Genomic DNA, 124,050 nt, shown 5'->3' with positions numbered 1-124,050 from the left:
TGATGATTTTACTCCATCACAAAAGTAACAATCATAACATAAAAATAAAAGATAAATTATGATTAAATAATTATGTAAATCGTTATAAACTGAGTGCATAATTTTTCTCTGGAAATAATTGGTTAAGCTAAATAATCCGCATGAAATCCAATGAACGACACACCATCATTCTCCATATCACATCAAACGGCTGTAGTAAAATCTGAATGGTACCAATAAAGTACGTCCCGTGGCAGGGGATCACACCCCTTTGCTTATTTACTTTGCTGAAGTAATTAAATTAATATTTAAGGTAGCTGGCTCCTCTCCATGGTTCTTACCAAGTCAACTTTCCTGCGCGGGAATGGGGGTATAGATAGAAAGCGCGTCATGAGACTTCCAATTTCTAAAACTTATTAGAACTAGAACCAGATGATTGAGATTTTATGAGCAACTTATTCCGTATACTCTTTGAATTTTATTACTAATTGGGTCAATTTGTAATTTTCTTTTTGGAAAAAATATAAATTATATTAAACCTAAAATGATATAACAATAAATGAGATATATTATACAGTTAAAGAAAATAAAAAATTTTCTAATACAAAAAAGCCTATATAAAAATATTAAAACAAATATAGCGGTACTTGTCTATATATAAGAAATTTAATTTTATTAATAATTTCTCAGAAAATTTATAATCTTCAAAAATTCTTATTCTTAGAAAGTGAAATCCAGTAGGATCAATTTGCAATTTATTAACTAGTAAAGTGTCCTTATCATTCTTTAGTTCACTTCGTAACCAACGAAGGTAGACCAAATTGCACCATTCTGTGTGAGTGTGACAATGAAGTGCCAATTTTTACTAATACACACCAAAAAGGGTTTTGTAATTGACTGGAATTCGAATGATAATCGTGTACTCATGATAGATAAACAGATAAGTCTCAACGTCAGAATTTTATCAAGTGAACATTCATTTTTTTTCTTTCCATTTTGTCCTTTCGTGATAAGATAAGTCTCACTCTCAATTTTCCCTAATAAGAGTGAGTATTTTATTTATTTATTTAGAAAGATAAAATGAGAACTCACTGCGTGCCACCCGATTCAATTGAAGGAACAGGTTGTGAAACTCGAGGCCTTTGAAGTAGTCAATACGTTCCAATTCCTATTTTAAATACTACTATTAAACTAGTCCATAGGTATTAATCAATATAAATTTATGAAATAAATTTTCAATTCTTAAAATTATCATTTACTTAGCTTTTTAATCATCGACGTTACTACATGATAATGATTTTTATCCTTACAATTACAATAATTAAAAATTAAAATAAGTAATGTATGATAATTTTTGGAAATGAGATAACAATTTTGTATTTTACACATATTCATAGTTTTAAGGACTATATTTTTAGGGGGGGGAAACAGATATGAAGAGTTGACTAACGCCCATTGGGCTTCCCCTGTGTGGAAAATACGGGAAGAGGGTTTGGTAGGCCTAGCACCTTTTTCCTTTCCATTTTCAGTGACATTGCAAGTTGAGAATAAATATGGCATGGTGGATCCTACTCTAAGGTGACATTGCGAGAAGATTTCAAATCAGTATTTATATAAGTTAGTTTTTGGACTGTTGGTAGATTTCTATTGACCACCTAATGCATGGATCAATTAGTCTTTGTTCTAGATTAAATAATGGTCTTTAGTTTAATATTTAAGAATACAATTATGTTAAATATTCATAAAGAGAACTTAATTTGTTGTAAATAGTGATCTACTTGTAGTTTGTAACAAAAAAAATAAATAATTGTTGGATATGATAATATAATGTTTTAAAAATCTCAAATGACTTTAACAATTAGCAATATGCAGAGACGGCCTTATGTAAACCCTTTTCAAATCATATATTGCTAATTGTTACAGATATTTTGATCTGCGACAGCGTTTGGTGGCTATGTGATAGTCACAATCTTCCTTTCCTTTTTAACTTTTGAGATAGGGGAGTGGAATGAGGATGACACCGAATGCTTTAGAGGCAGAGTTTTGGATAATTAAACTTGGGATTGGCTCTACAGTAACGAAGCTTAAAAGGGACATTGCATGATTGGAAATTTTCTTAAACTCAAAGGCACCAATATAGTTTATCTTCGTTTATCATACTTTTGGTGGGTACGACCAAACATTTCAAGCCAATTAGTGAGTGTTAACAATGCAGTTTGTCAAACGAATTATCTACTATCTAGTTCCATTATATTTGCCACAAGCAATGCATGATACTCAGGGATGGTAGTAAAAGTGTATGGTGCATTTATTCATCTTCATTCTTCTCCATCAATCACACATCTAGAGCAACCTACAAGATGGACTTGCAATAATTTGGTCCATCATGGTCTTGATTAATAAGATCCGATAAATATAATAATAATTTATAACAATATATAAGGAGATACAAGAGTTTGATGTACATATTTACTTAGTCTAAATTATCCTTCAAAACTGTCTAAATCTTATGTGAGGATTATGGATAACAATTAAAATATACTAAAATAGTCCAATAAAAAGGTGAAAAACAAAACACTGACATTTTCTCTCTTCTTCTGTTTTTATTCCCACTCCTCACCCGTCCAAGTTAGTAACCTTAATTTCCTTCTTTCCTTGAACGTTTGTTTGAGATTATTATTTAAAAATCTTAAAACTGACGAACCCACAAATAAACTGGCAAACATCACAACGTAAACAGCATAGAGCAAACATGAGTCACCAATCTTCTTCCTTAAAACCTCAATTGCATCAAGATCCGTTATTACATATTTACGCCCTCCACAAAGAGAAAAAAAAAATGAAAGGGTTCTCTTTTGTCTGCATCAATATCAAAACATCAAGTTTCAATCTTTTTTTCTCTTTCAGAACTTGCTCATTTTGATCTTGGTTTTGCGTGTAGGTGTCATGTTTTACATTTATTAAGATTGTTTCTATCATCGAATGTAAGATATCAGGGGCAACACAGCATTCAACCACCTCATATGTATTGCTCGTCCTCAGGTTATGTGCTTAGTGTTGGACTAACTTCTTTCCCCTATTGAGATGCAAATGTAAAGCATTTGCTTCTTTGGATTAACTTCTTTTCCCAATTGATTCATTGGAATTTTTTCTTAATCAATTTACTTTTACAGGTTGTCATAAATATTTTTTAAGGGAAATGCTAAATGATTTTCCTACTGAAGGTGATGAGATGAAGGAATTAGCCTCATACATATTGCTCATTTTTAGGTAAACTTTGGCCTTTTGGTTATGCATTGTTTGATTTAATGTTTTTTTTTTTTTTGTATGCACAAAAAAGAGTTGAACTTTGAAGAAGGCATCAGCATTAATTTCTCTTCACTCACTGGCTTTTATCTCTCACTTTATCATAAAGTGTGTGGTTTCTTAAAGTTCACTCCTTTCACGGTTAATAACATTTAAATTTTATATCTTTTTCATTTTTTCACCTTGCCTTCTTTTGTTCTTTTTCTCCTTCTCCATCTGCATGATGTGCTCAGCCATTGAAGGTATTGTTTTGCACTTCAACAATTATTGTTTTGTTTTGCTTAATCTGATTTACTTTTCTCTCTTTGTTGCTTTACTCATCTGCTAGAAAATAGAAATGCAGTTTTGAAATGCAAATAAGTTAAAATAGAAATGCAGAAATAGAATAACTGTTTGCGTATATTTATCATAACTGCAAGGATTCAAATCAAATAACTTTACAAAAAGCCACATTAAATTTCTGTGTTCTTCCTATTTTGTAGATTCACTTTTGAATTGAGAAAGAGAAATCAGCATATCTCTTCCTATTTTTTTTCTTTTAAAGTTTGTCAAAATTGTACTGTAATTAATTTTTCTCCCTGTTTGCTACCACATTCATTCACATTTTTTATTTTCTACAAAAAGTATTTGCATCCGCTACCATAATTTACATAGAAGAAAAAATATTTTGGTGATCCAGTATTACCATATAAGGTAAGAATTTTAATTTTAAACCAACTTTTAAGAATGAATATTTTTATTTTTATTTTAAAAGTAAAAATTATGATTTTAATTTTAAAAATAAAACCGGATAAAAAAAACTAAATCCTCATCTGATTCAGTTTTCAAGTTTTAAATTTTCCTTCTATTTTTTAGTTTTAAATTTTTTTTGAACTACATGCCGATAATTATAAAAGTAACTCACCATTTTGGTTAAATGAAGAATGGATTTTTTAAATTTTATTTTAAACGTGAAAAGCATGATTTTAATTTTAAAACTAAAACAGAAACAGAAAACTTTTTCTTCATCTGATTCAGTTTTCAAGTTTTAAAATTTTCTTTTTTTTTTTAAATAAATAAATTTTAAAACTGCATGTCGATTGTGAAAGTGAATAACTCACCATTTTGGTTAAATGAAAAATATTTTTAAGAGAAAAATTAAATTTAAAGTATTAATTTCTTTTTAAAAATTATAATAAATTTTAGAAAACTAAAATCAGAAGAAAAAAAACTCTGGAAACACAACACAATTATAAAACTATTTAAAAAAATGACATTTTATAATTTAAAAATCATTTATTTTTTAAAAGTTATCATAATCGATGATGAGGAAATCAAAATAGAAATTAAATCTTACTGTAAAAAAATGAAATAACAAAATAGAAATGTGGATGTATAAACGCTATTACGTTTGTATTTTTGCTAATAATAATAATAATAATAACTATTATTATTATTATAAATTACTTCACTATTATATTTCAATTTTCTACTTCAGTTAATTGCAATAAAAAGTCCAGTTCTAAATGATAAAAAATCTGGATAGAATGCTGTACACATTTTTTGAGACTTTTTGCCCGTCAATTCAAATCGCACCAACTACTCTCCATTACTCTCATTGAATGTCAATTACTTTCCTCTCATGTAAATAACAATATTATATTTTTAGATTGTTAAAAAAATCGCTTGAATATTCCATGTATAACTACAACAAATGTCTTGCCCGAAAGATAAAAAATGTGCATACGGTAGTGTCTGTCTTTCTGCTGGAGATCATGATCATGATATGTATAATTAATTTTTAATTGAAGAACCGGTTACATTATTAATGATGTGAAAATTTCAAACTAATCCTCAATCCCTCATCTAAAATTATGCATTTTCAAGATAATCCAATATATAAAATCATTAGCTCGCTGAAGTACAATGGTAGTATGATAGACTGGTAGTAATAGTAAGGTATGAAAAAGGCTTTGGTTCTTTCTCATACTCCTTTAACATCCTGACGTGCCATTGTCTAACTGTTTATTCTTTTGGTACGTACATGGCAATGATACTTGCCTAATATTTTATTTTATACTACCATAGTTACATGTCATTGTCAGTATTATATTGTTTTTTTTTCTAGGAGATCAGTATTGTTGTGTTACACTAGAATTAGATGAATATTTGTTATTTTTCTTTTCTACATGAGCTTGTTATAGGTTAGGCCATGACCACTGGCTAAAGGGTATTGGTCGTATTGCAAGGGCATTTAGGTGATGTGCCTACAACCATGTTAATAAGGTGAATTGATGGAACCAAAAGAATTACTTATATTTTTTTCAATGAGCAATTGTTGTGTCTTTACATGTGCTTGACAGGAGTAATTACGAAAACTTATTAGAAGCAAGGAAAGAAAAGAGATTTTTTTTTTTGAACGAGTTTTTAAGATAAATTGAAAATGGGGAACTTTTGGCTTGATTGATATACGTGTAGACTACTAATTCTAAATTTGTGTCAGTTAATTATAAAGGTAGAGCATGTTTGAGCAAATATGTTTATTGTAGCCATTAAAAATTCCAAACCTCTAAATGACTACTTTGCAGTTGAAATTGTTCATGCCCCCTATAAATTTACCAGCTTTAGATTGTTTTAACATTGACTGCATTCCTAGTTTATCGCCACCCCTAAAAAAAGAGGGGATATGAACAGAAAATAAATTGATCATTTTACGTGAATTTTCCAATTTTATGCTTTTTTTTTAAGGAAAATTTAAGTGAATTGGATGTCGAAGCTCATCAAGATTATAATACATCTGGAGGTTCAAAGAATTTAATATAAGAATATTTACAACACTCACATTTTATTCAATCTATAAACTAGACACTCTTATTATATTATGACTATAATTACAATAATATTATAGAATAAATAGAAAATTCTCATAAAACACTTGAAGAAGAACAAGAAGTTTAATTTTGTCTAAATTTCAAATACATCAAACTTATAGGTGTATGTTACATTAATTAATGTACCAAAAAATATATAACATACAGTTAAATCACTTTTGTGTTCCTGTCAATCAAGCCTTACTAAAAAGAATGTACACAAGCAAAATATCATACATCCATGATTTTAAAGTTATAAGCACAGGAGGGGAAATGTTTGGACGTGTGTTGATATAATTAATTTTATATCAACAAGATTTTATAAAAATGATTATGATTAAAATTATTTTTGAAATAAGATGATTTTTGTTTAGAGAACATAAATTTTTTAAAAATTATAAGAAAATATTGTTTGAATAAAAAATAATTTTAAGCATGTAACTATCAAAATGGATTTTAATGTCTATGTATAATTATTTTCTATTATATATTGATAATTAAGATAATATGCTATAATATTTTTACTTTTAAAATAGAAGTCGTAATCTTTATAAAATATTAAATTTGGACGAAATGTATAATAAAAGTATTAAATTAGCACAAACATACAGAGGTATCTAAATTAAAAAAATTCAAATTCGTAATTAATATAATGTAAAGTGCAATAAAACTTTAACATATGAAGGTATAAGTGGGAGGAGATGACAATCGTGGCTAGGCATGTCTTATGCTCACTTTGAAGATTAGTAAATTGATTTTGCTTATTGAATCATACTCACCGATAAAGTTAAAGTGAAATGATTTTATTTTAAAAAAAGTATTAATTCAATTATGAAAAATTAGAATAAAAAATAAAACGCTTAAAATAAAGAGAAACTAACAAGAAACAAATCAATTATAAATTTATAATATTTAAAAAATCAAAATTAATTATCTTGATTATTGTCTTTATCAAAAGAGTTGACATACGAGTAAACACGACACTCATGTAAGATTTTATTGTGTTGATATGAATAAAAATATTTTTTTAATGAAAAAAATCATGTTTAATTCATATTGTTTATAAAGTTTTCTTAAATTAACGAAGTCAAAACATCATGAGTAAAATTAGTATTGTTGAGAGACATCTAAGGCTTTGTTTTTCAGCTTGGGTCTCTAAAAGGTCGTTGAAGTTGCATGGAATGGAGTACCATGCTGTTTGATAATTCCAAACAAGAGTTCAACTGAACATGAATTGTACACAAATTGACGTTTAATTGGGATTAGTTATGGATTATTTTTTTATCAACATTCATTGGATACTTTAGAAATATAAGATTTTTTTTAAAAAAATATAATTACTTTTAAAACAAAGTATTCAAACATAAAAAAAAAAATTATATTCAACTTACTTTTATCTAAACTTTAGTTGATCATTATATTAAACTGAAGGTGTAATCCAAACACACACCAACACTTTGACACAGACCAAAAAAAACCACGTCACGTAAACATTGACACTTGGCGCGATGTTTATTTTTGTAAGTAAACTAAACTAATTTTTCCTTTCTACCGTACATTGTAAAGATTTGCACGCGTGTACTTCTGAGTCAGCAGTTTCATCTCCGTTGTTTGAAAACGATTTGTTGTTCATTTTCCTCAAAAATGGAATGGAATCACAGTCTCTGCATCCCACTTTTCCTCATTTAGAACGTCCATCTTCATCATCATCATGAGTCATCACGTTTCACCTCTCTCCATCATCATCGCGATTTATCTGTGGTTAAGCCAATTGATATTGGGGCATATTAGTTGCGTTGTTTCTCATATTCCCTAACATCCTCACGTGCCATTGCCTTACTGTTTATTCTTTTGGTACATGCCAGTCATGCTTGCATAATATTTTATTTTAGCTACCCTTACATGCCAATGGCAGTATTGTTGACACCAGAGCTAGATGAACATTGGTTATTTTTCCCTTTATGACTTTTTTCTTCTGTGTCCCTTTGGACATTAATTAGGAAAGGGTATTCGTATTGCAAGGCCATTTAGGGGATGTTTCTAAATTTGGAACCAAAAAATTAGGTGCAACTTTCTTAATAAGCAATTGTTATGTCTTTACATGTGCTAAGGAATTCCTCCTTTCCCTTGTTTGGTAAATTCATGAATTCTCGTGCTGATTATATTTTTATATTCCTACTTGATAGTATATTACAGAATGAGTTAGTAATATGTAGGATTTCTCACGTCAGTTACTCATACTTGAATTGATGAGCTTTTTTGGTTTGTGCAACAAGTTCCAAGTACAATCATTTCTGGTATTCCTCAGTAGGACATTAGAACAAAAATTCTGTCATAAGTTAAATAGAGCAAGTTAACTTGGCTTTATATTGTGCTACGTACAAATTGGTTGCTGGATAACTAAAATTACAAAAGACTTATTTGTGAGAATATCCATGTCAAGTGCCATTTATCCTGTGCTAATTAAAAATAATTATACTAGCAACCTTCTAAGTAAGATCAAATAAAATTTAGGATGCACTTGATAGTAGAGATAACGAAGAGTTATTCCAAGCAAGGATATATGTGTGTGTATATATATATATATTGTGAAGGAGTTTTAAAGGTAAATTGAAAATGGGAAACTTTTAACTTGATAGATATATATATGTACACTACTAATCCTGAATTTGTGTCAATTAATTATAAAGGTTGAGCATGTTTGAGCAAATCTTCTGGTGTAGCCATTTAAAATTCCAAACCTCTAAATGGCTACTTTTTGCTTCAAAATAAGTTTATAATCTTTGCAGTTGAAATTGTCCATTCCCCCTTTTAAAGAATGTGTATTAAGTATTAACAGATCCCTATAATGTAGCTTTAATTGTGCTGCATGTTAAATGTATGTTGCGACATCTCCCTTCGGGTTAGATAAAAAATTTAATAGTTAGGAGACAATTTAAGAGGAATTACTTCCATATAAAAACATACTGTGTCAATTATGAGCTAAACTCGTCTTTTTCATTTAACTTTTTTGTATAGGGAAAAGTATTCGGGCACAACCAACTAGTTAAAAATTAAGAAACAATCATGTTGCATTTATAATTTTTCGTCGAGATATACGTTGACATAAAAGTCGAATTGCCAATGTTTCGGACTTGATATACCTATCCGAGCCCAACACCAAAGCAGGGCCCAATAATTCTGTAATGCCTTCCCTCTTCTAAAAGTACTGAAAATCATGTGGTGCTGGTGCACCCTTCTATCCTTTTTTTCTTCTTTCATCAGCATCACATCAAAAGCAAGAATTAAATTATAATTAAGAGCTAACAACGTACTAAAACAACATTTTAAAAAATATGGATTAAAAAACATTTTCAAAAAACTATTTAAAATTTAAAGCTTTTAATTTTAGAAATTCTCAAAACTTAGATAGATTAATGAAATTTACCTTAAAGTCACTTTTAGAGACATATCATTATATAAGTATTGATTAAAAATTTAATTATTAATAAAATCATTTAAAGAAACTGATGTATATTTATATATCTCTATATTTAGGATATATATATATATATATATATATATATATATATATATATATATATATATATATATATATTACTTTTTTTTAATTTATGAAAAACTAATAAACTCACCATTATAATTTATTTTAGAAAATAGAAACTATAATTACAAAAATATTTTTTAAAGGCTAAAAACATGAAGAATAATATATGTGAAAAACATCATTAAATCGAAAGATTAATAAAAATAATTTAAGTATACTGAAAAAGTAAATATTTTTACTCTATTATTCAATTATTATTATTTTTATCAAATAGCATAGTAAACTACTGTTTTTTTTATAGGAATTGAAGACAATATTAAGGGATTTATAATAATTTATGCATTTTGCTCAAGACTCTCTTAAATTGTGAAAATAATTATAAAATATCTTTATTATGATACAAATTTAAAATATTTTTTCAGCAAGTCTAACTATAAATTCTTTTGAACACAAATTGAATAAGTTCAAACTTAATATTATTATTGTTTTAATCATAAAAATAAAATAATAAAATGAAGATAATGAAATTCGATTTCAATAAACATATATTTTCATGATAATATTAATTTCTATTTGTTAATTTATGTTAGAATGATTTAGATTCCATAATTGAAGGTAAGAATAAGTAGAAATCTATCCTGGTTTGAAGTTTGACCACCCCGGTCCACGCGGTTCAAGTTTGAGTGGCCCAGTTGTTCTATTACCGACCCAGGATTTTCAAGGCCACACATATATATACACTCAATTCCGGGCCCAGGCCCAGGCCCTACCACCGATAATTGTAGAGATAGAAAGAGAGACAATAAAAAAATCCACAACGGTGTGTTGCGTTGTTGGCGGTGTAGGGTTTAGTAGCCACTACCGTTCAACTATTACTTCTCTTTCCAGAAGCCGAAACCCTCTGCTTCTTCCGCGTCTTCTTCTTCTCTTCTCTTTTCGAAGCTTCTCGAACTCCACCAATGGCCGAAACCATCGTGATCCAAACGGAGCCTCCGAATCCGCCGGATCCTTCTTCGTCCACTACTACTACCGCCGCTCCTCCTTTGCTGTCGAGAAAAATCGTGTTTCTTCCTGTCAAGAAGCCCTTCAAGGGTTTCTCCAACCATTTCCACGTCGAAACCCTAAACCCTTCCTCCTCCTCCGAACCTCGCCCCTCCGGTTCCGTCGCTAAGAAACACGACGCTTCCGAATTCTCCGAGTACGGCTTGGATCCGGAGTTCAGCTTCGGAATTACCTTCCGCAGAATAGTGAGTTCAATTCCATTGCTTAGTTTGAGATAAAAAAATAGTTTATGCGTCATTAGGAATCCTTGATTCTGCTACGGACTTTCTTTTTTCGTTGCGCGTCCTTTTTAGTTGTTATTGACACATTCCGTTTTATCGTTAAACCTTAAGCTGAAATAAAATTATCATACTTCCGTGTTCTGGGTAATGGCTTTGGCATGTCATAGTTTTCAGTATCTAAGGGCGCTATTCATGATTTTCAGGGAGCTGGATTGCGAAATCTAGGAAACACTTGTTTTCTCAATTCAGTATTGCAGTGTTTGACGTATACAGAACCTCTAGCTGCGTATCTGCAAAGTGGGAAGCATAAAACTTCATGTGAGTGACTTTCCAACATTTTCATTTTCCGTTCTCTTCTGTTAGATGGAAAATATTTATTTATTGTTCACTTTTGCTTTGTTCAGTTTGGTCTACCCGACCTTGCTAAATTAGTGCTGCTGAACAGGGTTATGCTTTCATTGTTTTTCCTTTTAGTTGGCCATGATGCATACATATGGAGGAAATTATTGTTATATTGAGTTTCTAATTTCTGTATTTTACAATCATTGTAGGCCACGTTGCTGGATTTTGTGCTCTGTGTGCAATACAGAATCATGTTAGCCGTGCACTGCAATCGACTGGGAGAATATTAGCCCCTGAGGATTTGGTCGGGAATCTGCGATGTATCCTTATGTTTCGTGTTTGATTTATGATTGGACAATTATTTGAGTGCATACATAGTTAGACGAGGCATAATACTGTTTTTCAAGTTAACTAGAGTTTATTACTTGGTTTTATTATCCATGAACAATAAGCAATGTTCTCTGTCCCTTTTCCCTTTTATTAGCTTGAAATTTGTAATTCCTGACATGAGATCAGGCATATCACGAAATTTCCGAAATGCAAGGCAGGAGGATGCACATGAGTATATGGTGAATTTACTTGAGTGTATGCATAAATGTTGCCTGCCTTCTGGCATACCAAGCGAATCACCTGGTGCTTATGAGAAAAGTTTTGTTCATAAAATTTTTGGTGGTCGTCTCAGGAGTCAGGTAACTGTTTCTAGCTTCGTGGTGGAATTTTAGAGAGTAATTTCCTTACCAACTGAGCTAGGAAGCACAGAGAAAAGATATGACAGACATGGGGATATGGCAAATTTTAAAAATCATAGGACACAATACTGATATAATTCAACATCTAAAATTCATATAAAATAAACATTTAAATCATGAGAGAGTTCATATTTTAAATATGGGCACAATTCATCAAATACATAGTAAAATACTAAATTTTGTCTAATTATTGTAGTATTCCAATATGTATTGGTATAAGCATAAACATTAAAAAATTAAAGCAAAAAAAAATTATATAGCTGCAGCTAAAAGTATTTGAAGTATCTATGCAGTATCCGATAAGAAAATGCATCTAGCAAGACAGTAGCATGTCTAAACTCAACTTTAGTGGATTTTTTCTTCAATGTACGACTACTTCATTACAACAATTGAAAAGTTCTTTGGTTGCTTATTCCAGGTGAAATGCCACCAGTGTTCTTATTGCTCCAACAAATTTGATCCTTTCTTAGATTTAAGTCTTGAAATATTCAAGGCAGACTCATTGCAAAAAGCACTTTCAAATTTCACGGCTGCAGAATGGTTGGATGGAGGGGAGAAGGAGTACCATTGTCAGCGGTGCAAACAGAAAGTTAAGGCTCTCAAACAGCTAACAATACATAAGGCACCTTATGTGCTAACGATCCACTTAAAGCGGTTTCATGCCCATGATACTGGACAAAAGATTAAAAAGAAGGTTCAATTTGGCTGTGCACTGGACTTGAAACCTTTTGTCAGTGGCTCAAATGTAAGTAAATAAGTAATATATTTTTGAAATTGATATAAATTATCTTACTGCATATCCTCCGATTGTTCTTGCAAAATTCTTGAGAGAGAAAATACAAAATATATCTCTAATATTTGTTTTGCCATATAGAATTTTTTGTTGCTTCTTGTTTTGAAATGTTTTGTATGCTGTTTGACTGTTATATGTGCTTCTAACTTTAAACTGGTATGTTATGCTTCTTTCAATTTTCTTCCATTTCGCAGGATGGAGATGTGAAGTACTCTCTATATGGTGTTCTGGTTCATGCTGGTTCCAGCACTCATTCTGGACACTATTACTGCTATGTTCGCACTTCAAATAACATGTGGTATACCTTGGATGACAACCGGGTACTGAAAATATGCTTTATGGTTTTCTTTTTCTAGTTTTATGGTTTTTGCAAATCTTGGCACTACTATGAATATCAATAAGCTTTACAAAAGCAGTCAGTGTTTCAAGATAGGGATAACTAAAAAGAAACATAAATATTATAATGCAGAATTGCATTTTTTTAACTCTATTTACTCTATATAACTATGGATAATATTGAAAAATAAATATTTGCCTATGGAAATGGCTTTCATAAATAATGTATTGATGAATGACGACTCTTTTTTGGAGGAATACTATATAAAGCCAGACCCAAGGGTGCTGTTTTATTGAAGTCAGTTATTTACCATTTTAACCCAATTTGCACTGTTGAAACAGGTAAGTCATGTAAGTGAGCGGGAAGTTTTAAACCAGCAAGCATACATGTTGTTTTATGTTCGTGATAGAAAAAGTATTGTTCCAAGGAAGCCTGTTGACATTGCTAAGAAGGAAAATATGAAGACTAATTTGAATGTAAATAGAGAATCTTCAACTTCAAACCATGTATTGAAGGAATATCCAAATGGTACCGTCGAAAATAAAGCTGAGAAGGGTGCTCTAGTTCTGCAAAAGCATAGTGTCATATTAGCAGAAAACTTGATACAAAGTAAAAGACATGGATCTGAACTTTCTTCTGAGGCACAGGCACAGAAAGACTCACCGGATGGACTGTCTGTAGCTAAATCAGAACTTGGATGCTTGTCATCATTAGATCACTCTGGAAAAGATTATAGTCTCCCTCATAATCTGAAATCTTTAGCTGCACCAGTTGGAAAAAATAATTTGCGCAATGAGAATGTATTTTCAAAAGAGGGCATTAAAGATTCTCCTTCAATAGTGCCCTCATCCACTAATCCCCAGAATGTTGAACTCACTACTGAATGGAAATCTCAGTCTCTGAAGGTAAATAATTCTGATACTTTCAATATCCTCTTTGTGCTGAATTGGTAGGGATGTCAATTGGATGGGTTGGATAAATTTTGAACTGGATCATAATGGATAGATAGAAAACAATCCATTTATTTGTTTTTGGGATCTTTTAATTATTGAAGAAATTCAGTCTATCCATGACCTATTCAATTAAAACCATCCAACCCATTCAATAATCATTTTCAATTATTGCAATATTATTGCCAATGGATCATATAGTAATGGAGTAGCAACAGAAAGAAAAAGTGAGCTTTCAACAGCATCAAGAATAACCACTTGATCCATTTTTATTAGTTGAATATTCCAATGGATTGGGAATAGATGGATGGATCACTAACCATCCAGTATTCACAATAACCCAACTCATCTAATCCATTTACTCTTGTTTCTTTAAATGGATGGATTGGATTGGATTGCATTTAAGGAAGGATGAATTGGTTGGATTATGGGTATATGGTCTATTTTGCCTCGTCTATGAACTGATGCTATTTCAGTTTTCTTGATTACTGAACTGTGATTCCTTTCTCTTCACTTAGAAAAATCTTGTCAAGATAGTTGATGTTGCTACACCTCAAGATTCAAGCACAAATATGACCAATGGCATTTGCCCTAAGACATCACTAATTCATCTGAAAGTTAACCATCAGGTTTCTGTGCTATCCTGTGTGCCTGTTGCTTTGAGCCTGATTGTTTTAATGTATTGACTTTATTTTTATATTTTTAGCTTGGAACTTCTGCAATTGGTTCGGTGTGTGAGAAAGCAAGTAGTGTGGTGCATGAAGATCTGGTTGGTTCTCAGGGACTGGTTCTTAATAAGTCAGTAAATACATCTTTGAATACAGAGAGTCTTAATCAAAAGCCTTTGAAAAAATCAAAAAAGAAGTTCCTTAAGTATCAGGTATCTTGGATGCATCTTCGCCCAATCTTCTATTACATGGCATACTTGGGCCCACGGAAGAAGAATCACAAAAGAATTAAACGCCGCACTTTGAGTATGAAGAATCCAAACAAAGACAAGCTTGATAAGCTTGCTTTCTCATCAGAAGATGCCAAACCTGATGTATTTCCTTGTCTATCAAGTTGTTCTGATAGTAAAGCAACCAAGGCTGGTTATAGACCTAGTGCTAATTTTAAATCTAGTGATGAATCTCTAATAGAGACTAGGGCTGAAGGGGAATTTAGGAAGAGAATTGATCATAGCTGTGCTGTGCTTGCATCAGCGGCGCAAATTGAAAATATATCTGGAAGTGGTTCAGTAGTAAGTCAATTTGAAGCTAGACAGGCTGATAGTGCACAAGATAGTACAAGAGATCAAATGCATAATGGTTTAATGAGTATGCCTAATGGAGGTCCGGAGGAGACAGTTGGTAAGTTTCTATTGATATTTCCTTTGTGGTTTTGTCTAGCATGATACATTAAATTTAGGTTCCACATCCTTGTGGTTTTATGCTTGCTCTAGTGCTCTATAACTTGCATAATTGTTGATGTTGCTGTCTTTGGATTTGTACGATTCATAATATACTTTTCTATGGTCAAGTAAATACATGTCTGCTTGCACATTTTAGCAGATCTAAATACTATTCAAGTTTCACATTAATGCTTCAAGTCAACCGACAAATATTTTCAGTATGTGTATGATCAAACATTAAATGGGTAATCTACTTGGAAAGTGGTCTAGAATGTGAATCTTTTCTACATACTTAATGCCATGTATATAATGTTATCCTTGATATAACTAACTGTTTCTGTTAATTTAGCTCAATTTATTATCTCATGGAATACTTGAATTACTCCAACCCCCCCTTCCACCCTGCCCCTTTTTGCTTTATAAATAATGGCCTTATTTGGATACAGTTGCTCGATGGGATGATATAGAATTACCTTCATCTCAGCATTTGGAGTCAAAGAATGACAAAACTGTCAGCATTGGATATGTTGGGGATGAATGGTGAGCTCAGCTATATGTTGTTTCTTGTTTATTATTTCTAGTAATGTGGACTGTTATTAGTTTGTGCTTCTTCCTGTGCCATGACTAATTGAAATGCTTGAAGATACATTTTTTCCTAAGGCCGTACTTTTTCCCTGTTTGGCCTTCTGTCATGTCCAAAATATGATGTAATGATTGCCATGAAAGTATCTTGCCTTTGTAGATGCACTTGTTGACCTGGTCCTTTAGCTAATTGGTACACATTGGGTTCAAATGTAAAAGAAAGGGAAATGTTAGTGTATTTAGGCAGGTTTTGTTCAGAGACATGGATAAAATGGTCTTCATGCAGTTACAGTCACAGAGCTGCTATTCACCACAATGTTGGCGTTTTGGTGGGGGAAGGCTTAGGAGTTAGGATTTGTCATTACTGTGTGACTGGGCTATTTTGATCCATAATTTTGCATATAAATTTGTATCTTGCTGCCACAATTTGCAGGGATGAAGAATATGATAAAGGGAAGAGGAAGAAGATAAGGGGCTTCAAGCATAGCTTTGGTGGGCCTAATCTTTTCCAAGAAATTGCTGTCGAGAAATCGAAGTTTAAAAGGGCAAAGTTTGACCAATCTTGCTCAGGGAACCCTCCATTTAGGATATGACATCCAGAAGAACTCTATGCCTTCTATTGCTTGGAGGCTTCTTTTGTAGCAATTTTGTCAAACGCTGAAAGTGTAATGAAGAGAGCACCTACCTTATTCTTTTCTCCAGTAAAAAAATTTGTTTGGTGGTTCACATCATTGTCTTTGGGACAGAGCCGCAGAGGGTTGGGTTTTTGTGCACCTGTGTTCCTGTTGGACATTTCTCATTTTCAGACTGTATTATTGTAGGAGCTGCACGCCGTAGCTCAGAAGTTTTGTTCATGATTTTAAATCATTCAAGACAATTTGTATTTCAGTTTTATGTTACGAAGCGTGTTTATCGTGTACCCGAAGTTGTATTTTGGTTTGAGTTTGGATTAGGTACTAAATTTTTATGTACTATTAATTTCTAGGAAAAATTGTAAGATAGTTAATTTATATTCTAATTCATGAATGTAAGTCTGTTTTTGTTTGGATTACATAAAAGGAAATGTTTTCGTGTAGTGACCTGAATTTTTAAGAAAAATTAAAGTTAGTTGAGAATAATATAATTGAACGGAAAAATCATACATACCACTTGGTTAATACAAAAAAATAATCTTAGTTGATTGGTGTTTATTATTGTAAACCCTAGTAGACAGACATTGCATGAATTTAGATAAAAATTATTCATTTATTTTTTATAATTTTATCATTTTTACTTTTTTGGTTACTAGTGGTATTTTTAGTTCTTATGGTTTATATTTTAATTTTTTTTTAGTCTTTATAATTTTGAAGTGATTTTTTTAATCCTTATAATTTTTATTTTAATTTTCTTTTAATCCTTATAGTTTAAAATAGTGTTTTAATTTTTATATTTTATATTTTAATTTTATTTTAGTCCTTATGAGTAATATTATCAATTACAATTAATTACAAAATATTAGAAGTAATTTATAACTAATTTATCATAAAATAATTTGTAATAAAAAATAATTAATTTATAATTAATTTGTAGTTAATTATTTTTATATATTTTTTTGTAGTAAGGATTAAAAGGTAATTAAAATGTAAATTATAGGAAATAAAATTATCACTTTTAAATTATAGAGACTAAAAAAGAATTAAAATATACATTATAAGGATTAAAAAAATACTTTTAAACTACAAGGACTAAAAAGGTAAAAATAATAAAACTATAGGAACTAAATGAATAATTTAACCTAAAAAATATTGACGTATAACATGTTTTTAAAAAAAACCTAAAAAAATATTGACATGTACATTTTTTTTAGAAATCTACTGCTTTTATCTTTGATTCTTACGGGTATATATATATATATATATATATATATATATATTTCAAGGTTAAATTACCCATTTGTTTTTCATGATTCTTACCTTTTTAATCCTTATAATTTATATTTTAATTTTCTTTTAATTTCTATATTTTAAAAATTATTTTTGTTAGTTCTTATTGTTTGTATTTTAGTTCTTTTTTAATCCTTATAATTTAAAAACTATAAAAGACTAAAAAATGAATCATGAAACTATAGGGACTAACAAGACCACTTTCAAAACCACAAGGATTAAAAGAGAATTAAAATGTAAACTATAGGGACTAAAAATACCACTTTTAAAGTATAGAAACTAAAAAGATAAGAATTATGCAATTATAAACTTGAATATATATTTTTTTCTTCTGATTTAAACTTAAATATGCTTAAAATACTCTTAATAATTAATTTAGACTTAAATATATTTTTTTATACCTACAGTTCAGTCTATTTTTGTTTTTATTACTTTTTTTATTATTTAATTTTTAATTTTAACATCTCTAGTCATTTAAAGTATGATGTGATATTTGGTTTGATACAGTGTCACCTAATAATATGATCCTTTGATAATTTATCATTTCATCATTAAACAAATAACCTGACTAATGATATATACTTAAATCAAACAAAAAAAGTTTAGATAGTAAAATAAAGAAAAAATAAGGTTTAACTAGTGAAATTAAAATCAACTATATTACAATTATCAAAAACATATTTCAACTACATATTTATTATACTGAGGAATTTAAATTTTGAGGCCCTTTTTTTTTATGTTACTTCGCTGATCTGTAAATTGAACATAAATAATTCCATGTCTGCAGGCTGCAACAAACAAAAATTAAGGTTATGATTAGATAAAACTAAAAAAAAAATACTTTTTAAAAAATTTGATATACATTCTTAATATCTAAAGCATAAAATAAAAAAAAAATTGTTACTTGTAAAAATACTTTTAAACTTCCCACCTAATATCCCAACATACAATGAGTTAGAACTTCCATTATCTTTTTCCCGATCATTCTTGTGTTCACCACAAGGGATGAAATTAGTATCCAAGTGTATGGCTGTTCTGCAATCTTCCAGACCAGAACTGCAGAACATACAACAAAAACAAATTAATACGCCGTACTGACTACTGAATAATTTAAAGCTGTCAGAAGATGAATCAACCATAGTTTAAAGTCAACTTTTAATTCAACCCCCATATATATGTTCTTCCACCCATTTTAAAATCCCCTCTGTAATTTTTAATGAATTAATAAGAGGTTAAACCTTTTTTTTTTTTTGAAAATGAGAGGGTAAACTTTTAAATATATAAAACACCATTCAGTAGAAACACTACTAACAATGGCACCCCTACGTTTTTGTACCAAAAAAACTCGACCAATTTCCGAATCTCACCAAAATAAAGACTAAGACCTAAATAATTTAAAAGACTAAATTGAATAAAGAACTAAAACCGAAATTAAAGGACAAAGATTACAAGTTTACCTTATAAATACAATGGTGTTGAGTTTTAATTTCCATAGAAATTTCAGTAGGATACTTATTTATATTACCATTTACCGAGTGTATAGATTAAGGTGGTTAAAAAATCAGAAAATTCTTAAATAAGAAACAAAAAGCATTACATCAAAACCACAAAAATATTTTATTACAATTACATCAGAAAAAAAAACTTGTCAGGATTTGTGCATCTGCGGGCTTAACAAATGCAATTTTGCGTCTCACTATGCTTAAAGTAGGTAAAGAAACTAAAAAGAATCTATAAATTAGTTAAAGAGAAAAAATGTTAATTTAATTTGATATAAAAATAAATTATACATGTATTACAAAAATAAAATATAAAAGACAGCCGACTTAAAAAAATGTACAGAAGTTAGCCTCTGCTTTCAAGAATTGAGAACTTCAATTTGTTCTATAAGATCAAATAATGACTTCCTATCTTAATTATCAAGTGAGTAATGTGTTTGTGTTGGCATGATATTTGGGAATGGTGTGAAAGTGCTGTATGTGAAAGGGTTACACTCAAGTAGTTGAACCTTCTTATATACTCCATGAGTTGTGGCTTGCACAGAAGTATGCGCATGATGGTTTATTAATTTAGAAAGTTTGACTAGATCTTCATCATATTCTCTCCCTCCACCGTTGGATATCTAGAGAGGGTTTGCCATGATATATATCCACATGTAATAATACTACTATAGACTATAGTGTTATTTTTATATATAGTTATATATCATGATGCACCTCATGAAGTGGTCCCTCTGTTGCAGTAACATTATTAATTTGACGTGGTTTGAAATATAAGTATGGTGGCATGATTAAGGAAATGGATATCATACACAATGTCCGCATTAAAATATTAGTGGGAATGCTATGATTATTCAAAGTAATTTTGTCGGTTGATTTCATGTTACTCATTAAGCCTCACCCTTAATCAATGCAAATCATTAGACACTGACGCGGCTTCATTTTCACCCTCTCTACTCACTAGCTGCTTGTGAGGTTAGTTCTTAATGAGTTAATGCGTTCTTCTGTCTCTCTCTCACACACAGTCAAATGTTTATGCGTATTGACCCAACTTGGGAGGTTTGTTTAATAACCGGACAGTTTCTGCGCATGTTTCATGAAGAGTCCAACTTGCCATGTGAAAACACCAATTACTGTATTCCTTGTAGGTGAAGATTTTGTCTATATAATATAAAAGGGAATGAAGTCAGAAAGTCTCGTGTGCTAGCTAGCATTTCTCCAATTAACATTCAAATAAGTGGGGGGAATTGCGGGCCACTAGTGGAAATATAAACTCTAATTTTATCACAAAACTAACTCTAGTAAAAACTTCTAGACATTTAAAAACATTGGATATAGGATAAAGATTCTTTTACATCCCTAAAAGGTGTATAGTGTAATGTATACACACATTGGAGGTAGAGAAGATGAAAAATAAGAATTAGAAAGTCATAAGTGAAAATAAAAAAATTAAAATTGTTAGATATAAGCTCTGCTGAGATTATATGACTAACATAAACTGCACCTTGTTATGGGCAAAAATATGAATATTGTTCCTATGCATTGCTTCACGTGATGAGACAAATGAGCCGAAGGGCTCAAAATCCCAAATTGAAATGGATTATTGTTTTCAAGTGAAGAATGGTCACCAACTAGAGGGCCCACATGGTAGATTCTTGGCTACTGCCACTGTTCCTAGAGCCTTACATTGAGAATGGCCCGCACTATGTAATTGGCAACCTAGTGAGCATAAATTAAGGTGGGAAAAGGGGCAAAAAAAAAAGATAAAAGAAGAAGAAAGACTTACTTTAGGAAAATGATGTAGAAGGGAGCTATTTTCTATGTTTCAAAGTCAAAAAAAATACTCTTTATTCCACCAAGAAATCTAGCTAACCCATTGAAGTGACCATCATGATACAATTATTTAATTATTTTTTTTTGGGGTGGGGGGGGGGGGGACTGGACTTTGGAGGGTGGGTTGTGTTGTGAGCCCACGATTATACAGTTAAGATGTTGGTAACAAACCAAAGGCGTTTCCTACTTTCCTAGTACCAACAACATTAATTGCACAACAAAGATTATCAACTTTCACGAAAAGAGAGAGATAGAAAAGAGAGGACAGGAAGACAACACGCAATGAGGGTCACTCCTTTTCCCCTGATTCGCACTTGGATTACTATTTCTTAGTACAAGTCAAGGTGTTTGAGGGTGAAACTTTAAAGGATCCAAAATTTCTAATTAAAAGTTCATAGTTTCAATCTATAAATATATAATTCTAAACATTTGTGCTAGTTTAATAAGTGTCTAGCCATTTAGTTTCATATTAAGTAAAGCTGAATTTAATATGTTAAGTATACGTTTAATTTCTTTCAATAAAATTTTAATTATAAATCATTTTTTAAGTAAGATAATTTAAGCGCTCGATTAATTAGATTATGGAGAGGTTAAAAAAAAAAAGAACAAGAAATGATACGTGCTCATTTTTTTTTTCCTTTTGTATAATAATTATATCAAAATTCGAAAGAGACTTTTCTTTCTTTCTTTATTTCAAAAAATGGTGATAAACACCCTCACTCACTCAACAAAGCATCATTGAATTCACACCAATAAATCTGTGATATATTCACCACCATCACCAACAGTCACCCTCAAATGAGTTCAGTTCCTGAAACACTGCACTCTTCACCCTTTCTTTCTCAGTAAACAACAACACAGCACTGCATGTTGCGCTGTCTCTGCCTCTTTCGAAGGAGAAAAAAAGCCCCTCTTGAAACTTCAGTTTCTACACAAAAAGTGCTGCCACAGAACAGAACCAAAGCATCACAGCTTTTTCGACAACCTTGAGTCTAGACAAAGCCAATAGTTTGCTTCTTGCATCGGTTGTTTCTTTATTTATCCTTCTTTTTGTTGCCTTTCGGGGATCCTCACATCCAGACAAACTTGTTCACATTCTCTTGTTATAGTCCACAATCTTCATATTACATCACACTGAATTTGTTTTTGTCTTTAAAAAGTACCATTAGTTTTTATAAGCTTGTGCTGTGTACTTTTACTCTCTCAACTCTCAATTACTGTGTCCTTTAGCTTGTGTTTGTGTCCTTCTATGCTATATTATGCAGTAAAAAGATTTGAGAGATTTTTCTTACAGTAAAACACTAAAACATTCTGTACTTCATGATATGGTTTTGAAGTTCTGAGGGGACATTTTATTTTCCTGTGGTGGTTTGCATCTTTTGCAAGTATCAGATAACACTCCTTGATGGGGTTGGGAGTGTTTGGTTCTGTTCTGGTTTTGGCACTCTTATTCAAGCATTTGGCATCTCAGCAGCCAAATACTGATGAGTTCTTTGTGTCTGAGTTCTTGAAGAAGATGATGGGTTTAGCATCTTCCCAAGGCTACAACTTCTCTGCTTCTGTCTGTTCATGGAAAGGGGTTTCTTGTGATGCCAATAGAGAACATGTTGTTGACTTAGTCTTTTCTGGTATGGACCTCTCTGGCACTATACCTGATAACACCATAGGCAAGCTGGGAAAACTGCAATCTTTGGATCTTAGCCACAACAAAATCACTGACTTGCCTTCAGATTTTTGGAGTTTGAGCACTGTGAAGAGCCTTAACCTCTCCTCCAATCAGATTTCTGGCTCATTGACTAACAACATTGGCAACTTTGGTTTGCTAGAAAGCATTGACTTGTCCAGCAACAATTTCTCAGAGGAAATTCCTGAAGCTGTTAGCTCATTGCTGAGTCTAAGAGTCCTAAAACTTGACCAAAACAGGTTTGCACACAACATACCTTCTGGGATTCTCAAGTGCCAGTCTCTTGTTTCAATTGATGTTTCTTCAAATCAGCTGAATGGAACACTTCCAGAAGGTTTTGGTGCTGCTTTTCCTAAGCTTAGGGTCTTGAACCTTTCTGGGAATAATATGTATGGTCATATTTCAGATATTTCTGGGTTGAAGTCCATTGTGAATCTCAACATATCAGGGAATTCGTTTCAGGGTTCTATTGTGGATTTGTTTCAGGGAAGGTTGGAGGTTCTGGACCTTAGCAGAAACCAATTTCAAGGTCACATTCCACAGGTACTATACAACTTTAGTAGTTACAATTGGTCTCATTTAGTTTACCTGGATTTGTCAGAGAATAAGCTTAGTGGGGATTTTTTTCAAAATTTGAATGAGTCCTTGAATTTAAAACACATTAATCTTGCACACAATAGATTTGCCAGACAGAAATTCCCACAAATTGAAATGCTCCTGAAATTGGAATATCTGAACTTGTCCAAAACTAGCCTTGGTGGTGAAATTCCTCATGAAATCTCACAAATGAGTAATTTGAGTGCACTTGATCTTTCTATGAATCATCTTAGTGGGAGAATTCCCTTACTGAGGAATGAACACCTCCAAGTCCTTGACCTTTCAAACAACAATTTGACTGGAGTTGTCCCTCCATCTGTCTTGGAGAAACTCCCATTGATGGAGAAGTATAACTTCTCTTATAATAACCTATCCCTTTGTGCTTCTGAAATCAAACCTGAGATCCTGCAAACAGCATTCTTTGGATCATTGAACAGTTGTCCAATTGCTGCAAACCCACGACTCTTCAAAAGAGACACTGGAAACAAGGGAATGAAGCTAGCTCTGGCACTGACCTTCTCAATGATCTTTGTGCTTGCTGGCCTTTTGTTTCTAGCATTTGGATGCAGAAGGAAAACCAAAATGTGGGAATTCAAGCAAACTTCATACAAAGAGGAACAAAACATTTCTGGTCCTTTTTCATTCCAGACTGATTCAACAACTTGGGTGGCTGATGTTAAGCAAGCAACATCAGTCCCAGTAGTAATCTTTGAGAAGCCTTTGTTGAATATCACATTTGCAGACCTCTTGGCTGCAACTTCAAATTTTGATAGAGGCACCCTTTTGGCTGAAGGAAAATTTGGCCCAGTCTATAGAGGCTTTTTGCCTGGTGGCATTCATGTGGCAGTTAAGGTTTTGGTTGCTGGTTCTACATTGACAGATGAAGAGGCTGCAAGAGAGCTAGAATTTCTTGGTAGAATCAAGCACCCCAATCTTGTTCCTTTAACTGGATATTGTGTAGCTGGGGATCAGAGAATTGCCATATATGATTACATGGAGAATGGTAACTTGCAAAACCTGCTTTATGACTTGCCACTTGGGGTACAAAGCACAGATGACTGGAGCACAGACACATGGGAAGAAGCTGACAACAATGGCATTCAAAATGCTGGCTCTGAAGGGCTTCTCACATCTTGGAGATTTCGCCACAGAATCGCCCTTGGCACGGCTCGAGCATTGGCATTTTTGCATCATGGTTGCTCACCTCCAATAATCCACAGAGCTGTTAAGGCCAGTAGTGTGTATTTGGACTATGACTTGGAGCCAAGGTTGTCTGATTTTGGGTTGGCCAAGATTTTCGGAAGTGGCTTGGATGATCAAATCGCGCGTGGCTCGCCTGGTTATGTTCCACCAGAGTTTACTCAACCAGAATTGGACACTCCAACACCAAAATCTGATGTGTACTGTTTTGGGGTGGTGCTCTTTGAGCTAGTGACTGGAAAGAAGCCAATTGAAGATGATTACCCTGATGATAAAGAAGAAACTTTGGTGAGTTGGGTGAGAGGACTTGTAAGAAAGAACCAAGCTTCAAGAGCTATCGATCCGAAAATTCGCGACACTGGACCAGATGAACAAATAGAAGAGGCTCTTAAGATAGGTTATCTTTGCACTGCTGACCTTCCCTTCAAACGACCAAGCATGCAACAGATAGTTGGACTTCTAAAGGATATTGAACCTACTGGCTAGTTAGTGAGCATGATGAGAAAGAGTCTAGGTCCTTTTTTCAATTTTTTTTTAATTTTCTCTTTGATTTTTCTACTTGAGAGCTTCTCATGCTACCTTGGAGAAAATGTAAAGCAGTTTATGAGTTCTTGAATGTTGATCTTTTTTCAATTTTTTCCCACACCACTTCTGGTAGATGAACAAAACTTTGATGATGAATTGAATATACAGCTAAACGTGATATTTGCACTTTAATAACATGTTACTGCAGTTTACTTTACTTTTCTGTAAATTTAGTTATATCTTCCTTTATAAAGGTAAACGACTGTGGAAATTAGGCACCGCTGGGGACACTCACTATTTGTAAATGTTAGAAACACATGCTGATTTTACAAGTAAATGATGAATGGATGGATGGTGCTGATGAGGGTTTATCAAGAGATTTTTATTTTTTATTTTATGCGGAAATATCACTATTGGTGTTTTATGGTGTGAGTCTACTGATTTAGTGTGAGTCTATCACTATTGCTTTGCTTAGCTTGACATTGTCCTTATGTAAAATGAAATATAAAATATGTCCTATTTCAATTTAATAATGGCTATAGATGGCTATGGTGGTACCTTTACATTGGCCCATTCGCCTGGTGGCATGTTTTATATTTTTGTCGCGCACACAACACAAGTATTCTTTTACAGGTATTATTGTATAATCACAAGTACAAGGACTAACCAGCAACTTGCACCTTGTGATCAATTTGTTGTTCCCTGTGAAGCACAAGAAATTGCTGAGTTTGTTGCAGTTTCTCTTCCACACAGACATGTAACAGATGCTGCTGAAATGTGCTCCTTGACAATAATGAGTTTATGACAATCTATTTAGTTTCCATACCCCATATTGGGTGTGTGTTTGGTACGATTATATTGCGGTCACACGGATACTACAAATGAGTTCATACATGACACCCAGTTTTTTTGCTTAGTTGTTTCACTTGTTTGCTTTGTTGCAAAATACAACAAACGGCAATTTCCATCCTTTCAAAACTTATATTTTCTTTAAATATTTTTGCTACTTGAGTTGGAACATATGATTTATGAACATTGTATTTAACTATTTATGCTATGATTTTAATATTTTATAGTTCGTGTTGTTATTTTTCTATATGATAATACGCTGTAGTAACCATGCCTGTGTTCTAAAATATTTGTTATATTCCCATACTACCTGTACCAATACTGGAATTCATACACGTATCCATGAAACACAGATGACAAAATATTTTTAGTATTGCTCTGTTGTTTGTCTGTTATTGCCAACCTCACCTAATGGGATAAGATTTTTGTTGCCGTTGTATGCTATTTGTCTGTTATTATGATTTGGGACAATCAGTTAAGTGAACATATATTTTTTGCCCTGTTTGTTTGTCTATTTATCTTGACAGGTCGTAGAGGTTTCTACATCAAAGACAGGCAAGCATGGACATGCAAAGTGCCACTTTGTTGCAATTGATATTTTTAATGGGAAAAAGCTTGAAGATATTGTTCCATCATCACACAACTGTGATGTAAGGCAATTCTGCATTCATTTATGTATGTAATATTTGCTTGTGATGCATTTCTCAGTCATAATTTCTCTTTTTGCAGGTTCCACATGTGAATCGCACTGACTATCAGCTTATTGATATCTCTGAAGACGGCTTTGTAAGTTTTCTTATACTTCCAACACTGAAGATGCCATGGAAGTCAATTATGTTGTGGTTTGTAAAATGAAAAAGAGAAATTAATATGCAACTACATTGCTGAGGATACCATGTTCTGAAAACTGAGATTATCTTTTGTTGAAGGTTTCTTTAGAAGATAAAATTAGTCTTCTGGTATGCTTCTGTAACATGGAGAAAGTCAAATATCTCCTATTGTTTCTACTTTTTTTTTATTTCTAACAAAAGCCTTTACATTCAATTAATAATTGTTTGTTTTGTTTTTCTCCTTTTGGGTTTATAATCTAAGATAAGATGGCATTGGGTGCACTTCCAACATGATATTTTTCTGAAGTTGAATAAATATAACTTGGTTAATTTTAAAAAGTAAAACAATGCCATGTTATGACTCTAACTGGTAGTGTAAAAGCAAGCATCCAGCAAGAAAAAACAGTTAGATTATTGCGATTTTTCTGAGAGTAGCAAAGCATTCTTAACCAATTGGCATGGGTTTCTTTTAGGTGAGTCTGTTGACTGATAATGGAAATACCAAGGATGATCTGAAGCTTCCCACGGATGAGGCGTTGCTTTCTCAGGTGTGGTGTTGAAATCATTTTTAAAGTTGCTTTCCATGTTTGATGTGTTTTATTTTTCAAGTTGTGGTTTTATGCCTCATGTGAACTCTTTCCAGTTAATTGACTACTTGCATGCTTGCTTTTGTATTTAGATTAAAGATGGATTTGCTGAAGGAAAAGATCTTGTGGTTTCTGTCATGTCTGCAATGGGAGAAGAACAGATCTGTTCGCTGAAGGACATCGGTCCAAAAAATTAAAATGATGCTATGGCTGTAGCTATAGCTGTAGCTATAGCTGATAGCATGCTTTTTCTTCTTATGTTGCTAACAGGTAGTATATTTTCCGATACATGTGTGCAAAATAAACTTCATAAGATGGAAATTTGCCTGCGCTTGAAACTCAAATGCTTGGGATAGAGGAAAGGGAGCTGAAGTGCTTTTTGTCCATTAATCAAGGAACACAACGGTCTTGGGTGGATGAAATTCTTATAAATATCTCATCATTTGTTTTTGTTGAGTTTAATATATAACCCTATTAGTTCTCTCACTTATCTGCACTTTTAATATATGATACACAGATAAATTTAGGAAAACCACGTCATACTTGAATCTCCAAATTTGATTGCCTTTTTATAATTTATTATTTTTATTAGTGTAAATTTTAGGAAATAATATTTGATCGATCTTTATTTTACTTCATTTATATAAATATTTACATAAAAAAATCTTCTTAAATTTTTGAAATCAAGGAGTCAAGTATATATATATATATATATTATCCTGCTAGTACTAAAAATAAGATACGTATTGTTGTTCTGGAGTGTGATAAAGTGGTGAATGGAAAATCTAGTTTCCGCTTTTCCTAACAGTGCTTTAAAGTCTGAAACTCAATCGGATCACATGCATTATAATTCCTAAAATGTACACCATCAAAAATACATTTTTGGCTAAATAGTACACATACCATTCGTCTTCACCATTAAAAGTTGAACTTCATAATGGTGATTTTTTTTTAACAACGAACTTCAAAATGGTGATAATCCTGCATACTATAATTTCGGAGGTCATAGTCTTTCCACGAGTGTATGATACAGACATCTTCCTCATTCTACTCTGATCTAATAGCAGAATCATTGTATATGGAATTTGTGTTGCACTTAAAACTCTGATCTAATAGCAGAATCATTATATATGGAATTTGTGTTACACTTAAAACTATATTCACAATCTTTACTTATATTAAATCTCCTAAATTCAATTCCTTCATCATTGTTTTTCCCGTTGATACACAGAATTAAGATTATTACTCTTCCCAGATCACATAAATTCATCTTTATTTAATATTTATTAAATTTGAATGTTGTGTTTGAGACTAATCAATCAACAGGATACCATGGCAAGGAGACCCATGAGCGATTCACACAAAATTAACCAGTGTTTGTTCTTTGATGACTGATACGTGCTCTGTCATGGTTGTTAGTGGCTCATAATCTTCAACTAATTTGGAAGTGCTTAATTCTTGGGAATTGTTGGGGGAATTTGTTATTCTCAAGATCTGCATTATTAGGTTGACAATAACTATCAAAATAGTTTAGGATGTTATGGTAAACAGCTCTGGAGACTAATCTTTGGCTTCATAGTTAAATGATCTTTGGGAATGTAATCTTTCTAGAACAAATAGCAACAAAAATGGGCATAACAAAAAAAATATTAAAATGGCAAATCACCAGCACAAATGTTAGAAAATAAAATAAAATTACCACGGGGGACCTCGGTGAAATTGGCTTGAGAAACTTAACTTCAATTTATTAAATAAAGTTGCATGTTTCTGTCTCTGACAAGTATAGGCCAAACACGATGCCTCTTTAGTGCAATTAATTTGGCTCATTATCCACTATGACCTCATGATTACTCATCTAATCAACATTTAATAATAGTAGTGGTAAATGAAATTGGTCTGACTGTGCCGTTTCTTTTCAATTTGGCTGCTACGTTGTGAACCACACAAGGATTTTGTATGCAATGCAACATCCAATTAAAGTAAGAGTTGAATCTCAAAGGAAAAGGAAAATGGCGCCCACAAAAATCACATCAGACCACCCGCTCAATATCAGCATCCAAAAACAGAATCCAAGGAGTACCATTTTTATATGAAGCCTATCAAAAAATCCAAAACACTCCTAATTCTCAAATGCAAAAATAAGCTAACAATTTCTAAAAGGGCCACAACAGCCAGAACATAATCATCGTCAACATCATATAAACGGTGGCTCAGGATAGACTCGACCAATAATTAAGCTTTTAACTTTAATAGATACCCAATAGTTAAGAAATATAATATTTGTGCACTCATGCACCATAGTCCATATTATATAAAACGGTGGCTAGCTCACGTTAGACTCGATATATAGTACTCGACTATTAATTTATGGCTTTCATGCATATATAACAATTATTGAACTAGTTGTATATATAGTGGATTCCTTTGTGTCAAGTTGTAGACAGTACTGGCATGGAAGGAACCTGTTAAAGTAAAAGAGATATCATATCCATGCAACAAATATAAGACCTAAATCCTTTTAGCTTTTGTCACGCACGCCACTACTGCCAATAATGTTTATCCACAAAACCATGAGCACTGGCAAACCTCTACTAATTAACGTACGGTCCCCATTTTTGTTCACAGCATCACAATATTCTTGTTCAATCTTTGTTGCAATCTCTGAACCAAATTGCGTCTTCTTTGTCTTTTTTAATCTCTTGCTGCTGGCATCGCCACTTTGCACTACTACCCTATCTTCTACCTGCTGCCTTCTGTCAACCACCGCATCACCAACCAAATATTGTTAGATGCCCATTCATAAAACTTTGTTCACCAAACAAGCTACTACCAGAAATAAGAACAACGTTTAAATACCATTGGATTAAGTCTAGCAAAGGAACCACTAGTCTCTCACAAGGTGACCAATCAAGGTTGGAATAATTTTCGCTAGAAGATGTGTAAAATAAAGACAAGTGTTTGGAACACACTCTTTTAAACACTTTTTTTCTAATAAATTAAAATTTATTGAAAATTATAAAATTAAGAAAAAATTATTAAATATGATATGTGACTTGTTAAATTTTGTTACTTTTAATAAATTTTAACTAATTAGAAAGTATGTATATCAATGAATGTAATATAGAGAGTCTGTTTTTAACATTTCTTGTGAAACAAAAGTTCAAATGAATAAGGATTTTGTTTTTTTATACCCCAACTACAATTGCAAATAATACTGTATTTTTTTTACTCTTTAAATTCAAGTATTTAGTTTTATGTCTTAACCCATTTAGTATGTTTGGATCGCATCATTTTTAGTTAATATAATTGCGTCCATATTGCATTTTGATAAATTCGGTTGTCCACGTCGTTTACTCAAGTTATTGTCTGTGGACGTGGAATCTAACATACGTTGTGTGTGTTTAGAGACACCTTAAAACGTGTGTGAAACTACAAAATCACATGACATAAAGCAATTTGACACGGAATGTATATATAGTTTAATGCGAAAACAAACATGTACTAAAGAGATTTTAAGTGTCCAACCAGAACCATTTGTTTAGAAAATATTATATTTAACAACTCAAGGAAAATGATCCATATGTGGATCACTATTCAAATGGGGCACTTTATACGACAGAGGAGAATCTTGAATTTATCTCAACAAGTTAGCAAACAAGTATTAGAATTTTGTGTAAGTGTGTGCTCGTATTAAGGATATTGCTTTCAGTAGACTATCAAAAGTTAATTCTTTTTAAGATAAAGAGATCACTTAAGTAAGTTATATAAGCTCTCTTAACAAAATTTTATTAATATACATGCAACCATCAATCAAATATTAATGAATATCCTTAAAGACTTAACTATTTATTAATATAATATACTCAGTTAGTATTAGAAAGTTATAAGAATGCAAAAAGGCATTATAAAATTTATAATAAAAAAACGAAAAAGGGGTACTTAAGGGAAGCAAATTGTCTGTAAAAAAGACGAGAAATTTGGTACCCTTTTTGCCAGCATTTATGGCTTTCCATTCATAAGATTGGACTTACCTGCAATCATCACTTCAATGGGAGAAACTAGTTTTAACTTTTAACGGCTGAAATTTTAAGTTAAAAAATTGTTATTATACATGTGAATATATTTTATCACGATTTTTAATAATAATTTCCAATTAAGAATTATAACTATTTTTAAAATTATATATTTTTTACTTTTAAATACTCAAATCCTAAAAGTTAATAATAAGGGGATATGTCAACAGTGAACTCACAATCATTTAGGCAGGTCTTAATGAAAGCCAATTTTGCTCTATTATAGGCTTTAATCATCTAATTTTGATGGACAAGAAAGCTCTTTTGCCTCTCCGATCCATACGGTTCATATATATTTCAAAGAATGAAACCATCTCGAGCAAATATAATAAGGTTAGTGCTTTGGAGGGCTTCAAATTCTCTCTTCCAGTTGCTTATCATCCAAAACAACATTTGAAACTTCTTCATGCATCTTGTACTTTAAAACTTCACTCTTACCTCTTCGTGATCTTCAATGTTCTCATCTTGTCCATCATTGCATCCTCCCAACTCAAATTCTCCACTCCTTGTCCGCGCTCACCATTCCAGAATTGTCATTTTAAGAAGTTAAAGTGGTGGATAGACGACATATAGTCGTGTGAAAATGAACAAGAGAGAAAGTAGCAATTTTGATTTTGTTGTTTAATCAAGTGTAGTCTCAATAAAGGTTTGGTAAAATAACAAGTTCAAGGGTTATTTTAGTAACAATAGAAAAACTATATATTTAAAAATGAATTTGTACGTGATCTAGGAGAGAAAATAAACATTGACAACCATAGGAACAATAATACCTCATATATATTCCACTTGGCTCTATTTCATTTTTCTCATCATTGACAAGAGGGTTAGAAAACAGAAACTCCCATAATAGAATATCTTTGACGAACCTTCATATCCTCTAATGCCTTTTGGTGAGCATGATAGGAGATTCAAGTGGGGGGCAAGGATTCAAGTTGGATGGGTGATTTGAGTGCACATGCATTTAGTGTTGGTCATGGCCAACACAATACTAGTTGTGTCGGTTTAACGTCCACCATGTAGACTTAAAATTGATACTAATTAAAGTCATTTTAGTGTCTACTTTCTCGTTGTAGCATCCACGAAAACCGACATTAAAACACAAAACATTTGCTGTGAAAATAACTTATGATTTTAATCAAATTTCTTATTATTTTCAGCTTCTAATATTTTAAAAGGTGATTTTTTACAGAAACTTTTTTATATCAAACGGCAGTAAGAATGTGCTTATTGCATTTACTAATTCGTTTTATAAAAGTAATTGTATTTTAAACAAATTTATCAGTTTTGTTTAAATATCAAATATTTTATTAAAAATTAAAATAAATATATAGCAAAGGAGACAATTTATTAAAATATTAAGAATATGAGTAGACAAATAATAAGCTGTATATTTCTATAAACTTTTTACGTAAAAAAAAATGTTATTTTTATATTATTGTACCTTTAAAGTTAAAATTTAAACATGTAAAATTTATTTATTTGAGTGTATTGCGATTGATATTGTCCCATCATTCAAAATATAAGTGCCATCACAAATCAGAAAAAAGGTAATTAAAAATACATCTTTTTTATTTTAAAATAATTATTATATTAATCTTTTAATTTATCTATCACTTTAAAATATTAATTTTTATATATTTAAAAAATAATATGTATCTTTTTAAAAATATATATAACGTTAATCTTTATATATCAACGAAGTATTAAACCATTTTAAACAAATGTAGGATTATATAAAAAAAATTATACGATAAAATTTTCTTATCTGACTATATATTTTACAAAATAACTATCAACTGAACAATTATTAAATTGTGTAAAATAATCTTGAATTACATCAATATAAAATATATAAAAAAATGCCTTAAAAGTTAGTCTCGCATGGATGCCAATAAAAAAAGCTAAAAATATATACTTGAGTTGGTTAGTGGATGCTAATTATGGCTTTGTTTACTTACGGTTGATTGTACTGTGTTTGCATCATTCATGTACGGGTTGAGAAAATGAATTCAATAAATACATGATTTAAGAGATGCATTGTTGTAAGCTTAGGTCAAAGTAATGCTGCTTTGGAAGGGAGCACAATCTGGCTATCTTGTGAATCATAAAAACCACTCATTGTTGAACAGAAATTCTACTATTCTTTCCACAACTTTATCCCTTTACTCCGTTCGTCCAAAAACATTAAATATACACATACATATTCTAAAAGTTATTATACAAACATTTATCTATACTAAGTTATCATCGTATTTACTTCGGCGTGACGACATGAACATATGTCATTTAAATTTGGTTACGAAAACTCAAATTAAACATTGTGAAATTCATATTTGTAGTTATATCGAATATTATATTTTTTTATTAACAAATAAGTTCATATCTAATTGATATTGTTCTTTTATACTCTTTTTTCTCTTCTGAAAATAACATATTCTGAAAATAACATATTAACAAATAACTTTTTGGGTTGACCGTGAGAGGGAGAAGGAACCCTTAACTATTGTGATTGGGAATTGAATAATAATAATAATAATAATAATAATAATAATAATAATAATAATAATAATAATAATAATAATAATAATAATAATAATAATAATAATAATATGAGAGTGAAGATTGTTGTTTGTGGTTTCAAATCCTTTTTTTCTTTGTTTACTTAGTGATTCTTAATTTTTTAAATAAAAAAATAGTGATCATTTTTAACCGCTATTATATTAATTTAACTATTTTAAAATTTAAAATATTAATATTTCTAATTGAAAATTTGAAAAAAGGAATCAAAATGATATATTTTAAAAATATAAAAGACAAGAATGAAACTTTTAATATATAATGTACCAAAGTCATAATGAACCAAAAATAATGCTTAACAATTTTAAATTTAAAAGTTAACAAAACATTAACATTTCAAACGAAAAATAAAAAAAAAACCAAAACAATATATTTAAAAAACATAAAGGATAAGAATACACTTTTAATACATAAAGTGCAGAGCAACTGCCAAATATAATAAAAAAAATTTAAAAGTTAACATATTGACATTTCAAATGAAAAATTATATATATATATATATATATATATATATATATATATATATATATATATATATATATATTAAAGACATAAAATATTAAAATGAAAATTTTAAAATTTGATATATTAAAATTAAAAAATTATAAAACATAATAAATAAAAAATAACATTAATCCTAGAATATATTATATTCGTACCAAATCCTGATTTATGTCAAGTCTAGCTTGAAGTGTACTATAATGGGAGAAACTAACTTAAAACACGAAGGTTTTATTTTACAAGTGTCTTACCTATTAATTTAACTAAAACAGTTTGTCAACAAAAATATTAGTATTAAACAAAAAATATACATTTGAATATACTTGAAAAATATTTATTTCAATCTAAAAATATTAAATAATATTTTGTAAATTTTAACGTAATACTGGTTAATAAAATACACGGAGTATTATTAAACCTTTGAAAATAAAGAAAGGTAGAGAAGTGCCACATTGGATTCAAGAGTCATTAATGGTCAAAAAAAGCAAAAGCAAAAGAAAAGGTTTCACTGTAGCTGGTCAAAGAATCGGGAACATTAGATTAGAGCATTGACGGCGTTAACGCAACCCCTAATTCAACAACGCTAGTAATAGACGGCGTATGTTACCTTCCGTGAGAAGAGAAGAGAGAGAACGAATTACTACTAGGTCTAGGATGTTCTCCTTATTAATTCTGATTATATTTATAATAAGGTTTTTTTATTATTATGTAAGTTTCATGAATAACACAGTAGAATGCAAATATGAAGCAAAGAAGTCATGATATAACGTATTATAATATTTTATAAAACATTAAATAAAAAAATTAATTTAACATCATAATATAAAAATATATTTATTTTATTTATAAATTAAAAATTATATAAGAAATTTCATATCAGTAGAATAATCTTCATAAACGAATTTTTATAATATTAATTAAAATATACTCTTTTATATTTCACTAAATGTTTTAATCTACTTTAAATAATTATAGGTATATTCTTAATAAATAATCATATTTTTAGGAGGTTATTATTATTGTGAATTAAAAAATATATAAATAAAATCATTAAATATATTCCATAAAATAATTTAAATTATTTGAGGATTTTAATCACACTCACAATTAATTAAAAATAATTACTGATATAATTTTTAAAATGGTTATTATAAAATAAATTAATTTATCATAAACGATAATTTGTAATCGAATAAAAATATATAATTTTTTAAGTATAAGCAAATATTATATACTATTTTATTTAAATTAATTTATTTAAATCAAATATTAAATAAATTTACGTTTTCAATTATAACCATATAAGATATAGTCAAAAATACTTATTTATTTTAATAAAATTCTTATTGACCAACGTTTAACAGTATTGATTAATGTTGTATAACAAGAGTATTAATTGAAAAATTAACAAATACAAAATTATCAAAAGTCATAACAATATTACATAATAAATTATAAAATTAGTGTATATTATTAAAAAATTTATCCAAAAAATAAATTTTAAAGTAATAATTATAAAATCAGTAAAAATATGTTATATGATCATTTATAATTGAATAAAAATATAAAAAAAATTGTAAATGAATTTCATTCAAATTTTATTATATATTTAAATAAACAATATACAAATTAACAGTGTAGAGTAATTATATTCGCTTATTATATATAAAGAATTTAATGGGTATACATATAGTGTAAAATAAACAAATAGTTTATATAATTAATTTGTGGTTTGCATTATTGGTGCATCACCTATTTCCTCAAAAGTAAATTATAATTACTGTTTTTTTTCCTATAAGTATGTTTCTTTAGAGATTTGATTAAAAAAAAAGTTTCTTTAGAGATGATTAATTTTGAAATACAATTAATTAATGTGAGCATCGTTCTTAATAAAAAATTAAATTTAAATTCATTTCTACACTAGAAAGAAAGTACTACGTAACCCTTTTTACTAGATTGAATTTGTGTTAGTAAAGTAGAAGTGGAGGTCTAATAAGTATTTTAGTTTGAATAAATGCCAACATTCATTGATTTAACTATTTGTTCTCTTGGGAAAAGAGAGGCACCTGAGTCAATGCTGGTCAGAGACACGCACCCCTCCCCCGCAAACTCTCTCTCACACAAACTGTGGCGTTTCGCGAAACCCGAGACGTTTCTCTTTTCAACACCATAAAACGCACAGCACAGCACAGCACAGCACAGCATCTCCAAACCTTCCCTTTTCTCTCCTTCCGCTACTCTGCGCCATGGCCCAGCGCCGCAGCCCCCAACCTCTCCCAGAGCCAGACACCAAAGGAAACGATTCCCACCAAAAACCGCAACACAACAAGGAAACAGACCGAGTCGCCGAATCGCCTTCCGCCGCCGAGTCGCAGCGTGGCGAGTTACGGAGCTCCGACGAGCCTCGTACGGAGTCCAATTTAGAAACCCTAGGCCGTGGTGTTTCCTCATCGGTTGAAACCCTTGCTGCGCAGTCTCCGACTGACGGTATTTAACTATTTATTTCCTTCAGTGTGCGTCCTTTTTTATTTATATGAAAATTAATATTTATTTCTTTTTAAGTGAATTGTGTGGTTGATGTAACAGATTTGCAAGGGAGCTCTACCGCGCTTAATTCGGGTGCCAAAGCCGAAAGTAAGGTTAGAGAGCATTTAGCTTAGGATATTTAATTTAATTATTTTGAATGAGGTTTTAAATCTCGTTTTATGCGATCGTATGTTTGAAGGGTTTCTAGTAGTTGTTGCTCTGATTAGGGATTTTAGTATGTGGTGTAACTGTAACCCGTTTAAAGAGTTTTGCTCGGTTGCTTGTTCTTATGTATCAGTTGCTATATATAGGTTCATTAGATTTTTGTATCTCTGTTTTAAAGCACTTTTTTTAGTGTTTTTGTGGCTAGTGTTTATTATAACTGTGAAGTTTGAACTGCTTGAAAGGTAGAATGAAGTGTGTGTATGTGTATTCCTCTATTTTCTTTCTTTCATCTTCCTCTTTGTTTTATTGGTCTACTAGATGATGATGGTCAGGTTAGTTTTGAATGAGTACTGATTAGGACTTTGGAATTTGGATTTAGAATGATCGCTTGCTTTTTACAATAAATCATTCCAACTCGGGGATTTGAATTTATGAAACTTATTTTAGGAAAAGACTTCTCAAGCCTCCTGATTCCACTTTTTTTTATCTCATTAAAAAGTGTAAGTAGATGCTTTGAGGCTTCATCTTAAAAAAGTGTTCAGACCTGCTCTTCAAAGTATACTGATGATGCATACCATAGAAGGAACTTGAAACATAAAAAATATAATTGCTTGAAACTTAAAAGAAAAAAAGAAGAAGAAGAAGTAATTTCCAGAATCTAAGATTGGGCTGCAATAATCCAAAATCCTATCAAAGGTACATGCTGCTACTAATAATTGACTGCTTTCAAAATTGAGACCTGAAGCTTTATGCAACTCCTGCATGATGTTTGTCAAGATTCTTAGTATAATTTTCCTATCTCTGTGGTTTACACTTCATTTTAACATTGATATCTAATATCTAATGTACATAGGAAATGTCTACCTGATGGTGCATTTAATACTAAAAAGTCTACAGTCACAAACCAGTAGAGATATAGGGTCCTTTTGATTCGCTAAATTTTAAAGGACTGGACAGCGCAAAAGCATTTTTCCCATGTTTGTTTTAAATAATAATTGGAGAACGGACTGGAAAAAAGTTTAAAAATTTATAACTTACTCAACTACGGGACAACTTTTTGTCCGGTGGCTGCTAAACAGAAATGTCAAAATTATCCTTCTCTCTACCCCCTCTCTCCCACACGTTCACAATCCACACTGTGTTCCACATTGTAACACAGTGATATTCGTGCATGGTCTCTTTCACATGTTCAAGTTCCATTTATATCATTTTATTTCATGACAATAAATACAACTTGGCCTTAATCAATACCCAAGTGCCGTGGAGAAGGCCTGATGATTAAGCATGAGGTATCAATAGAAAAAAAATCAAAAAAGAGAAATTTTTTGTTGTAAAATAATTTTGTGTCAATTCCGTCCAAAAAACTGATGTTGGGGAAATAAAATTAATTAGATCGGTGAAATGATGAAAAAGAAGGGGCTTTGAAGAAATGAGGCAAAAGATTTTGAAATCGTGAAGGTGCTTGATGGATCTCTTCAACTTCCTTTTTTTGTTCTGTCATTTGGTGTCGTAATCTCTATGGTTGTTGAGATCTGATTTTGATCCTGCATATTCTGATTTTATAAGTTTATAATGATAATTATTAAAAAGGATATTTTGGTAAAAATAATGTTATTTTATTTGTGATGTTCATTGTCCATCAAGCATAATCCTGGACAAAAAGTTATGTTTCTTGATTACTTGTACTGTGCTGTTCTTGTGCTATACCTCAACACATATCAAGCGCGCCCATAAACCATTCTCGAGCTTATGTCCAACTCTGAGCTTTTAGGAGAATTGATCCTTGACATGCTATTAAAGCCCCCAGGACCAGGAGTTTGTCTGTGATGACTCATTTTTTCACAATTAAGTTGAATTTTAGTATGACTCTTTGACAAGAACCAGTAAGCTTGATTTTTGGAATTTGGCTTCCCATCCCAATTCAGCCTAGGAGCATTGATGATGGGTTCAGAGTTGCATTTTGGTTTGTGTATCAATGTACATGCATATGAACAGTTTAGATTATGCAATATGACATGTAAGTGCAACGCACAAAACTAATTTCCTTAAAAATTGATAGTAAAAAGTAACATCTTTTGTTCGCATTAAGCATCAGAAAGTCGTATGTTCTGTACATCCCCATTATTTTGGCTTCTTTTGCACTAAAGTAGATCATTGCATGCTCAGGAGACCGTTGGATCTCCTGAAAAGGAAATTATTGATAGAGGAGCAGTGCAGCCACTCCAAACTCAGACAGAAGATCGGCTTCAGGTGTCTGCGTGTTCAACTCCATTGTCTGATCTATCACCAACTTCTGTTACACAATCTTTATCAATTGTTTCTAGTCCAACCATACCGAAACAGAAAATATCTACTCCAAAGGTCAATAACGCACATGTGCCAGAAGTAGATAAGAAAAATCCTTCTGGTCGCAAAACCTTATCTTCTGTTTCTATTGCAAGGACATCAGCATCTGATGGATACAACTGGCGGAAGTATGGTCAGAAGCAAGTGAAGAGTCCTACAGGTTCTCGAAGCTATTACAGGTGTACTCATTCAGATTGTTGTGCTAAGAAGATTGAATGCTGTGATGATTCAGGTCATGTGATAGAGATTGTATATAAAAGTGAGCACAGTCATGATCCTCCACGGAAGACTAATTCCATTAGGGAAAATAAGTTTCTGTCTTCCAGTGAACCCATTGTAGAAAACAGTGTTCCGGAGCAGCCTATCAAAGTTCTGAAGGATGCTGATCCATCCATTTCTTCAAAAGAATCTCTACAAGAAGCACCCTGCAGCACTGATAAGAAACGACAAAACACATCTAATATCAGTGGTAATGGTAAAGTTATTTTGAAAGAGGAACATGTAAATGAGCCAGTACCAAAAAAAAGGCAAGTTTGCATATGAACTCATACTTTATGTAAAAAAAATTAGACAATAAACCCATTTTGTGGCAGGATATAATATTTAATGTTCTTTCCTTTAATTTGATAACCAGAATGAAGAAAGGTGACTTAACAGACATGGATTCTCCAGTAAAACCTGGAAAAAAATCCAAGTTTGTTGTACATGCAGCCGGAGATGTGGGGATATCTGCTGATGGTTACCGATGGCGCAAGTATGGGCAGAAAATGGTGAAAGGAAATCCACATCCCAGGTGCATGCCTATTTATTGCTTACTTTCTGTTTTCTTTTTCTTTTTTTAATTTGTCCAGTACTTAACATGTTTTTCTTATTTTTGCCTTGACAAATTAGTATCCTTATACATTGTTGGTGAAAATTAAGTTGTAATTAGATTTAATTGGTGTCAGATTAAAAATATAAACTGATAAAAAATTGTAGAATCTGATAAGAAATTGCATGTTGGTTTATTTGCTTGTAAGCAGTTCAAAGACAATGATGCAATGCAAATACATTATTTCTAGCTAGTGCCCTTTCTTTTTAACTTTTGCTAGTTTTTAAAAATATTGCCCCTATATATTTTCTTTTTAAAATTTTCTTTTTCTGTAGGAGTGCTAATTACTGAGCTTCATTAATAATTTGTTATTGTGTAGGTTTAAACTTGAACAAAAAACTCATAGTTGTATTTAGTGACCCAGGATAAAGGCACTTGTATTCTGTGCATGTTTGTATTAGCCTAGTTTTTGTTTGGAATAACAGAATAAGAAAGTTGCTTAGAGGTCTTTTAGATAGAAGCTATTTTTGTGGGAAAATTAAGCCAAAACAAACATGGACTGAGTGTGAAATTAATAAATGAAACAGTTTGCAAAAATTATTATATCTAAGGCTGATGAATTGTGTTAAACTGAGACTTGTCTATCCCTTCTTATGTTCCAAGAAATGCTGCATTCATCATGGCAGCATGTATTATTTAAAATTGAATTTATTGGTTCTTCAAGAGAATATATACGGACTCTTGTTCATCAGTAATATCATTTCAGACTACCATATTACTGTTGGTTTTCTCTGTTTGCTAAAGAAACCAAAGCTCATAATATGGAGTAATAACTAATAACCTGAAAACTGGAATTGCTGTTATCTTCAGTGTTCAGTTGCAAGTTGTTGACAGCAAAATGTGTACACAGTTAAAAGAAAAATGCATAGTGTCTAAAACAAAGATAACTTGAATTTGCTGATATATGTTAGAGGAGCTCTTTTGTGATCATTGGCACAAGTTTTATTTTGAAATTGAATGTTGTTAGTCATTTACATAAAGACAGGTGTTCTTTTTAGGCCTACTGCCATATAACCTAGTAAAACCAATTGTCAGAAATTCTAAATTAGTTGAATTTTATTTTATTGTTGTTGTACATCTTTTGAGTGTGGACTGTCGACTACATTATTAGCAATCAGAATTAACTTTTAGGTGGATTTTCCCAAAATAAATGCATGGGTGGATTTATCCCCCCCAAAAAATAATGATTGGGTTTGTGCAAAACAAAATAAAAAATTGGGATACTGTATTTTTCTATCTGTCATGGAATCAAACCTTTGATCACTTGTAAATAGTAAGTCAGTATGAGACTGAGAGCCAAATACTGATTTATTTTCCCTCCATGAAGAATATCTTTTAACAGCCAATCAGTCATTCTGGAAATTTTATTAACAGCTATAGTGAGATATTGGCAAAGTCTATGAAGTTAGGTGTTTCTATTTGTGTCTCCTATCAAGTCTTGGAACCTTACCTAACTTGGTCTGGAGTTTCAGACATTATGTATTGTGTTTTAGATGCATATTCTTCTCTCCTTGGTGCATCTTATTTACGTAGCTTAATGTATTTTCACTGGATTTTCTGTGCTCAAAATCAACAAGTGTCAGTAACTGGGACATACATGTGCATTTTATTGTCCAAAACCATTTGGATGCAAATATTTTCTTAATTTTTTTTTAATTCTTTTTATTTTTTGAATTTTGCATAATTAGTTTGTGTTTGCATCATTTGCACTGTGAATAACTATCGGTACATTCCTTCCAAAACATGGAGGATGAGATTTCTTATCTTCTAAAGCAAAGATATGTAGGTGGTGGTATAGTACTTTTGCTTTCTTGCTATGCTGAGAAGAACTGCTTTGTCTGGGCAAAATGACAAGGACAGATGTCCAAGTGATGAAGCAGCAATTCTGTAAAATAAAATTTGCTAGCCATTAGGGCTTGTTTGAAATTGTTTTTCTAATTTATTTTCAAAATTTGTTTTTCTCCTTGATTTCAAAACTTGTTTAGGTCCTTTTGGAATAATTTTTTTAAATAATAGACTGACAAAATTGTTTGGATTAACAATTTCTAAAGTATTTCTTAAAAAAAAATATGTGCAGAATAACTTTGTGGCATTCATCTCCTAAAATCTTCATGCCTGCACCACTGGAACTGTGATGCTAGATGCTGGCAGTTTCTCAGTGAGACTATGGTGGTGGTGTAAATGAAATGGTGGTTGCGGGCTGTTGTGGGGGGGGGGGGGGGGGGGTGCATCCTCATGCTTGAAAGTTACTGACATGAAATATAGGGTGAGTGACCATTGGTGTATGGAGAAATCCCAACCATTGAGAGCTCTGCTCCATGGGAAAAAAAGCATGTCAGCAGACATACTTGCGGAGAAGAGAAACACAGTTGGGAGAAGGAAAAGAATACAAATGCATGTTTTTTTGTGTTCCACAAGTTTGCCATTTCTTACAATGATACCACAGTACAAATCACTTCTTTTAAAATTGAACAAAAATGGCTTCGGATTGTTCTGGTTTTTTCCTTAGGAACAAAATATTAGGAGCTAGATTTAAATTCTTCAAATAAAAGAAGTCAACCTTATTCTTCTGTTTGTTGATCTTTAAAAAATTAGTTGTTTTCTGAAACAGTAACCAAACAGCTGCCCCCCTCCTCGTCTTCTATATGGCATGTTGACTTCCCCTTCTGTGTTTTTTTTAGTTTGGCCATTGAAATTATGATCTATTTCTTTTCTTCTGATTAACTCGTGAATTTTTCAGGAACTACTACAGATGCACTTCTGCTGGATGTCCGGTCAGAAAGCACATTGAGACCGCTGTAGATAATTCAGATGCCGTCATCATAACATACAAGGGTGTACATGACCATGACATGCCAGTGCCCAAGAAACGACATGGGCCACCAAGTGCTCCTCTTGTGGCTGCTGCAGCACCTGCCTCCTTGAACAGTTTGCAGGTGAAGAAATCCGATTCCCCACAAAACAAGAAAATTTCTACTCAATGGTCAGTGGACACCGAAGGAGAACTAACTGGGGAAGCACTGGAGCTTGGGGGTGAGAAAGCAATGGAGTCAGCTCGAACGCTTCTGAGCATAGGTTTTGAAATTAAGCCTTGCTGAATTCATCCTTCAGAAGCCATGCAGTTGTAACTATATAAATTAATTGGCAGGTCTCTTGTAATTTCATTGCTTCTCATGTTTATCCTTTTTTGTTATTGTTTTTCTTCCTCACTTAGGCTTGTAGTGGAACAGTTGGTGTGTATTTGCTTGTACACCGGTTCAACTTGTCTGAAACAGTTTGCTAGTTGTGGAACAAATGTAGAATTTATTGGCATCATTTTATTCTCACGGTCATGGAGGGTAACAGTAGCATTTTGGCATTATCATTTCCAGATTTCCTACTCAGAAGTCTCAAATGATTCCATACAAAGATTATGTCAGCAAATTACACATACATGTTGGTCAAATCAACAAAGAGGTTTAGCTGAGAATGGACTTGGGCCAAGTAAGGGTGCATTTGTTTTTGTAAATTTTAATTCATAAGGCTTGCATTTCATATTTGGTGGTGCTGGAATCCGGAAAAGGTTGATGGTGATATAATTTTTGTATAAGTTCCGATGCATGGGGCAATTAGATTTAGCATTTGCTTTTGTCACTTTTGGTTGTAAAAAAATTCACGCAATTTTTCACGAGATAGATGGTTATGTAAAATTCTTCTTGAAGTGATGATTTTAAGGCTCTCATCAATGATATCATAGATAAATAAATAAAGACTATTAGCATCACACTCTCTATTATATTACTCCTTATAATTAGTTGAAATTTATTAGAGAAAATAAAAACATGAGTGAGACTAATTAAATAAAAAGTAAAACTCAAAATTTTGTGATTTTTAATAAATGAGTGTTTAAAAGAGTGTGTTAGATTTTTTTATAGATGAAATTTACCTAAGAATTTTCTTTTAATATGATCAATTAGTGTATTTCCTTCGTATACTTGTGGTAAAAGATTTTGATGACCAAGAAGAGAGATAAATGGTTTAAATCCGGATGGTTACTTAGATGCGTTTAAATTATAGTTGGTAAAACTATGGTTTAGCCTAACGAGATAGTGTTACTTAAATTATGGTTTGGAATTAAAATTACGCTCAATTTTGACTTAATTGTGTTTTAGCTAAACATGTTATTTGTAAAAATAGTTTACAGTCTCCAAATTATGGTTCAGGGCGTCTGAATTACAATCTAAACTTGCACTCAACCCCCTAAGCTTTCCTCATCCAATCTAATCTTTCTAGCTTGGCATAACCCCTATTTCATTTAATGAACTTAGAAAATCAGCTTTCCGAAATTGTACTTTATTACTATTTTTTTCAGTCTCTACTTCCAAAGCAAACTAATTACTTTTTCTTTAATGTTTTGGTGAATATTGTGGTTGATTGTCCTTGTAGTTGGTATATGGTGGTTGATAATATAAAACTTGGCTACTGAATATGATATTGCTTATAGATTATATAGGTATCTACAGTGAAATTACAACTAATTTGACTTGGAAAGACTAAACATAAAAGTAAGACTCGTGACTGTTTTCTCTATTCATACTTCCTTTATTTGGAGTGTCAACAAACACATTCTGCATATAGTAAATGATTTATGGAGTTAGCTCCTTTGATGGGAAAAAATCAACTTGATTTAAGGTTGAAGTCAGGTTTTTCTTAATTATAAATAACAAATGAGGACAATTTTGAGATATAAATACTCATGGCTAACCTGACAAGTTTGATTCAAGTCACAACTTTCGCAAAGAGAAAAAATTATAGTGTAATCCGTGTAATTTGCATTTCATCATATAGTATAATTTTTATTTACAACTGTAGACATATATTGTGCTCAAATTTGGTGAGTTTGATCTATCTAATCATTATTAAACTTGATATTTCTAATATTGTACACGTAATTAATCTATTTGTCAATTATTCAATTGTTGTTCATTGAGCGACTATTCTTTCCATCCTTTGTTATTTGCTTGATACCCAATTTCAAAGTCTTCCTTTCTTTTCCTCGACTTCTTCCTTGGAGTTGCATGCTTACTCTAATGCAGATTGGAGGTGATTCCATTGATCATAAGTCTACTTCAAGATTTTACATTTTTTGGGGGATTATCTTTTTTTTTTTTTTGCAAGAGTAAGAAACAATAATTGTGTCTAGATTCTCAACAGAAGATGAGTATCGAGCCATGACATCCACCAAGGCATAAATAATTTGGTTGAGATGGTTACTTGACTATATGAATGTCTCACTCTCTACTCCAATTTCTATGCATTGTGACAACATGAGGGCAATGCAAATCACCTGCAACTTAGTCTTCCATGAGTGCACCATTTGAGATTGATTGTCATCTTAGTGGACATTATTTTTTTCAAGGACCATTACCTTAACTTTGTTTTCTTCTTCTATGCAAAATGCTGATTTGTTTACAAAACCGCATTCCACTCGGCCTTTTCCTTTCTTAACTAATAAACTTTCAATACTTCCTATTGATGCATCATGAGTTTGAGGAAAGATATTAAATAATATGTCTTTTTTTATTTCACTTATTTGTTAGAGTAGTTTTGTTTTATTACTTGTTGGTTTTATATTTCTCTCTTTTCACTATTGTACATATTAGGTTGAATAGAGTTAAACCTCTTCATCTCTCACTTGTTGTTTGTTTTTCTTCCTCTTTGTTTATATATTTGCATTATTAACAATAATATCAAATATATAGAAGGTTGAAAAGAGTAACTATTTTTTTTCTGTGCTTAATGATATGCTAAACAAAAAGTTTGAATAAGAGTTTTTGCAACCAACCGTGACAAAAAAATTATTTAAACAATAAAAAGAAAAAAAATAATATTTCTTTTTTTTTTCTATATTTAAACAATAAAAAAACATGATATTCCTTTTTATGTATATCTTTATTTATGTTCTTTCGTTCTACTTATCTTGTTATTTTAAAGGAGTTTTTTTATGTAACTTAAAGTAATTATTTAGTTAACTCAAACAATTGAGGATTCTTAAGAAAAGAAAACTCTAACTTAATTAGTTAAGTTCTATTCATCTCAACAAATTATTAACCCTTTCTAAAAAAATATTAACCCATAACTTATTCCTAATGAGCTGAGTAATCCATAATTAACATCCCTAGACCCTAATCCTTTTGTAAACAACAAAATAAAAGGGCAAAAATTGAATTTTGGTGTCTAACTATAATTTTTGACACTCGTATTATTCTTGATATTTTTTTATTATTGTATCCTTCTTGATATAAATCCTAATGAGGTAATAATCTATATAAAAAAATATTTCTCTCTTTTTTATAGCTTTGATATTCCTAGATCGAGAATTGAGAAGATACTGAAATTTATAAAGGATCAACTTTTTTTAAGAAATACTTTACATATGCACCAACTTGAAATTCAATTCTTAGCCATTCAAAAATTACGGTACTGGTTCAGTAAAAAAAAACTACAATTCTAATCTCTTAAGATATATATTTTTTCTTTCTATAATCTCTTATGAAATTTATAAGGAATCGACTTTTTTAGACAAATATTTGTCATATGTATGAACTTAAAATATAACCCTTAATTATATGTTTAAGAGATAAAATTATTTTTCAATTATTTATTTTTTATTAGATTATTTTATCATTTAACTATTCTCTAAGTTACTCACTACACTACACTTATTAGTTTTTTAGACTCTAATATCAAATTAATTATTAAAAATTCAAATTTAACATTTAAAAAAAAAATTAAAAGTGGCCTGCCTTTCTTCCCACCGGTTAGAAAAACAAGGGTTGATATCAGATTTTTACATTTAAAAAGCTATTTCACATTTATTTAAATTTTAATATAGTGTTTTTTTATTCTTACCACTTTTATACTTTTTAATATTAAAAATCATTGTGTTTTTTTTATGAAGATTAAACAATATTGTTAACCTAATTGGTTCGATTCAATAAATAAATCTATTTGAAAGAATAAAATATAAAATATAGTACCATATTTTTTTAATTCTTACCAAACTTGACTTTAAATAATTTCGTTTTCTAAAGGCTGATACTTGCGTCACTAGGCGTTCTTACTTCTTACTCTCCCCATTGTCTCACTTCATCTCATCTCCCACATTTTTTTTTTCTGTATCTTCGTTTGTTTTGATCAAACTTCTCTTTCTCTCTCTTCAATCTTCAACGTTTCTGTTATTCTCACTCCCAAACCTCACTCCTTTTCCCGGAAAATTTCTTTTTTTGCTATTTTTCTGGGAAAGAAAAAGAAAAAGGAAACAAAATAAACGAAGCATGAATTCAGCTGAGGAATGCGTGTAAGCGAGGTTGCAGTGCTGAGAGCAACCTCCTTCTCCACAATGCAGAATGCAATCTCAACGTTTGGAGACTCTTTCAACCTCATTTCCAAACCCACCACTCCTACAGTGCAACTAGGCTTAAACCCTAGCTTTTGCTCAAAAGGGTCAACAACTTGATCCTGTTGTGTCAGCAGCACCCACCGCCAGCTTCAACCTTTCTGGGTTTTGAGCTGATTTCGGAATCTGGGTATCAGAGGAATGCGGGTTTGGTCTCTCAATGCCTCTCAAATTGCAAGCTTTGGATGTGTTTTCAGAGATACCGAGTTAGTGCATATTTGAGATCTATTTAGAAACCCACATCACTGCACACCAGGTGTTCGCCAAAAGTTTCAGTGATCAAGCTTTCTATTGAGTCTTAAGCTTCCAAGAGTGGTGTTTCTGTGAGTTTTTCTGGGTAGCTGATGGATAGTTAGAAGGAAAAAAAAAAAAAAAAGAAGACAGAATTCTCTGAAGTGGTGAGTGGTGAAGTAACAAACAAAAAAGGAAATTGAACCAAAAAAATAGTGTCAATGTCAGGTCCTAGATTGAGGTCTATGAATGTTGGTGACTCAGAGGCTGCAAGGCCTGTGTTTGGACCAGCTGGGAACAAGACAGGGTCATTGAGTTCTCGGAAAACAGCTTCAAAGCCACTGAGGAAAGCTGAGAAATTGTACAACGAGGCCAAAGAGAAGAAGAAGTCCTATGAAATGTCTTCGGTTGTGGCTTCTCCTCAGTCACATTCTGCTAGTGTTCTGCGCCGGCATGAGCAGTTGCTGCATTGTAACTTGTCTCTCAATGCGTCGTGCTCGTCTGATGCATCCACTGACTCGTTTCATAGCCGGGCTTCTACTGGAAGATTGACTCGGTCTAATAGCTTGGGTTGTACAAGGAAGCGCTCCGTGTCAAAGCCTAGGAGTGTTGCTTCTGATGGAGTGTTGGAATCTCCTCCTCACGGTTCACAATCCAAGAAGAGGTGTGCTTGGATCACTCCTAATACTGGTTCGTATTCTTCTCCATCTTCTTTCACTTCCTCCATATTTATACCAAGAAGACTTGTTATGCTGTGATGCTAAGTTGGTTTTACTATAAGCCTTTTAAATTTTGATAGTTTCTGTTGTCTGGTCTTGTTGGTGCTCATATTGTTGTAGTGTGAATTGTATGATTCTCACTTGGTTTCAATGTGAATTTCAGTGTTTGAAGTTTGAGATTTATTTACTTTAAAAATTGAATGTATAGTTCCGTTTAATGTCATTGTATTCTTTCAGATATAAATTAATGTGAAATGAGAGTGGAGTTGGGCTTGTTAATTTAAGATGTTGAGTTCTTCTCATTTGCTTGAAATGTAATACAACATGCATGTGTTTGTAGCTGAAGCCAGTGTAATAGAACATGCAACGGATGTATGTTTTTTTTTTTTTTCTGTGGATTTTAGTTGATATTTTTCAACTATTAAAGAGAAAATTGGGAATCTTAAGTGAATGTATGGTATGAACCAGATATAGGTTGATAGTGGTGGAGATGAATGCACGCTAGCCACACCTTTCTTGGAAATTCCTCTATAATTCTTGTTTTGAGTTTTAAGTTCTGAACTAAATTGGCTTTTTTCAAAGTTTTATTTCCTAACTAAGTTTACCTATTGATATTAGAACCATGTTATGCTACCTTCCATGACGAAGAATGGGGAGTTCCAGTACACGATGACAAGTAAGTGATCCACAAAAATCAATCTTGTTATAATGGCTGGAAAAGGAATCTGTCTTTTGCTGTTATATTTTTCTTGACGCTCTTTATCTTGTGTAGGAAACTATTTGAGCTTCTTGTTCTTTCAAGTGCACTGTCTGAACTCTCTTGGCCAGCTATTCTAAGCAAGAGGCACATTTTTAGGTATTACCTCTGTAGATTTTCTAAATTTATTTTATTTTTTAGAATTATTATTATCCATTCTTAGCCTCAAACCCGTACCAGTTGGCTGCTACCTCGGCTGTCGCCCATTATTTTCTTTGACTGTTCACATTATTTTTGTTAACAAAGTTCATTGCAGGGAAGTTTTTGTTGACTTTGATCCAGTTGCTGTCTCAAAATTTAATGAGAAGAAGATAATGGCACCGGGATCCACTGCAAGCTCCTTACTTTCTGACCTTAAATTGCGTGCTATAATTGAGAATGCACGTCAAATATCAAAGGTATATTAGTTTTCTCATGACTTTTGCAACCTTTCATATTGGAATATGCAAACTCTTGGGTTGGTCATGATTACTTATTGATTGCTGGACCATTGAAAGACAATATTACAGCCTTGGTGTTATTTCACCGTCATATCCTAAATTAATTCTTCTGTATTGGGTGTCCCTGGATTTAATAACATGTCCAGGGAACAAGTGATCTAGGTGGTACTACTTGGTACTTCCTTATTTATGATCTATGAATTGAGAGGAATATTGGGGTCCCTTCCTGTTTATCCTTATTAGGATATGGTAGTTAGGAGCATAATCATCTACTTAATATTTTTTTGAGTTTGGAAGCCTTTTTTTCTTCTTCTAAAATTAATAGCTTTATTTTCTGCATTGATCTTTAGGGGAAATACCTAAAAAGAAAATCAAGTCTGAATTTTGTTCAAACTGCGTCTGTATTTGCCAAAATAGGGAGACACTTGAACTTAAATGCTAGATTTCATAACAATCGGGGCAAACAGGATAATTCAATTCTGTTTTGATAATTAACGCATTTTGTTCTCTTTTTAAGAAAGATTGGAGTTGCCCTGGGATCTATTGAGTTTTCTGCAAAATCAATTAAAGAACTTTATATTTTCTTCCCATTTACCCCCACATTGATCAACTGAATGACTTAAAATTGGTGTTTAATGGTCATTTGTTCAGGTAGGTTAGGTAATAAAGATAATTGGGTTGTGGTCCTGACCCTTATTCAATTTGTATGACCCATATGGGACAAACCATGATAGTAATCCACTGTACAGCCTGAGCTTCTTTTATTCTAATTTTCAACAATGATATGCAACCTAATTATTTTTATTCTCTAACCAGCCAGCGTGCTTAGCTGGTATGTCCCAAGTCACCTATCAGTCTTGATACTTTTCCAAACAAAACACTACAATGCCCTTTTTTCACTGAACTGCCATAATTGCATTTTGCACAATTTGCTCCATGGTTATGATTATCATTGCAACTAACTTTTTGCAGGTTTTACTGATGCCAGGTCATAGAAGAGTTTGGGTCATTTGACAAGTATATTTGGAGTTTTGTGAACCATAAGCCTATAATTAGCAGATTCCGATATCCTCGACAGGTTCCTGTAAAAACACCAAAAGCTGATGTTATTAGCAAAGACCTGGTGAGAAGAGGTTTCCGAGGTGTGGGTCCCACTGTCATATACTCCTTCATGCAGGTTGTGGGGTTAACAAATGACCACCTCATCAGTTGCTTCAGATTCCAAGATTGTATGGCTGCTGCAGAAGGGAAGGAAGAGAATGCCATCAAGGATGATGCTCAACAAAAGGAGCGTGATCATGTGATGGAATCTGATCTGTCCATTGCCATCGACAATTTGAGTTTATCCTCAGAGTGAATGACCGACGACTCAACAATTGTCTTGGCTGATATAGATCCTGGTTCTATTGGCAGTTCATCTGGTAGACCAAATTCATACTACTTAGGCCTTAGATTGAAGAGTCATGATGGAGGAGAACTTATGTACCCATCTCATGAAATCCCTGAAACTGAAAGCATAATTAGTTTAGTTGAATTAAATCAACTGAGTACCTAACTACCCATGCTGTTGTATGTGGCTTCTTGAGGGAGGCCTTAACAAATTGTTGTACAATTTTTTGTACAGTAAAAAATATCGGACGATTAGAAATATCTTTTATTAAGCCAGTGGCATCAGGTGATAGATAACCTTGCTCTTTGTTACCATCTCAATTTTTTTATGGGTAAATGTTAATTATTGGCAAATATTAATTATTAGGATTGTTAGTCTTTGTTACCGTCTCATTCTCATTACAGTTACATCACTGTTCATGCATGCATTGCCTTGGTTAGCTAGAGTTTGAACTGATTGATAGTCCCACTTGTGATGGATGACAATGATAGAACAGTGGCGTTTGTTTATTTGTCACCTTGGCAGCAAGACTACTCATGATAGATATGTTTGCTACGTTTGGATTCCACCAACAGTGGTGGGGCATTGCTTGGTCTCTGAAAATGATAATTGTGACGGATTGTGGCTTGTCACCAACAATGTCTCCTACCTCTTTCTGCTCCATTTTCTTTCTCAACCTTACGCAATACCTTTTTGGCTCGTTTTTTCTAGTAACCAACAAGTTGATGGGTAGATTCCTGGAGACAGTTTCTCTCATAATTATCTCACGTTAGTCTGAGGTTTGTTTGTCATCAACCTTCTGTTTACCTCCAAAAATAAAAAAATCTAATTTTGCTGTGTCTTTTTGCTCTAGTAACTTGTATAAACGGACAAAATAGAAAAAAACCCAATTCCAATTACTATAAATTTACGAAATCTTTAAAAATTTCAATGTTGTGGTGGTGTCTCTTTTAGTCTTTTACAATTCTTGAGAATAATGACTTTTTTTGTCTCTGTGTACATGAGCTCATAATTTTCTGCGTGTGAAGACAGCTGCAGAAGCGCAAGTCCACAAGGTAAGGAATCTTTGATTTATATTTTCCATGATGACAGCTAAATCACTCTTAACATTAGCAGAAAACGGATAGCATATTATTGAGTCACCACAATCAAAGGGAAGGTGTTATCTATGTCTGCATGTATAGCCATTTACATTTTACCACAAACATTACAAAATCTACAACTTAACAGACCTTTACTACCATGAGATAGATATATCATAAGCCAAAATCCTTTGTAAGATTCGAAAATGACGTCTTCTCTTCAACAGAAGGCAAACTTAGCAATAAATATAAGCATAACAACACTAGACTCAATTAATTTAGATTGGTCGTAAAAGAATATTTTCTATATATGATTCATATATTGTCCACTGGCTATAGCCTCTATGGCCACAACTGAGAACATTTTAGAGTATTTCTAATAATATCTCTACCTGTTAAATATAACAATACCAGCCATTTCGAACAACCAATAATCATAAATTCATAACTGAGATGAATAGAATGATTTTTCACAGACTAACATTTTATTGCCGGGAATAAAGCAATCAACACGGATTTTGAGGGAAAATAGAGTACCATGGGCTGGGGAAACCAATTAGATCTCCATAGTCCTATTTAAGTGTCAAAATTAACTAAATTACTTAATATTTCATTTAATGAGCTGTTTAACTCAGTAAAATTATTATAGTTTGTTTGCGTAAACTTTTCTATGAGCATTGAGAAGAACATTTTGAAGGAAAAATGAAAGAAAAAAAAAAATCTCCATAAGTTAAAATTAACATGCATAAGGTTCAAATTAACTTCTAAAGGCCTTCAAAAAAAAAAATTAACTTCTAAAAAACTAACATGAGAAATTATTTATAAAATTAACTTTCTAAAAGCCTTTAAATTTTGCTGTTTCACAGACTCATTATAACTTTATGGAGAAGCATTTTTTTATTTTATTTTATTTTATTTTCTTCTCCTATAAATACTTTTGTAAAAGTTTATCCTCCAAGCAGGTCCTAAATTATGTAATGAAATATTACACAAATAAAAAATAACTACACAATGGAAACTAATTTTCGTTGTATATTTCAGATGAAATACAAAATTAAAACTAATATCTGTTATGTATTATAGGTTGACACCTCCCTATATATTTCCACTAAAATACATTACAAAAAATTCTTTCCATTGTTTATTATAGGTTGACAACTTATATTTTTTCCACTGAAATACGTAATGGAAATTAGTTTTTGTTGTGTATTTGGTATACATACACAACGAAAACTAGTTCATGTTGTATGGTGATTTTGTAAAAAGAAAAAGGTGGAGAGTTTGAATATCAAACAGGAAATGTCAATACATTTTGTAGTTACATTCCGAAAGACAAAAAGGGAATACGAGAAGCAGCTAAATTCTCCTTTTGTTCTCACTTTTATTACAAAACCCCAATTAAGCTAATTTTAAGCGTCCCAAATAAAAAAACCTGCCGGCCCAAAACTGACATTTCAGTCACGTGGCATGTAAAACAACCTAATTTGATACTCAGCCCAAAACTTCTCTCTCTCTTTTTTTTATGGTTTTGACAAACAGCCCATAGTCTCATGGAAATAAATATGAACAATTAAAAAATCTACCATTTGTACTTATTTATCAAAAGAATGATCTTATCTAAAAAAAATCAAAAGAATGATTATATAATAAATAGTAGTGGGATACACGTATTATATATATATATATATATATATATATATATATATATATATATATATATATATATATATATATATAAAGAATTTATCATTCATTTTTTTAATCTAATAATTAAGATTAACTATTTATTATTACTATTAAATCTTGCTTTTGGAGTAAGTGAAAATCTACACACACAAATATATATTAAACTTGAAACATTATCCTACTTACAAACACGTGATGACCGGATAATTTCTATTTATATGATTTGTATAAAATCTTTTTTTTATTATTATAAATTAGAAAAGAATGATGGTGTATCATCCTATCAATGCAGTGATATATTTCTATAAAAAAAATGTCAATTCTTTCAATATTCTATAGAGTAGATATTAAATGAAAAAAAATTAATGTATTAAATATTTTAAAAGCATAAAATAAATCAATCATTTCTTTAATTAACAATTAAGAAAACTTGTAAAAAAAATTGTAAAAATTTCATGTTTAAATCATATAAAATAAACAGTTATTAGTTTTTTTATCACCTGAAATTCATATATATATATATATATATATATATATTAATTTTTTAAATCATATTAGTCATACTTTTCTTTTTTAATTTTTGTTGCTGAAATTGATATTTTTTTCATTATACAATATTTTTTTATTGACAACAGTGCCGCATCAAGAGTTCTGACAAAGCATCCAATGGAAAGCATCAGAGCAAACCAAAAATGGCAATAGGAAAGAAAGTCTCTTGTCAGCTTGTCTCATTACTCATCTTTCCAAAAGGAAGAAAAATACTAATAAAGTGAAGAATAACTCTACTTGTCTTGAGTAAAAAAAAAACTCTATTTCTCTATGAAATTTATTATTAACTTTTTTATTTATTAAATATAATTTTTTAAAATATTTTTTTTAATATCGAAAACATTTAATTTTTATTTAATATTTTTTTCTAAAAAATGATCTTTCATTGAAAGACAATCTTTCGGATTATTAAAAACAATAACATTTTTTTAAAATTTAATTATTTTTTTCATCTCAACACTTTAGCATTTTTTTTTTCTCTTATAATTTATAACGTACACTCTCCCACACCGAAATGGCAGCCATTGCTACTATCTTCGTTTCTTTCACAACCACTTCGTCTTCTCCGTTTCTCACTAGACTCACATCGCGCCTCCATTTCGCTGCATTCCCTCTGCGTTCTCCAACGAGGAAACTCATGTCGCACACTCTCGCACGTGCCACTCTCGGTCTCACACATCCTTCTAACATCGAAACACCCAAGGTCAGTCTAAACTCGTTAACTAGTTTTTCTCATTCAATCTAACGTGCCCAGGTTTTGTTTAACTCTTTATATGATTTAACGATGTAAAAAGTTAATAACTTGTGGATTTTCTCGTTGTGGGGGTTTACTTTAAATTTAACTTTTTTTAGGGGTGACTGATTGGATTTGAAATGTATTGGCGTATTTGTGTGTGTTTATTGATGTGATGCTGAAAAGGCGTTTTATGTTTGTGAAAATTCGTGGAAGATCTCTTTTGGTTCTAAGGATGTTGATGTGACGGAATGGAAAGGGGACATTCTGGCAGTGGGTGTTACGGAGAAAGATTTGGCTAGAGATGCAAACTCGAAGTTTGAGAATGTGATTTTGAGAAAGATCGACTCAAAGTTGGGTGGTTTATTAGCTGAAGCCTCTTCTGAAGAGGATTTCTCTGGCAAAGTTGGTCAGTCAACTGTTCTTAGAATTACAGGACTTGGATCAAAGAGGGTTGGATTGATTGGTCTTGGTCAGTCACCTTCCACTCCTTCACCTTTTAAGGGTCTTGGCGAGGCCGTTGTGGAGGCTGCCAAGTCTTCTCAAGCAAGCAGTGTTGCTGTCGTTCTTGCCTCTTCTGAAGGACTCTCTGCTCAATCAAAGCTTAGCACTGCTTATGCAATTGCTTCTGGTATTGAATTTGTGGTTTATATTTGGGTGATATATATAAAAGCTTGTGATTTGTAGTTATGCTTGACAATGTGCGGGCTTGAAATGTGCCAGGGGCTGTGCTGGGATTATTTGAAGATAATAGATACAAGTCAGAAGCAAAGAAATCAACACTTAGGTCCATTGATATTATTGGTCTTGGGATGGGACCTGAACTGGAGAAGAAACTGAAGTACGCAGGAGATGTTTCTTCCGGAATTATCTTTGGAAGGGAGCTTGTAAATTCTCCTGCTAATGTGCTCACACCAGGTTCATATGACACTTTGAATGTATATGATATGTGATTATTGTTCCTAGTTCTGTAGTTGCTTGGGGTGCAGTTGGCCAGTTTCATATCTGTGAGGGAATTTTGTTTCTCTAAAATTGATCAGTGCTTGATGATTTGTTTACCTCAGGGGTGTTGGCAGAAGAGGCAGCTAAGATTGCTTCTACCTACAGTGATGTTTTCACTGCTAAAATATTAAATGCCGAGCAATGTGCTGAATTAAAAATGGGATCCTATCTGGGTGTTGCTGCAGCCTCGGAAAATCCTCCTCATTTTATCCATCTATGTTACAAACCTCTGAGTGGACCTGTCAATGTCAAGTTGGCTTTAGTTGGCAAAGGTTTGACTTTTGACAGGTAAATAGGTGACCTATTTATCTATAACTCAATTAGAGAGTGATCAATCTGAAGTGGGATTTCCCTAGTGTGTTATCCATGGTTTTGATTTTTTGTATTATAACTTCAATCTGGTGTGACATTAAACATTATAACTTCAATTCATTATGATGTTGTAACTCCATAACAGGGATTTTCCCTAGTGATCAATTGGTTTGATTTCAGTATTATAACTTCAATAAGAGAGTGATCAATCTGAAATGGGATTTCCATGTTTGACAAACCATTTTAGTTAACTTGTTGCTTATTTAACTAGTTTATAAGCTTATTTGACCAAAATAGAGATATTTGGTAAACAAACATATCTCACCTGCCTGTAGCAGTTTTTTAGATGTTAGTTGAGGCAGCTTTTGAGTTTTATAACTTATATATTTTTTTTTTCATTTTTATCTTCAATACTTTATTAAAATTTATCATTTATTATTTCCTTTAGTATATCACATTGTTTATCCTATTTTTTTAATTTTTTAATAAATATCTAGTAATTTATTTTCATAATTTCCTCCGCAATGTTAAAAGTCCTTATCATTTTAATTGATTCTTATTTAATATAATAAAATATCCATCATTATAATGAAAACGTCTATTTATCTCTTTAAATTATTATTTTATGTTGTCTGCATATTATTAGTGGTGGCTACAACATCAAGACTGGACCTGGCTGTTCAATTGAACTCATGAAATTTGATATGGGTGGTTCAGCAGCAGTTTTAGGAACAGCGAAAGCTCTTGGTCAAATCAAACCTCTAGGGGTGGAGGTCAGTCATTTATGTCAATAGTCATGTCTTTTTCTTTGCATAGAATAACATTTGGTTTGATTGATTGTTGCATGGTATCCTATGTTTTTCTATCTTTCAATGTTATGTCAAGGCTTTACTTAGGGGTGGTGATGGGTGGGATGTAGCAAATCAGGGGTTCATATACATAAAAGTGATAAAACCAATTGCACGTTTTGTCTCAGGCTCAGCTAATGTTTTCCATAATGAACTTATGGAATATGAATTTTCATTTCTTTTCTGGTGGCTAATTTGTTTAGAGTTCTGATGGAGATTGTGTAGTGTCTTTTGTGGTGTAGTAATGATAATGCATGCAATGCCCAGATTAAAAATCCTACATGTGCAGGTTCATTTTATTGTTGCAGCTTGTGAGAATATGATAAGTGGAACAGGTATGAGGCCTGGAGATATTGTCACAGCTTCAAATGGAAAGACTATAGAGGTGTGGATTTACTATATTTTTTATTTGTAGATTTTGTACATTAAATTTATGTTTTTTAATGTGATACTGACTCGTAGTATCTGGTGGATTTTGTTTCAGTTTCAGCCATTACTTTGCTGTATTTCTTATTTGTAAACAAATTAACTAATTTCAGTTGCATTGTATACATATGTTATATCAAAAATCAATTAATTGGAGTTTTGGCCTTGATGATTTATTTAATATAACATGTGTAGTACTTTACCCCGTTCTTGTACTGAGGATTTGATAGGCTTAACATCTTCCGTAGGTTAACAACACTGATGCTGAAGGTAGACTTACCCTGGCAGATGCTCTGGTATATGCTTGTAATCAAGGTGTTGAAAAGGTATAACATTACGCAGCCATGCATTCTTTCCATCCTTATAAATCATAAAAGCTCCAGGTCTCCCTCCCAAAAGATTTGCTTAGCATTTAAAATTTTATTTGCATGTTTGATAGATTTGTTGATTAATTATTTGATGAATTTATACAATTGTTATTCTTTAAAAATATCTGTAGGTAAGTTCAGTTCTTTATACAAAGATTGCTGAAAAGTGCTGACTTTGGGCATTTTATATTTACACACTTAACTCTATTGTCTTCATATTTTAGGTTTTTGGTTTCAATTTACATAAGCTTAATAATTGTTTCATAGGTGTACGGTTTGTTTTTAGAATGGTGCTAATGGGTTGGTCAACTGTTCTTCAGATTATTGACTTGGCAACCTTGACCGGGGCCTGCGTTGTTGCCCTTGGACCCTCAATTGCTGGTAATTATAAACTAAAATTCTATTATATCAAGTGTGAATCTGTTCTTTTTTTTAAGACCATATACCAATATTTGCTTGTAATAAACACAAAAGGGCCCTATATTTTAGTCGGCACCAAAAGCATTTGTATAAGCTCTGGTAGAGGCTGGACCTGAAAGGTATATCTCTTAAAATGCTTCTGAGTCCTGATTACTATTGCAAACTATTGTTTTTGAAGGTGTGTTTACACCCAGTGATGACCTAGCAAAGGAAGTTTTTGAAGCTTCTGATGTGAGTGGGGAGAAACTATGGAGGTTGCCATTGGAGGAAAGTTACTGGGAAACAATGAAATCAGGAGTTGCTGACATGTTGAACACTGGTGGTCGACAAGGTGGTGCTATTGTGGCTGCTCTCTTCTTAAAACAGGTTTGCACTAAATCATGATATAGATCATGTTATTTTCTGAATGATATATACTGCTATTTTTTCGCTCCATGTTTCCCCTAGTGATTGTGTTTCATCCAAACTTCGACAAGCAGTGTTCCACATAAAATGTGTGCACTGGTGCATGAACTATCCCAATGTGAAGTTTAAAATAATCATATACAAACCATTTATTTAAGGAGAATTATTGCTGGAAAAAAATAGATGCATTGTAAATATGGAAGTGTGTGTTTCTTAGTTGTCTGGCTTCTTGTTGTGTCGTTCCGCTGCACATTCATGTTAGCAGTTTCTGAAACAATTTTCCTTTACAGTTTGTTGATGAAAAGGTTCAATGGATGCACATTGACATGGCTGGTCCTGTGTGGAATGACAAGAAGCGTTCAGCAACAGGATTTGGCATTGCTACTTTAGTGGAATGGGTTTTGAAAAACGCTTCAAAGGCCAACTGAAATCTTCAAATCTTGTGACATCTGTGTGAAACACAGGATGGGATAAACTCATCTTGTGATGTTTCTGCTTCAATGGAGGTTTTGTTATATGAATAAGTTATTTAAAGGGATGGAAAATGTGGTAAGCCGAGGCATTTTTTAGTGTATTCGAATTTCTTTTTTTTAAATACAAAGAACAACCTTTTTGGTTTTTCACGTTTGCCAATAATCCAGTTTGCTTCTCATAGTTTGTTTTATTTACATTTTTCCATCGTCTTTCGCAATTGCATTAGTATCTCCTATGCAAAATTGTAGCCTTATTCTACGCCTTTAAAAAAGGTAATCAAAGGGATTCATTTTGGGGGTTATGCACGGTGATTCGGAAGCATGACTTGGAGGTAAAGAAAGATACATTTTTGTGATGTGATGTTATTTCAATTTGAATAACACTAATGAGAGAAGAGATATGCATAACATATTTAAAGAAAGAGACATTTTTGTGATGTGATGTTATTTCAATTTGAATAACATTAACGAGACAAGTGATATGCATAACATATTTAAAGAAAGAGACATTTTTGTGATGTGATGTTATTTCAATTTGAATAACACTAATGAGAGAAGTGATATGTATATTATTTTTTTGACAAAATTGCATTTTTATACCTCTAATTTGTTTTCAATTTTAATTTTGGTTTTCCTTTAAAATTGTTGACCAATTTTATTTTCTTATTTTATCCAATCACCCAATTTTGATCTCCCAATTTAGATATTGATTATTTCAAATAAATATTGAATGTTACGTGTCATATTCTTATTAGATGATTACTATCACGTGTCATGTTCTGATTGGTCCATAATAATAATGCATTTCATTTTCCATGGATTCGACATCCAATCAGAACATGACACATAACAGTCATCATCTAATAAAAACATGACACATGACAGTCAATATTTTTGTGTAACAATCAACATCCAATTCTAGATTGATTGGACAAAATAAGAAGACAAATTCGTCACTAATTTTAAAGGGGATCAAAATAAAAAATAGAGATAAAATGGGGGATCAAATTTGTAATTTTGCCTATATTTTTTACCTTTAGTTTTTTTTTTTCAAATATAAAAGACAATATAGAACCGAGAAGGGCAATGCGTGATTTAAAGTACTGGCTTCTTTGGTATGCAAATTAATTGATTTAAAAAAACGAAGTAAATAACTGTTAAGATGCCTGTTTTAAACTTGCTCTTATACGTAAATAGCAAAGGGAGAAGGGGGAATCATTTAAAATATGTTTTGCCATTGTCACCGATTGTCTTTAATATAGAATAAAATCTGAAAATAATCAACATTTGAAATTTTATAATTTATTTTTAAAATATTATATTTTATCTCAAGTATATCCTTACACAGTTAAATCAGAATTTTCAAATATCATTTAAAATACCCTTTTAATGAGGTTGGTGCCCGAAAAGAAAGAGATGGGTGGTATTTTTTTAATTTCATAATTTTTAATAAATTTTAACTAAAGATGTTGTTGCTATTAAAATATTTTAATTAATAAAGTAAACATGATAATCGTAAGGTAGTAGACATACAAAGTTACTTTAATAGCAATTGATGGCAATGATCTTAGATTAAGACCAAGATTAAAACTTTGAAAATGCTGTTTTGAATATATATAAAATAATTTGGTTTCAAACTAAGTTTTGCATAAAAGGGTGTATTCACATTGGGACAGTCCATTCGTTTGTCTACCATTCGGTTCTAAAAGATTTATGAGTATTTTAAAAAATACAATTCAACTACCTAGTCGTGTTTCTATGTGTATTTACAAATTTGTGCAAATAAGAGAGGAAAAATGATTTCAAAACTTAGAGCAATGAAAATCATAGAAAATAATTTAAGAACCAAAATCCAAAATTTAATAATTTTAGAAGGAGAAAAAACGTATTTAACCTTATTTATATAATTCTCTGACTTAAACAACATATTTTCTTCTAATATAAGGTTGTACTTGTTTTATTCTTCTTAATTATTTTTTATTTTGATTCTTATATTTTTTTTTGTTTTATTTGGCTTATTTTCCATGTAAAGTGATATTTAACAGAAAATAGTTAAAAAATAAAATCAAAGTCTTTCAATATAAAAATAATTTAATGTCTATATACCGACTAAAATAATTATCACTTTAAATTACTTAAAAATAATTATTTTAAAAATTAATAAATTTATTATACATAAATTATGATTGAATTACTCTATAGAAAGTTTTATCATGTAAATGCATAATCTTTCTTCTCATTTAAAATGACATAAAAATTTAAAATTTGACAGCAATTGAAATAAGTAACAATGTAACATCAGCAAACAAAATTATCTTTCCCTCTCAAAACTTTGTTTTACCTTTTTTTACAAAAAAAAAGAATAAGGAAAAATTTAGAAAGCAAATAATTAAGCCTGCTTCTTTATTATTTTGGTTGGCAGGTAAAGTAGAACTTGGAAATGGAAGAAGGCATGGCATAGAGAGAAATCAAAGGGGGCGTACCCTTGGACCTTGGATTTTGGAGTGGACCTCACCTCACCTCTCTCAACTTCATCTCACACAAACTTCACACCTACCAAAATAAGAAAACAATAAGAAAAAGATCTCCCTTTTTTGTCTGTCTGGTGTTTTTGGTTGAAAGGGTGCTTCCTGGACAATTATAATATACATATAAGACCACGACAGCATTTGTTATTTCTTCAAGCATTCGTTATTCTTTCATTCGATTAGCTATGAAGTAGAGAGAAGGGTAAGGAAAGAGGGAAGAAAAAATGAGTGTATCATTGACTGTGATGACCTTCAATCTCTATGATGATGAGCCACAAGACAGTCCTAATTCGTGGGAGAAGAGAAGGGATTTGTGCATAAGCGTTATTACCAGTTACTCACCAATCATACTCTGTACCCAACAAGGTTTCTCTTCTTAATTTGCATTTGGGGTTGCTAAAAATGCTTCCTTTGCTGCTTCTTTCTGCGATTTCGGTCTTGATCCCTCTGGATGATACTTGCTTGATGGTTATTAATTTTTTGTTTGTTTACCAATCAGATTGATTGATCTGTTTTTGTTTCTTTTGTCCTTTGGTTATTCTGATTCAATATAATTATCCCCTTTTTCTGTTTTAATTTTCATCTGGATTCAGGAGTGAAAGCACAGTTGGATTTTCTCCAGCAGGGCTTGCCAGGTGAAGTACTTCTTGAATAAGTTGTTGTTCAGCTTATGAAAAGATTCATTTATGGTCCGCAAATTTATTACATGCATAATGTGGTCACTAGTTTGACATTATGTATGTGCCATAGGCCATACAACACATAGCCTTGGCCTTGTTGAAGGCTTATATGACATGGTGCTGGTTATGAAGAGAAATATCTCAATCAATAGATTATTTGGTTTTATTAAAATAAGTGCGTAGTGCATTCAAAAAAGTCAAAAGGTTAGATAAACTAAGATTCTGTCTAGATGAAGAATCTACATCTGTAAATAGGCAGATGCACTCAAAGTTGTTATGTTTACATACAAGGAGAAAGTGGGAGAGAAGTGTTGTAGAAAACTTTATTAGAATTTCACTTGTTATAAAATGTCAAAATGATCAAAATATCTGAAATGCCAGTTTGTTCAGTCAACAATCTTGCAAAGTGCTAAGTGTAAGCATAACTAATGTGCTAGTGGTTTCAGGAAATAGTTCTATCTTTCCCTAGTGAGTAATGACTTCTTTTTTCTACAATTATTTAGTCACTTTAATTTGAACAGGTTAAATTTTTTTAGCTCAAATCGACTGGCTTCCTTTGCTAATGAACATGAATTAATGTTTAAGGCGGGCTTCCAAAGTACTCCTATAAAATTATTCTGCAAGAAAAGCAAGTGATGCATGGAGTCCAAGGAAACATGTGAGCATACCATATTGTGACATTGTGGTTATCAATTATCAACTTAGTGAAACCTGACGACAACTGAATACTAGCTATAGTAAGGAAAAAGAATGCTCTTCACAAGAATGATACCTAGGATTTTGTCTTTCCTTCACTTGTGAAAGTGAGCTTACAAGATAAAATGCTACTCTGATGGTGTTTTGTGTAAAGGTTCAAGCTCTTAAAGAAAAAGTTTTTTTTTTCTTTTTTTTTCTTTCTAATATCAGTGGTAGTGCTTGTTGCTCAAGACAATGAAAAAGGGAATGATCTTTATTAAATGGAGACTCCATTATCCATCCTATTACTAGGAAGTGTTCTATTTTCATCTGCTTGTATTCAGCACTGGTTCAAGTCACCTTAGACATAAATAATTCACATCACTTTGTTACATATTTCTTTCTAAGGGGAGGACTTGTCTTTTAAATAAACAATTCCAATTAGCCCCTTTTTGTGCTTAATATTTCTGTTTCTAAATGGTGTCTTCTACTTTGATAAAAAAAATTCAGGTTATGATCAGTTTGGGATATCACGGAAAGGGCCTCAAGACACTACTAGCGAGCACTGCACTATCTTCTATGATAAGGAAAAGGTATGATATTGTTTCAGTATTATCTGGTATTATTTTTTATTTAATTGGTTGGAGAACTAATTGGTTTACCGAATTTTTTTCCCCTTAAGTAAAGGTCGAGCTTCTAGAAGGTGGAACCTTTTGGTTGTCTGAGTCTCCCTCTGTACCTGGAAGCATGTCATGGGGCTCTGAAGTTCCTTGCATTGCAACATGGGCTATATCCTTATGATTTAGAATTTAGAAATGAAATTATAGCTTCAATTGTTTTCAAATTGTGTTTTACTTTTGTTGCACAATCTTTGGATCACTTGGTTCCTTGACATGATGTCCACACATTTCAACTGAAAGGAGTTGAGCCTCCTGGATTCTCATTTCAGATAGTAAATACAATCATGGATGAGTTTAGTCCTCGTGCCCGTAGGCGAAGTGCTTTACTTACATGGCAGCACATTGCATCCTTACCCCCTAGCCTACCGGTTGTGTACTGTGGAGGTTTCAATACACAAAAGGAATCAACTACTGGACGCTTTCTTCTTGGAAGATCAAGGTAGTTTCTTATTACATATATTTCCAATTGTTTGATATTATCAATTATCACTTTCAAGTTTATATCATGTTACTGTTATGAACTCAAGTTCATATTTCCTTAAGTGCTTGGTCACCTATTTTGTTATTCATTTACACTGGATTGAATGAAGAGAAGATTATTGCAGAGTAATTTGTAACTCGTGTATTTACATAATCGAGTGCAGAGAGCATGGTGTCGTTGGGGATATGAGGGATGCATGGCCTAGTGCTCGTGTGAGGAAAAATGTTTCCCTAATCCGCACTTATCATGGATTCAAGGGTACTTTTTTTCTGTGCTTTTAGACCTCCATTCTGTTCTTTTAAGTATAATATGACTGCTATTACTGAGTATTATCTGTCTGGTGCTATTAGGTGACAAACAAGGAACCCTTGAATTCCTCAAGTTAATTTTTAGAGCTCTCTGCCTCTGCTGGGATCGCCAAACACAGGATCTTCACATTGATTGGATCCTTTTCAGAGGTAGATCGCTGATTCCTGTTTCTTGTGAAGTGGTAAATGATAATATTGATGGGTACTATCCATCATCACATTTTCCTATCTTTGCCGAGTTCATGCTTCCTCGCACTGTAAGAATGCTAGAATCACCTGTACAAGAAGATAACTAAATTTTTTTTTCTTGCCATATCTGGTGCTTCCCTTGTGGTGCTCTTTTTCTCCTTTTTGTAGCTGGGTCAATCATGAATGTCTTTTGTGGGAAATTGGGGTTTGTAAAGGTATTGATGGGAGGGGAGGAGTTTGAACTTTGAAGTATGATTTATGTGCTTCTGAAAAATGTGGACACTTGTCAGCAAAATTTGTTAGCTGAATACTGCCCCCATAATTGAGGATCATGTATTGAAACATATTTAATTTGCTCACGAATTTAATTTGTTCCTGCTGTTTCTTTCTCAAATGCACTTATAAATTTGATTTAGGAATGTTCTGATATTTTATATTTATGACATCTGATCTGTGTGACCACTACCGAACGTGGATTAAATTACACAAAAAAGTTTGTTAATGCATTTTTAGACTCTTCTGGAATTTTTCCCACCAAATCAGCTCTTGGAATTTTCGATTGAAGTATATTGACACAATTTTGTCCTGGAAATTTGAAGGGGCGTGTCATGTGTATACTTTAATGTTTTCAGATTCGCCATTTATGCATGATGACTAAATTTTTTTTTTCCTTCTTTTACCCATGTCATTAAATAATAAATACTAACGATTTGGTAATGACTTGTTTCTAGTTTCCAAAATAAAATTAGATTGTCAGGAACAAAATGCAATTTATTCAGTTTACTAGCTCTATTAATCTATTAAGGGTTTTGTTTGAATAATTTCCTTTAAAAGTACTTTCCAGAGAAAAATATAAGAAAATTAAAATAAGTTTCTTCATGACTTAAAATTAACTTTTAAAGTAGATTTAAAATATTATATATTGAAATGACTTTTTTTGGGGGATTAAATTTAAATAATTTTTAAAATAATGGGAGATTTTTAAAATAAAATAAAGAATTTTCAAATAATACTTGAAATATTATGTTTTATTTGGTTTGAATTGAATCAATTTTTAGAATAGGATTCAAAATTCGATCCAATCAAATAATAAAATTGAGTTTTCCCATCTTCAACATTAGATATAATTTTTAAGGAATAATTACAAAAATAGAAAAAAAAAATCTGTTATCAGACAATCTATGATCAGAAGAAAGTGTAAAAAACTTACATTGCCGACGTATTTTAATCAAATATATTAATTCAAAGCCTGTGAATCGAGCTTGAGTGCAGCCACATTTTAACTTGAACGAACAGTTCCAAACATTATTCTGAACCGCCAGCCAATCATTAACTTCAATTAATGTAATAAACACGAGTGGATGGTTCGTTAATCACCGTTGAAACTACGTGATCCATTCAGTGCCGCACGTCATGATATTGATCTCATTCATTGTCATGCATGGTTTAGAAATGTCTCGCAAATCCTCAACATTTTTGTCTCAACCACTTTTCAAAAAAACAACATTTGCATTTCAACAAACAAAACAATAAAAATTGACACAAAAATCACAGCATAACAGAACAGGGGAAGAGAAAGAGAGCGAGTGGACCGTGTTTGTCTTAAAACAATGGCGAGAGAGCCTCTGGCTCGTGACCTATGCATCTCTGTATTCATTTGCATTCTACTCATTACCCACCAAAGTACATGTTTTTACCTCCCTGGTGTTGCACCTGAGGATTTCTGGAAGGTCATTAAGTTTCTTGTTTTCCTTCAAAATCTATTCTTTTTGAGTATTTTAAGCCTGCTCTATCCTTTCGTCATTGAATTTCATGTTAGATCAGTGATGGGTCTTGTTGATATTATGGTTTCTCTATCCCTTCTTTACCTTGTTGGTTTTGGATCCTTGCTTGATCGTCTTGATTCATTTTCATTTGATGAGGGGATGAGTAATTTGAATTCTGTGTGATTTTGATGAGTAATCAGAATCACACTAATCCTTGTTCCATCATGCAATGCCAATTCCACAACTATATATGTTTGTCATTATGTAATTGCACCAAAAATTTGCATTTCCTAGACAATAACATAGCTGGCAGTTTATTCTCCTAATTCAATCAATGCATTGGTGATCAACCATAGAAACAGGCCATGACTTTTCCTAATTTGTAACATTTGTTTATTATTTTGTGTTCATTGGTGACAGGGAGATCCGTTGAGGGTGAAAGTGAACAAACTGACTTCCACGAAAACACAGCTTCCTTACTCATACTATTCACTGCCTTATTGTCGGCCTAAACACATTTTTGACAGTGCAGAAAATCTAGGGGAAGTTCTCCGGGGTGACCGCATTGAAAACTCTCCCTATGTGGTTGGTTTAAATCTTTCAGACAGGTTCCAGCTTTCTACCTTTAGTGTATTATGTTTCACTACTAAAATATTGAAACATTTTGATTCTTCCAGTTTAAAATGAGAGAACCACAGCTGTGCAATGTTGCTTGTCGTCTAATTCTTGATGAGAAAACGGCCAAAGAGTTCAAGGAAATGATAGATGATGAGTATCGGGTGAACATGTGAGGCACTAATGACCCCGAAGCTTATATCTCATGCAACTTTGTGGCAATAATGTCTTTGTGACAAAAGGATATTTTATCCTTGCATTGTTGCAGGATTCTAGACAATCTCCCTTTGGTTGTTCCTATAAGAAGGCTTGATCAGGAAGCTTCCGTGGTGTATCTGCATGGCTTCCTTGTTGGTCTAAAGGGACAATATTCCGGAGTATGTAGAAGCTTCCTGAGTTCTGAGCATTACTTTATAACCATTGTTTTGATTTCATTTTGACCTCTTGTACTCAACTGTTGACAGATCAAAGAGGACAAGTATTTCATCCACAACCACTTAGCATTTGTGGTTAAGTATCATAGAGATCCAGAGTTAGAGTTGTCAAGGATTGTAGGATTTGAGGTTACACCATTCAGGTTGTATCATAAGTCTTTTCCACCTGGCTGTTAATATAGTTTTGTACTTATCTATTAATCTCATGACTAATAATAATTGTACATTGAAATTACTCCTATGAATTCAGTATAAAGCATGAATATGAAGGTAAATGGAATGAGAATACCCGCTTAACTACCTGTGACCCCCATGCAAAAAAGCTAGTCACCAGCTCTGAATCTCCTCAAGAGGTTGAAGACAAGAAAGAAATCATTTTTACGTATGATGTTGAGTTTGAGGTTAGTTAGTTACTACAATTTGTAGCAATTGAATTACCAAAGTGACACTAAGAATTGGATTTAGATGTTGATTTCTTTTTTACCTTGTAGGCAAGTGATGTGAAGTGGGCATATCGCTGGGATACCTATCTTCTAATGGCCGATGACCAGATTCACTGGTTTTCAATTGTCAATTCCTTGATGATTGTACTCTTCCTTTCAGGCATGGTGGCTATGATAATGTTGAGGACACTTTACCGCGATATCTCCAAGTACAATCAACTAGAGACACAAGAAGAAGCACAAGAAGAGACAGGATGGAAACTAGTCCATGGGGATGTATTCAGGCCTCCATCAAACTCAGACCTACTTTGTGTATATGTTGGAACAGGTGTTCAGTTTTTCGGAATGACTCTAGTCACTATGATGTTTGCTGCCCTTGGATTTCTGTCTCCCTCAAATAGAGGAGGGTTGATGACAGCCATGCTCTTGCTGTGGGTATTTATGGGAATGCTTGCTGGATATGCTTCCGCACGTCTCTATAAGATGTTCAAGGGAACAGAATGGAAGAAAATCTCTTTCGGGACCGCATTTATATTTCCTGCCACTGCCTTTGCTGTATTCTTTGTGCTAAATGCACTAATTTGGGGGCAGAAGTCTTCTGGGGCTGTGCCATTTCAAACAATGTTTGCTCTTCTTTTGTTATGGTTCGGCATCTCATTTCCACTTGTGTTTGTTGGTGGTTTTGTTGGGTTTAATAAGAAGCCAGCAATTGAGGATCCTGTGAAGACAAACAAGATAGCTAGGCAGATTCCTGAGCAGGCTTGGTATATGAATTATGTATGCTCTATTCTGATAGGAGGCATACTCCCATTTGGTGCTGTCTTCATTGAGCTTTTCTTCATCCTCACATCAATCTGGTTACATCAGTTTTATTATATATTTGGTTTCCTGTTCATCGTGTTCGTCATCCTCATCATCACTTGTGCTGAGATCACAATTGTGCTCTGCTACTTTCGGCTGTGTAGTGAAGACTACAATTGGTGGTGGAGGTCGTATCTGACTTCAGGTTCCTCTGCACTCTACCTTTTCCTATATGCTGTTTTTTACTTCTTCACAAAACTTGAAATCTCAAAACCGATATCTGGAATCTTGTACTTCGGGTACATGCTGCTGCTTTCATATGCTTTCTTTGTGTTGACCGGTACAATTGGTTTCTATGCATGCTTCTGGTTCACAAGGCTGATCTATTCGTCAGTGAAAATTGACTGAACCTTGCCAATTTTAAGTCTCATGGTTTCAGTTCTAAGTTGAAGCACAGAAATTTAGTCTCCTCTACCTAGAATATTTTGTAGTTCTGATTTGTGTTCCAAGTCATTAAATGTATTTTCATAGTATCCATATTTTGTGTTCTTCCTTAGTATCCTTCTTCCCCTGCCCTCAGTAAGTATCCTTGAATATTCTCATTGTTTTGTATGGCACATTCACGAGTACTATTGAGCAATTTATCTGTCCTCAATGCTTATCTTAAAAAAAAAATCTTGCAAGTAGTAAATACTTGAACGCAAACCTTGGTTTAGATCCTGTATTTTTACAAATAAAATCACTTCCTTTTGTCAATAAGAATTTTGTTATAGAGATTGCAATCTACGTCAGTACTTTTACTTGGAATGTTTCTGATAGACGCCTGCCTGGTTTCCCTTGTATATGCTATGCTTCGTATTAAGAAATGGAACCAGTACAAAACTTGAATTGGCTTATGATCCCGTTCATCTTGGACGTAGGTAACTGTACGGAAATGAAAAACACGATTGAATTTAAGGAGGTATAACCTCCACTTGCCTAGTTATAATTATCTTTAATTATACTGAAAATGATTCCAGTGGAAAACCACAAGCATACTAAATGTCACTTACATTACATGTGGATGGCAAATAAGACAGACCTTGATTCTGCCAACCAGTAACTATAACTTCATTAATTGAGAATAGTACATAAGTTTACATGCTCGGTAGCAGACAGCCAAAATGGCTGATTACTATTATTTACAAGGAAACAGATCAAGAGTCATTACAAGTCTTGAAACCCTCACAACTGTAACCAGGATAATTGTGTAATACTTTGCTTTCGACCTTTCTTCACAAATTCAATCATAATAGTCAACGAAAACAAGTATTTTAAGAGAGTAGTTATACATGAAAATTTTTAGTTAGCATCATCTGCAGAGAAGTCAGGCTCAGGGGGTTTCTGTAGTTTCACTAACTCCCTGGCAGTCTTGGCAAGTCGATTGCGATGTACACCACGTAGGGTGTGCGCAGCAAACTTTGAGGCTAACAAGGCAGCACCAAAGCTGTAGGAACTGCCACCAACATTTTCATGAGCTCCGTCTGACTCATCTTCCTTTTGACGAAGCTTCATAATTTTCTTTTTGGAATACCGACGCCATGCTGCTTGAATAAAGCATGCAGCCCAGGTCCTCCATTGTTGGGAGTAAAAACGGAAAGTGTGTTGAACCTGTCTACTGTGAAGGCGCCTAAACTGACTAGCAACAAATTTTAACTCATCAGCAGTTAAGGCAAAAGCCTCAACCTCCATTAATGCCTTAACTGTTCTAGTAGAAGATGGGAGATTAGAACCAGATTTGGGATCCAGGGCCCAGGTTAAAAGCTCCTCCCCACAGAAGTCAGCCTCTTTTAGAAAACCGCGGTTGAAAAATCCACTCCTCCCACCATCTGTGGTAACACTCTCAAGGCGACCACGTATGATGAACAGCATCTCATCAACAGGATCTCCTTCCCGAACAATGTAAGTATTCTCCGTAAATAAACACGGTTTCAATCTCTCACATATAGCATCAAGCAATCTCTCATCCATACTCTCAAATAGTGGAACCTACAAATCCAAGAAAAGCAATCAATGAATTAACAAATTCAGATGCTCAAACATAATTTGACAAGTTAATCTATGAGAGATCAATTCCAAAAAAATCTCATAGAGAGGCCTCTGCATGATGTAATTCTAAAAGAATTTGAAAAGCAAATCTACAGAGTCAGTGAAATAGAGAAGAACCAAATAGTTGTCCTTGTGCAAAAGGACCAAATACACAACCTTGGGTGGTTGTTTGGCTGTAAATACTATAACCAGTAACCATAAATATTGAACTGATTAGTTTATTCTTTTAAGTATAATAAGTTGGCCCTTAGTTTGCCGGAGAAAAGAGTGGTCTTATTTAGTCAAGAAATAGCTTTGAAAACATACCCTCCTCACTAAGGCCAAACAGAGATGACGCTTAATATCTCTCCGAAGATCCTTTGGTAGACTCTGAACTAAATTTTCTTCATCTACACCACGCGTTGCCAGCCACTTATATTGGTCATACCGTCTCACACGCTCTCTAAGATCTTGTGGGAGTAAGCGATGGTGCATCCACTGTTCTGAATCACGCCTTTTGACTCTCATTTCCTCAAGCCTAATGGTGAGAGACTGAAGATATGTCTGTAATCATGGGAAAAAGACAGAGATCTTAGTATCATACTTTAGGACATAAACTTCAAAGCTATTTATTTGCAAGGCCATTCTGCGATATCAAGAAACAATATTTTGAACTTAAAAATATAAAGTGCTCAATGATTTGAAGTATACCTGCATGTTGCCAATCAGAAGGGCAAAAAGGATGAGGCCACTTATAGCTAGTGCTATTGAAAAGATAACCTCCCCAGGATAGGTGCTAGTTTGAAGTCCCTGGCCAAGTGTACTGCAGTGAAGTCAATGAAAAGTTGGGTATTGGTATATCAAATAAGGGGAGAGAAAGGGAGGCGGTAGGGGAAGAAGAAGCCAAACAAATAATTTCTTCTATAGACTAAATCTGAAAATGTAGAGCACATACTTTAGCCAAAAGCCCTACTATTTAAAAGTAGACTCCCCAAAAATACTCAGTATTTGTAGAAACTAAAATCAGGTGACTGGTAATGTATTCGACTATTTGCAGAACCAGACCTTTCACTTTTCTGAATCGATACAGAACCAATATCAGTTACCAAAAAGAAAGGTTACAGATTGAATCCGTCACTTAGTTTCTGTAATACCGGAAAATATAAGATAAAAGGAAACGCGACAGTTTCTTTGAGGGACGTGCAAACCTCCCACTCTTTTTGCACTCAAATTCTGGCTAAACCAATTTTATATCCTCTTTCCTACATTAACCGACTCCCAGAACTCACCAAATCCCTTGCCGTGTGTGCAGATTGGTATAAGCCTCTGCTCTTCTCACACTCTTCAGCCTCAGCAGTCAGTACAATTCCCTTAGTACCCTTTCTACTTTTTCTATTTTACACATTTGTAATAGGAGGGTGGCTAAAACTATTCAAGCAAACAAGTATTTCCATAAAACACTTTGGCCAGAAAAATGTTTGAACATGGAACTAATAACCATATATCCTATGAACATAATAAACTGATAAATTTTGTAGATCTAGAACAACGCTAATTTTACAGACTAACTAAACAAAGTTTAGAACAAATCTTGAAACAGGACAAAACTGTGTTGTGGGACATAATTTATGATGGGAACCGGCCCAAAGAGAAGAAACCTTTTCAGGTTTATGTCCGTAGGCCCAAGAGGGCAAATGGGTCTAATTTGGAGTAGACTTTTGTCAAGGGAATAAGTTAGTTAGAGGACAAAGAATTGCTGAGAGGGTTCTGGTATAAGAATGGAGGGGTAATGATTGTGGGGGATATGGAGGAATTTGGTAATGGAAATAGGAGTCCAGAGAATCTTATCTGACTTTGGGGGAGCATTTACTCTCATATCTTTCTGCGCATTCTCTGTTTCTTGCTTGTTTCCTTTTTTACAGTCTTCCTTAGATATAAAAGGTATCAATTTATCACCTTTTTAGATTCAAAATAAGAAACCAATAACCTAGATGTAAAACTACATAAAAAGATAAAAATTAATAGATGTTCCTCGAAAGGCAATGCCATTAATTTTATTAATTTCATTTATTGACAAAACTAATAACCTACTTTCACAGAAATTAATTTTAGGGTTTGTCTTACAGAACAAAATCAACAAATGTTGAGAGATCATGAACCCTGGTAATAAGAAAAAAGGTTAGTAATAAGATAATTTTGAGAGATCATGGAACCCTGATCCGATTAACATCAAATAAAATATAGTTCAAATAACATAATTCATGCACAATGCAATTTGGCTGTCACAACTTTATCCTGACCAGCACGTCTCATTTAATGAAGGGTGGTCCATAACTACAACCAAAGATAAGATTTCATAATGCCCAACTAGTTAATAGAACATATAATTCCTCCAATGGTTTAAAGATATTCAAATTTTCTATCCACTAAACTTTTTAAACAAAACATTGACACTGTATTTGGATGATAAGAAATAGGGGGGATGGAATTAGAGAAGAGAAAGTGGAAAAAATATAGAGCTGTTTGCTCTGTTTGGACATGTTGAAAGAAGCGGATGGAGAGAGAAAGGGATTGATGGGTCCCACAAAAAAAACATTTCCCACCTCAAGGGATTGGGGGAGGGGGGCTGGTTTTTTTTAAAAATCAAATATTTTTTTATAACAAAAAATATTTTATGATAAGAAAAATTAACGGGTAAAAAGTTCAGAATTTTTGGGGTTAATTTTGTTGTATTTGCATATTTTTTCACAATTTGTTTCTTTGTACTCTCTCTTCTACTCATCCAAATAAGCGGAAAGAGACTTTTGCACTTCTTTCCTTCCTGTTTCTATCCGTTCAAACAACACAATTTTCTTTCTTCCCTAATTCATTCTTCATCTAAACAGTGTTAACAAAAAAAATGTTCAAGAGGTTCAAGTGCAGCCCAAATAGAGTTTAATTTACCTAATACCCACTCCATTACTGATGCAACAATAATCAACAGTTTTTCCATCTAATTTGCTTAAACTAAAATCACTAAATATGTTGCTTGATAACTAAGTAGAAATAATATAATCACCGCAATGAGAAATACATACTTCTGGAGAAATGCTTGGTATATCAGTATTCAGGTCAGGCTTCACATAGAATATACTTGTTTCAGTCTTTCTAATGGCTGTTAGCCTGTTATGGTATGCACGACACAAATGTCCAAAGGAAACAAACTTAATTACCTCAAATTCTGGAGCCCCCACCATAAACAGTAACAGTATTTGGAGATGAACTTCTTAGATGAAATGATGCCAGAAGACAAGACTTGCCCAAAAATTCCATAATCAAAATGCGCAGGATCACCATCTGCAGAGCACCTTGACTGAATATCTTCACTTGTTTTATTCCAAGCACTATAACCTTCCATGTGCTGGTTCCCACAATATAGGAAATTTTTATTGCACCTAATGTCACTGCAAGCCTTCTGCCAGCATGAGTCATTGCGTTCAATAGCTAACAAGTACCAAAAGGCACCAACTATCTGCAAATAATCATTGGCGGAATAAGGCAGGGATTTACCAGAATTAAGCATCATTAAAAAAACAAAATAAAACAGAAACTTACATGACTGGCAAGCATGTATAGCAGCAAATAATATGCAGCCCCTGCCCATGCAGTTTCAGCAAAGACACCGGCTGTTCTCTTAAGCTCTGAAGTCAATGGTACCATTCGGAGAAATCTTGGAACATACTGAAGCAAGATAATGAACAACAAGGCCTGCTTTGTTGCTAGTACATCTGAACCTTTTGACCTCTGAAGAAATCTCCAAACCACAATCTGAATACAAGAACGAATAAAAGACAACAAAAGTAGGACTGAGTTTTCTTATACTTCTCAAAATTGCAGACAATAAGGACAAGCATTACAGTTATGCAAATATCCGCTGTAACCTTTAATGGATGTCCACTAAGCAGTCACAAAGAAGTGTTTTTGAATATATTAGTGAATGTCTGGTAAACAGTTGCAAGTTTCAGCAGAATACTAAAAATTGAAATAATAATCAAAAGTTAAAACAGTTCAAATAAATTTATAAGTGAATACCCTTGTTTATTAGTTTCAAACCAAAGGAAACAGAAAAACAATGGGATTGGGGGGGGTCTATCGTATTAATGACAACAACCCTAGATCCAAACACAAAAATAAACATGCAGTGGATATCAGCTATGATATTATTTTATAGCAATCCAAAGTGAAAGATAACAAACTACAAACATGTTTAGTACAAGAGGGTCATAAATCAAGCAGCATAAACAAAAAAAAGTTGACTAATGATAATAACAGTTTTTTCTGACCTGTGGTATCGGCAACACGGATAGGAAATCAATGATGAAATACCGCTGCAAGTATCGCTTGGCTATCTGTGCTGAATCTATCACAAGCTCACCACGCCCAAAGACACGAGAAGATGGAGCAATATAAGCAGTACGAAATTGGAGAGCCATGTGTAGAAGATAGAAAGCATCAACCAATGTCCTTAAGGTTGTAACTATTGTTGCCAACTTTCGGTCTATGCCAAGACAATGAAATGAATCATTAATGACTGGGAGATAAAAAAATAGTGGATCTATAGAGACGGCCAAAATGCATGAGATAACAAAAAGTTTATTCCATAAGAGCAGAAACTTGTCTTGAGGATCAAATATCTTCTTTTCTGACACTTTAAGATCTTCTGGGAACACAGCCCTAGATACTCCCAACCCAAGCGATCGCCCAATTGATTTCAGTCCTTCAGATCCCCTTCTCATTCCCCTTTTGAAAGACCTAGAAGTTGTGCTGTTTCCATGACCATGGCTTAATTTATCAATACTAAATCCAGATTTGATAACTCCGGCATCAGAAGATGAAGATAGTGTAGAATCCAAGGCCTCCAACCTAGAAATTAACAGAATGCACAGAGACAGATCACTTCTGTCTGAAATTGCAGCTAAGTATTTGCATATTCATAAACAGGAATGCCAAGATCAATTCTAGAATCTAGATCAGAGAAAGGCAAAGAGGAAATCAATAAATAAGAGAATGCTTTATCAAATATCATGAGAGACTTAAGGTCACTATGAGTTAAATACTATAAACATTAATTCAATTTAAGAAAGCTACATCAACAAGATTCATGTAAAGCATTTTAAAATTACAACATTGCTGGTCAGAAACTAGTTTCTCAGGTTCAACCGGACAGCCATCTGGGTAAACTCCAAAATAGCAAATTTTCTACTTATACCGTTAAAGCTTACAACTCAACTAACTGAATGAGTGACATAGCAGATGGTCAAGTGGTTATATATCCTTGCATGCTTTATGGCCAAAAAAGCAATTAAATATACTGATGCAAAAAGTTTATTTCATGTTAACATAATTTATCTTTGCAAATTGCAATAACCTAAATTTATTCTAAAGTTAGAATTTAGAAATTGCAATAACTTACACAAGCTAAGAACATGCAAATAAATATTATTAGCATCACTATCTTCTCCTTCATATCTCTACCATAACTTTACAATGAAAATATATTGGATACCTCAAAAAATTTTCCCGCTGGCCACCCATGTATTCTGACTTGGGACCACAGTCAAACATCTTTCAACAGTTGATCACATACGAACAACCTGCAGAGAAACAAAACCAAATTCAAAACAATGAACAATAATGTTAATAATATTCCAATTGTTCATTACAGCCTCAGGGTAGAGGTTTCTGATTCAAATCTGGAAAATATATGTTCCAAGAAATGCCATTGCACAGATTTAAAACTAAAGCTCATGTTTACCTTCTTCGGGTGTTAAACCACAAATGTATATCTACACTTTATAATGAAGATCGATTGCACCAGCCAAATGAACCTAAAGTTTCCACTTGCTTGTTATATCATATCATCTTCCTTCCAGCATGATATTTGTGAAGCTTTTCACCCTCTAAACCAAACTGCTGTTTACTCTATACTTCTCATAAAGTATCTCAACATAGTAAAATCAAAGGCCCATACTCTTAAGCTAGCATTAAAAGTCCCTGGAAGTACTATTTTCTACCTGTTCCATCCATAGAGAAATAATCATTGCCAACTTTCTGCCTCACTTCACCCACCTCTAATTTCTTGATTCATAAAGCAGATCAATGTCAAATTAATACTCTGAAACAACTATTTCAAAAAATTTAAAAAAAGATAGTTCATCCTTAACCATTATATTACCAGCTATTGGTAATCAACCACTCATCTAAGCCTTATCACACACACACATAGATATATATAAAATTGTAACAGTACAAAATCAAGTTAAGGTAGATAAATTCTTAGGAGAAATTGTCATGAACTAAATGTTAATGGAGTAAACTTTCTTATCCCTTAAATATCAAAGACGCCGCCGGTGAGGAATTGTCGTCAACGCTCATAACAGGAAGTTGGAGTAAAAATTATCCAAAAACAAAACCAGGAAAAGTTAACGAAAATTCTCTTTCCAAATCTTATCAACAAAAAACAAAATATTAAGATTCCTAAAATTTTTCCGCCTAACCAAAATTCGCGGTAGGGTTAACTGTCGCTGAAGTCCAAGACCAAAAAGGAGCAAGTAAAACCTCAACAACTCTCTCCGACCAATATCCAAATTAAAATTCCATAAACATGCAGCAATTTGAAGCAAATAGATTATTAGAAAGCGAAACGCTGATTCATTCCATTAAAGACTAAGCAAGGAAAGTGAAAAAAAGGAGGGAACGAACCTCGACGGAGAGAAATTAGCGATGCCGAACGGAACGAGAAGACGGAGTACGGAGCGAGAATGCGAAGAAAGCATTTATGGCGGAATCTCAGAGATTAAGTCGCTGTCATCACAAGAGCAGAGAAAAGGAAAGAGGAAGCAACGCAGCCAGACATTAAACCAAAATAAAAATAAGCGCCATTAGGGGGATAAATAAGACAATAACAATATTCATTAAATTATGCACATTAATGTCACGCTCTTTTTATTGACTAAAAATACATTTTTTCCTTTTTTTTCATTTTTGTTTTTAAGCATAAAATTTTGATCCTTAAAATGTACTATTTATTAAATTATATGGTGTTTCTCTCAGTTTTTTTACAGCAACAATGTTAATTTTAGTATGTGAGAAATGCCAATGGAATGTAATATCTCTCAGTTACGTGTAATAGTAAAGTGACCCAAATATTAACTAGGCCAAACAAATATATTTTAAAAAATTAAAATTAAACTTTTTATATTTAAATAGAGTTTAATCACAATATATCATTAATTAAAAAATATATAATTTTAAAATAATTATTGTAAAAGCTAATAGACTTATTATTATACGTAATAATTTAACATAAGATAACCGCATAAAACACTCTATACCGTAAGCATACTTATTTTTTTCATTTAGATAATTACATTAAAGAAAAATAAGATGAAGAATAAAAATATATTTTATTTGATTATAGAACAAAATAAGTAGACTCAGTGCGCGTCGCGGTGCCAGCCAGAATACATAGTTAGATTCTTGGCTTTTTATTGTACCTAATTTGATAAAATATTTTTAGAAAAAGAAGAAAGAAATATAAAATCCTAATGGGCTTACTTTCCCACTCATAAAAAAAATTCTAATGGGCTTGAAATTTTGTGACTATTATGAGTTATCCGATATCAGACAACCAAAAAAGTAGCTGAAAAATAAATTCTACATTGACACTTTTTCTTGGTGTCAAGCTTTTCTCGAAAATCTCCGGTAGGTTTTCACCTTTTTGTGGCGGCTTAATAACTGTCACGAGGAGATTTCCAATAAAAAAATTATATAGAACTAGGGAAAGAGAAACACTATAACCCAACAATCGAGATTACTAACCCGTAAATTCACTGCAACTCATCCAGTTTTGACCTGTAAAAAAATGGGACTGATCAATTTCTCAATTCGTTTTTTTTTTAATAATAATATTTATTTTGATTGTTGATACATATATTTTATTTAGTTTATTTTTGTGTAAATAGATTATTATATAAAATTTAATGCAATGCATTTAATTTTTTAATAAGTATTAACTATTTAATATTTATAAAAAATAAAATTAATTAAAATATATTTATTATTTTATTCCTTTCTTAATTTTGTCTTTGACGAATCATCAATTCAATCCAAACATATGTGGGGTCAACTTAAATTTTTAATCCACTTTTCTTATATGAGATTGGACAATTCATTTTTTGAGGGTCAATGACAGATCAGGAATGATTGATTCATTTTGCTGATTTTAATTTCGTGTCTTTATATATTTTAAATAAAATGATTTTACTTTATTTTTTGATAAAAAGTAACTAACAAACACGAGAGTATTGAATATTTGGAGAGCAATATTTCCTTAAAGAAATTATCTTTTATCTTTGGCTTAGTGATGGAAACTTCAGTTACACACTGACTAGAGGCGGATCTAAGAATGGATCCATGGAAATACATGGCCTCCTCAAGTTTGTGATTATTTTTTTTTTTCAAGTAGATATTCATATTATCAATTTATCATATATTATATATCTTTAGTCTTTTTGCAGGCCCAAAATGTAAAAATCTTGCATTCCCGGATAATACTTTGGCCTTGGCCAATTACAACATTTCCAACATTATCTATTAAGTAAAACATAAAAAATATCTTAATAGAAATTAAATTTATAATTATTTATTCATAGATAAGCCGATAAATCATTAATACATTTGATTTGTTTAGTTAATTATATTAATATTATTTTTTATATATCATTAGTCAATAGATATTATTTTTTTAAAATTATCAAAATTTATAAATATTTAATATATAAATATTTTTAATTTTTTTCAACAGTTATTAATTTTATTATTTTGAATAGTTTATATATTTTTATTTTTAATTTACTAATTTTTAATTAAATTTCATTAATTATTATGCAAATTATTTATATAATTTTTTAAAAATTAATTTTAACATACAAATTATTTTTGCTCTAATTATTTATGTAAAATTGAAAGATTTATATATTAAATATTTTTATTTATAAATTTTGATAATTTTAAAAAATTAATAACTCTTGACGACCAATGCATATGAAATAATATTAATATAATTAACTAAATAAAATAAGTGTTTTATTGTCTTTGTCTATGAATAATTTTATGTAAATAATTGGAATAAAAATAATATATATATTAAAATCAATTTATAAAAGAAATATGTAAATGATTTACATGTTAATTTATGAAATTTAATTAAAAGTTCATAAAATAAAAAGTGTAAACTATTCAAAATAAAAAACATATAAAATGATGTAAAATAAAAACTTTTATATATGCAATATTTTTAATTTATAAATTTTGATAATTTTTGAAAAAATTAATAACTCTATACTAATAATACATTAAAAAAATAATGTTAATTATAGGTTTGATTAAAACTTTTGGGAGAGACAAGACCTCATTTTTATAAGCGACTTAATTAATAAATTTGTCTAATTCCAACGTACTGTACGTCAAATGTCAAATTTATAGTACTTTTTTTCTTGTTCAGTGGCAATTCAGCTATTTTCTTAAAAAAGACAAACAGATGTATATGATAATTTTTCCTACCTATGAATCAACTTTATTGTTTTGTACAAGTATATATTTGTTTATAAAACACTGATCTCGATTTAATCTAGATGTAAAACGAATTATTGGATGAAAAATTGATTAAATTGACATCAATTAATAATTTGATGAAGTGTCAAGAAGTTTCAAAAGAACTTTAAAAAAAATGAAGTTTCAAAAGAAAGTCAATTACAGGAACAAAAAAATGTAATTTAAAAGGAATAAAATCAAATTTATAAGCACCTAATTTTAATTCGGAAATTATTTAATTTTTTTTATCTGTTCGAAAATGGTAAACCCTTGCTGAAGTACTGTTGGAAAATTACGTTCAAAACGAGAAGGAAAGAAAGAACAAGTGAAAAACTCACGCTAATAACAAATGTTGCTTAATACGCCGAAAACTAGATCTTGATTCATGAACATTTTCTCAGGAAACGGAAAAAAAAAATTAAAACTCATGTATAGTGGGCATTTATTTCAAGCTTTGCATGTTCTTCTTGCTCATATAAGGAATATAAGAACTACATAATATTTAGCGCAGTCTATCGATGATTAATTAATACAATTTGAAGAAACATAATAAAAAAAACCAATTCTTATATGATTCTGACTCTTTAATTGCAATGTATGTATGTGTACAATTATGTACTAACGTGCTTTATTAGTAAATTTTGTAGGTAACGGTGTTTATGGAGGAGAAGAATATTTGTACATGGGAGTGGTAGGAAGGATCGATACAAAGCGAAAAACAATGAGTTATGTACAAGTGGAGTTTCTAGAGATGAAGTCTATGACATTTTAAACGTCCTTTGGTTGACCTTCCGAAATAGTTTGAAGGTGTATTACTGCAAAGGTCAAGAACAACCACATTTTCATTATTGATTTCTTTGACTTTTATCTTAACTTTCTGCCAAGATCAGGAATAGGGAACATTGAGATTTGAAGGTACGGAAACTATAAAGTTAAAAAATACTGTATTAACTAAGAAAACTAAAGAAAGTTTTCCTTAATTAGCTTAAATTATGTTTCAATATTCATTATTTAAATTTTATATATTAATTTTATAATGTTAATATTTTATATCCAATAATATAATGAACACCAAGTGACATTATTTTAGCACTTTGTACTAATAAAATAAAATAAGTAATCAATTGATACTTAAAGACAATTTCTGGGCAAATTAATAAACTAAAGCATTGGATCCGTCTAAATGCATTTAGCAGGGTAAAAAACATGCACATAAGTGGAAATTATTTTAAATGCGTAATAGTAAAATACACAATAGTGAGAAGCAGTGAACTTATTTCATTTGACAACAATAATGACATAGGGGATGAGAATAAGGCAGGTCAGGCTTTGAAAGACCTAAGTCTGACCTATAGTCTATTAAAGACTTTTATTTTGCCTCGAACTGTCATTTTTTAAAAGCTTGGTGTGGCCTGATAACCTTTTTAAAAGCCTTTTTCAAATAAATATTTAATATTTTATGAAGTAGGAATGTAATAAGAAAGTTAAAAGAAAAGGAAAGTCAATAAAAATAATAAGAAATATAAAAGGACACATGAGTGACACCTAAATTGTAATTAAAGTCTTACTTGGTTATAGCAGCCATGTGTAATCAAAGTCTGATAGTTTCAAAAAAAAATTAATTGTATCCAAAAAATAATATTATATATTGGTATCTAAAAATAATATAAATATATATATATATATATATATAGGCCGACCTATCAGATTTATAAGGCTTTTTAATAAGTTTAGACCTGGTCTATTTAATTTAATAGACTTTTAAATAAGTCTGAGCCTAACCTTTTAATCAAATGGTCAGATTTTATGTAGGTCAAGTCGTAGACCTCTGTAGACCGGCCTGATTTATTTACACCCATACGTAGGAACAGCAAACCCACATGCATAAAAATCCAAATGACTTATTCAATCTCAAAATTACCAAGACGGGCATTGAGTTTAAGGGCACAATTGCGCAATCAAAAGAAAACGTCCAAACTTTTAAAAAAAATTACAAAAATGAAAGCGAAAATGCATGCTTGACCTGAATAACTAACCCCACAACCACAAATATATATATTGCATATATAGTGATTAGTGACGGAGGCATTAACATGCAAAATTGCGAATACACAATACTCTCAATTTAAAGCAATAACATCAACCACATCATAACCCCGATGAATCCCGCACCTGAACTACTAGTAACACCTTGATTATTTGGAAGTGGCGAAGGTGATGGTGATAGCAACGATGATGGTGGCGGTGAAGGCGAAGGAGATGGGGAAAGAAGATTCTTTTTGGTTTTGTTCGACGATATGACAAGCACAGCCAGCTTTAACCCCATCTGGCAATGACTCTGATTTCCACTAATGAAGTGTCTGAATCCAGGTTTGGTAAGCATCACCTTGGTGTTGCCACCGTTGAACACAATGTGGTATTTCCCCACCGTGTTGCACCCTTCATAATCCGTCTCATTCACTTCGTGCACTGACTCTGTTCTCTTTTCGTATTTAAATACTGTGTATAACATACAAAAACAGCAACAAAAAATGAGTTTTAACAATCATAAAATGCATACATAATGCCACAAAGAAATAAAAACTCATCATACGGTTAACAGATTAATAATACTAGTCAAAAAAATTAAGATGTGGTACATTTTATATATATAACTTGCATGCTTACTATTATCAACATTAATTAATCTAATTCCCTCCCAACTCGATCACTTTCATATTTTTTTTTTATTGCTCTTCATTTTCTATCATATAAATCACATAATATTATATTTATTACTTTCTTTTTCTACTTTTTCTCTCAATCCCTCTCTTCCTCCCTCCATCCCAGCTTACCTCAAAATGGAATGGATGATTAAGATTATTCTATTGTATGAGGAGTAACTCGTGAAAATACGTAGTTAACGTGAAAAATGAAAATGACAGTAAATATACACCGTCATATTTTAATAGTCAAGATTACAAAATATATTTTAAGTAATCATATGAAAATGTATCTTAGTTTTATAAGCTCTTTTATATCACTATTTTTGGTTGACGTACGACGTAGGACATAGATTTATTTCCAACACTAAGTAAACACCAAACATGAGACATATATGTATAGGAAATAAAGAAAGGAGTATAATATGGAGAGTAATTACTGAGAGTGTCGCCGATTTTAAATCGGTGAGAGTTGGCCCAATGGCTGAGTGAATCTGGTTTTGAGAGAGGAAACTTCCAGGATTTTTCACTGCCTCCAACCACATATTTTTCAGCTTCAGAGGTGGAAATTAAGAGGCACATTGCGAGCATGACCAAAAATGGAGATGCATTTGGAAAACATGAAGCCATATTGATTAATTGAATATGGGAGAGAAGTGTGAGAGAGATATGCAATGCAAAGCAGTATAGTAGTGGGTTTTGGCTTTTCCAATTAACGATTAATAAATAGGGTATGCATGTTGTGAATGACAGCCACTTGACAATTGGATGCAACATCACATTTTGGTAAAGTGGCGAGCCAACATGCGTGAGTTTTAAAATAAAGGAAAAGCACCTTTTCGATACCTTTTAGGATGGACCACGTAAATTTTATTATAAACGACTAAATTATTAATTAAAGTAAATGAATTCCCTAGTCACATTAGTGCATGGGTTTGCCAGTTCATTTTTTGAGGGGTTAACTGTTTTTTGGTTTCAAAGTAGAGGCAGCTGGTGCCTGGTGCAGGGCGTCACATCGTCACGACTCACGGCAATTTCATCTTCGTGAATCGTGAGTTCGTCTTTCTGATTTATGGCAATCGTAAATGGCACATGCTAAAAAATAATAAAATCATTCTGTGCGTGTAATATTACAATCTTAATAAACAACGAAAAAAATCTTATAATCTTAAGAATTTAATTAGAATGTATCGCATTGTAGAAATTTTTTACATTACCTTCCAATAAGATGATTGACTTTTAGACCAAGAAAATAAGGAATTTCGTTTTTTACATTCGAGACCGAAACGAGTAACTACCGTATATTAATAAGATTGTGCAATTATGCTTTCAGCATTCAATTTTTTTGAATTTACAATGTATACAAAATTAGTGGTAATTTTCTCAAAAAATAATTAGTGGTAATAATTCATTGCAGTTAAAAATTAATTGCAAAGAACTCTGATTTCCAAAGGCTAACATAGTAACACTTGCAGTATTTCTTATAAAAGATCCTCCCCTTAATTAAACTCATTTTGTTATGAGCAATACTACGTTGCCAAAAGAAATGGCCAAAATTTTGACCAGATATTAAGGATGGATGTTGAATCAAATAACCTTATACGTATATCCAAAAATTAACAAGATATCTTGCCCGCAATTTAAAATTCGATGTTTTTAGCTGCTGACATCGATTAATCACATTCGATGTGAAATCATACCAATCAGTGATAGTTTAGCTTCTTTTTTTATTCAAGTACCGAAATTGAATTCACTTCAATCAAACAAAATTTGGAGTTACAGATACTTCAAATCATGTTGTGGAAAATCATATAACTGAGAATCACAATCGAAGGTCGAGCTAAATCTTATATGTGTTTCATTTTGCAAAAATCTCGAACATAATTTAAAGATATCGATGCATTTGTCGCAATAAATATTTGAACGATTCGCATGGATTATTCACTTAGTAAGGTGAGGAAAATTAAATGTACTACACATGATAAGAGTTACACCTTACGCGTTATTCTCATGGTGAACAGAGGAAAGAAGCTTACCAATATAAATTAAACAAACCAAATTGCGTCAATGTTGTCTTACGATGTAATGGGGATCTACGGGGATAATCAAGTTACTCATCAAACAGAAACATTCATGACAGGTTTATGTTGTTCCCTCATTTAAGGAGAGTCTTCGCAATTGACTTGACGTTGAGTTTCTTGAGGTCAGTATAGGACTGTCCGCAGCCCACAAACATTACTGGAGCTCCAGATACGTAAACCATTGAGAGTGCAGCTCCCACCTGATAAAGAAAACATGCCAATAATATTTCATCAAGAAGAATGAACAACAGCAACAAAGCCTTATCCTTCTACTAGGTGAGGTAAACTATTCAAGAAGATCGAAATGCTCAGCCAAAATTGAACTTCCTTGCAATTTAACTCGCATACCTTATCATCGATAGTGTCAAACTTCGTGAGCAAGATCCCATCGATCAATCTGGGTGTGGGAGATGTTGAGAGGTCGGCTAATTTCTGCAATAAAATAGATGGGTTCAATAACTGAGATATAGGCAAAGCTGAAACAAAAACAAAATTGTAGTTGGACAAAAATATTAATGTAGAGCCAAACCTGGTTGAATTTCGAAAGCTGATCAACTGCATCATTACCAACCAGTGCTTCTCCAACAAATAAGATAAGGTCAGGATTGTTGAGGTAGACGAGCTTTGACAGTGCTCTCATCAATGGTTCATTATCCTGAAAACCAGCAGTGTCATGTCAAATGAACATGTAAAAGCATTGAAATAAACATAATCATTGCTATCCAAAAATATAGCCAAAACCATTCAATCTGAAACAAGAATGGTCCTCTATTCCAATATGCATAAAATAAATACAAAGTTCATAATAGGGAAGTGACTGCAAAGATTATAAACTGAGATAACAAATCATTGGAGTTCCCTGGTACTTTTTACATTCTCATAAAATCATTAAGCTCTTGACTATAACAATAGCTACAATAGTTACCTGCATACGGCCAGCTGTATCAACTAGAACCACATCTGAACCATTGCGCGCAGCTTCCTGAATTGCTTCTTTTGCTACAATGGCAGGATCTTTTTCATAACCCTTCTCAAATATAGGAATCTGGAAAGGGAAATTATAATACAACATGCTTCCAGTAACTGATTATGATATGAAGTAAACGCATTAATTTTTAAGTAGTAAAATCAATATAAACCTGAAGTCTGCGTGCATGGGTCCGCAGCTGCTCAACAGCTCCAGATCGAAATGTATCACAAGCAGCCATCATGACACTGACGTTGTGTTGCAGAAGCCAGTAAGCAACCTACACAGTTGCAAATAAAATAGAATATCTCCCACCAGTTAAAAGGCAAGCCCAGCATATGATTTTAAATAAATAGGAGAAAATAATATGATTTTTCTTTACCTTAGCTAGATTAGTAGATTTTCCAACTCCATTAACTCCAACAAACACAACAACATATGGCTTCCTTTGCTCCTTGGCAGCATGAACATCCCTCAATATGTCAATGGAACGCCTAGGGGTTAAAATACGAACAAGTGCTTCTTCCATTGCTGTCTGCATTCCATTTTTGAACAATATCAGTATGAATGTTATGGAAGCATATATATAAGGAAGAAGCCAGAATCAAAATGTTGATAGATCAAATGATAGGAACAAACATGCACTGTTGAAGATATCCTTGTAAACGAAGCTAGCTTTTTGCCTTCAAGACTTGCTGCCACTGACTCACATAGTTTCTCAGCTATTTCCTCGGCCTACAAGAGACACAGAATGTAAACAAAATTAGCAAGTTTGAGAATACGAAAAAGCAGCCAATGGAACCATTTACATATTAATTCTGTTGAGGGTAAATGCATACCACATTCTTGGTCATGAGCCTGTCCTTCAGAGCTTTCAAAGCTGGTTCCAGGTCTGACTTCTCCAAATTAGCCTTTCCTGCAATACTGAGCACAAGGATGTAGAGGAGTATTCTTATTAGTCATTTCAGTTCAAAGATGATAATTGCAAAGTAGAAAGTTATAAAACTAAAGTTTTTCAATTGGTCAAGCAAACAATGAAATAAGCTTCAAACCAGTAGATACCAGCAAAAAAGAAAATGGAAAGAGGGCAGCATCCCTAGATTTACAAAATGGAGCTTAATTTATTTCATTCCTTTATCCTTTCCCCCATCAATTTATGTCCCCAACTCCAACTCCATTCCTAAATTTCCTAACAACACGACAAGTTTAATTACCATAGCATCTTGATGATGAATGTGTATCTTAAGAAGATTACCACAAATGATGCATAAGAACACGGGGAAAAAACATCATTAAGGTTCCAATTCAATGAAATTTAATACATAATTTTTATTGCCAGTACCAGAGCACAGGAAATCATCATTAGAACAATCCAATTCTCCAGGTATCTCATGTAACAGAAACAATGAGACAAGCAACAAAATCTTCACATGAAAGTAGAAAAATCAATTGCACACCACATCCATATATCATTTTTCAAGCACCACACCATCAATCCTTTATAAACTATAAAGCAAATGAAATGCACAATATATATACAGACAAATTTCACTACATGTCCAATGCAAATGCAATCTCACTCACCTCTGGAACATCGAGGAAAACCAACCCTTCTTTTTAGCCACAGGCATGTTATCCTTTCCAGTATCATCATCATCATCTTCAACCTCACTATCACTGCTAAGAATCTCTTCTTTATCCATCATACTCTCTCCTTGCTCCTTAGCCAAAAAGTCAGCGCTTCTATCCCCATCTCCATCCACGTGATCAGTAAAGTCCAGTTTGGTTTGCGGCGCCGGTTGATCCCAAACCCTGTTTGGCTTATCCACCTTTTTGGGCTCTCCCTTGGCAGCAGCAACAACAAGAGCATCTTTCTTCTTCCCGTTCCCATTCCCTTTTTTTCCTTTAAGCTTCTGAAGCCTATTTACATCAAAAGCCCCAACATTGGAACTCTCATTCTCTTTCCCAATATTATTATTCACACTACTCTTACCACCACTATGGTTAACATTAGCATTAGAATTAGAATTAGCTACAGAAAAATTATCATTCTCCAATTTACGCCCTTTCTTCCCATCTCCATCACTTTTTTTTTCTGATCCGGCGTTTTGCCCTAACCCCTGCCCCTGCCACGTGCCGTTTTGTTTCCTATTGGGAGCCAGCGCGGGGACAGGGTTGGGTTTTTTGAAATTCTCGGAGCGAGACTCGGCCTCGATCTGGAGCTGCTGAAAGATCTCGTCAAAATCTCGGTAGGCGGTTTTTTGGGGGTGGTAGAGGCGCGAGAACTCGCGCTTGACGGCGGCGAGCAAATCGTCGACGTACAAGAGGTGGAGGACGCGTTGATAGACGGCGACAAAGACGAGGCCTAGGTCGTTGTGGAAGGTCCATTTGAGAGAGTATGCGGCTCCAGGTGCGTCGTAGTTGAAGGAGGCCGCACCGGATCGCTCCTCCAGGAGGCAGGATCGGATCAACGTGTCGATCGGAGATCCCCTCAGGGCGTTGCTGAGGTGGTTGCAGGTCCAGAGGATGAGCCCTCCGCGCGTGAATATCAGCAACTGCTCTAACATCGTTGAATTGATCACTGGGAAGGGTGAGAGAGAGAGAGAGAGAGGTTTTCTGATTTGGCGAATTCGCGAAGCTGATGAAAAGAGAGAGAAAAAAAAAAACGAAAAATAAATTTTAGGATACGGAAAATGCAGAAGATGAATATGACACGTGCTAGATTCCAGGGACGCGGTGCATACCTCGCACGCCGTTGTTGACTCTCTCTAACGGTCTTACCCGACGTCGTTTGGAGGCTGGCCCTTCCTGCTGGGGAAAGGTTAAACACAACAACTTAATTTAGGGATCATTTTGAAGAAGATTTCAATATTTAAAAAATCTATTTAGCATGATTTCTAAAGGTTAATTATATTTTTATTTATTTTATGGATCATTTAAGATAAAAATTTAATAGTCATGCATCCAATCATAAATCTTTTTAAATTCATCATAATGAATGAATATAAAAAAGTAGATAAGATTTTTTTACTAAGATAAAAAGTATAATAGAATGTAAAAATGTGTTTAGTAGTTAAAATATGATAATTATCATTTATGATACCGTGACTTAAATATGAATTTGATTCTCGTCTCACATTTTTTTTCATTTTTGATTTTGTAGGTTTCTTTTTTTAATTTTATCCCCCAATGAGTTCACATGTTTTTTAATTTTTATTATAGCAAGTAACTTTTATTGTGTGTCACAACAACAAAAAATTATGCCATATAATATCATGTTAGAAAAAAATATCATGCCATCAATAGTGTCACATTAACATTGACATCATAATAAAAACTAAAAAATACATAAAAATAAAAATGAAAAAAAAAATACATGGACTAAAAAAATTGACATATTTGCATACACAAAAAAATGTATAAGCCTTGAATATTATATATAAATATAGGTTAAAATTAATATAAAATAAAAGGAATTAATTGATAGATTTATGTATAACAAAATATATATCTTTAAAGTTATACATGTTCGTTTTTCGGTATTGGATATATCCTTTAAAGTTATACATGTTTTGAATAGTGACTTCAAGCATCTTGTAGGAAATGGTTAATGTTTAATCTAGTTTTGGAATAGACTCGTTATTGGCCCCCTTAGCAAAAGTGTGTCACGTGTGCATATTAGTAATTTTTCCTTCAGAGTAATGAAACCTATATGTTGATCTGCTATACATTTTCTTACCTGCCCATGTCAAAGACCTCGTTCTTCTATCTCCCCTTACCTTGACACAGTAGGTATGGAGCTGAATATGCAATAGTATCCTTGGAACTCAACTTTAGTCCCTTAATCATGTCTACCTATGATCGATCTACTTATTCGACTCAAAATTCTGCTTATTTATTCCATTTTTTTTATTTTTTGTCTTCATAAGTTTTATTTCTTCATGCTTCCTCCCTACCAGATAATTTTTATTCATTTTTAGTTTTTATCAATTTTTTATTTTCTTTTTGATCTATAAAGTTTTTATTATTATTTTTAATTCATAGGATATTATTGTTGATGTGAGTTTTATTTTTTTTTATAGAACATGAGAGTAAATGTTATAATAAAAAAATATGGTAAAAAAATAAAATAAAATTAATACACTCCTCTATTGTCGTTTTCTCTCCAATTCCCTTTTCTTTTGATTATATTCTGCCGGGCTTCTCAACATCATAATCTAACTCGTGGATCCATCCATGCATGTAGAAGTGAAGGGTCATATCAATATGTTTGATTGGTAAACCGTATGCAGGAAACCTAATTAAGGGAAATGCTTGGGGTATGTGTGCGTTAATGCCAGCTATATATTTTTTTATCCATATATATTAAAGTATTGGAACTAATTAATCACCACTATAGATCCAAGTTTTTTTTTTCCACCAAAAAAAGCAGATCTCAGTTTTTTTTAAGACCACATGTAGCTAAATAGGATATCATTATAGAAAACTTTTTCTTCTATAGTTGATCTACGCATGCATTCAATAATAAATCTAAATATTTTTTAATGTATGTCACGAATTCTGAACACATATGTACATTAAAAAAATACCTCTTAAAAAATTATTTAAATTACAATAAAAAATAAATAATTAACTACACATATATCCAGCACAAGGTCGACCAAGATTCTATTTTGCTGCCTTTCCCTATACTGTGATTCTTGTTTCTCTTATGTAAGAAAAAGTTTTAAAAAATTATCTAATAAGGATTAAACATATTTTTTCTCATACAGAAATCAAATTAAGAAAAGTGATGTGCAAATGATAATATATTGTTTATTTATTAATCTTCACTTTTATATATATATATATATATATATATATATATATAAAAAATATTTTTTAAAGTAAGATTTTTTTGTACACACTAGTTATCATTTTTAAATAAGTATTATATGGGTACTTCTTTAGTACTTTGTAGCGTATGTTATATATGTTTCCATATAAATGATTTTTTTAATTAATCATTTAATAAAAAGAGTTTTTTTTTGTTTAATTGTATTTATTTTTTAATTATCCTAAAAAAATGGTATTTATAAAATTATTATAATATTAGATATCATTAAAGTAATTTTCATTACTTTTAATTTATATTTCTAAATAGTTGCATTAATGATAAATTAATGCATATGACATGCCATACAAAAAAATATGTTTTTTTATAGACCACGTATATATAACAACAACGCCTTATCCCACTAATGTTCTATCAAGTACCATACTTCTATCCAAATTATTAAGTTCGAGATCGTTCTTGATAACCTCTCTTATAGTCTTTTTGGGTCTTCATCTGCCTCGAATTGTTTGTCTTCTCTCCATGTGGTCTATTCTCCTCACTACAGAGTCTATCGGTCTTCTTGACCACGTATATACTTTGATAATTTTATTTAAATCGAATAAATCTTTATATATAAATAACAAAATTTTTCCTTCAAATATTTAACATAATCACACTCTTAAACTTTTATTGTCACCTTTGTTACCACAATGCCACTACAAGTTTCCCCAATTTTTTCCTTCAAATATTTTACACAATCACACACTGACTAAGCTTTTAGCCGCCTAACAGTCATATGCTTATGAAGAAATTCAGTTTTGTTATTAAATTCACACAAGCCATATTGGCTCTACGGATACCATGCAAGTTGTTACAAACCTTCACGTAAGATCGAGTCACATGCCTAGAGACAAAATAATTGTTCTTCTAACCTAAGAGGCTATATATGACGAAAGCAAGAAACAAACTCATCTATATGAGAGAGTCCCTCTTAGTCGACTGACACATCTTTTAAAATTAAATTATTTTTCATCGGTAACATTCAACAATTAGCTCAACTCATATGAGTGATTACAATAAAGAAGGGAAGGATCATAATAAAAGAAAGGAAAAAAAATCATGAGTTTAATAACCTTTCTATGCATGCATAATTTCAATGAGAAGTGAATTGTATAAAATTGATTTGCCTCATTTTACATTAAATGCACGATGGAATTCGGAATTTTCTTTAAGAAAATAATTTTGTCTTCCATCTTGCACCATTTATGATTCTTACAGCATCAGCAATTTAAGTCTCCAACAAAAGGCGACAAGAACTGGCGTTTTCTTGTGAGCCCTCAAATTAATGGTTGTGAATGGGATGGGGCGGCTGCAACCCGTCTTATATGTCAAGGAATCAAAGGCTACGTCCATGAAAGGTCACAAGATATTAATATTGCAACCCCACGTCTCACTGTGCCTCTTTTTCCTTCTAGCTAATTTATGACCACAAGCGAGCTAGCTAGTGAAGAATAAAACTACTAGAATATACTACTATATATATATATATATATATATTTCATTATTTCTAACTTTTCATTGTTTTTAATATACACATATACTATAAAATACTCATCAAAATTAAAAGAGAAGAAAATTATCTCAAGGTACATTTTTTTTTTCATATAGCAATATTAAATTAAAATTAATTGATTCAAGACAATAACATATGCATTAGATAGCTGGCTAGAGCAAGGTTGAAGCTGAATTTACCGACATTGCTAAGCTACCTCATGTTACGTAATCTTCCAATCAAATTTTTAATTTATTTGTTTGAAACTAAGTCAAAATGAAACTTAATTAATTAATATGTGCATATGAATGAAGCAACTTCCATTTAGTTTTACCGAATAATGCTAATGTTAAGGATCAACTAGTGTGCTGTCTCTAGCTTTTATTGTTGTTTTTAATATTTGAGTCAAATACAAGGCCAGGCGTAGCTGGCTAAATTGCACATGGATGCATGCCTCCAAATTAATAGCCCCGAAAGGAAAAAGAACGGAAAAAAATTCTCTCAACAAATTAAACCACACTGTTATGTGTGTCAACAGAGAGTGCCGGTCGGATTTGTAGCAATTTTCATCAACAATTTAAGGACGTGCTTTGTCTTGTTTCACACTATTAAAGTTTGTGTTTCTTTTGAAGTTGAAAGGTCCAAACAGCCGTTAAATAAAATGTTCTTACTCCTAATTCTCACAAAATCTGCATGAAAACGTGTGATCATTCAATCTAAGGTTAAACCAAAACACATCTTAATCTGTTTAGCATTTCGTTTAATTTATTTTTTTTTAAAAAGTGTATATATGTTTGACAATTTTTAATTTAAAAATACCATCTAAAAATTCTCAGCGGCTAGCGCAACCTAAAAAGATGAAGTAATAATAATATAACTAAAACATGCATCATGATATTGATGGTCAGACATGATTTGAGATTGAAATAAAGAGGGAGGGACGGAGAAAGCAATGCATAATGTGGATGTTTGCTTTCTTTGTTCTCATCGGGCATGAGGTATCTGATCATCAAAGTTACAGTCATATTCGCCTTGTAGAACCATCTCTCTCTCTCTCTCTATTCATATCCAACTTGGCATGCAAGTTGTCTGTAGTAATGCAATAACATAGCCGAGTTCACCCTTTGAGTACCTTATAATTGAGGCATCAACATCCTCAACAGTTCCATGATCATATATATATATATAAGCTGTCTTTGCATATAATTTCAGCTATAGCTACTACCCTCTTATCTCTTTTATCTCTCTCTTCCTCAATAGATCTCGTACAAACAAAAACACAATTTTAGACTTTTAATTAGTACTTAGAGGAAGGGATAAAATTTTATATTATATACTCTACTGGCCCTTGAGCCCTTTAATAGCTAGAAATTAATTACGAGTGCAATTAATGATGACATTCCAAAGCAAGGCAGGTATCTTCTTCCTGTGCTTGTTAATCATTGCATTTTCATCCATTAATCTTGCTGTTGCTGTGCCAAAAGAGCAAGAGCAAGATCGAATCTTGGCGCTCCCGGGGCAGCCACGTGTGGCATTCTCTCAGTTCTCCGGTTATGTCACTGTGAACGAGCAACATGGCCGAGCACTCTTCTACTGGCTCACTGAATCCCCCACTTCCCCGCAGAATAAACCACTTGTTCTCTGGCTCAATGGAGGTTAGTCTATAAGTCTGGTTGGATATAAAGTTAGAATAATTCTTGTAAGAGTTTCTCAATTGAAAAAAATTATATATATTTTCAATAGAAAATCTTTCAGAAATTAAACCCTTCTGACTCGTATTCAAACAGACTTTATATATAATATAATTTCATGTCTACATATGTATTGAGAGCTAGAGAGAGCTTAAACTCATCATCTTCTACCTTCTATACTAGCTTCATTCCATTACCTTTGTGAGTTTCATGACTCTTTTTTTTCTCCCACTAGTGTTTGGTGAATCATATATTTCTTTTCACCTTTTACTACAGATTGATCAACATATATTGGAAAAAACTTAATACAGTTCCTTTGGTGTTTTTCTAATAAGAACATGATTTTTTAATGCAGTTTTATTATACAAATTATTGAGATAAAACTTCAATTTTTATTGAAATTAAAACAACACAAACAACACCTACCGAACAGTATATAAATTTTGTCCATATATATATTAACGCAGAAAGAAAATATGTAGGCGAATCCATATACAATTATTGTTAATTTTTAAGTGCTTAGGAGTTAGGAAAAGGTTCCGTGCATCCGCTAGGATGAATTGTATTGCATGCACTAGCTAGGAATCATAAAACTGCCAAACAGCATAAGGAACAGCAAGCTCTTCCTACCAAATTAAACGAGGGAAAAAGGAAAAGGGTATTGAACATTTTGTTATTCTCATTGATAATGGCTAATTCGAAAAAGAAAGCAAAGTAAGAGCAAAACAGTCTCTTCCTAAAATTCGTTAATACCACAATTAAGTTGACTGAAATCAAATTTTTTCGTAATAAATAAGGATTTTGAAAAATAAATTTTGGTGTGTGTGTGTGTGTTGTATATATATATATATATATATATGCATGTTGATATATTATATATGGTTTGTGTCTCCGTGACTTTGTACTTGCTGAAGCATTAAGCTAGCTGAAAGCCCTTACACTGTTGCACATGTTGAGTGTTGACCGTTCCCTGAAATGACCAAACCCTATCTACAATGGCCTATGTAATTAACGCGTCCCATCTACCTCTCTGAGCACTTGACTTAATGTGCACTACTGTTTCCTCACTTTCCTGCTAACACACGGTGAGTTGTATTGTATTGTACCATTGATTCTGAGGCAGAAAATTTGACAACTAGTAGCAGTTAAAACGTAAGTTTTTCTTCACAGATGGAGAAAATAGAAAAGAAGAAAAAAAAAAAAGAGCGAAAAGAAAAACAAAAAACTAGGGTGACCCATGTGTGTCCTCGTGATCTTTCTCTGCCTGTATTTTCTTGTGTCTTATTATTATTCCATCTACTTCTGACATTTATTCCCTTCTTGGAAGAACCTATTCCATGCTTAACTGAAGAAAAACAAAACCCTTCTTACCCACACCTTCTTTTTGTTCCCTCTTTGTTTTCTAGGGAGAAAAACAAACAGAAACGTTCACAGCAACGCAACACATAGTGAACTAACCTTTCCATTTTGTCTCTTCAAATTAAAAGATGCTTATTTTCTCATTATTATTTCTCCTTTTTTGGTTAACTTTTACTTAAATATTTTTAAAAATTACTCTTTTTTTTCATTTTACTTGTTTTTGCAAATTAATATGTGTAATATATGAAATATTTGTCGGTACGCACAAAAGTATAAGTACTTTTTAATTTATTAATATTTTAAAGATCCGATCTAAAGTTTTAAAACAAAAACCTTAAAGTAATTAAAAGGCAGTATCAATATAATCATCAATAAAGGCATATCTGTCAAAAATAAAAATTCAAAGGAAAGTCAAAGGCATGGTCATGCCGCAAAATGCCACTGTGGTCCTGTTCTAATTCTGGGACCAGAAAGTTTGGTATCTTTATCAACACCCACTAACCAGAACAAAACAAAAAGTTTGTAGTGCTTGAAATATAAGGCCGAAAATTTTATGGCTTAGTGGATAGTTATACGTGGTATATTAATACTACTTAGAATAGAAGATATGATTTGAAAGGTGTCCCACATCCTATGTGCATATCCATACCAGTTCTCTGATCTAGGAATGAAAAGGTCAACCATGGCGACTAAAATTGAAAGATACAAGGAGGGTTATAAAGAGTTTACAAAAACTATTTTTAACCGTCTTAGAAATTAATGTCGGTAGAAAGTGAATACTTTCCATAACGATCATTCGCCCGTATTTGTGTGTGCATAGGTCTATGGTGGTCTTTATTTCAAATCGTCTTAGTATAGGTTTTTGATAAAAAAAAAAAGTGTATCTAAGATGATTTTTTGAGAAAATCATCTTACAAGCTATACCTTCTAAAATGATTTTAATCCAAAACCGTTTTAGAATTTGTAATTATTTTCTTAAAAATAATACAAAACTACTTATTCTAAGACGTGTGGAAAAACATCTAAGAATTTTTTCTTCTTCTTTTTGGCTATTTCTAAAACGGTTTTGCATGAAAATCGTTTTAGAAAATGGTTTTTTTACTATTTCTAAAACGATTTTGTGAGACAAGTGTCCTAGAAAGTTTTAGTGTTTTTTTTTTTAATTTTGTATACACCAAATTCATGGAGTAGCCCTTTTTTTCAATGAGAGTTAAGCGAAACAACAAACATATTCAATTATAATTCAAATTTAATTAATTTAATATAATACAAAAGAAATATAGGTTTGTGCATAGGATATTTTTTATTTTAGTTTTCATTTATTCGTGAAAACTATCTATAAAAAATTATATAGAATAGCTACCATCTTGTCGGCCGAAGATGAAAAAATAAAATCGGAATGAGTGACAATACTTATTACAGGTATAAGGATAGAAATTGAAATAAATAATTATCGTGGTCCCGAATAAAAAAAATAAGAATTTGGTGTATTAAAAAGCTTCTATCCATAGAACATTTGACGTAAGATAAACAATGAATAACTATGAGTTAATATTAGTTTTGTATATATATGACCTACAGACAATGTCGCAGCTAGTATGTATTTTGAGTTATGTAACTTGTAAGAATGGAGTAAAAAAAGGTATGCAAACGGACGAATAAGGTGACGAACGGATGATGGAAGAACGACGTGAGCTATAGAAGTGGCTGAGGAACGCAGCTGATGAATGATGGAGGAATGACGTGAGTTACGGAGGTACCAACTTCGGATCGAGGAGGTTGGATGAAAGGGAAAGTAGATGTCGTGGCAATTTTGTAAATTTAGATTGAAAGGAGGCGACAACGGTTTTCATAAAAATGTCGTCGTTTTCGAATCCTATATTTACAATATTGTTACTGCATCAAAATCAACCACGGTTCCGCATAACTGTCATCGTTTTAACGTCGTTGTAGCCTTATTTTTTAGTAGTGCATAGCCTAAATCAATTAATGTAAATCAATTGGTATATGAGATATTGATAGAATATATAATTGTGTTAAATATTTAGAATTTGAGCAAGAGATCATTAGATATAACTAGCAGGACAATGTAATTATTTTTTTTTAAATGACAGTGACATGATAATTTTTGTGTTTCCTTGTTCAGGGCCGGGTTGCTCATCAGTAGCATACGGGGCATCAGAGGAAATTGGGCCGTTCCGTATAAACAAAACGGGCTCTTCTCTATATCTCAACAAATATGCATGGAACAAAGGTAACACTATGTTTTCTCTTTATTTTTTATGTAACACAATGATAAATACTATGACTGTTTATTAAGATTTCTCAATTTTCACCATTATGTTACCCACCTTTCAGAATGACAATATATGAAATCACAATTTTTTTTTTCAAATTGGTTTTCAGAAGCAAGTATTCTCTTTCTTGAATCTCCTGCTGGTGTTGGCTTCTCATACACAAATACCAGCTCTGATCTCAAAACTTCAGGGGACAAAAGGACAGGTATATACGAATCTAAAGCATTGTTGATGTTAATTTAATTGTCAGCATTTGCCACCACATATCCATTTTCATAACTTCCCTTGTTCTATATCACTAATTACCATAAGAATTCCAAATTTATAACACAGCTCAGGATGCACTGGTTTTTCTAATTAGATGGATGTCAAGATTTCCTCAATATAAATATAGGGAGTTTTACATTGCTGGAGAGAGCTATGCAGGTACTTGCACTAGTAACAACACTAACGACTTCTAATTAATTTTTGTAAAATTTTAGCTGACGTTTGTGTTATTATTTTATGTTTATAGGGCACTACGTCCCCCAGTTGGCTAAGAAAATTCATGATTATAATAAAAACAATCCTCAAATTATTAATCTCAAAGGGTTCATTGTAAGTTAATTCTTTTAACTCACATATACTCTACCTAATAAGGTTAAAAATTACATCACTTTTGTCTAAGTAATATTTTGCATTTTGATTGCAATATGAAAACTACAACAGGTGGGAAATGCTGTGACTGATAGCTACAATGATGGAATTGGAACTGTCACATATTGGTGGAGCCATTCTATGATATCTGATCAGTCATACAAATCTATCCTCAAATACTGCAATTTCACAGCAGAAGAAACATCTGGAAAATGTGATGATGTTTATAGTTATGCGGTTAACTATGAATTTGGAAATATAGACCAGTACAGCATCTATACGCCTACGTGCACAGCATCACAAAACAATACCGTTAGGCACATGCGATTCAAGAATCTTCATCTGATTTCTGGGTATGATCCGTGTACTGAAAATTATGCAGAGAAATACTATAACCTTCCAGAAGTGCAGAAAGCAATGCATGCAAATGTTACCAACATTCCTTACAAATGGACTGCTTGCAGGTTTGCTTTTTCATTATGTTATACTGGTGTTAGCAAAAAAAAAAAACAAACAAAAAGAAAACACTGTGCTTTAATTTACAACTTAAAATCAAAATTCAATTCTTCTAAGTTCTATGAAATGACAAGTTTTAAGACATGCCTTTGGTTTATTGGACAGTGATGTGCTCCTGAAAAATTGGAAGGATTCTGCAATTTCAGTGTTGCCCATATACAAAGAGTTAATTGCCGCGGGATTAAAAATATGGGTTTTCAGGTATGGTTTTAAATCGTTTCTTTACAGTAAACACAATTAATTAATTATAATCGTTTATTAAAAAATAAAAAATAATTTCAAATTTTATCATATATATTTTATTAAAGTATCTTCTTCACTTTCAAAACTCTTTGAAATTCTGGTATCGAAAAGAAAAAACTTAACTCTTAGAAATTCAGTAGAACTTCTTGTTGTATTTTTTTTATTTGACTCTTAAATATATAAAATAAAAAGTCAAAACGCATTTATTATTGATTTAAAACCTCATATTTTGAAGGTCGTACTTATCATATAATCATGCACGAGCCCTCGGGACCTACCCGTTGTTAACTATTTCTTGGGTAAAATTGACGTGTTTAACAGGCAAACATTTCATTAATCCTAAATATAACAAGGCCAGCTGGTTAGTTTTTTTAGCTTTTTTTTCCTACTAAAGGTTTGTTTGACAAAATATTAATTAATGGTGAGAAACTAACATGTTTAATTTTTAGACTTTAAAAAAGACTCCTAAATTGCATAACCTAACAGCTATAGCATGCTTTTCTCGTTCGTTTTCAAAAATTCTATGTCCTAATAATTACCTGTGAGCCCATCAACTTCGTCTTATTTGTCATTGTTGCCTCTCACCATACTAGCATACGGGTCATTGACCTATGTCGTCACAACCTACTTGAAATTTCTTTACTTTTTCGTCAGAAGCTCGGTTTATCAAAAGTGGAATCTCTTTGCTTTGTAAAACTCTCCTTTTTCTAACTAAATTGTTAGGGCTTGGGCGACATACTATTACTAGAATGGTGTCTCTAAGATTCTGGTTAGGACACGAAAAAAAAAATGAGAAAGAAATAGTTCAATTGAGAAATGTTAGTCCCTTTTCAAAAACTTAAATACAAAAACAAGTGGGATAGGCTCACAAGTCACAACACTAGCTAAGTGGTTTTTATCACTTATGAGTAATAATAATATATTAATTTTCATATAAATCTTCCAACTACTTTATAAAAAATTTAAATAAAAAATAAATGCATTTAATGTCTTAAAAATATAAATCACATGCAATATTTACCCACCCAAATAAATAAAACGTTATAGGAAAATTCAGAATTATTCTTCACTATTTGTATAGCATCTTCATATATAATAACTTAGGGACCCATAACTCAAAATCCTTCTTGGGAAAAGAAGCATATAATAAGAAGCTTAATAATTTATTTTTGAAATTTTTTTCTTGTATGAGATTATGCAGATACTTGACACTATATCTGTGTGATAAAAACTCAATACCATTTTGCTATAATGTAGTGGGGACACAGATTCTGTGGTTCCAGTTACTGCCACAAGGTTTTCTCTCAACCACCTTAACCTCAGCATCAGAACTCGCTGGTATCCATGGTACTCTGGTGGACAGGTATTAATTTATTAAATTTGAAAGCCATATATATAACATATTACATGTACCAATATTTCACACTGAGGTTTATGTATCTTGTGGTTACTTTAGGTTGGTGGATGGACAGAGGTGTATGATGGACTAACTTTTGCAACAGTAAGAGGAGCTGGCCATGAAGTACCTTTATTTCAGCCAAAGCGAGCTTACATTCTTTTCAAGTCTTTTTTGGCAGCAAAGGAACTGCCAAAATATTGACATGTAGTAACACGTTAACATTAATTAAATTGCAAAATTCATTAGTGTTAGTATTTCTTTCGGCTAGGGTGTCAATTTTTCAAATAGAGATTCTAGTAACAACCTCTTTTTTTTTTCAACTAATTATTTGATGAAATCAACATGAATCTCATTGGATAATGTGAACTCTATTTTTTTTTATTAAGTCTCACATTTCTAAAAAAAAAAACCGCATTGGTAAAAAAATAAAAGACAAATCAAAGAACTGTTTTGAACAAGGAAAAAGGAAAGAGGATAACAACAGGATAATGTGGCCCGAGTTCTTCTTGGGGTAATTTGTGCTTTAAGTAAGAAAATATATATTTTTAATTCAAAATGCATAAAAAAAAAAATCAATTGGATAAATTTTCCAAAAGCAAAAATATAAAAGTGACTTTACTAAAAGAGTAACTTTCTGGGGAAAAAGAATAAGAAGAAACTTCATCATTAAAGGTTTTTTTTCTTTTCAAAATGTATCTATACTTACCCCGAATTAACAAAGACAAAAATGGAAGAACATATAGAATTGATTTTTCCCACTTAACAAAATAGGACAGGGACAAAAGAAGCAGGGAAAAGAAGGTTCACCATCATTTCCAATTATCCGTACATAATTTGAATAAATAAGATTGCAAAATCAAAATCACTATCAAAGGACAAATAAGCCTTTTCTGACAGGGTTTTTGTATGCAAAAATGAGGTTCATCTCACGGTTAATGTCATGACTTCAACCCCTCATTGAGCCCTGGCAGCATTCCTAAGCAGTAACTTGTTTTTTCAAAAATCAATAACCACTAACACAAATGAATTTCCAATCTTCCTCTTGAATAGAGATTTTTACCTGGACACCCTTCTTGTGTGCATCCTTGTATGACTCAATGATTAAAAGAGAAAGTTTCTGCAACCAAAAGATGTTTAATAGTAACAAATTGCAATTTCTGATGTGCATTCAAGACCATACTTTGATTAATAAAAATTATCAGTTATCCACCCCAACTGTCAATACATGAAATCCATATTCATAATCATACCTACAAATTTTGACATATTCAATTTCGTGAACTAGGCAAGTCAGTTGCCAGTGGAAAAAACAAAAGGGAAACCTGTGATGTTATAAGACATACCCCATCTAGTGTAGAGCATATATATATAAGATGATGATGCACATAAAAACTGTCTTGCAACTTTTATAAGGAAAATTAAAGGGTGAATTAAGTTCCACCATCCAAATCTGCTCATAAAAGCACAAAAAAGTCTCTGTATAACACCGAGAGTATGAGATACAGGGAGAGAGAGAAAGCAATTACCAAACTTTTTTATTAACTCACCCTCAGAGTAACCACTAACCATCAAACTCTACTCTGCATAATACTGTACAAAAGAATAACACCATTATGAATTAACTCGTATAACAGAAAAAGAGAAAAACAACAAAAGCTATAATTGTTTAGCAAAGACTGCCATATTCAGCAAGTTCTTTCTATACTCACACTGCTTCATCTTGGAGAACCATTTGCACCTTCTTCGCTATCTCGTAAAGATTTAGAATGTTGCCAAGAACTCATGCCTAAAATGAATCCACAAACACAAAAGTTATGAATATTAGAATGAGTAATGAATATTAGAGTGCATGGTAAAATGCACAATAAAAAAATCATAATTTTAATATTTACTTAGCGCCCACCGTGGGGCTCGAACCCACGACCACAAGGTTAAGAGCCTTGCGCTCTACCAACTGAGCTAGACGGGCATATAATAATCATATTAATAGAAGATAGTTTAGTTTTAAGAGAGTCAAACAAAGAGAAAGGACATTCTAGGCAATAAGAAACGTCACAATGTAAACGAAGAAAACAGATCCAGGTAGTAGGGTACTAATACTACAAACAAATGAACAACACCTCCCTCCAGCCCCCAATCCAATCCCATACAAGATGATATAGTGAATTTTTTTATTTTTTAACTTTATTGACCTTTAGAAGCAACCCAAAGGAAAATGAATGGAGGGAGAGACTTACAGGGAGAAGTTGATGGAGGGCAAAGCATTTCGCCATTTCCCATTCAATTGATAGAGAAAGTGCGGCTGTCATTGGATTTGGCTTCCATGCGGAGGAGAAAAGAGTTGAAAGTTTGGGTTTTGATTATGGAGATGATGGATTTTGGAGGGTGAAAAGTACTACAGTATATTACTTAATGGAGAGATATTTTGGTTCTATGTATTGGACAGTGAGGCTGAAAACTCAAAACTCGGTGACCCAATGTGTGTGCCTCTGTTTAAGATTAGTCATAGATCTGACCAATCGTAAAGTAACAAACAAGTCATCCCTTCGAATGGGTTTCATTATCGACTGTACATGTGTTTCTCACTTATCAGTTATCACTGTCAAATTGCCGCGTTATAATATACTTGACTCTTTTTTCTCCAACTACTACTCGTTTATGCTTTGTTTGATCGGAACAAAATACAGAAGATGGAAAGGAAAACTAAGGAGAAATGGGGTAGATAACGTTAGTCTCATAAAAATTATGTATTTTATAATAAATTATAATATCTTTTTATTTAAATATATTTTTGGTTTTTAGATTTTTTTTTTTGGAGTTTTACATTTGATCTTTAATATTATTTTTTTACTTTTAGTTTGATCCTCCAAAAAATATTTTTGTATTTAATCTCTATTGTTACATTGATTATGTAAAAAGTCCCAAAAAAATATGTATTTTTTGGTGTGAATCATTCATTCACACTAAAAAAATAAAATTAAGATATTATTTTTTTTATCAAAAATTAAAAATTAATTCCTTAACCTATTAAGATTCATTTAAGATATTAATAAATGATTTTTTATATGTACGATTCATGAATCAAATCTATCACTATATAAGGTCATTTCATTAATCATATTTATATATATTAAAAAAATATTATCTTTATTCAAATAAATTCCTCAAAACCGACTATCATCATATCTAGTTGTTATTTATTTGATAGAAATTGCAAGAGAAGGACAAACAGAGAAATATACGTGAAGGTGAATGGAGTCTCAGACGTACACACACAGTGAAGGAGAGAGAAAGAGTAGAATATTAGTGACCGACAAAAAATGTTAACAAGTGCAAAAAACCAAACTCCAACATCAACAGGCACCGCGGCAGATTTATTTTACCCTAACATCTGTTCACTGGTCACATTATCAGAATCTTTGTTTTAGGAGACTTCTCTGCAATCCGTGTTAGTTTTAAAATTCTTACCATGGTTGTCGATGGTGGGTGCGCGTGGGTTCACCTTTTCTACCACATGACCAGACACATTTGCCCTCATTACAAGATTCAAAACAACGATAAACCAAGTACGTACACATGCATTTAACTAGATTACTAGTATATAACACTCTTAAATATAGTTTTTTTATTAAGTTCGTTGAATAAAAAGTAATTAAAACTCACGTGATTTTAAAATTTTAATAAATTTTAGTTAATAAAAATTTACTTTTGAAAAATATGTTAGCTAGAACGTATTTTACTTAAATTTCTCTTATATAAAAATATAAATTAAGGTATACTACATAAATACGTATGCGGAATTACGTAAAGAAAAGGGTAAGGCTTGCGCATGTTGAAAACAACAAATAAGATCTGAAAATCTGTGGCTATAGCACCAAGCAAAGCATGGAGCAAAAGAAAGAAATTAAAGGGATTGGTGAGGGAGCTTTCGATCAAGAGAATTAGTGGCTATTAGGTTAGGTAGGTTGGTGTCACTCAAAAGTCCTGAAAGTAGGTGCTGGTGGGATCTTTCTAATTCCATTCATGAAGATGGAGGAAACATTAAATATAAAGATAAGGGTTCAGTTGGGTGTGTATAAGTATGTAGAAGACAAAGTACCTAATCCACCCTTCTCTCATATAAGATGCTAGTGAGAGAGAAATAATAATGTCGCAATTGGCAAATGGGGTGTGTGTAGGATTTTTCTTCTTTACTTTACCCGCTTCATCATGAAAAAAACAAACCATATTGATATTGGTTTTTCTCTTTTCTCCACCCAGGACAGGACACACGGGTGAAAAAGCAGAAAAAAGGAAGCATCAAAATGAGAAGGGTACACAGGTAAATGCACACCAATTGACCCTTCACATATAGAAATGATAATGATAATTGAAATGAAAGGGGCACCTGTATGATTCGTAAACGCCACCATGGCACCATCAGGAAGGGGCAACAAAAACCAAAGTACTCAAATCCAAAGCCAAAGCCTAAAAATAAGGTTGCAACAACTGCTACAGCGTAGCAGAGAAACAGCATCATCTCACTCTTTTTATCTATATCTATCTATCTATTCTATCCCACCCCTTTGCCTTTTTTTATTTCCAGCCCCTAATCTATGTATCTATCTATCTTCAATACTACTACCCTTCTTTCTCTCTCTACACAGACACCAACAACAAATAGCACACACAATGAAAGAAGAAACATGGAAACTCCACGCATCCATCATGCCATCAAAACCAAAGAGTCCACACCACCCAACCCAACCCTCTTTCTCTCTCATCAATGGCCCAGCTGGACCAAAATTTATGTTGAAGAAAGAAAAACAAAAAAGAAACAAAGAAAGAAAGAAAGAATGGGAAAACAAAAAAGAAAGAGAAGTTAGATGTGTTCAAATGTCCTCCAACCAAACCCACCTTACATTTCTCTCTCTCTCATCAAAACTATGTTCCCCGAATTGCCCTTCTGCAAGCCCCCAAAAAATCCCATCTTCATCACTGGTCTTTCAAAAGAACAATATTTTTCACCGAGTTATGTGGGCTTTTTGGATTTCTTTGTCTCGGTCAGAGTCTTCTCACAGAGAAAACAGGAAAGCGAGAACCTTCTTACCCCTTCACCTCTTCTCTCTTTCTTGGGCCTCTCTTTTCCTATTTCTTTCTTTCTCTCACGTTTCGTTCCATCTTCCCTCACCCCTCACCCCACCCCACCCACCTTCTTCTTTCTCTCTTTCTCCCCTTTTCCCTTTAGTCTTCGTTTGTTCTTCCCTTTTGGGTTCTCTTGTTTCTCTTTGATCTCATGAAGAAGATGAAAGGGGTTGTCTCCTTGGACCCTCCTTATGAGGTATATCAGGATCAGAGGGCCAGGCTGAGGCACCAGAGTCTCTTGCAGGACTATGAAGACCTGCACAAGGTAACCCCCTTTGCCTTGCCCTCTTGTTTATTTTTCTCAATGATCGTTTTTTTTGTTCTGCGGTTCTCTGGATCTGGTTTTTTCCCTTGATGGCTTTGGAGCTTTTGGTTCATTTGGGGTTGTGATGGTTCTTTGTTGTGAAAAATAAGGATGTTTTTTTGGAGGAAGCGAGGAAGGGATCTTGTGGTTTGATTGATAATATGTTTGTTTGGGTTTGAAGGGTTTGTGATGGTTGATCGTTGTGAAAATTAACGAATTTTTTGGAGTAAACGACAAAGGGATCTTATGTTTTGATTGCTATGCTTGTTTGATCTTTTGTTTGGATTATACCTATGTTTATGTTCCGATCTGATGGGATGGTGGGTTTTATGTTCATCTTTGTGGGTATTTGTTCACATCTCTTTGCGTGTCTAATTTCTTCGTTTCTTTGTCTCCAACAAATCAATTTTTTTGTACTCCAACCAAATCTCCGATTCTTACCTGCAAAATTCTCGAGTATTTGTGGACATAAAACTACAGTCACATAACAGTGTGCTCTTGCGATGTGAGTTCTCTTGTTTTGTTAGTTTTTTTTATGTTTAGTAAAGCTCTTCTCGGAGCCTTTCCTCTGTATAGTTTTGAGTTTTAGCCTCTTGGGTCTTTATGCTGATTAGCTTTATACGCTTTTTTCTGGTTTAGGTATCATATTTTCCATAGGTTGTTTGAACTATTTCAATCATAAACAACTGAATAATGTTTAATTGTTAATTAGTCTCTCTTTTTTCTGACGGCTCACTTTTCCCATGACATTCATGGGTCCTTGTGCTAATTAGCTTTGTTGCCTTTGTATATTTTGTTTCAAATCGTATTTTCCATTGGGTTTTTTATTTTATCTAATCATGAGCTCAATATGAAATAATACTTAATTATTAGTCTTCTTTTCATGGCGGCTCACTTTCCCTAAGTTTCGTCAAAATAATTTTGGTAGTGTGTTTGTCTGTCTATGTTCATCACGCCAAGTCTTGTTTCAAAGGTTTTGTCCAACATTTTTTGGAGAAATTGTTCTCATGGAATTTGTATTTCTAATATGCTCAGGAAACAGAAGCCATGAGAAGGAAATTGCAGGCTACGAGGCAGAAAAAGTTGATGCTGGAAGATGAAGTTAGGTAGTGTTTCATGCCTCATAGTAGTAGTTGATTTTCATAGTTTGCAGTTTACTGTTATCCTCACCACTGTCTCTCTTGTAAACTGCAGATTTTTGAGGCAACGTTACAATTACTTGCTAAAACACCCTATTCTAAAGCCTCATCCAAAGCAAGTTGTAAAGCCACAAAAGCTCAAATTGCAAGCACCCATCATCTCGAAGGGAAAGAATTACAGCAGGAAGGAGCCTACTCTGCGACCCCACCCCACATCTCATTTGAACTCAAATGGAAGGATTTCCAATGTGGCTGAAGCCCCATTGAAAAAAACTGGCCACTTGTTTGATCTAAACCTTAATGCTAGGAGTTCTAGTAAAAAAGATGCTTCCTTTAACGGTTCTGCTCCACCAGTGTTTGAGTTGAATCACAAAGAAAGGATTCACAGCAGCAAGGAAGCCACAAAGAAGAGTGTAACTCCATTTTTCGACTTGAACCAGATTTCGGTAATGAGAGTTACACATGCATTTGTGTCATGAATCCTTGTTTATGTTTTTGATTCAAGTAGACTCATAGTTTCCTTCCATTTTGGTCCCATGCAGAGAGAAGAGGAGGAATTGCAGGGGAACAGTGAGGCCATGAGGATTGAAGAACCAAAGAGAAGTACACAAAGAGTTGCGACTGACGAGCAGCACAGCGACATCAAGCTCTCGGCTGCCTGTAGAAGTGTTGGGGATGGATCAAATAGGGCAGGGAAGAGGAAGATTTCATGGCAAGACCAGGTGGCTTTGAGGGTTTGATCTATATATAAAGTACAGTAGACTGAATCTATACCCTTTCAGAACGTGTATTCTGCCTTGATAGTATGCAACAGATTTTTAACCATTTCTAGTTTTATGTTTTACTTTGTAAAGATAAAATATACCTTATAGAATCATATGTTCAATATATATATTATATGAAGTGGAGAATTTCTATTCCCCTAAATCATCATATATCTTCCTCACAAGTTGCTTGATTGATTTATCTTTTGCATGGTAAAAAGTTGTACAAAACTGGATTTCCATTGTGTGTTTGAGATGGTGGCCTTAGTTTCTTGTTCTTTGTGGCTGGTTTTGAAGGTTTGGGACTTAGGGTCGGTTGATTTTGTTCGTTGATGTCTATCCATATTCATTAGTTCACTTAGCAACGTTTATTTTTAGTATTTAAACTATGTAAACATAAGATTCTCCGTTTGCATTTTCTATTGTATAATGTCTCAACCTAACTCATCAGCCATTTAGAAGAAATCTATGTATAAAAAAATACTATCTACCTGACCAGAATTTAAGGTTAGCATATATGTTGAGAGTTTGGACGCCACGACAAAGGAGTTGTTAAATGTCTATTATGTAGAAGTTGCCTAAGAAATTGGTGGCCAGAGTTCTAAGCACATGGTTGGTCACTTGGGCTGCTTAAGCCAGGAAATCTTTACATTCCCCAATTTCTAATGTTTATTTTATTTTTTATGTTTGGATATTAACGTCCAAATATCAAATCATCTACACTCAATTTCAATTTTGAGTGTGAGATGATCTGAATTTGATTATATACTTTTGAGAAGAAATGAAAAATTTTAAGTGTCATTAAATCTTGAATTGAGAGATTATGATTGTTTTTAAAAGAAAAACATCAAATCGAACATAGAGTATATTTTGCATCCTATAAAGCAAGTGCATGCAAGTTAATCTTGATTCATGCTCAAGCTTAACTTTGCAAGAAAATATAATAGGTAGGAAAAGAGTTTTTTGGGCTTGTAGTTCGTTTATTCATGTTAACTAATTGAGAAGAAAAGAAAATGAACCTTCGAAAAAATATTGCAATTAGATGATTTTTGGTCTATTTATTTTTTCCGTCTTTTTAAGGAGAAGTTAGATCAAAGTTTTTACAAAAATCGGTAAAAGGAAAAGGACTTTGTTTATAATAAAGAAATAAAATAAAAAGAGCTTGAAAAAGTTTATCTTTTCTATCTGGCTGCTTTTTGGTGACGGTCTTGGACTCTTGCCATGTGGATTTTACATTCTTTTAAAGGACTTATTACTTTTTTTCCCTTTTTCTTTTTAATAAATCAATGCTCTCTAATATTTTCAATGGTTTTATATTTATAAATTTTCTTAGTAACATTAAAAATAATCAATCTCCTAGAAAAAAAGTTTGTTTATAAACTTCGACTTTCGATTTCATTTAAAAAGTCACTTTTGAAATTTTTATTATTTTCATATTATTAAAATAACTTTTAATCAAATTAATTTTATATAAATTAATTTTTTATCATTACTAAATTTTATAGAAAATTAAATAATTTATACAATATTTTTTATTTTATAAATATACTTTTTCATTAAATCAAATAATTAGTTTTACACAACCATTTTTTTAAAAAAAATTATCAGACAATTTTTTAATTAAAATGATTTTTCGAGCTAAAAGAAGAAAATTAATAACCAGTCTTTAATTTTTCTTTAAAACTATTTTTTTTTTATTTTTAATTAAAAAATAACTTTTAAGTAAAGCAAAACAGAAATAATTTACAGACTTCAATTTTTATGATCTTTTCCTATGATTGTGTTTGATTTTTTATTTCAAGGCCTCAAATAGATGTTTAACATGAATTTATCACTCGCATAGCATTGATGTTCAATAGAAAAATAAACATCCTAATATGTTTACTATTTATAAATGAGCATGTGCGAAAGATAATAGAGTCAAATCATTTAGTTATGTTTCTTGGGAGAATTTAGAAGTGCTTTTATTTCCAAAATAATATTTGTTTCTTCATCTTTAATTTATCTCTTGAATTTCAGGGGTGTACATTTAAATAAAGATGCAATATATGCCTCAAGCTTTTTTCACACCAGGTTAAATGGGCTCCTCATATAACACTCTATAATCATAACTCTTAAAAGCATATAAAAAATAGCACATTAATAATTGAAAGAAATATATTTATGAATCTACGCACTACACAACATATAACATGGGTTGTATTGTCATCCAGAATTTGCAACACCACCATTGTTGTGGTTAAATTTCTTCATATTTGCCAAGTGTTTTTTTCCATTCTTATGGCTTTGCATCACAATTTCTGATTGAGTTTGAACTTGACAAAACTCGCACCAAAATTTAAATTTCTTCCCTTTTAGCGGTGCGCTTGTTTCCGGTGCTTGTTTACTAATAGTTGTTTCATTATGGTTGTCCAAACCACCTAAACCTTTGCTCTTTTGGACAGCCTGACCCTTTTCTTTAGATTCCAATTTGCATGTGTCCATGGGGGTTAAGCAAGGATGAAGTGTTTGGCCTTGTGGTCTTGAATCCAACCCTGAATTCATGACAATAATGACTTTAGTACATTTCACACAATGTTTACTTTTTCTTCAATGTTAAAGTTGTTTTCTTTCTCTTACCTATTTTCTGAGTTATAGTGGATTCTTTGTTAGCCTTATGTTTTTTCCCTTGAATATGATCATTCAAGGCTTTCTCACTTGTTGCAGAAATTTGACACAACTCGCAATTCCAGGCCTTCTTGGCTTTCTTCTGTACACTCTCATTATCATCAATTGCAAGTGTCACTGCTTTGCGCTTTTCACCAGAATGATCATCTGGTTTATTCTGCAATGGGATAAACAAAATCATTAATGCTTACTAGCCAAATTAAGGCTTCAAGATAATACATACATACATATTCAAGAGACATTCTCAAATAAGGTGACACTTTTTTAGTCAAGAATGAAAAGAACAATACCTTTTCATAGACCAAATAACACTAAAGAAGAAGTAGGAAAAGAAAATCAAAATTGAAAACAATAATAAAGACAAAAATGAAGGCTAAATTAAACATAAGACTATACACTAACCAGTATAATCACTTTATCCTTGTTATTAGAAGCTTGTTTGTTATCAATTTGGATATTATCCATGTGAATTTTCATAGAAGCTTGGGACGCTAAATGGAATTGTCGCCCACCAAACATGGTAATGTTATTCGACGAACTCTGAATAATAGACACTGAAATTGGTTCTCGAAATGCAATCCCCTCTGATCTTTGCATCGACATTCTAGATGTTCTCTCCAATTCTATTTCCTTTCTCACTTCGTCTTCCAGCTCTCGTCGTTGTGCAAAAGCCATCTCACGAGCAATGATTTCTCTCCTTATTTCTTCCTTCTCTAGCTCTCGCCATATTTTCTCTTTCTCCAACTCTCGTTGGAACACTTCATTGACATTGATCGGCATGGCCATTGGGAAAACTCTAGGCGCTGAAACATTGCTGGGAAAGCCACCTGATGCAAAGTCACACCCTGCAAATTGGATTGTTAATAGAATGAATTGGTGACAAAAGTTTTGTATTTTAAACAAAAAAACAAATGGGTCTATTGATGAAAGGAACATAAAGATTAGAAAAGTGTTACCATGTAATGGGCGATTGGAGACATAGGAGTTGGAAGGAAGAGGGCGCCGCAATGGTGATGGTGTCCTTTGGATCTGACCATCATGATATTTGAACTCCATGACAAAATTCGAAAAGTGAAACAAATGAAAAAAACACTGCGAAAGAAAAACAAGTGCTTACAAAATCAAAGAGTCTGATATTTGTGTGTAGTGTTGAGTTTGAATGTGCCATTAAATAGATGTGAGTGTGACTAAGGGGTATTTGTGGGCACGCGTCTAAGGCGCGTTGAGAGAACAAGGTGTTTTCATTCCATCAAATGGTCTAAATTTAGAGATGTGATTTTGTGTGATGATGTTTGATTTTGGTGACGCGTGTGATAATCAAATATTGAAAAAAGGAAAAAACATTGATTATGAGTAAATATAAAATATTTAATACATACGTTAAAGTATTTGAAATATTTATTATTTCATGTTTTAAGCATTAAATATTCATTTATTACACACATTTAATATTATTAATAAATTAACAAGTGGGTGACTCAATACAAATAATGGTAAAAAAACATGTTTATTGTAGTATAGTACTCCCTTTCTTGTTAAATATAAGAATATATATATATATATATATATATATATATATATATATATATATATATATATATATATATATATTGGTCTCAAATATAAGAAAATTTTAACATTACCTTATTTAATGTTACTATCTCTAAAATACCTTTCTTTTGGTTGAGATGTTAGTTTCAATTACTCTTTCTTTTCCTTATACCAAATTTCATGAAAAGTAAGTTGGAAAAAAAATTTCATTTTAATTAAAACTAATGTAATTAAATGTGATTAACTAACTTTCTTAGTTAGTTAGTGTGACGTGTTTTTTTTATACTCTCTCTGTCCCTAATTATAATATTCTTTCAACTAATTCACGTTCCGTACCAAAAATGATTATTGAATTAAATTTGTTAATTATTTGTACTTTAATTTTATAATTATCTTTTTCTTCTCTTTCTATCCACTTATTTGTTTTTCATTAATATTTGGATATGAAAAAAAATAATTATTGCATATAAAATTTACAAAATGATATTATATAAAAAGGAATAAACAAATTTTTAAAAAATATTTTATAATTAGGGATGAAAAGAGTATTTAGACTAAAATATTGGAAAAACTTTTTTTTTGTTAAAAACATTTATTGAAATAGTAAATGCATTAAATAATTGAAATTAATGTATTTTATCTTTAACATAGGACAATATTGCAATTAATTATTGTAATTAATTCATTAATTGAAGTTCTCCTATTTGACATACAATTAAATAATTATTGCAATATTGTAATGCAAGTAATTGTAGATACATTTATTTTACCTTCATTATTGTGGTGACTTAATTACATTAATTGCAACATTGAAGACTTCATAAATTGTACTACATCCATTTCTTTTTAATTGTTGTATTTTTGGAAGATTTGTTTTTTTTTATTTTTCATTTATAAAGTTTAATATTGATTAATTACTTTTTTTTATCAATTATAATTTTACTTCTCTCTTAATATTTAATTAATTTATACTTGTATTTATTATGGAGTGAAAAGAAAATGAGGTACAATATAAAATCCAGCAACTATTTTATTAAAATAAACAAAAATTATTATATTTCTTGAGGAAGTAGTATGTAAATAATGAAAAAACCTTCCATTTGACATACACATTAAATATTTTTTAAAATAAAATGCATTGATTACAATAATGAAGACTTTTCATTGACTCGTTAAACAATAAAATTTAAATTAGGAAAAAGTCTTCAAAGCATATTAATTTTATTTTATTTTAAATAATGAAATATAATAAATATTTTATTTTATTTTAAATAATATAAATTTTAAAATATAAAAACTTTTGCAATTATATACTTTTTAAAAAAATATTTTTTTTCATTCAATTTTAAACAATAATTATTTTTTTAAATTCTTTGTTATATATAATTAATTAGAGAAGTTTTATTTTTAATTAGTTAAATGTATTGAATGCATAATATTCCATATAAATCTTGACAAATAACGTCTGAAAATAAATTTAAAATCTTGACTTGTAAACGCGGCCACCATTAGTTTAATGCTTTTTTTTTTATCTTATGTTTCATATCGAGAATATCATTAATAATTTAATATATCTGATAAACCTTTTTTAAAAATATTTTCTGATATAAAAATGAGGATGCATTGGTAAAATATTAAATATAATGATTTTAATAAAAAAATCATTTTTTAATTGTTTTTGAAGATAATAGTAAATAAATTATTAAAAATTTAAATATTTATATGAAGTAAACAGATAAGTAAAATTAAAAATTAGATTGGATTAAAGTAATTTTAAATAAAACTTGCTGGAATGAAATTTGGATGTATATTTAATTTTCACTTTACACATTTTTTATTTAAATAAGTTAAATTTGAAAATGAATTTATCATTTAAGAAAATCTTAAAAAATCTATTTTAGTATTAATATATGGAAGTTGTTTGATAAGTGATGTACAGACAATACATTGAACTTGATAATATTATTTATTTTGTGTAAATAAGTTTTATTTTTCTTTTTATTTCTATCCTTTTAAATATTTTTCTTTCATGGTTGCATGGTTTTTTTTCCAATGATCAAAAGTCAAATTCCCTGTTAATTTAAATTGGTCAAGGACGTTTGTAGTAGTGTATATTACATTTGTTAAGTGAAAATATTTATATGAAGTAAACAAATAAGTAAATTAATTAAAAATTATATTGTACCAAAGTAATTTTAAATATAACTTGCTTAAATGAAATTTAGATGTATATTTAATTTTCACTTTGCACATTTTTTATCTAAATTTGAAAATAAATTTACCATTTAAAAAAATATTTAAATATCTATTTTAGGATTAATATATGGAAGATGTTTGATTAGTTATGTACCGACGATACATTGAACTTGATAATATTATTTATTTTGTGTAAATAAGTTTTTTTTTCTTTTTTCTTTTTATTTCTATCCATTTAATTTTTTTTTTCTTTAATGGTAGTATGTTTTTTTTTTACAAAGAATAAAAGTCAAATTCCTCTTTAATTTGGTCAAGGACATTTATAGTAATGTGTTACATTTGTGAAGTGAATGCCAATAAATCAAACATCAAATTATTGTTGCCTTCTATGATAAATCATAGAAAGAAAGAGAGACATAAAGCAATCGAAAAGAGTAATACACAACACAACTGTGAGGAGTAAAAGGGATACTAGAGATCATACCTAAATATTGAAAAATATTAACTCCAATGAATTTACAACAACTTAATTACCATCACTTGCGCAGATCGAGATTCCCTTAAAAAATGGTTTAATAAAAAAAATTCCATATATCAATACCTCAATATCAATATTACTCCCTCTATATTACCCCAAAATTTGAGCCACCACTTTTCTTGATATTAGCCAGGTGCTCTTTTCCATTTTTATGGCTTTGGGACACAATTTCTGAGCAAATTTCAAACTGACAAAATGCACAATAATATTTAAACTTCTTCCTTGTTGTCGACACATTTGGTACTCTTTACCTACTTCTTGAGTTTTCGGAGATGCTTCTTTAGCCTTACGTTTTTTTTTTTCTTGACCATGATCATTTAAGTCTTTCTCACTTGTGGCAGTAATATGACATAATGTGCATCTCCACTCCTGTTTGGATTTCTTCTGCAATCAGAATGGAGAATTCTCATTGTCATCATCAACTGCCATAGGTGTCATCACTTGTACCAAATTAATTAGCATCTGGCTTATCCTACAAGTGGAATAAACAAGATATTATAAACAGAAATATGTTTGAGTAATATCTTTTGAAAAAAAAAATCAAAACTGCTTCAATGTAATTGTTTTTATAATTCATATACGGAAACAACCTGTTTCTGTTTTCACTTTTGTTGTTCTAATTCTGAAAACAGAGAAATATGTAGGAAACAAAAAAATACATTCTCAATAAGTTTTATCAAATATGATTTTCTACTTTCTCTTTTGAAAAATTGTTATCAAATTAATACTTACCAATTTTCCGCCTTATTTTATGCTGAAAATCAGTTCTTCAAAATTATTTACAAAATAGTTTTAAAAATAAAAAACCGAAACAAAATTAAGCAAATCCTTACACTTTTCCACAAGATATGTTCAAATTATACTACTCTCCCCATTCTTAACTTCTAAGAGTTCTGTAAAATTCTTTTAAGAAAAAGTTCTGTTAAAAAAAAAGTCCTCATTCATTGGAACATTTATTTTCTCTCTTTGCAACTTTCAACATCACTGACAGTTTTGAACTCATTAATATTATTGACTTGAGACTTGGATTGTCTGCATCACTAACAAATTTTCTTATATTATAAGAATTTTATAGAAGTTAAAAAAGTAAAGCTTTAAACGAAGATGAAACTTTATATTTTACCCCTAGATCATGACTGCATAATTAACATTTAACCATATAAAAAGTGATCGCAATCAATCGATATCCAGATTCAGATTTCCTGGGGCCGAATTTTTCACACCTTCACGTAGTAAGCGAATTGGAACACCATTTGATAAAGATCGATGGGCTCATGCTTTATCTTATTAAATCAGACTTTTTAAGTATTTGAGATTTGAGTTGTCCAATCTTCTTCTAGCGATTATCATTTACTGCATGAATAAGTAACAAGTCTAACTGGTTGGGTTTCAATTCCTTCATTTTGGCTTAACCAAATTGGTTGCATTTATACATTCACGCAGTTATAAACCAGTATGCGGTAAGATGAAGATCGGATTGTTCAAAATTCAGATGCATATTTTAAGTTTGGTATATGAGATAAAAGTGGACGCATCATATTTTATATCATAAATCAAACATAAAATATGCATTCAAACCTCGAACCAGAAAATAAGGTGACAATTTTTTTTAATAAATAACTAAATGAGAAAATCTTTTCACAGCAAATGCCACTAAATAAGAAGCGGGAAAACTAAATAAAATTGAAGAGAAAGATAAAGACAGAAAACCAGATTGATTATTTTATCTTTGTTAGTCTCTGTAGAAAATTGTCTGGTATCCTTGTCATCATTGTTAACGTGATTAATCGAGTTCATTCTTGGATTGAAAGACATCGAAATTGGTTCACCAAACGAGAACATCCCCAGTCCTTACATCGAGATTCCCAACACTTTCTCCTTCAGCCCTCGCCGCCATATCATCTCATTGGCGATTATCTCTCTCCGATCTCTTCTTTCTCCAACTCCCGCTGTATCTGCATTTTCTCTGATTCTCCGTGTAATGCTTGGTTGGTATTGACAGACACCAACGTTGGGAAAACTCTAAGTGCTGGAAAATTGTCGGAAAAACCACTTGATGTAAACTTACATCCTAGAAAGTGAGTAGTTAGTTAAATGAAATCATGTGAGAAAAGTTTTACTTTTTAAATAGCAAAACAAATGGGTATTTTGAAAGAAATGTGAAGAAAACCGAGTGTTACCATACCTTGTGATGAGCGTTTTGGAGATATCTGAATTCTTGTATGTCAATGTGGGAAAAGGGCGTGGTGTTGGTGATGATGTTCTTTGGTTTTGACAAAATAACTTTCTTTTTCTAATAACAATAACATTACCGTACGTCAACAAGAAATAAATAAAAAAAATAATTTTCTCTAAGTTTATGAATTTTTTCTTAAAATTTGGTAAATTAAATATCCTTTCATATATTTTTAATACAAATGAAAATCAAAATGGCAAATAATAATAATATATAAAGGTTAAGTTTTTATTTCTCATAGTAAAAAAAACAAAACAGATGTCACATTTCTAGAGCACCTAAGCGGCTAAACCGTAGCTTTCTTCCATAGCCTGAACCTCTTTTGAAAGTCCCAATATGTTTGTGTTTGTACCAGTTATGGCAGCTTGAGGTCTTTTGGTTTTCTGGTCTTGGATCTAGCCTTGAATACATGGTAATGATAACTTCATTAGATTTCATGCCTTATTTATGTTTCTTTAATGATAATTATGTTTTGTTGCCCTTACTTAATTTTGAAATTCTCATGGATGTTTAGGGTTTAGGGTTTGATGTTTCTTTAGCTTTATATTTGTTTACCTTAAGATGATCATTTAAGCATTTCTCACTTGTGGTAATAGTCTGACATAATGTGCAAATCCAATCTTGCTGCTTGGGTTTCTTCTGCAAACCAAATAGAGAATTTTCATTGTCATCAATTGCATGAGGTATCACCGTGTTTCGCTTTGGACCATAATGATGAGTGTCTGACTTAGTTTGCAATGAGATGAACAAAATAATATATGCTCAATGACTAATTAAGAGTTTCAACATTTCTTATACATTAACTTCATCTTTTCTTTAGGATGTCTTAGTATGAATAAGATATACAATGCGTATTCTGATTGCACAACATGATTCTGTTGACAGTTAAGTTATAGTAATGCAAGTATGCTATGAAGAGAATGTATTGTTGAGGAGTGGTCAACTAAACAAATGGGATGTAAGCTCACTAACAAGTATTAACACTTTATTATCAGGGACAAGGTGATTGTGGGAAGAGGGCATGGTGTTGGTGAAGGTGTCATATGGTGTTGACCATCATAATATTTGAACTCCATGAAAATAATTGCAACGTGAAACAAAGGGAAAGGAGGAAGAGAAAAAAAATAGCGTCTATCAAAATTAAAGACAATGTGTAAGAGTGTGTGTTGTGTTGAGATTGAAAGTGTGATCAAATAGGTGTGAGCTGAGGGGTGTTTTTTTGCATGTGCATGTAAGGCATGTGTTTATAAATGACGTTGATTTTTTTTTTGTGTGTGTGAGATGATATTTTATTAGTGATGTGTACCATGGTCAAATTTTGAGAATTTACTAAATCAATCTTTTAAGCTTGTTGGGAGGATGTCATTTTCCTATATTGTGATGCCTTTGATGTCATGGCTTTAAAAAAATTATATAGAGATAAAAGAGATAGTGATAAAAAAATTATTGTTTGAGATTGTTATAAAAAAAATTGTGAAATCAAATAATATTTCACCTAGGTCTCTCAAAATTAACTAAAGAATTAATAGTAAAATATTTATTAAAAATACATAAACAAAGAGTTGCGACTGGCGAGCAGCACAGCGACATCAAGCTCTCGGCTGCTTGTTGAAATGTTGGGGATGGATCAAATAGGGCAGGGAAGAGGAAGATTTCATGGCAAGACCAGGTGGCTTTGAGGGTTTGATCTATATATAAAGTACAGTACACTGAATCTATACCCTTTTGGGAACGTGTATTCTGCCTTGATAGTATGCAATAGATTTTTAACCTTCATTTCTAGTTTTATGTTTTACTTTGTAAAGATAAAATATACCTTATAGAATCATATGTTCAATATATATATTAGATGAAGTGGAGAATTTCTGTTCCCCTAAATCATCATATATCTTCCTCACAAGTTGCTTGATTGATTTATCTTTTGCATGGTAAAAAGTTGTACAAAACTGGATTTCCATTGTGTGTTTGAGATGGATGGTGGCCTTAGTTTCTTGTTCTTTGTGGCTGGTTTTGAAGGTTTGGGACTTAGGGTCGGTTGATTTTGTTCTTTTCTTGGTCTTTGTGGCTGGTTTTGAAGGTTTGGGACTTAGGGTCGCTTGATTTTGTTCTTTGAGGTCTATCCATATTCATTAGTTCACTTAGGAACATTTATTTTGTTTACTATTTAAACTATGTAAACATAAGATTCTACGTTCGCATTTTCTATTGTATAATATGTCTCAACCTAACTCATCACCCATTTTGAAGAAATCTATGTATAAGAAAATACTATCTACCTTACCGGAATTTAAGGTTAGCATGTTGAGAGTTTGGGCGCCACGACAAAGGAGTTGTACGTTAAATGTCTATTCTGTAGAAGTTGCCTAGCTAAGAAATCAAGTGACTATGATTGTTTTTAAAAGAAAAATATCGAATCGAACCTAGAGTATATTTTGCATCCTATAAAGCAAGTGCATGCATGTTAATCTTGATTCATGTTCAAGCTTAACTTTGCAAGAAATATAATGTAGGAAAAGAGTTTTTTCGGCTTGTAGTTCGCTTATTCATGTTAACTAATTGAGAAGAAAAGAAAATGAACTTTCGAAAAAATATAGCAGTTAGATGATGTTGGTCTATTTTTTCCCCATCTTTTTAAGTAGAAGTTAGATCAAATTACAGAAACCCGTAAAAGGAAAAGGACTTTGTTTATAATAAAGAAATAAAATATAAAGAGCTTGAAAAAGTTGTCTTTTCTATCTAATTGGCTGCTTTTTGGTGACGTCTTTATTACTTTTTTTTTCCCTTTTTCTTTTTAATAAATCAATGCTCTCTAATATTTTCAATGGTTTTATATTTATAAATTTTCTCAGTAACATGAAAAATAGCCAATCTCCTACAAAAAAAGTTTGGTTATATATAAACTTCGAATTTCGATTTCATTTGCAAAGTAACTTTTCAAATTTTTATTATTTGCATATTATTAAACTAATTTTAATCAAATTAATTTGATATAAATTAAATTTTTTTTATTATTACTAAATTTTATGTAAAATTAAATAATTTATACAATATTTTTCATTTTATAAATATACTTTTTTATTAAATCAAATAATTAGTTCTAAATAAAACCATTTTTAACAAAAAATATCAGACAATTTTTTAATTAAAAGGATCTTTCATGCTAAAAGAATGAAAATTAATAACCAGTGTTTAATTTTTCTTTACCTCTATTGTTTTTTATTTTAATTAAAAAATAACTTTTAAGTAAAAGAAAACATAAATAATTTACAGACTTCAATTTTTATGAGCTTTTCCTATGATTAAGTGTGTTTGATTTTTTATTTCCAAGCCTCAAATATATGTTTAACATGAATTTATCACTCTCGTAGCATTGATGTTCTATAGAAAAATAAACATCCTAATATGTTTGCAATTTATAAACGAGCATGTGCGAAGATAATAGAGTCAAATCATTTAGTTATGTCTCTTGGGAGAATTTAGAAGTGCTTTTATTTTCAAAATAATATTTTTTCTTCTTCTTTAATTTATCTCTTCAATTTCAGGGATGTATATTTAAATAAAGATGCAATGCCTCAGGCTTTTTTCACACCAGGTTAAATGGGTTCTTCATATAACTCTATAATCATAACTTTTAAAGCATATAAAAAATAGCACTTTAATAAATGAAAGAAATAAACATTTATGAAGAAGGTACACACTACACAACATATAACATGGGTTGTATTGTTATCCAAGATTTGCAACACCATCATTGTTGTGATTCAATTTCTTCATATTTCTCAAATGTTTTTTTCCATTCTTATGACTTTGCATGACAATTTCTGAATGAGTTTGAACTTGACAAAGCTCACACCAAAATTCAAATTTCTTCCCTTTTGACGGTGCGCTTGTTTCCTGTGCTTGTTTAATAGTAGTTGTTTCATTTTGATCATCCGCGGGTGTTAAACAAGGATGAAGTGTTTCTCTTTCTGGTCTTGAATCCAGCCCTGCATTCATAATAATAATGACTTTAGTACATTTCACACAATGTTTACTTTTCTTCAATGATAAAGTTGTTTTCTTTCTCTTACCTATTTTTTGAGTTCTAGTGGATTCTTTGTTAGCCTTATGTTTTTTCCCTTGAATATGATCATTCAAGCCTTTCTCACTTGTTGTAGAAATTTGACACAACTCGCAAGTCCACTCCTTCTTGGCTTTCTTCTGTAGACTCTCATTGTCATCAATTGGAAGTGTTACTGCTTTGCGCTTTTCTCCACAATGATCATCTGGCTTATTCTGCAATGGAATAAACAAAAGCATTTATGCTCACCGACCAAATGAAGGCTTCAAGATAAAAATATATATATTCAAGAGACATCCTCAAATAAGGTGGCATTTTTTAATTTTAGTCAACAACGAAAAGAGCAAAACCTTTTCATAGACCAAATAACACTAAAGAAGAAGTAGGAAAAGAAAATCAAAATTGAAAACAATGATAAAGACAAAAATAAAGGATAAATTAAACATAAGACTATACACTAACCAATATAATCACTTTATCCTTGCTATTAGAAGCTTCTTTGTTATCAAATTGGATATTATCCGTGTGAATTTGCTTAGAAGCTTGGGACAATAAATGGAATGGTAGCCCACCAAACATGGTAATGTTATTCAACCGACTCTGATTAATAGACTCTGAAATTGGTTCTCGAAATGCAATCCCCTCTGATCTTTGCATCGGGATTCTGAATGTTCTCTCTAATTCCATTTCCTTTCTCACTTCGTCTTCCAACTCTCGTCGTTGTGCAAAAGCCATCTCACTAGCAATGATTTCTCTCCTGATTTTTTCCTTCTCTAGCTCTCGCCATATTTTCTCCTTCTCCAACTCTCGTTGGAATACTTCGTTGACATTGATCGACATGACCATTGGGAAAACTCTAGGCGCTGAAACATTGCTAGGAAAGCCACCTGATGCAAAGTCACACCCTGGAAATTGGATTGTTAATAGAATGAATTGGTGACAAAAGTTTTGTATTTTAAACAAAAAAACAAATGGGTCTATTGATGAAAGGAACATAAAGATTTGAAAAGTGTTACCATGTAATGGGCGATTGGAGACATAGGAGTTGGAAGGAAGAGGGCTCCGCAATGGTGATGGTGTCCTTCGGATTTGACCATCACGATATTTGAACTCCATGACAAAATTTGAAAAGTGAAACAAATGAAAAAAAACACTAGGAAAGAAAAACAAGTGCTTATAAGATCAAAGAATCTGATATTTGTGTGTAGTGTTGAGTTTGAATGTGCCATTAAATAGATGTGAGTGTGACTAAGGGGTATTTGTGCGCACGCGTCTAAGGCGCGTTGAGGAGAACAAGGTGTTTTCATTCCATAAGATGGTCTAAATTTAGAGATGTCATTTTGTGGTGATGATGCTTGATTTGGGTGACGCGTGTGATAAACAAGTATTGAGAAAAGGAAAAAACATTGATTATGAGTAAATATAAAATATTTAATACATACGTTAAAGTATTTGAAATATTTATTATTTCATGTTTTAAGCATTAAATATTCATTTATTACACATATTTAATATTATTAATAAATTAACAAGTGGATGACTCAATACAAATAATGGTCAAAAAACATATATAAGAAAATTTTAATTTTACTTCATTTAATGTTACTATCTCTAAAATACCTTTCTTTTAGTTCAGATATTAGTTTCAGTTATTCTTTCTTTTTCTTATACCAAATTTCATGAAAATTAAGTTGGAAAAAATTACTTTTTAATTAAAATTAATGTAATTAAATGTGATTAACTAACTTTCTTAGTTAGTTAGTGTGACGTGTTTTTTTTCTTATACTCTCTTCGTTCCCAATTATAATATTCTTTCAACTAATTCACACTCCTTACCAAAAATGGTTATTGAATTGAATTTTTGTTAATTATTTGTATTGTAATTTTATAATTATCTCTTTCTTCTCTTTCTATCCACTTATTTGTTTCTTATTAATATTT

At 32.0% G+C, this 124,050-nt stretch overlaps 12 protein-coding genes, 1 long non-coding RNA gene and 1 other non-coding gene across 22 annotated transcripts; 9 read left to right on the top strand and 5 right to left on the bottom strand.

Annotated features, from left to right (window-relative positions):
* The first annotated feature begins 10,505 nt into the window (after positions 1 to 10,505).
* On the top strand, positions 10,506 to 17,026 carry LOC100798267 (ubiquitin carboxyl-terminal hydrolase 23). 2 transcript variants are annotated; one of them, XM_003550639.5, is made up of 11 exons: positions 10,506 to 10,928; positions 11,168 to 11,282; positions 11,516 to 11,626; positions 11,823 to 11,995; positions 12,474 to 12,800; positions 13,043 to 13,168; positions 13,527 to 14,090; positions 14,654 to 14,764; positions 14,842 to 15,484; positions 15,972 to 16,065; positions 16,541 to 17,026. In XM_003550639.5, the coding sequence occupies exons 1-11, from the start codon at positions 10,641 to 10,643 to the stop codon at positions 16,698 to 16,700; spliced, it is 2,712 nt and encodes a 903-aa protein (XP_003550687.1). In that variant the 5' UTR covers positions 10,506 to 10,640; the 3' UTR covers positions 16,701 to 17,026. The 2 variants fall into 2 exon arrangements, with proteins under 2 accessions (XP_003550687.1, XP_006600544.1); XM_006600481.4 differs by lacking the exon at positions 14,654 to 14,764.
* A 5,053-nt stretch (positions 17,027 to 22,079) lies between these two features.
* On the top strand, positions 22,080 to 28,115 carry LOC100797738 (probable LRR receptor-like serine/threonine-protein kinase At2g24230). 2 transcript variants are annotated; one of them, XM_014770032.3, is made up of 5 exons: positions 22,081 to 23,588; positions 26,744 to 26,866; positions 26,946 to 27,002; positions 27,520 to 27,594; positions 27,726 to 28,115. In XM_014770032.3, exons 1-5 carry the CDS (start codon positions 22,767 to 22,769, stop codon positions 27,828 to 27,830), a joined length of 1,182 nt encoding a protein of 393 aa, XP_014625518.1. In that variant the 5' UTR covers positions 22,081 to 22,766; the 3' UTR covers positions 27,831 to 28,115. The 2 variants fall into 2 exon arrangements, with proteins under 2 accessions (XP_003549546.1, XP_014625518.1); XM_003549498.5 differs by lacking the exons at positions 26,744 to 26,866; positions 26,946 to 27,002; positions 27,520 to 27,594; positions 27,726 to 28,115 and having other exon boundaries at positions 22,080 to 25,564.
* An 8,720-nt stretch (positions 28,116 to 36,835) lies between these two features.
* Positions 36,836 to 44,392, top strand: WRKY24 (WRKY transcription factor 24). The gene is given in 5 exon segments (NM_001361357.1): positions 36,836 to 37,271; positions 37,371 to 37,423; positions 39,642 to 40,348; positions 40,456 to 40,614; positions 43,433 to 44,392. Coding segments are annotated over 5 exon segments (1,518 nt in total). The 5' UTR covers positions 36,836 to 37,030; the 3' UTR covers positions 43,791 to 44,392.
* Positions 44,393 to 47,758: 3,366 nt separating this feature from the next.
* Positions 47,759 to 51,963, top strand: LOC100785912 (probable GMP synthase [glutamine-hydrolyzing]). Its single transcript, XM_003549496.5, has 5 exons — positions 47,759 to 49,051; positions 49,699 to 49,756; positions 49,853 to 49,936; positions 50,094 to 50,235; positions 51,266 to 51,963. The coding sequence occupies exons 1-5, from the start codon at positions 48,583 to 48,585 to the stop codon at positions 51,632 to 51,634; spliced, it is 1,122 nt and encodes a 373-aa protein (XP_003549544.1). The 5' UTR covers positions 47,759 to 48,582; the 3' UTR covers positions 51,635 to 51,963.
* A 641-nt stretch (positions 51,964 to 52,604) lies between these two features.
* On the top strand, positions 52,605 to 60,116 carry LOC100797187 (leucine aminopeptidase 1). The gene is made up of 11 exons (XM_006600480.4): positions 52,605 to 52,722; positions 55,071 to 55,687; positions 55,934 to 56,348; positions 56,441 to 56,635; positions 56,782 to 57,007; positions 57,678 to 57,804; positions 58,169 to 58,264; positions 58,554 to 58,631; positions 58,994 to 59,054; positions 59,272 to 59,459; positions 59,789 to 60,116. The coding sequence occupies exons 2-11, from the start codon at positions 55,499 to 55,501 to the stop codon at positions 59,924 to 59,926; spliced, it is 1,713 nt and encodes a 570-aa protein (XP_006600543.1). The 5' UTR covers positions 52,605 to 52,722; positions 55,071 to 55,498; the 3' UTR covers positions 59,927 to 60,116.
* Positions 60,117 to 62,373: 2,257 nt separating this feature from the next.
* On the top strand, positions 62,374 to 65,875 carry LOC100784843 (uncharacterized). 4 transcript variants are annotated; one of them, XM_014770121.2, is made up of 8 exons: positions 62,781 to 62,865; positions 63,093 to 63,134; positions 63,701 to 63,837; positions 64,365 to 64,447; positions 64,542 to 64,643; positions 64,759 to 64,973; positions 65,179 to 65,273; positions 65,366 to 65,875. In XM_014770121.2, exons 3-8 carry the CDS (start codon positions 63,819 to 63,821, stop codon positions 65,617 to 65,619), a joined length of 768 nt encoding a protein of 255 aa, XP_014625607.1. In that variant the 5' UTR covers positions 62,781 to 62,865; positions 63,093 to 63,134; positions 63,701 to 63,818; the 3' UTR covers positions 65,620 to 65,875. The 4 variants fall into 4 exon arrangements, with proteins under 4 accessions (XP_014625606.1, XP_003549542.1, XP_014625607.1 ...); XM_003549494.5 differs by lacking the exon at positions 63,701 to 63,837 and having other exon boundaries at positions 62,375 to 62,865; XM_014770120.3 differs by lacking the exons at positions 63,093 to 63,134; positions 63,701 to 63,837 and having other exon boundaries at positions 62,374 to 62,865.
* Positions 65,876 to 67,014: 1,139 nt separating this feature from the next.
* On the top strand, positions 67,015 to 70,217 carry LOC100796659 (transmembrane 9 superfamily member 9). The gene is made up of 7 exons (XM_003550636.5): positions 67,015 to 67,242; positions 67,699 to 67,863; positions 67,956 to 68,065; positions 68,162 to 68,270; positions 68,358 to 68,470; positions 68,578 to 68,728; positions 68,819 to 70,217. The coding sequence occupies exons 1-7, from the start codon at positions 67,123 to 67,125 to the stop codon at positions 69,977 to 69,979; spliced, it is 1,929 nt and encodes a 642-aa protein (XP_003550684.1). The 5' UTR covers positions 67,015 to 67,122; the 3' UTR covers positions 69,980 to 70,217.
* A 502-nt stretch (positions 70,218 to 70,719) lies between these two features.
* LOC100784309 (probable cyclic nucleotide-gated ion channel 5) lies at positions 70,720 to 78,588 on the bottom strand. Of its 3 annotated transcripts, none has more exons than XM_006600477.4 (9): positions 78,380 to 78,548; positions 77,433 to 77,691; positions 77,184 to 77,271; positions 75,961 to 76,540; positions 75,233 to 75,445; positions 74,851 to 75,149; positions 72,350 to 72,461; positions 71,966 to 72,202; positions 70,720 to 71,599 (listed from the first exon to the last, which is right to left on the bottom strand). In XM_006600477.4, exons 3-9 carry the CDS (start codon positions 77,240 to 77,242, stop codon positions 70,913 to 70,915), a joined length of 2,187 nt encoding a protein of 728 aa, XP_006600540.1. In that variant the 5' UTR covers positions 77,243 to 77,271; positions 77,433 to 77,691; positions 78,380 to 78,548; the 3' UTR covers positions 70,720 to 70,912. The 3 variants fall into 3 exon arrangements, with proteins under 3 accessions (XP_006600540.1, XP_040867022.1, XP_040867023.1); XM_041011088.1 differs by having other exon boundaries at positions 77,433 to 77,755; positions 78,380 to 78,544; XM_041011089.1 differs by lacking the exon at positions 77,433 to 77,691 and having other exon boundaries at positions 78,380 to 78,588.
* A 4,564-nt stretch (positions 78,589 to 83,152) lies between these two features.
* On the bottom strand, positions 83,153 to 84,667 carry ENOD55-2 (early nodulin). Its single transcript, NM_001250689.2, has 2 exons — positions 84,414 to 84,667; positions 83,153 to 83,770 (listed from the first exon to the last, which is right to left on the bottom strand). Exons 1-2 carry the CDS (start codon positions 84,601 to 84,603, stop codon positions 83,397 to 83,399), a joined length of 564 nt encoding a protein of 187 aa, NP_001237618.2. The 5' UTR covers positions 84,604 to 84,667; the 3' UTR covers positions 83,153 to 83,396.
* A 1,260-nt stretch (positions 84,668 to 85,927) lies between these two features.
* On the bottom strand, positions 85,928 to 89,729 carry LOC100783780 (signal recognition particle receptor subunit alpha). The gene is made up of 9 exons (XM_003549492.4): positions 88,606 to 89,729; positions 87,861 to 87,945; positions 87,661 to 87,756; positions 87,404 to 87,556; positions 87,194 to 87,301; positions 86,980 to 87,099; positions 86,584 to 86,709; positions 86,403 to 86,486; positions 85,928 to 86,254 (listed from the first exon to the last, which is right to left on the bottom strand). The coding sequence occupies exons 1-9, from the start codon at positions 89,586 to 89,588 to the stop codon at positions 86,129 to 86,131; spliced, it is 1,881 nt and encodes a 626-aa protein (XP_003549540.1). The 5' UTR covers positions 89,589 to 89,729; the 3' UTR covers positions 85,928 to 86,128.
* A 4,552-nt stretch (positions 89,730 to 94,281) lies between these two features.
* Positions 94,282 to 101,781, top strand: LOC100783242 (serine carboxypeptidase 24). The gene is made up of 9 exons (XM_003549491.5): positions 94,282 to 95,044; positions 98,586 to 98,693; positions 98,846 to 98,941; positions 99,070 to 99,162; positions 99,251 to 99,333; positions 99,445 to 99,836; positions 99,994 to 100,089; positions 101,389 to 101,494; positions 101,588 to 101,781. The coding sequence occupies exons 1-9, from the start codon at positions 94,780 to 94,782 to the stop codon at positions 101,729 to 101,731; spliced, it is 1,383 nt and encodes a 460-aa protein (XP_003549539.1). The 5' UTR covers positions 94,282 to 94,779; the 3' UTR covers positions 101,732 to 101,781.
* A 535-nt stretch (positions 101,782 to 102,316) lies between these two features.
* Positions 102,317 to 104,195, bottom strand: LOC102660990 (uncharacterized). Its single transcript, XR_001385866.3, has 4 exons — positions 103,768 to 104,195; positions 103,240 to 103,316; positions 103,078 to 103,120; positions 102,317 to 102,647 (listed from the first exon to the last, which is right to left on the bottom strand). It is a non-coding gene; the product is annotated as an uncharacterized lncRNA (long non-coding RNA).
* TRNAK-CUU (transfer RNA lysine (anticodon CUU)) lies at positions 103,427 to 103,499 on the bottom strand. The gene has a single exon. It is a non-coding gene; the product is annotated as a tRNA-Lys (tRNA).
* A 1,406-nt stretch (positions 104,196 to 105,601) lies between the features above and the next one.
* On the top strand, positions 105,602 to 109,024 carry LOC100782706 (uncharacterized). Of its 2 annotated transcripts, none has more exons than XM_003549490.5 (4): positions 105,602 to 106,919; positions 107,994 to 108,064; positions 108,153 to 108,543; positions 108,640 to 109,024. In XM_003549490.5, exons 1-4 carry the CDS (start codon positions 106,806 to 106,808, stop codon positions 108,835 to 108,837), a joined length of 774 nt encoding a protein of 257 aa, XP_003549538.1. In that variant the 5' UTR covers positions 105,602 to 106,805; the 3' UTR covers positions 108,838 to 109,024. The 2 variants fall into 2 exon arrangements, with proteins under 2 accessions (XP_003549538.1, XP_006600539.1); XM_006600476.4 differs by lacking the exon at positions 105,602 to 106,919 and adding an exon at positions 106,971 to 107,463.
* The last annotated feature ends 15,026 nt before the right edge of the window (positions 109,025 to 124,050 follow it).

Source organism: Glycine max, chromosome 17 (genome assembly GCF_000004515.6).
Source record: "Glycine max cultivar Williams 82 chromosome 17, Glycine_max_v4.0, whole genome shotgun sequence".
In the NCBI taxonomy this organism is placed as follows: Eukaryota; Viridiplantae; Streptophyta; class Magnoliopsida; order Fabales; family Fabaceae; genus Glycine; species Glycine max.
This window is presented reverse-complemented; position numbering and strand designations above follow the sequence as displayed.

Coding starts and splice junctions, on each gene's coding strand:
- LOC100782706 (XM_003549490.5), top strand. CDS start 106,806: ATGAAGAAGATGAAAGGGGTTGTCTCCTTGGACCCTCCTTATGAGGTA. Junction 106,920..107,993: donor ACTATGAAGACCTGCACAAG/GTAACCCCCTTT, acceptor TAATATGCTCAG/GAAACAGAAGCCATGAGAAG. Junction 108,065..108,152: donor ATGCTGGAAGATGAAGTTAG/GTAGTGTTTCAT, acceptor TGTAAACTGCAG/ATTTTTGAGGCAACGTTACA.
- LOC100797738 (XM_003549498.5), top strand. CDS start 22,767: ATGGGGTTGGGAGTGTTTGGTTCTGTTCTGGTTTTGGCACTCTTATTC.
- ENOD55-2 (NM_001250689.2), bottom strand. CDS start 84,603: ATGGCTTCATGTTTTCCAAATGCATCTCCATTTTTGGTCATGCTCGCA. Junction 83,771..84,413: donor TAAAATCGGCGACACTCTCA/GTAATTACTCTC, acceptor TGTTATACACAG/TATTTAAATACGAAAAGAGA.
- LOC100783242 (XM_003549491.5), top strand. CDS start 94,780: ATGATGACATTCCAAAGCAAGGCAGGTATCTTCTTCCTGTGCTTGTTA. Junction 95,045..98,585: donor TGTTCTCTGGCTCAATGGAG/GTTAGTCTATAA, acceptor TTCCTTGTTCAG/GGCCGGGTTGCTCATCAGTA. Junction 100,090..101,388: donor TTAAAAATATGGGTTTTCAG/GTATGGTTTTAA, acceptor GCTATAATGTAG/TGGGGACACAGATTCTGTGG.
- LOC100784843 (XM_003549494.5), top strand. CDS start 62,724: ATGAGTGTATCATTGACTGTGATGACCTTCAATCTCTATGATGATGAG. Junction 62,866..63,092: donor CATACTCTGTACCCAACAAG/GTTTCTCTTCTT, acceptor ATCTGGATTCAG/GAGTGAAAGCACAGTTGGAT. Junction 64,644..64,758: donor CTTGCATTGCAACATGGGCT/ATATCCTTATGA, acceptor CATGATGTCCAC/ACATTTCAACTGAAAGGAGT.
- LOC100797187 (XM_006600480.4), top strand. CDS start 55,499: ATGGCAGCCATTGCTACTATCTTCGTTTCTTTCACAACCACTTCGTCT. Junction 55,688..55,933: donor CTAACATCGAAACACCCAAG/GTCAGTCTAAAC, acceptor AATTCGTGGAAG/ATCTCTTTTGGTTCTAAGGA. Junction 57,805..58,168: donor TCAAACCTCTAGGGGTGGAG/GTCAGTCATTTA, acceptor CTACATGTGCAG/GTTCATTTTATTGTTGCAGC.
- LOC100785912 (XM_003549496.5), top strand. CDS start 48,583: ATGTCAGGTCCTAGATTGAGGTCTATGAATGTTGGTGACTCAGAGGCT. Junction 49,757..49,852: donor GTTCCAGTACACGATGACAA/GTAAGTGATCCA, acceptor TATCTTGTGTAG/GAAACTATTTGAGCTTCTTG. Junction 50,236..51,265: donor ATGCACGTCAAATATCAAAG/GTATATTAGTTT, acceptor TACTGATGCCAG/GTCATAGAAGAGTTTGGGTC.
- LOC100796659 (XM_003550636.5), top strand. CDS start 67,123: ATGGCGAGAGAGCCTCTGGCTCGTGACCTATGCATCTCTGTATTCATT. Junction 67,243..67,698: donor CACCTGAGGATTTCTGGAAG/GTCATTAAGTTT, acceptor CATTGGTGACAG/GGAGATCCGTTGAGGGTGAA. Junction 68,729..68,818: donor CGTATGATGTTGAGTTTGAG/GTTAGTTAGTTA, acceptor TTTACCTTGTAG/GCAAGTGATGTGAAGTGGGC.
- LOC100798267 (XM_003550639.5), top strand. CDS start 10,641: ATGGCCGAAACCATCGTGATCCAAACGGAGCCTCCGAATCCGCCGGAT. Junction 13,169..13,526: donor ATACCTTGGATGACAACCGG/GTACTGAAAATA, acceptor CTGTTGAAACAG/GTAAGTCATGTAAGTGAGCG. Junction 14,765..14,841: donor ATCTGAAAGTTAACCATCAG/GTTTCTGTGCTA, acceptor TTATATTTTTAG/CTTGGAACTTCTGCAATTGG.
- LOC100783780 (XM_003549492.4), bottom strand. CDS start 89,588: ATGTTAGAGCAGTTGCTGATATTCACGCGCGGAGGGCTCATCCTCTGG. Junction 87,946..88,605: donor TTTTCCTCGATGTTCCAGAG/GTGAGTGAGATT, acceptor CCTTGTGCTCAG/TATTGCAGGAAAGGCTAATT. Junction 87,302..87,403: donor AATCTACTAATCTAGCTAAG/GTAAAGAAAAAT, acceptor GCAACTGTGTAG/GTTGCTTACTGGCTTCTGCA.
- LOC100784309 (XM_041011089.1), bottom strand. CDS start 77,242: ATGTTTGACTGTGGTCCCAAGTCAGAATACATGGGTGGCCAGCGGGAA. Junction 72,462..74,850: donor TGGGGGCTCCAGAATTTGAG/GTAATTAAGTTT, acceptor ACTTCACTGCAG/TACACTTGGCCAGGGACTTC. Junction 71,600..71,965: donor GTTTGGCCTTAGTGAGGAGG/GTATGTTTTCAA, acceptor TTGGATTTGTAG/GTTCCACTATTTGAGAGTAT.